This window comes from Coregonus lavaretus (assembly GCF_964263955.1).
Source record: "Coregonus lavaretus genome assembly, chromosome: 22".
Classification (NCBI taxonomy): Eukaryota; Metazoa; Chordata; class Actinopteri; order Salmoniformes; family Salmonidae; genus Coregonus; species Coregonus lavaretus.
Window position 1 is genome coordinate 40,140,675 of NC_140009.1, and position 144,179 is coordinate 40,284,853.

General features: G+C 43.3%; 1 protein-coding gene and 1 pseudogene across 2 annotated transcripts; one reads left to right on the forward strand and one right to left on the reverse strand.

Moving 5' to 3' along the window:
- Positions 1 to 19,262: 19,262 nt before the first annotated feature.
- On the reverse strand, positions 19,263 to 81,743 carry LOC311150329 (N-terminal EF-hand calcium-binding protein 1-like). Its single transcript, XM_084187734.1, has 13 exons — positions 81,472 to 81,743; positions 70,419 to 70,443; positions 63,665 to 63,773; positions 61,135 to 61,160; positions 60,849 to 60,946; positions 31,482 to 31,618; positions 31,051 to 31,169; positions 29,306 to 29,388; positions 27,678 to 27,731; positions 25,809 to 25,921; positions 22,837 to 22,914; positions 22,383 to 22,474; positions 19,263 to 20,678 (listed from the first exon to the last, which is right to left on the reverse strand). Exons 1-13 carry the CDS (start codon positions 81,589 to 81,591, stop codon positions 20,650 to 20,652), a joined length of 1,083 nt encoding a protein of 360 aa, XP_084043860.1. The 5' UTR covers positions 81,592 to 81,743; the 3' UTR covers positions 19,263 to 20,649.
- An 8,079-nt stretch (positions 81,744 to 89,822) lies between these two features.
- On the forward strand, positions 89,823 to 109,591 carry LOC311149956 (5-aminolevulinate synthase, erythroid-specific, mitochondrial-like; annotated as a pseudogene). The gene is made up of 9 exons: positions 89,823 to 90,006; positions 97,609 to 97,701; positions 98,491 to 98,674; positions 99,346 to 99,519; positions 101,239 to 101,418; positions 101,727 to 101,897; positions 105,883 to 106,092; positions 107,583 to 107,745; positions 109,428 to 109,591. The product of its transcript is annotated as a 5-aminolevulinate synthase, erythroid-specific, mitochondrial-like (transcript).
- Positions 109,592 to 144,179: the final 34,588 nt, after the last annotated feature.

Below are 144,179 nucleotides of genomic sequence, written 5' to 3' on the forward strand. Positions count from 1 at the left end.
ACATGTATGATAGTTTATTAACCACACCTGTATGTCAGAGGTTTTGTGCCCCACAGGTGAACTAAAGGAGAAGGTGACCCACTCTATCACACCAGGAGACTGAGTGTGGATCCAGTCCCTAAAAGAAGAAAAACTGGAAGCAGGCCTGTTGGGAAGGGCCCTATCAAGTCCTATTAGATCAATCTGGGTGCATGTCACACACTATAAAAAGGCAAACCCAGCTACACCTGACGAACAAACACAGAGTTAGGAGAAAGATCCGATAACCACAAGGGTCCGGGGGTTGGCTCCTTAACGAAGATTCCCTTACCCTGTCTGATCATCCCTGTGTGAGTTCGATAGAAGGTGAAGCAATGGGTTGGCCTCTGGCATCTGACATGTTCTCAGGGCAAGGGTGGGGATTCACAGGTCTCCCGACGGTAGGTAGCTGTCTGATTGTGGGGGCCATATTCCTAACACACACGGACCCTCCTGTTAAAGCCAGAAGTAGTAGTTAACCTAACACAAGTTGAAAAGGCATAGGAGACAGCTAGACGTAGGGAAAGGGGAAATTCTAGAGTAAACCTCTCTGAGGGAGGTAGTGAGAACGGGGCTGTGGTAAAGATAGTGCAAAACTATAGACCTGGAGGAAGTAGTACAGGTGGAAACGGGGTATAGAAATCTTAACCTGTGGTTGGAATGGATTCAGTATACGGCAAAAAAAAAATAAAAAATAAAATAAATAACTATGTCTAAAGAGGACTGTTTTGCCTGTGGGACAGCCAAACCAGGGTTGACAACTACTCCGTTCCCCTTGACAGGCTTTGACTCTCTGTCAGGTTTATCCTCCATGCAAGCCCGATAACAGGGTCGTCCCGACCTGGGTTGCCTACGTTTGAAGTCTCAGGGGATTCTAATTGTTTTTCTAGGACTAGTAAGATAGGATACAGAGTAGGGCATCTTAGCTCTGCTCCTACACAGAGAATATCACAACTGAAAGAGAACATGACTAATCTCTCCTATTTGTTGCAGACAGAGGATTGTAGGACCCAAAACCAGGCCTGTGCTGACATCTGATGGTTGTGTGGTGATAACTGATTGTGAACTCAACTACATATGTAAACAATCAAACGTGTCAGAGACTGGTGAGTTGTCAAATAGAAAGTAGGACCTCCTCCCGGGATCCTTTGATGAAAGGATCCTGTGATGGGATAGGAGTACCTCGAGAGGTTACAGAACAATTCAAAGCTAGGAATCAGATCGCAGCTGAGTTTGAATCAAGTATTTTCTGATGGTCAACAATAAATAAAAATATAGATTGGATAAATTATATTTAATATAACCAGCAAAATATTTATAAACCACACTCGTGATGCAATAAAGGGATTAGCTGAGCAGACAGCGGCAACTATCTTAATGACAAAGCAGAATAGAATAGCGTTAGATATGCTTTTGGCTGAGAGGGGCGGGGTTTGTGTTCTGTTTGGATATATGTGTTGTACTTTCATCTCCAACAATATAGCACCGGACGGGCCCGTGACCAAAGCGCTTGAGTGACCATCACCACGCTGGCGAACGAACTGGTTGAGAACTCTGGTATTGATAGCTCCATAAACGATTGGTTTGATAACATATTTGGTAAATGGAAAACTATTGTTGTGACTATTCTGGGTGAAGTTATAGCTTCTATGGGTATACTTGTTCTTTGTGGATGTTGCCTTATTTCCTGGCTGAGTGACTGGTTTGGTGAGTACTCTTCTATGGTGGTTACTGGATTTCTGACCCTAATAATTGTGTTTTTGCTGTTAATGTGTTGTGCTGCTTGCATCGTCCCCTGTCTCAGGAGGTCAGTGGTAGGAGTGGTGCAGGCGTCAGGTATGATGCTGTTGTTACCGGCCCAGGATGATGCGGGTGACTCTGTTACTGACTCTGAGACCAAGCTGGATGATCCATGGTTTGCCTAGTAAAATACATACACGCATTTATTTTCAGTTCTTGCTCATTTATTACCTTATGTTTTTACTAACCACTGTGATTGTTTATTCTTCCTGATGTGAAGGTAAAGGATTCCTGGGTGGCTGGTAGCCAACTCAGTACATGTTAGGTGTAGGGGAGGAATAGAGGGTTAAAATTATAATTTTTTATTTTTTATTACCATTAAATGTTGTGATTTAATTTCCATATCCTGTTATTCTTAAGGGTGATTATACTCTGTTTAGAGTGACACCATAAATGGTGTCAAAAGAGGGAATTCAAAATTTCCCTTTAAAAATCTTTAATCACACCCTAGAGTTTTAATAATCTTGTGTTTTGTGTTCTATTAATCCTGTGTTTTATGCTTTATTAATCAAGTTAGCCATGTGAATGTTTGTCTTTCCTTATGTGATGGTTTGAACTTCTTTGATGACTGGTAACAGTTTGCAAGTTGGGTGTCGATGGAAGGACTGAAGGACTTTTATTATCAAATTGTCTATTAATAAAAGTGTTTATTTTTGTTTGTATTGTATTTTAATGAGTGACACCCTAGAGGGCGTCAAAAGAGGGAATTGTTGGGTTTTATTTTTCTCATAATTGGATCTGTATGAGATGACTACCTTGGAAGGAATGCATTGATGTAGATTGTTTCACTTGGCAAGCTGTGATTAATGTGAGGAGCTGTTTTAGGGAGTAAGGGGAGATAAGAACTTGTGTCTCAAAGTACTAGACCTCACTGCCTCTTTGTATTCTGTGAAACTGTCCTTGAACATGGAGTACAGTGGGAGGATGTCTTTCTGGGTGCTGGCTCTGCAGGTTATCATAGCAACCATGTCTAGTAACAAATGGAGTGCCGAGGAGTTGGGCCCACCCCTGCGCCAACGGATTGGCTGAACCACACTCAGTCCTTTGCTCTGGTTGGCCAACAGAAGAAGGGACTGCTTTCTGTCAGAGTATTTGAGAAAGAATCTGAAAACAGATTCTTAGTTCTCTGTCGGCCCTGCGTGGTTTGTCAGTGAGCCCGTATACGAACCTTCATACTTATCATACAATACATTTTGCATATAATAAATTAAGCTTGGATTGAAGATCTCTTGATTCTTATTCCAATACCAGATTTGAATTACGCAATCTCGACAACACCAAAACATGTCGGAGAGTAAGCATGGAGAACCAATCCCCAAAAGAAAGTGAGACTCCTCGATGGACACAGACAATTTATGCTTTTCACCACCGGGAATGGTAAGTGTAGAAACAGACTTGCTAAAGTCGATAAATGATAACGTGGGCATTCTTGAACTAGTCAGGAAAGATATAAAGGAGTTGAAGGCGAGCCTCGAGATGCGTGAAAGAAACAAACAAGCTAAAGGGTACAGTCAATACTATTGAAACGGACGTTAAAGAACTTCAAAAGGAGAACATGTTTCTGAGAGAAGTCTTACTTGGAATACAAACTAGTTCTATCCGAGAATCTTGTACTTACTGGTATTAAAGAAAATGAGGGTGAAGATCCTGAAAGTGTGGTGAAAGAATTCCTTCTTAAAGCGCTACAGATTCCAGGCGATACTGTCGAACGTGTACACTGTTTTGGACAGAGAGGACAGCGATACGAGCGCACAATCGTTGCCAGATTTGCATTCTTTAAGGATAAAATAATGGTTAAAAGCCTGGGCATGAAAATAGGCATGAACGATAAGTTCCAAAAAGGAAATTGCAGAATGGTGCGAAGTTCTGTACACTCTCTTCAAGGTGAATAGACTTAAAGGGAAACATGTAGCTCTCTTAGTTAATAAACTGTACATTGATAACCAACTGTATCGAGACACCAAGACTACTCCATGGCTATTCTAAATAATACAAAGTTCCCATAGAAGAGTTGGATAATGTAACACCCAATACTATCCATGGTAGGGATTGTAATACAAAACAGGAAAACAATCAAATACAACAATTGATGAAGAAATAAACTACAAATACACTATACCATTCAAGATAGGGAATGTTGTACAATAATTAGTATTCGACTTTCTATTTATAAATAGATAAAAGACCTCATTAGAAGAAAGGATCATTATAGAAATAATACATCTTCAAATATAAGGAACTGGAACACAAAAGTACTCAAAAGCCCGAAATTAGGTAGGAATAAACATGGTGGGGGGGGGGGGGGGGGTCGCTCAGGTGGGTGTCTAGGGTATAGGATTGGGGACCGTTCCATCATGATAGGACAATAAATAAATGGCATTTATTTATTGTCCTATCATGATGGAACGGTCCCCAATCCTATACCCTAGACACCCACCTGAGACACCCACCTGAGCGACCCACACACTAAGGTAAAGTCCTTATCTGTTTTATAGGCCTACTGCAAGTAGCCTATACGTCCTTATCTGTTTTATAGGCCTACTGCAAGTAGCCTATACGCAGCCAAGACCGAAAGATAAATGTGGTCAGAGACCCACTAAAGCAGCACTGCCCCCTCAAGAGTCTGAGCCTGCCTGGCAGGGTTGGTCCAACAAAGCCAAAGTCCCCGGATGGGTGAGCATAATATACAAGGAAATTCTCAAAGCTGCTAATGAGAACCTTGACGACCTTGTACCTAGCTGGTGGGAATTCCGGTGGGGTGCTCCCACCCAGGGAAAGACAGTGCTGGCAACACTAGCTGCAGTAACCCATGGGGAGGGGTTCACACTCTGACAATCAGAGAGGGGGCAAATTATTGTGGCCCTGGTGTCACAAAATAATCAAAAGGTCTGACTGCACAGAGATGCTTGGGAAAATGGTCACAACGGGGGACCAGCGTGTGTGTGTTTCAGGGGAAAGGGGTGTATCTGTCACGATCGTCCAATGAGGGAGACCAAAGCGCAGCGCGTTGAGCGAACATGACTTTATTTAATTAAAGCCTAACACGAAAACCACAAAACAAATGACGATACGTGAAGTCCACAGTGACAATGACTGTACAGGAACAAAAACCCACAAACACAAGGTGAAAACACACAGTTTAAATATGGCTCCCAATCAGAGATAACGAGCCGACAGCTGACACTCGTTACCACTGATTGGGAGTCACACGACCAAACAAGGAAACAACCACATAGACAACCCAACCAAACAGAACACAACGAAACGAACACACCCTGGCTCAACATACAAAGTCCCGGAGCCAGAGCGTGACAGTACCCCCCCCTAAAGGCGCGGACTGCGACCGCGCCTCAAAGAACCCAAATAGGGGAGGGCTGGGTGGGTGTTGCTCCTCGGAGGCGGCTCCGGCTCTGGCTCCGGGCTTGACCACCATCCTACATCCATCCCCCCGTAATGGCCCCGGTCCGATCCAACCCAGCTGGCTGGATCCGGACTGATGACGCGCACCCCTAACTTGGCGCGTGAGGCAGGGACGGACCGGACCTGGCTGACGATACGCATCCTCGGCTTGGTGCGTGGAGCCGGAACGGACCTCCTCAGGCTGACGACTCGCCTCCCTGGCTTGGTGCGCGTAGCAGGCATAGGCTGAACCATGTTGACGACTCGCCCCCTTGGTTTGGTGCGAGTAGCCGGAACGAGCTGACCCAGGTTGACGACTCGCACCCTTAGCCTGGTGCGAGTGGCAGGAACAGTCCGGGTTGGGCCGGCGACGCACACCGTAGTTTTGATGCGTGGAGCAGGAACCGGCCGGGCTGGGCTGGCGACGCACCCCTTTGGCTTGGTGCGTAGAGCAGGGACAGGCCGGGCTGGGCTGGCGACGCACCCCTTTGGCTTGGTGCGTAGAGCAGGAACGGGCAGAGCCGGGCTGACGAGACGCACCACAGGCTTGATGCGGAGAGCAGGCACGGGCCGTGCCGGACTGACGACGCACACCACTGGCTTGGTGCGGGAAGCTTGGATGGACCGGACTGTACTAGGGACACACACCACTGGCCCTACACCGGGATCTGGAACGGGCCGGACCGGACTGGCAACACACGCCAGTACCTCTCGCCGTGCCTCTACTTCCTCCATCCCCTCTTCGACCAGTGGCCCCCGTAACCCGGCGGCCTTCTCCAGCAACCCACTGGGCCGCTCTATCGCGGCCTCCTGCTGGTCCGACGTCGTGAGCCCCCCCCTAAAAATTTTCGGGGCGTCTCTCCTACCCGTGGACCAGGTCTCCATATCCCTCGCCAGCCTCTCGCCCTTCTGCCATAGTGTCAAGCCCTTCTCCTCCTCACTCGGCTTGACCCAGTCCAGGAGGCGAAGGAGATCTGTGAGGGATCTCCCTTGCGACGGCTCCTGGACACGCTGCTTGGTCCCATCTTGGTGGGTTTTTCTGTCACGATCGTCCAATGAGGGAGACCAAAGCGCAGCGCGTTGAGCGAACATGACTTTATTTAATTAAAGCCTAACACGAAAACCACAAAACAAATGACGATACGTGAAGTCCACAGTGACAATGACTGTACAGGAACAAAAACCCACAAACACAAGGTGAAAACACACAGTTTAAATATGGCTCCCAATCAGAGATAACGAGCCGACAGCTGACACTCGTTACCACTGATTGGGAGTCACACGACCAAACAAGGAAACAACCACATAGACAACCCAACCAAACAGAACACAACGAAACGAACACACCCTGGCTCAACATACAAAGTCCCGGAGCCAGAGCGTGACAGTATCTGAGCTCCATCAGCTAGGACTTGACATAGGTTAATACATTCTCCCCATTCTTGCTCAATTTTGCGTGCCTTCTCAAACACCTACAACTGTATATGCATTTGCACATAAAGTCCTTTCTTGAGTTGGGCTCGGGGATGGAACAACTGAGCTTGTGGTTGTTTGTGGGTGTATCCCACATATGTTGCTATGGGGTAATGATGGTTAGGGACAATACAGGATAAATCACAATAATTGCTTGCCAAAATAATAATTGCTTGCCAAAAACATAATTTTTGTAATGCCAATCCTGGTTATAGGTAACAATGCTCCGTATTGAACTGCCTACATTATTACACATATTATTCATTAATTGTGGAAATGAATTAAGATATACAAGATATATATATATATTTTTTATATATATAACTGTATATACAATACAATCAAGGTGAGGGCGTTGGAAATGCTTTTGGCAGTTAATCTGCTTCTGTTCTGTGTGTGGCACTGTGTACTTTTTTTTAAAGGATGGGTCCCAATCTCTCAAAAGGCCCTAGGATCCAGGTGGACAGGGGTGGTCTGCCAGTCACTTGGACGACAACCCAACTTGGGATGGGGGGAGGTTTTAGCGGGTGGAATTGTGGAGAACAATTGGAGGTTTACTCAGTAGCAGTGTAAATACCATGGTACAGCTATATGGACACCCAATCATTATGGTACTTTTTAATGATAAGTTTGCAAACATATATTACGCTAAACAGAATTGAAACTTGTATCTCATTATGGGAAATGGTGAAATAAGTATAGCCGGTTATAATTGTAATGGCTTAGCAGATAAGAAAAGACGATCAGTATTTACCTGGCTAAAAGAGAAGGAATATAGTATTTATTGTTTCCAGGAAACATTCAACAATTTTAGTCCCATGGGCAAAGAAACTCAAAAGGGGTGATGATATTAATTAACAATAATTTTGATCCGAATGTGCAAATTGTTCAAACAGATCCGCAAGGTAAATTGATTATTTTAAATATGTTATTGGACCATAAACAGATTTGTCTCATTCATCTATACGGTCCAAATAACGATGATCTGCGCTTCTTTGAAAATATATATAATAATGTATCAATCCTACAAGCAATACAAGACTCTATTATTATGGTGGGAGATTATAATACGGTTTTAAATACCTCAACGGACCGTAAAGGAAATCACACTATCACCCTCATTAACTTAAGGAAATCACGAATATCATGGATATATTGGAACTAGTGGATATATGGAGGCTTAAATATCCTGATCTATTGAGGCTCAATCAAGCTAGTCATCTTGACTACTTTCTTATGTCATTCTCACTGGCACCAAAATAAAAAATAAAAAGTGTTGATAGGGGACAGAACCATCAAATAATTGGCATATACATTACTCTTACAGAATTTCCACGTGGGCGAGGCTTTTGGACATTTTAATCAAAGCCTATTGGATGACAATTTGTTTTTAACCAGGAAAGAAGAATTTATAACTGACTTTTTCCGACATAACATAGGTACAGCAGATCCCCTTTGTCACGATCGTCATAAGAGGCAGACCAAGGCGCAGCGTGATATGCGTACATCTTTTAATGAGTACTTAATACACGAACAACAAAACGATACGTGAAGTCTACAGGTTCACCAACACAAACCTATACAGAACAAGATCCCACAATTAACTGTGCCTAACAGGCTGCCTATGTATGGTTCCCAATCAGAGACAACGAGAATCAGCTGCCTCTGATTGGGAACCACCCTGGCCAACATAGAAAACAACGATCTAGAACAGAAACCTAGAAAACTAAACATAGAAACTAACACCCTGGCTCAACATAAAGAGTCCCCAGAGCCAGGGCGTGACAGTACCCCCCCCCCAAAGGCGCGGACTGCGACCGCGCCAACTAAACCCAACAGGGGAGGGGCCGGGTGGGCATTCCGCATCGGAGGCGGATCCGGCTCCGGGCGTGACCACCACTCTCTCTCTCGCCCTCGTGGTCTGGCCCTGCTGGCCGGAGCTGGACTGAACACCGGTGGAGCGGATTGCTCTGGCTCCAGCGTGGAGCAGCTGACCGGTGCCGGACCAGGCACCGGTGGAACAGGCACGGACCGTGCCGGACTGACGACGCGCACCCCTGGCTTGGTGCGGGGAGCAGGAACGGGCCGGACCGGGCTGGCGACGCGCACCACTGGCTTGGTGCGGGGAACAGGAACAGGCCGGACCGGGCTGGCGACGCGCACCACTGGCTTGGTACGGGGAGCAGGGACAGGCCGGACCGGGCTGGCGACGCGCACCACAGGCTTGGTGCGGGGAGCAGGAACAGGCCGGACCGGGCTGACGGCGCGCACCACTGGCTTGGTGCGGGGAGCAGGAACAGGACGGACCGGGCTGGCGACGCGCACCACTGTCTTGGTGCGGGGAGCAGGAACGGGCCGGACCGGGCTGGCGACACGCACCACAGGCTTGGTGCGGGGAGAAGGAACAGGCCGGACCGGGCTGGCGACGCGCACCACAGGCTTGGTGCGAGGGACAGGAACAGGCTGGACCGGGCTGGCGACGCGCACCACAGGCTTGGTGCGAGGGACAGGAACAGGCCGGACCGTACTGGGAACACACACCACTGGCCTTGTGCGGGGATCAGGAATGGGCCGGACCGGACTGGTAACACACCCCAGTACCTCTCGCCGTGCCTCTACACTCTCCTTCCCCCTCATGACCAATGGCCCCCGTAACCTGGTGGCCTCCTCTCCTAGTCCACAAACTCGCCCTGTAGCTGCCTCCAGCAGCCCCGTCGTCCATGCCGTGTGCCCCCCCCCAAAAATTATTGGGGTTGCCTCTCGCCTGTCCGACGACGGCACGGTTGGCGCCATACCTCCTCTCTCGCCAGGGCTTTAACTTTTGCCCATGGCCCTTTTCCCGCGAACATGTCCTCCCAAGACCACCATTCGCCCACCTGGGACATCGCCAACTTCTCCAGTTCCTTTCCCGGTGTTTGCTCCTGAACACGCTGCTTGGTCCTTCTTTGGTGGGATCTTCTGTCACGATCGTCATAAGAGGCAGACCAAGGCGCAGCATGATATGCGTACATCTTTTAATGAGTACTTAATACATGAACAACAAAACGATACAGGTTCACCAACACAAACCTATACAGAACAAGATCCCACAATTAACTGTGCCAAACAGGCTGCCTAAGTATGGTTCCCAATCAGAGACAACGAGAATCAGCTGCCTCTGATTGGGAACCACCCTGGCCAACATAGAAAACAACGATCTAGAACAGAAACATAGAAAACTAAACATAGAAACGAACACCCTGGCTCAACATAAAGAGTCCCCAGAGCCAGGGCGTGACACCCTTATTGTATGGGACACTTTTAAATGTGCCTTTAGAGGCCATGCAATTCAGTACTCATCTTTAAAACAAAAGCAATTTAGGTCAAAATAATTCATATTAACAAGGGAAATAGAGGGACTAACAGTACAGATAGCAATAAAAACTTTACCATAGAGGCACAGAATACGTTAGAGGAAAACAAAAAGAAATGGAGGAACTTATTCAAGAAAGATCAAGTGTAATATATTATCAAATAAAGTGAACTTGATGGAATATGGGGAAAAATGCACCAAATTATTTTTTCATCTTCAACATAGAAATGCTACCAAAAAGAATTTACTGAAACGTGTTACAAATGAGTCACCAATGATTCACCAAACAATATTTTGAAAGAGGAAGCAAAGTACTTTAAGCATATGTTTTCGTTTCAGTCTCCACTAACCAAAGTTCATTGCAAGGATTTTTTTCCTATTAATAATGTAAAATTAACAGCTGTACAGAAAGACTCAGTGAAGGCCAAATTACATAGGAGGAATATCTTGATCCAATTAAAGCCTTTAAGTCTTGGAAAACTTCAGGGCTGGATGGCATACCAGTTGAGGAATACCAAACCATTTTTGATGTACTCAGAGGACCGTTATTAGCATGTTTTAACCACTCCTATAACAATTGTAGATTATCAGGTACTCAACAAGAAGGTCTGATTTCATTATAGGACCCAAGTGGTAAATAAATATCCAGTCCGTTAAAAAAATTGGAGGCCCCTTACACTTCAGTGTCGTAATGCAAAAATTCTAGCAAAATACATAGCGCATATTATTAAAAATGTATTGTTGGATATTATTAATCTTAATCAGACAGGTTTTTTACATGAACGATACATTGGAGATAATAAAAGATAAGTACTGGAAACAATAGAACACCATGAAAAATCTGGGAAACCAGGCCAGGTATTCATAGCTGACTTTCAAAAGGCTTTAGATAAAGTATGACTAGAATTTATATATAGATGCCTAGAATATTTCAATTTTGGAGAATCTCTTATACTGTCACGCCCTGACTCAGGGGACGCTTATATGTTGAGTCAGGGTGTGTATATTCCTTGTTGTGTTTTTTCTATGTGTGGGATCTAGCATGTATAGATCTATGTTGGCCGGTGTGGTTCCCAATCAGAGGCAGCTGTCGCTCGTTGTCTCTGATTGGGGACCATACTTAGGCAGCCTATTGGCACTGTCAAGTTGTGGGATCTTGTTCCCGGTAAGGTTTGTTGTGTGTTAAACCTTAGGACTTCACGTTTCGTTTGTTTATTGTTTTGTCGTGTGTTTATTCAGTTTAAATAAACATGTATGCATATCACGCTGCGCCTTGGTCTGACCCGTCATTCAACGAACGTGACAGAAGATCCCACCAAACGAGGACCAAGCAGCGTGCCGAGAAGGAGCAAACGCCTGGGACTCAACAGGAGGTTACATTAGTAGATGTCCTCCTCGGTTGGGGGAGAATTACGGAGGAGGAGGCCGTCCGTTATCGGAAGGCGATGAAGGAGGATGCCCAGGTAGGAGAGGAGAAACGGCGCCAACAGTGCCGACGACGGAGACCCGAGAGGCAACCCCAAGAAAACAAATTTGGGGGGGCACACGGTGTGGACGACGAGGCAGCAGGAGGCCGTGAAAGGGCGGATCTGCAGGTTAGGAGAGGAGGCCACCATGTTACGGGGGCTGTTTTTTTCACTCATTTTGTCTGTCATAGTTGACGTGTACCTATGATGAAAAGTACAGGCTTCTCTCATCTTTTTAAGTGGGAGAACTTGCACAATTGGTGGCTGACTAAATATTTTTTTTCCCCACTGTATTACTCAATGTAAAACACTTCAATATGGCCTAAATATTTGTAATTTAACTTTGAAAATGTATTACCTCTTACGATATGTGTGGCATAAACACAACTAGTCACAATGTTTTAATCTGATTAGGCTACTGGGTCGTTCCATTTCAAAAAGCACAAGATAAAGGTTGACACCCACCATCTCAGATTGTTCTGAAATCATTTCTGTTAGAAACAGATAAGATTATCATTCCTGCAACATTATTTTGTTGAAATATAATTTGATCTCTGAGAAATTAACCTAATTGATTGCACCCAAATTGTCCATTTTAACTTATAGGATTCATATAATATTCAATAATTATACTACATAACATCCATATATTTTGTATAATATATTTTTTCTGAGAAATGTGTCATTGAAGTTGTTGGGTTTATGTCCCATCCTACATTGCCTTCAGAAAGTATTACATACAGTACATCTTCAATAGAGTCAATACATTAATGAATGTCATGGAGAAAACTGAATATGCTCCCGAGTGGCGCAGTGGTCTAAGGCACTGCATCGCAGTGCTAGCTGTGCCACTAGAGATCCTGGTTCGAATCCAGGCTCTGTCGTAGCCGGCCGCGACCGGGAGACCCATGGGGCGGCGCACAATTCGTCCAGGGTAGGGGAGGGAATGGCCGGCAGGGATGTAGCTCAGTTGGTAGAGCATGGTGTTTGCAACGCCAGGCTTGTGGGTTCGATTCCCACGGGGGGCCAGTATGAAAAATATAAAATAATGTATGCACTAACTGTAAGTTGCTCTGGATAAGAGTGTCTGCTAAAATGTAAATGTAATCACCTTTGAGAGCAATTACAGCTGTGAGTCTTTCTGGGTAAGTCTCCAAGAGCTTTGCACACCTGGATTGTATAATATTTGCACATTATTATTTTTAAAATTCTTCATGCTCTGTCAAATTGGTTGTTGATCATTGCTAGACAAGCATACCCATAACTTGATGAAGCCACCACCATGCTTGAAAATATGAAAAGTGGTACTCAGTGATTGAATTTGCCCCAAACATAACGCTTTGTGTTCAGGACTAAGTTAATTTCTTTGCCACCACAAAGACCAGGGAGGTTTTCCAATGCTTCGCAAAGATTGGTAGATGTGTAAAAAAACAAACAGACACTGAATATCCCTTTGAGCATGGTAAAGGTATTAAATTAGGCTTAAGATTGTGTATCAATACATCCAGTCACTACAAAGATACAGCCATCCTTCCTAACTAAGCTGTCCCAGAGGCCACTGGTGATTATAAAACAGTTAAAGGAAAAATCCACCCAAAACCATTCCTTTAATTTACAGTGTTAAATAACACTAATGTGTGAGAACAATATTATTTGTGAACAAATATTTAATTTTGGTGTTATAATAAGGTTGGTAGCAACCACTGTTGCCAACTAATTTTCAGGGGAAGTTTCTAGAGGCAGGTCGATTTGTTGCTAAAAGTTGCTAAATGATGTTGTGATGTCATCGCGTGATGATGTCATTACGTAATAACGTAAAACTGCATCACTATGTAGAATACACAATAACGCTACTCAAATTGACTGGCCATCTTGGCGACAAATATGATATGATATTTGTTAGTTTAGATTTGTTTGTTTATTTTCACATATTTTTATTTGTAAAAGTAATATAAACACAACATATTGTATATGATCAGATTTTTTTTGTAAACACATTTACATTTTAGTCATTTAGCAGACACTCTTAACCAGAGCGACTTACAGTTAGTGAGTGCATTCATTATTTTTTCATACTGCCCTGCAACGCCAGGCTTGTGGGTTCGATTCCCACGGGTGGCCAGTATGAAAAATATAAAATAATGTATGCACCTCTTAAAGAAGAAGTTACAGGTCTGTGAGAGCCAGAAATCTTGCTTGTTTGTAGGTGACCAAATAATTATTTTCCACCATAATTTGCAAATAAATTCATAAAAAATCATACAATGTGATTTTCTGGATTTTTTTTTCTCATTTTGTCTGTCATAGTTGACGTGTACCTATGATGAAAATTACAGGCCTCTCTCATCTTTTTAAGTGGGAGAACTTGCACAATTGGTGGCTGACTAAATACTTTTTTTCCCCACTGTATGTACATAGTTCCTTACTTGTTCCTCACAATTCCTCCAAAAGCTACTAGAGAATGAAGGACCCATTTTGCCTGTCATATGTGGTGTTTTAATCTTCCATTTAAATTCCCTCCAAGTGTTTGAACAGGCAACTAGGTGGGTCTCAGAGCAGATTTCATCCCACGTCTCTACAGGTATTTCCTGCTTTATTTCAGCTTCCCACTTCCTCTTTATATAGAGGGAGCTATTCAGTTCCATGGATAGCAGTGTCTGATAAATGCAAGATATTACCTTCCCTCCTGTGTTGCAGGTTTACAAATAACTTCTCTAATGCAGTTGGATAATTAACCCTGTCTATTTCCTTATGTTTAAGGAAATTCCTAATCTGTAGGTACCTAAGATCTTCTAGGGAGGTTGAACTCCTCTCTAATTTGCTCAAATGACTTCAAGGTGCATCCCCTGAATAAGTGATGTACAGTGCATTCAGAAAGTATTCAGACCCCTTCCCTTTTTCCACATTGTTACGTTACAGCCATATTCTTAAAAGGATTAAACATGTTTTCCCCCTCATCAATCTACACACAATACCCCATAATGAAAGAGAGAACAGGTTTTAATAAATTTTTGCAAATGTATTACAAATAAAAAACAGAAATACCTTATTTACATGAGCTCAAAATTTAGCTCAGGTGCTTCCTGTTTCCATTGATCATCCTTGAGATGTTTCTACAACTTGACTGGAGTCCACCTTTGGTAAATTAAATTGATTGGACATGATTTGGAAAGGGACACACCTGTCTATATAAGGTCCCACAGTTGACAGTGCATGTCAATACAAAAACCAAGCCATGAGGTCGAAGGAATTGTCTGTAGAGCTCCGAGACAGGATCGTATCGAGGCACAGAACTGGGGAAGGGTACCAATAAATGTCTGCAGCATTGAAGGTCTCCAAGAACATAGTGGTCTCCATCATTCTTAAATGAAAGAAGTTTGGAACCGCCAAGACTCTTCCTAGAGCTGGCTGCCTGGCCAAACTGAGCAATCGGGGGAGAATGGCCTTGGTCAGGGAGGTGACCAAGAACCCAATGGTCAATCTGACAGAGTGCCAGAGTTCATCTGTGGAGATGGGAGAACGTTCCAGAAGGACAACCATCTCTGCAGCACTCCACCAATCAGGCCTTTATGTTAGAGTGGCCAGACGGAAGCCACTCCTCAGTAAAAGGCACATGACAGCCCACTTGGAGTTTGCCAAAAGGCACCTAAAGGACTCTCAGACCATGAGAAACAAGATTCTCTGGTCTCATGAAACCAAGATTGAACTCTTTGGCCTGAATGCCAAGCGTCACGTGTGGAGTAAACCTGGCACCATCCCTACGATGAAGCATCATGCTGTGGGAAAGTTTTTCAGCGGCAGGGACTGGCAGACTAGTCAGGATCAAGGAAAAGATGCAAAGTACCGAGAGATCCTTGATGAAAACCTGCTCCTGAGCGCTCAGGATCTCAGACTGGGGCGAAGGGTCACCTTCCAACAGGACAACGACCCTAAGCTCACAACCAAGACAAAGAAGGAGTCTGACTGTCTTTGAGTGGCCCAGCCAGAGCCCGGACTTGAACCCGATCGAACATCTCTGGAGAGACCTGAAAATAGCTGTGCAGCGACACTCCCCATCCAACCTGACAGAGCTTGAGAGGATCTGCAGAGAAGAATGGGAGAAACTCCCCAAATACAGGTGTGCCAAGCTTGTAGTGTCATACCCATGAAGACTCTAGGTTGTAATCGCTTCCAAAGGTGCTTCAACAAAGTACTGAGTAAAGGGTCTGAATACTTATGTAAAATGTGATATTTCCGTTTTTTAATATCTGTATAAATGTGCAATAAAAAAAAAAAACTGTTTTTGCTTTGTTATTATGCAGTCTTGTGTGTAGATTAAGGAGGGGGAAAAACAATTGAATCCATTTTAGAATAAGGCTGTAACGTAACAGAATGTGGAAAAAGTCAAGGGGTCTGAATACTTTCCGAATGCACTGTACATAGACAAGACCCCATTCTGACCATTTTCTGAAGACCACATCAAGAAGGGAAGATCTGAAATCCTTTAATTGACCCAATAGTAGACAGGATTGAGATTGACCTTGGCAGACCAAATTTTTTCTGTATCTCTTTCCAAACATTAATAGTAAGTGCAGTCCATTCATTCTATAGTTCTTTACAGACATATTCATAAAAGTCATACAATTATATGCTTAGCCAGCGTGTTTCCATGCTGTCACTAACCCAAGCAGTCATTGGTTTTAACTGCGCTGCCCAAAAATAAAACCTTAAATTTGGAAGTGCCAAGCCTCCCACTGATTTAGGAAGCTGTAGTGTTTTATATCATACTCTCGGGCGTCTACCTTTCCATATGATTCTGGAAATCAGGCGGTCAACCAAATGTAATGTAGATTTGGGGATTTGTACAGGAAGCATTTGAAACGGATAAAACAATCTGGGGAGGACATTCATGCGCACAGTCTCTATTCGCCCCACTAGGGACAAGGGCAGTGTCGACCAGCTGTCTAGGTCATTTTTAATGCAATGGATTATCTTATCTTATAGTTCGCCCCATATAAACTCTGTAGTGATGGCGGAAAAAAGATTACCAGGTACTTAATGCCCTCGCTGGGCAACTTAAAAGCAATTTCAAATCAAATCAAATTTGATTTGTCACATGCGCCGAATACAACAGGTGTACACCTTACAGTGAAATGCTTACTTACAAGCCCTTAACCAACAATGCAGTTTTAAGAAAGAATACCAAAAAAAATCACACAAAAATACAATATAAAACACGCGGTCAAACGCTTTTTCTGCATGTAAAGATAAGATCATTGCCTCCACTCCAGTAGCCCGGGCCAGGGTTATGACATTGAGGAGCCTAAGAATATTGTCACCCGAGTAGCGGCCTGTGATAAAGCCTGTCTGGTCCGGGTGTATGATAGAGGTAATTACTTTATTCACCCGTCTGGCTAGGATTGCTGTTAAGACTTTGGAGGTCGTCGTTGAGAAGCGAAATAGGCCTATGCGAACTACGCTGGGTTGGGTCTTTCCCCTCTTTATAAATTACTGTAATGGTTGCATCCATCCAGGAGGGGGAAAGATTCCCAGTCTCTAGGGAGTGGTGATAGGCTTGGAAAAAAAGAGGAGGTGGCACATCTTTAAGTGTTTTTGAAAAATGTGTTATGGTAACCATCTAGTCCAGGGCTTTTGTTATTCTTAAGATTTTAAATTTCCTAATCAATTTCCCAACAGGTTCTTCTAATTCTTTAGCCATTGTTTCAGGTAGCTCTGTCATTCCCACCCCTTGCAAAAATTATTTTAACTGTTCCCCATCTGAGCAAGAGTATCTATAGAGAACCTTATAATAGTCAGCAAATGCCTCAGATATCTGTTCTGGTTTAGTTAAGAAGTGATTTGGCGTCTGTTACTTTATTTCTTTATCTACATTAGATGCTTGCGGCTTTCTTAGCTGGAATGCTAATAAGCGGCTTGCTCTGTTGCCATGCTCATAATATCTCTGCTTAGCAAACCTTAGCCTGCTCTCTGAAAATATAGAGGGCTGTTTATCTAAAGCTCTGAGCGTTTCCTTAAGGGATGTCATCAGAGCTGTGGGTGATTTCGCTTTGTGCTGTTCTAAATGGTTTACTTTGTTTTCAAATTCAACATGCTTGGGATTCATTCCTCTTTTATTTTGCGCTTGCAAATGATATAATGCGACCTCTTAGAAAGGCTTTTGCACAGTCTCAGAGTGTAAGTGGTGAGACCTCAGGGCTTATGTTAAGATCAAGATAGAACTGCACACTTTTCTAACAAAGTCCACAAATGTAGTGTCATTAAGGAGGGACATGTTTAGTCTCCATCTTCGTGAGACAGATTTCTGTCCTAAATCCCATGTCGTTATCAATGGTCAATGGTCTGACAAAGTTATTGGAAGTACACTATATATACAAAAGTATGTGGACACCCCTTCAAATTAGTGGATTAGGCTATTTCAGCCACACCTGTTGCTGACAGGTGTATACAAATCAAGCACACAGCCATGCAATCTCTATAGAGAAACATTGGCAGTAGAATGGTCTTACTGAAGAGCTCAGTGACTTTCAATGTGGCACCGTCATAGAATGCCACCTTCCCAACAAGTCAGTTCGTCAAATTTCTGGCGTGCTAGAGCAGCCCCGGTCAACTTTAAGTGCTGTTAATGTTAAGTGGAAACGTTCAGGAGCAACAACGGCTCAGCTGCAAAGTGGTAGGCCACACAAGCTTACAGAACGGGACCGGCGAGTGTATAAGAGCGTAGCGTGTAAAAAATGTCTGTCTTCGGTTGCAACACTCACTATCGAGTTCCAAACTGCCTCGGGAAGCAACATCAGCACAATAACTGTTTGTCAGGAGCTTAATGAAATGGGTTTCCATGGCCGAGCTGCCGCACACAAGCCTAAGATCACCATGTGCAATGCCAAGCGTCGGCTGGAGTGGTGTAAAGCTCGCCGCCATTGGACTCAGGAGCAGTGGAAACACGTTCTCTGGAGTGATGAATCACACTTCACCATTTGGCAGTCCGATGGACTAATCTGTTTTTGGCGGATGCCAGGAGAACGCTAACTTCCCCAATTCATAGTGCCAACTGTAAAGTTTGGTGGAGGAGGAATAATGGTCTGGGGCTGTTTTAAATGGTTCGGGCTACGCCCCTTAGTTCCACTGAAGTGAAATCTTCCCACATATGCATCAGATGACCTGGCCTCCACAATCCCCCGACCTCAACCCAATTGAGATGGTTTGGGATGAGTTAGACCACAGAGTGAAGGAAAAGCAGCCAACAAGTGCTAAGCATATGTGGGAACTCCTTCAAGACTGTTGGAAAAGCATTCCAGGTGAAGCTGGTTGAGAGAATGCCAAGAGTGTGCAATATATTTTGATTTGTTTAACACTTTTTTGGTTACTACATGATTCCAAATGTGTAATTTCATAGTTTTGACGTCTTCACTATTATTTTACAATGTAGAAAATAGTAAAAAATAAAGAAAAACCCTTGAATGAGTAGGTGTGTCCAAACTTTTGACTGGTACTGTACTTCAGTCCTCCAGACAGGGATATAATGTAAAACATCACTGTAAGCTAAACAGCTCAATGACGTCAAATACTGTATGTCACCTCATAGGACATAATTTGATATTATATAATGTAATATGACACATTATGTACTGTATATTTATAGTCATTTTGAAATTCTAGTTACAGCTGTCTGTGAATTGCACCATATACCTATAGCCTACAGTACATACACTTAGCTGTATTAGTGTGAATCAATAATGATGTATCAATAATGATGTAAAATGGTTAAGGCATACATTTTATTTCATGCCAAAAAGAAACATAGCATCCACATAAATATTGTAACAATGATTTTAAAAATAATTTGGATCACTGAAGAACAACTACAGTACAGAAGAGATTGGACATATTCATTCATCTCCATTTGACATGATCAACACTCTGCTATCAAATCTATCTACTAATGATCCTTTACCATTTGTGAATTACCTATAGTTTCACGAAGATTCTTATAGACATTTGCTATATTCTTAAAGGGATAGTTCACCCAAATTACAAAATGATTGCTGTTTGACGTTGTCCATAGACTGCTTACAGGGTAAGCAATGTTGCTATGTTGCTTTTGTTTTGTTCTCCATTCATAATATAATGTTGGTTGCATTTCCTTTCACCATGGAAAATATCTACCATAAACAAACACTGATGGCTTTAGATTAGCTTGTTTTAGCTGAGGGATAGCAGTACAGGTTCCATATCCGTATTGTTATTTTATGAATATTACTTTAGTTAGTGCTATCTCAGTAGATTGAGATTACACTTTGGAGTGACTGAAAACCTGCCATGTTGTCCCTTCACATACTTAACCATCAACATAGCATCAAAAAAATAAACATATAGATCCATTCATTAATTTCAACCACTGTTCACAACTAAAGTGCAGGAGTGACATACAGTAACTATAAATACGATATAATCTATCCAAGTCAGGGTTTGGAGTAAATTCTATAAGAACCATCTTATTGGAAATCACTGTTGTGGTATTTTCTATGAGCTAGGTTCAACATTGCACACTACAACAGGTAGAACAATTGGACACTGGTAAACTCTACCTCTAGTTAGTTATCTGCTGTTATTTTAGTTGCAGTATGAGTATTGAATGACCATAGACCATAATCGATATGTATATGCATTATAGGTAACTAACGTAGTACATAATGGGATGTTAAAGCAACTCACGTGACATGTTTGTTTAGAAAGTAGTAACAAAGTAGCATTGGGAAATCATTCAAATTCATGCAAACATTTTTGATCTTGTACGTCTATTTCTACATCTAAAATCATACATGACATGTCAATGTATCGAAAGATGCACTGGAAAAAATACTTATTATAATGATATGGATTTCAATAACACAATAGTTATTGCAATATTTCAAAACTTTCTCTCTTTCTAACGCATTAGGTTTTTTGACTGATTTAACTAAATAGTCAAGTCGTGCATAAGTTTACCTCAAAATATTACAATACAGTAAATACAGCATATTGTCTAGGAAACAGTCCTTAGTATGCTGAAGTAAACAAATTAAGTAAAACATACCAGTACAAAACAGTCAAATTAAGTAACACTTTCTCCTCTTATTGTTATTGATAGGAACTTTACTTCTGTCAGTTGTTATTCATAATCCACCACGATGCTGAAAAAACAAATGAACAAAATAAATAGACTGATCATTTAGATATTTGGCCTTGACAACAATAAATTATCATAAAAAGTGGCATGCATTATCACATCCTCTCCAGTAGATTTGAGGCTCTGTACCTCAGAGTTGTTTTCTTCATTTATATATTGTTATAAAAATATTTCTCTGAGGTCACATACAGTGAGGGAAAAAAGTATTTGATCCCCTGCTGATTTTGTACGTTTGCCCACTGACAAAGAAATGATCAGTCTATAATTTTAATGGTAGGTTTATTTGAACAGTGAGAGACAGAATAACAACAAAAAAATCCAGAAAAACGCATGTCAAAAATGTTATAAATTGATTTGCATTTTAATGAGGGAAATAAGTATTTGACCCCCTCTAAATCAGAAAGATTTCTGGCTCCCAGGTGTCTTTTATACAGGTAACGAGCTGAGATTAGGAGCACACTCTTAAAGGGAGTGCTCCTAATCTCAGCTTGTTACCTGTATAAAAGACACCTGTCCATAGAAGCAATCAATCAATCAGATTCCAAACTCTCCACCATGGCCAAGACCAAAGAGCTCTCCAAGGATATCAGGGACAAGGCTGGAATGGGCTTCAAGACCATTGCCAAGCAGCTTGGTGAGAAGGTGACAACAGTTGGTGCGATTATTCGCAAAAATGGAAGAAACACAAAAGACCTGTCAATCTCCCTCGGCCTGGGGCTCCATGCAAGATCTCACCTCGTGGAGTTGCAATGATCATGAGAATGGTGAGGAATCAGCCAGGAACTACACGGGAGGATCTTGTCAATGATCTCAAGGCAGCTGGGACCATAGTCACCAAGATAACAATTGGTAACACACTACGCCGTGAAGGACTGAAATCCTGCAGCGCCCGCAAGGTCCCCCTGCTCAAGAAAGCACATATACAGGCCCGTTTGAAGTTTGCCAATGAACATCTGAATGATTCAGAGGAGAACTGGGGGTGTTTTTCTGCTAAGGGGACAGGACAACTTCACCGCATCAAAGGGACGATGGACGGGGCCATGTACCGTCAAATCTTGGGTGAGAACCTCCTTCCCACAGCCAGGGCATTGAAAATGGGTCGTGGATGGGTATTCCAGCATGACAATGACCCAAAACACACGGCCAAGGCAACAAAGGAGTGGCTCAAGAAGTAGCACATTAAGGTCCTGGAGTGGCCTAGCCAGTCTCCAGACCTTAATCCCATAGAAAATCTGTGGAGGGCGCTGAAGGTTCAAGTTGCCAAACATCAGCCTCGAAACCTTAATGACTTGGAGAAGATCTGCAAAGTGGGACAAAATCCCTCCTGAGATGTGTGCAAACCTGGTGGCCAACTACAAGAAACGTCTGACCTCTGTGATTGCCAACAAGGGTTTTGCCACCAAGTACTAAGTCATGTTTTGCAGAGGGGTCAAATACTTACTTCCCTCATTAAAATGGAAATCAATTTATAACATTTTTGACATGCGTGTTTCTGGATTTTGTTGTTGTTATTCTGTCTCTCACTGTTCAAATAAACTTACCATTAAAATTATAGACTGATCATGTCTTTGTCAGTGGGCAAACGTACAAAATCAGCAGGGGATCAAATACTTTTTTCCCTCACTGTATAGCCATTCATCATGTCTTCTCCCGCCCATCCCCACTCCATCCACTCCCCAAAAAGCCCATCCGCCCATGCAACACTTACCCGGTAGGAGCATGGTGGAGACCATTTCCGGGTCCTCCAGTACGTCAATGATGCAGCGGTGGAATGTCTTGCTGATGGGGGACTGCAAGTAACTGTAGGAGGAAGGGATGGGAAAAGGGGAGGGAGGGGTCAATTGGGTGGCCTTGCACTGTCAGTGCTCTGTCAGACCGTCAATAAGGCTTCGTAGAAGGTATTTTAATCATGGCCAAGCCCAACAGCATAGTAATATCCCATCTATATCAAGGCTTTTGGCAGGAAAACTGATTTTGGAAGAATTCTGAACAGCTATACTAAATCATAGTCTCTTACAAGGTTTAGGTGCAATTCCATTTTCATTCAGTCAATTCAGAAAGCAGTTGACTCAACATTCACATGGATGACCATTACAGTTCATTCACCAATTTGACTTAATTCATTTGAGACACTGTTGGGACTACAGACTAAAATTATGTACCTCATCCAGGAGAAACGGTCTTGCCAGAACTCATACATGATGAAGCAGGATCTCTCTGGAAGTGTCTGAATGGACACACTGTGGGATAATGAAGTCACAACTCTTATGTCACGTAATGAAATTAGCATGTTGCATTTGTAGTTTCCTGTAGTAGGGGCTGTACTCTGTATCACAAAAATTTCTGAACTATTGTAATTTTCTTGTACATTCTTTCCTTCATGGTACAGAAGGTACAAGCACCTATCTGAAAGTATCCCAAAACAATAGCTATGAAGGAAAGGAAGCCCCTTTCCAGTATTGAAACACACCCACATTGTGTTGCCGAATCCAGAGTAGCTATTCAGGATTAGGGAGATTTCAATTTATCCAGGAAAAGAGATTCACAATAGGCTGCCATGTGGAATTCTTGGAACTGCCGATCTGCGGTCAAGAATGCAGAGTTCATCTCAACCTATGTTGCCTTTCAGTTCCTAGACATTTTGGCCCTGACGGAGAAATGGATCACCCCAGAGAACACTGCTACTCCAGCTGCTCTCTCTTCATCTGACTACGCGTTCTCTCATAGTCCGAGAGCATTTGGTCATCGCAGTGGTGGCACAGGGCTACTCATTTTCTATTTTCTCCCTCACTCACCTGTCTATCTCATTTGAATTCCATGCTGTCACTGTCACTTGTCTACTCAAGCTTAACATTGTTGTCATCTATCGCCCACCAGGTGGCCTTAGAATTTGTGAATGAGCTCGACACCTTGATAAGCTAATTTCTTGATGATGGCTCACCGCTCATCATACTGGGCGACTTCAACCGCCCATCGTCTGCTTTCAATTAATTTCTTTCCACCTCTTTCTTTCCCCTCCTTGCCTGTTTTGACCTCACCCTTTCCCAGTCCTCTCCCACTCACAAGGCAGGCAATACGCTTTACTAGAGGATGTTCGCCTACTAATCTCACTTTCCGCATCCTATGACTTGCACTGTCCCCTATGACTCAGGCCTCCCCTCTTCCTCTGTGGCTGAGTGACTCATTGCAAGATTAAAGAACAGTGCTGCTTGCAGTTGAGCGGAAATGGAGGAAAACTAAACTTCCGGAGGACCAATCATCCTTTCACTCCCTCCTCTACCTTCTTTTCCTCTGTATCTGCTGCTAAATCCACTTTATATCACTCTAAATGTTAAGCTTCTGCCTCTAACCCTTAATCCTCCACCCCCTCCCTCTCTGTGGACGACTTTGTCAACCCCTTTGAAAATAAGGTTGACAACATCTGCTCCTCATTCACTCAGACCATTGAGTCCACTGGTCCTGACCTCTTTCTCCCCTCTCTCTCCAGACAAAATCCTGCAACTACTGAGGTCCAGCCGCCCGACAACCTGCCCTCTCGACCTCACCTCTCCTCCCTTCTCCAGACCAACTCTGGAGACTTTCTTCCATTCCTCATTTCCCTCATAAACTCATACCTGACCACTGGCTGAGTCCCTTCTGACTTCAAAATGGCCAGAGTCGCTCCCCTCCTCAAGAAGCCAGCACTCGACCCCTCTGATGTAAAAAACTACAGACCGGTATCCCTTTTGTATTTTCTTTCCAAAACACTTGAGTGTTTCTGACCAACTCTCTCATTATCTCTCTCAGAACAATCTTCTTGACCCTAACCAGCCAGGCTCAAGACGGGCCACTCAACCAAAACTGCTTTCCTCTGTGTCACGGAGGCTCTCCACACTGCCAAACCTGACTCTCTCTCTCTCCCCTGGATCTATCCGCTGCCTTTGACACCGTGAACCATCAGATCCTCCTCTCCACTCTCTCAGGGCTGGGCGTCTCTGCACACTCTTGGATTGCATCCTACCTGGCAGGCTGCTCCTTCCAGGTGACGTAGAGAGGATCTATGTCTGCACCACGTACTCTCACTATTGGTGTCCCCTCTGGCTTGGTTCTAGGCCCTCTCTTCTAATATCCTCTCATGGTCTCTCCTATCATTGCAATGCGGATGACACTCAACTAATTTTTTCCTTTCCCCCTTCTGACTCCCAGGTGGAGACACGCATCTCAGCTTGGATGTCGGCCTACCACCTCAAGCTCAACTTCGACAAGACGGAGCTGCTCTTCCTCCCGACGAAGGCCTGCCTGCTCCAAGACCTCTCCATCACAGTTGACAACTCCACGGTGTCCCCCACCCAGAGTGCAAAGAACCTTGGCGTGACCCTGGACAACACCCTGTCGTTCTCTGCAAACATCAAAGAAGTGACTCCATCCTGCAGGTTCATGCTCTACAACATCCGTGGAGTACGACCCTACCTCACACAGGAAGCGGCGCAGGTCCTAATCCAGGCACTTTTCATCTCCCGTCTGGACTACTGCAACTCGCTGTTGGCTGGGCTCCCATATCACCCCGCTCCTCGGCACACTCCACTGGCTTCCAGTCAAAGCTCGCATCCACTACAATACCATGGTTGTTGCCTACGGAGTAGCAAGAGTAACTGCCCCTCCCTACCTTCAGGCTATGCTCAAACCCTACACCCCAACCCGAGTACTCCGTCCTGCAAGCTCTGGTCTCTTGGACCTCCCACCCCTACAGGAGGGCAGCTCCCACTCAGCCCAGTCAAAGCTCTTCTCTGTCCTGGAACCCCAATGGTGGAACCAGCTTCCCCCTGAAGCTAGGACAGCAGAGTCCCTGCCCATCTTCTGAAAACATCTGAAACCCTACCTCTTCAAAGAGTATCTTAAATAATCCCTCAGCACCCCCTTGCCTTTTGTAAACTAACACTCGCACTTCACTCCCCCCCCCCTCCTACGAGCACTGACTTTGCTGATAGCTACTTTATTGAGGAAAAATGTACTTACACTGACTGAGATGTGGTTGTCCCACCTAGCTATCTTAAGATGAATGCACTAACTGTAAGTCGTGTCTGCTAAATGACTAAAATGTTAAATTGTAAATAAAAACAATTGGCAATTTATTCAATCTAGAAGAGAGACCCACTGCAAATTTTTGGTCTGGCAGACTGTGGCGTCTGTGTAGATCTTCAGAGCCTGCTGGAACTCCTCTGTGTCTTTGTCCTTCACAGACATCTGTCTCTGCACCAGCAGGATGTTCTGTTGAGGGGGAAACTACTGGTTTGGACATTGTAATGTTAAAACCCTCAATCTCGAGACGTGCTGCCTGTGTTGATAATGGGGTCAAAACAAGACAAAATAACTCCCTAAAGAAGTATAAGTTTCCTTATGGACCTAAGACAAATGAATGATGCTATAGCAGAGAAACATTATTTTGAGAGATACATGGATCTCACTATGTCAAGTAATTGAAATCTAGGGTAACACCTTTCAAGATATACACTACCAGTCAAAAGTTTGGACACACCAATTCATTCAAGGGTTTTTCTTTATTTGTACTATTTTTTACATTGTAGAATAATAGTGAAGACTTCTAAACTATGAAATAACACATTTGGAATCATGTAGTAACCAAAAAAGGGTTAAACAAATGAAAATATATTTTATATTTGAGATTCTTCAAATAGCCACCCTTTGCCTTGATGACAGCTTTGCACACTATTGGCATTCTCTCAACCAGCTTCATGAAGTAGTCACCTGGAATGCATTTCAATTAACAGGTGTGCCTTCTTAAAAGTTAATTTGTGGAATTTCTTTCCTTCTTAATGCGTTTGAGCCAATCAGTTGTGTTGGGACAAGGTGGAGGTCAGTCAATACGGGAAAAATCCGGAAAATGTCAAGAACTTTGAAAGTTTCTTCAAGTGCAGTCGCAAAAACCATCAAGCGCTATGATGAAACAGACTCTCATGAGGACCGCCACAGGAATGGAAGACCCAGAGTTACCTCTGATGCAGAGGATAAGTTCATTAGAGTTACCAGCCTCAGAAACTGCAGCCCAAATAAATGCTTCACAGAGTTCAAGTAACAGACACATCTCAACATCAACTGTTCAGAGGAGACTGTGTAAATCAGGCCTTCATGATCGAATTGCTGCAAAGAAACCACTACTAAAGGACACCAATAAGAAGAAGAGACTTGCTTGGGCCAAGAAACCTTTGTCCTTTGGTCTGGAGTCCAAATTTGAGATTTTTGGTTCCAACCGCCGTGTCTTTGTGAGACGCGGTGTGGGTGAACGGATGATCTCTGCATGTGTAGTTCCCACTGTAAAGCATGGAGGAGGAGGTGTTATGGTGTGGGGGTGCTTTGCTGGTGACACTGTCTGTGACTTATTTACACTTAACCAACATGGCTACCACAGCATTCTGCAGCGATACGCCATCCCATCTGGTTTGGGCTTAGTGGGACTATCATTTGTTGTTCAACAGGACAATGACCCAACACACCTCCAGGCTGTGTAAGGGCTATTTTACCAAGAAGGAGAGTGATGGAGTGCTGCATCAGATGACCTGGCCTCCACAATCACCCGACCTCAACCCAATTGAGATGGTTTGGGATGAGTCGCACCGCAGAGTGAAGGAAAAGCAGCCAACAAGTGCTCAGCATATGTGGGAACTCCTTCAAGACTGTTGGAAAAGCATTCCAGGTGAAGCTGGTTGAGAGAATGCCAAGAGTGTGCAAAGCTGTCATCAAGGCAAAGGGTGGCTATTTGGAGAATCTCAAATACAAAATACATTTGTATTTGTTTAACACTTTTTTGGTTACTACATGATTCCATATGTGTTATTTCAAAGTTTTGATGTCTTCACTATTATTCTACAATGTAGAAGATAGTAAAACAATTAAGAAAAACCCTTGAATGAGTAGGTGTGTCCAAACTTTTAACTGGTAGTGTACATAGAAAACTTTTCCAAATCTAAAAGGAAGTGGCCATAGTGGCTGTCCGAGTTGGACTCACCGAGTTATATGTGCCGGCTAACGTGTCTTCATTGAGTGGTTCCAGATGTGGACTCTGCAAATGGAAGTATAAATATCAGTCATGAGAAGAACAAACTTTAAGAACATAACGAGCCTGATCAAATTTGGCTGAAATATGGTAGCCTAACTGTATGTCACAGAGCATTGCCTTTGATATGAAATGGATTGATATATGTATATATACATTCACCGGACAGTTTTTTTGTTACACCACCCAGTTCACGAAAATGGATCGATCCTATAGACAGTGAGTCATGTGGCTTGCTATATAAAGCAGGCAAACAGGCATCGAGGCGTTCAGTTACTGTTGGATTGAATGTTAGAATGGGCAAAACGAGTGACCTAAGCGACGTTGAGCATGGTATGATCGTCGGTGTCAGGCGCACCGGATCCAGTATCTCAGAAACGGCCGCCCTCCTGGGCTTTTCACGCATGAAAGTGTCTAGAGTTTACCAAGAATGGTGCGACAAACAACAAACATCCAGTCAGCGGCAGTCCTGTGGGCGAAAACAGCTTGTTGATGAGAGAGGTCGAAGGAGAATGGCAAGAATCGTGCAAGCTGACAGGTGGGCCACAAACAGACAAATAACGGTGCAGGACAACAGTGGTGTGCAGAGCGGCATCTCAGAACAAATAACTAGTCGATCCTTGTCACGGATGCGCTATTGCAGCAGACAACCACACCGGGTTCCACTCCTATCAGCTAAAAACAAGAAGAAGCAGCTCCAGTGGGCATGCGATCACCAACTGGACAATTGAGGAGTGGAAAAGCATTGCCTGGTCCGACGAATCCCGGTTACTGTTGCGTCATGCTGATGGCAGAGTCAGGATTTGGCGTAAGCAGCATGAGCTTATGGACCCATCCTGCCTGGTGTCAACAGTACATGCTGGTGGCGGTGGTGTACTGGTGTGTGGAATGTTTTCCTTGCACACGTTAGGTCCCTTGATACCAATTGAGCAATGAATGTAACGCCGTCCAATCTGCAGCAACTGCGTGAAGCTATCACGTCAGCATGGACCAACATCCCTGTGGAATATTTCTAACACCTTGTAGAATCCAAGCCCCGATGAATTCAGGCTGTTCTGAAGGCAAAGGGGGGTCTGACCCAGTACTACATGGGTGTACCTAATAAACTGGCTGGTGAGTGTATATTTCCCTAAGCAGGTTGAATCTAGCCATGAGAGCATGAGCTTGGGTAATATAAGACGAGAATTTGACAGTTAGCACTTTAGGTGTTTGTCGTCGTCTATTAAATATTAGTGCATCCCAGCGGGAGGGGCAATGTTGTGACTTAAGCTTAGTGTCAACTAAGCATAAATGAATCAGTGGGCACTTATCAAAGACATACGTGTTTGAATAGAGACTCACAACACATCATTAAGACCAAATGGAATGATCTATGTACTAACCTTGTACCTCATACTCCAGCTAACAATCACTGAACCTCGTACCTCAACAACCACTGAACCTCAACCACCACTGAACCTCAACCACCACTGAACCTCATTCTTCAGCTAACAACTACTGCATATCGTACCTCATACTACAGCTAACAAATAGTGAACCTCGTTCCTTAGACTCTAGCTAACAACCACTGAACCTCGTACCTCATACTCCAGCTTGTCTATGAGCTGCTGCAGGCGGTTGGCCTGGGAGCTCCAGTGGTGGTTGTCTGGCTCCACACTGACACCTTAACCAAGGAAACAGAATGTCAGATCATCACAGGACTTTGTGACATATGAAGTAAAAACATTTAAAAAATCAAACAATTACAGTTTAAGAATTTACATTTCAAAACATTCAACTGCACTAAATTGATTTCCAATTGCCATAGGCTTATATGTGATATGTGTCATTGCCAAAAACACATATTGCAGTTGAATGTTTTGAGACCAAACACAGGTGTGTGTCAGTGTGTACCAGTGAGGGAGGACCATTTTTTTTTCATGAGCATGGTCTTATTTCTATTACAGCACATTGGATGACTGTCATTCATATTCCATTCACCCAGTTCAATGTAACATCGATAGTTTTAGGCTACTACATTATACTCAAATTGTTCCCTATACCCATCATGAGGTTGCTACAACCTAGCCTATGAATTAAAGTTTACAGCGTAGGTGCACACAGGTCGAGCATCTAGCTGATATAGGGTGTAATCATTAGGTCAACAGTTGCAAACTAGAGTTTCTATTGGACAAATTCAGGTATGTTTATCCCCGCTTCATTCCGTTTGCTTCCGTTTAAGAAACGTTTCTCAACAGAATCGGCAGAATGAATACACCCCTGATCACACGTAAACACAGTTCACTTTCATAGCAGCCACATTGTATTCCTTCTCGCATCTATGCGCTCTCCTCCTCTCACCTTCTCCCTTCGCTTGTGGACTTCAATGCACAACACATCAGGCTGTGACCAGGTAAAAAAAACGTTCCAAGCCAAACCATATCATAACCGCTACACACAGCCTACATAGTTGTCACCATATTAGCTAAAGTAACATCATAGTCAACATAGCTAATAGAACTAACTTGTTAGTAAACCTGCTACAATCATGCAGTAACGTTACAGTGTAGTTTACACCGGCGGGCACCGGTGGCAATAAATGAGTTAAACCAAAAGCTTACCTTGACTTGAAAGAGTTCCAGTGTTGTGTTGGATAGTCATAGCTGGCTAGCTAACATAGCATCCCCCTGTTTGAGCCAGGTGTTTGAGTAGGCTGAACTAGCTAGCTGCTTTTGCTAGCTAAGTAAGTGAAAGTAAAAATGGCTAAATATCTCTCTAGCTCTCTCTCTTGCCTCGCTTTCATTTTTGAAAAAATGTATTTGTTCAAAACTGTTCAACTATTGTCTTTCTCTCTCTTTGAGTCAACTACTCACCACATGTTATGCACTGCAGTGCTAGCTAGCTGTAGCTTATGCTCTCAGTACCAGATTCATTCTCTGATCCTTTGATTAGGTGGACAACATGTCAGTTCATGCTGCAAGAGCTCTGTTAGGTTGGAGGAGGTCCTCCGGAAGTTGCATAATTACTGTGTAAGTCTATGGAAAGGAGTGAGAACCATGAGCCTCCTAGGTTTTGTATTGAAGTCAATGTATCCAGAGGAGGATGGAAGGTAGCTGTCCTCCGGCTACACCCTGGTGCTACCCTATAGAGTGCTGTTGAGGGTACTGTAGACCTTCATTGCAAAACAGTGTGTTTTAATCAATTATTTGGTGACGTGAATATATTTAGCATAGTTTTATCTAAAAAGGATACATTTTTAAATGTTTTACTATTTTTATTTTTATGAAATTCACTGAGGAGGATGGTCCTCCCCTTCCTCCTCTGAGGAGCCTCCACTGCTGTGTACCTGTAGTGAGCATGCCAGAGTAAGGGTCTGTGGGAGAGAGACACAGGTCCTTTTGGATTCGACGGCTGGGGCGTTTGGCGATTCTCTGGAGAGAAAGATCCTCTGGCTTCCTTATCTTCCTGCAGTGGACACAATTATCATCATTATCGTCATCATCATCATCATCATCATCATCAACAGCAACAGTGTTGTTGTTGCTGTTGTCAAATACAGTGATTTTCATCATCATTGTCATCAACCGTACCAGCTGCATCCTTATAATTGTCACTACCATCAAATGCATCATCATCCTACATATCCTGATATAGGCATAATCCTGTACGGTAACTGATCACTCACTGGTAATGGTAATAGTACACCAAGATGTTCAACTACTTGATGTAGCAGTGCACAGCGGAAGATAATAGATAGTAACTGCGGTGCTACTCTACCTGCCAGTGCAGCTCTGCTCGTCCACAGCCTCCATAGTGCAGTCTAGTGATAACTGCAGGGACTGCAACTGGGTGTTGGTCTCTCGCAGAAGGAAACGTGTCACAAACTGGCCTAAGACAGACGAACCCTGGTACTCCTGTACGGGTATGGGGTTTGGGGAAGAGTGGGAAGGAAAACTTGAATGAAACTAATCCTATTCAATGGTAATTTCAATGAATAATATACTGAGTGTACAGAACATTAAGAACACCTTCCTAATATTGAGTTGCATCCCCCGTTTGCCCTCAGAACAGCCTAAATATGTTGGGGCATGGACTACGAGGTGTCGAAAGCATTCCATAGGGATGCTGGCTCATGTTGGCTCTTCCCACAGTTGTCAAGTTGGCTGGATGTCCTTTGGGTGGTGGACCACACGGAAAACCGTTGAGCGTGAAAAACCCAGCAGCGTTGCAGTTCTTGAAACAAACCAATGAGCCTGGCACCTACTACCATACCCCGTTCAAAGGCACTTAAATATTTTGTCTTGCCCATTCTTTTGTCACCCTCTGAATTGCACACATACATAATACATGTCTCAGTTGTCTCAAGGCTTAAAAATCCTTCTTTAACCTGTCTAACAAGTGACATCAATAAGGGATCATAGCTTTCACCTGGATTCACCTGGTCAGTCTGTCATGGAAAGAGCAGGTGTTCATAATGTTTTGTACACTCCGTTTATATATACAGTTGATAAATACATTTAAACTCAGTTTTTCACAATTCCTGACATTTAATCCTAGTAAAAATTCCCTGTCTTAGGTCAGTTAGGATCATCACTTTATTTTAAGAATGTGAAATGTCAGAATAATGGTAGAGAGAATGACTTATTTCAGCTTTTATTTCTTTCATCACTTTTCCAGTGGGTCAGAAGTTTACATACACTCAATTAGTATTTGGTAGCATTGCCTTTAAATTGTTTAACTTGGGTCAAACGTTTCGGGTAGCGTTCCACAAGCTTCCCACAATAAGTTGGGTGAATTTTGGCCCATTCCTCCTGACAGAGCTGGTGTAACTGAGTCAGGTTTGTAGGCCTCCTTGCTCGCACACACTTTTTCAGTTCTGCCCACAAATTGTCAATAGGATTGAGGTCAGGGCTTTGTGATGGCCACTCCAATACCTTGACTTTCTTGTCCTTAAGCCATTTTGGCACAACTTTGGAAGTATGCTTGGAGTCATTGTCCATTTGGAAGACCCATTTGCGACCAAGCTTTAACTTCCTGACTGATGTCTTGAGATGTTGCTTCAATATATCCACATCATTTTCCTTCCTCATAATGCCATCTATTTTGTGAAGTGCACCAGTCCCTCCTGCAGCAAAGCACCCCCACAGCATGATGCTGCCACCCCCGTGCTTCACGGTTGGAATGGTGTTCTTCAGCATGCAAATCCCCCTTTTTCCTCCAAACATAACGATGGTCATTATGGGCAAACAGTTCTATTTTGTTCTCCAAAAAGTACAATCTTTGTCCCCATGTGCAGTTGCAAACCGTAGTATGGCTTTTTTATGGCGGTTTTGGAGCAGTGGCTTCTTCCTTGCTGAGCGGCCTTTCAGGTTATGTCAATATAGGACTTGTTTTACTGTGGATATAGATACTTTTGTACCTGTTTTCTCCAGCATCTTCACAAGGTCCTTTGCTGTTGTTCTGGGATTGTCACGACTTCCGCCGAAGTTGGTGCCTCTCCTTGTTCGGGCGGCGTTTGGCGGTCGTCGTCACCGGCTTTCTAGCTGCCACCGATCTACGTTTCTTTTTCCATTTGTTTTGACTTGATTGTACACACCTGGTTCCCATTACATTATATTATTTCCCTATTTAACCCTCTGGTTCCCACATGGTTTTGTGCGTGTTTGTTCTTTGTTTTGTGTCTGAGACTTATGTGAGCTGGTGTGTTTTCCCTGCGTGGAAATTTGTGTATTTTTCAAGTAAAGTACGTTGTTTACTCAGTTCTGTGTCCTGCGCCTGACTCAGTCCTACCGCTGCACATTGACACTTGACAGAAACACGCACCACATATGGAGTCAGCAGGTGCATCCAGTCCTCCGGTACCAGTGGAGGAGCGCATCCTGCAGCACGCAACGATGCTCCAGAATCTTGACACAGCCATGGATCGCGTGTTGCAGACCATGGAGCGATGGGAGAGAGGGGGTTTTCCCACAACCCCATCAACTTCAGATCAACCCACACCGATGTCCACCCATCCGTCACCTGGACCCAGTGGGATTCTTCTCTCGCTCCCGAGGGCATTTGATGGGACGGCTGCCGGGTGCCAGGGGTTCCTGCTCCAGGTGGAGCTCTACCTGGCGACCATCCACTCGGCCCCCTCGGGATACGAGAGCGTGTCCGCCCTCATCTCCTGTCTGTCGGGGAGAGCGCTTGAGTGGGCCAACGCCGAATGGGGAGGAATAGATGCAGCGTTGGTTCGCTATGAGGATTTCACCCGCCGCTTCCGGGCGGTCTTCGATCATCCACCTGAGGGGAGAGTGGCGGGGGAATGCTTGTTCCACCTCAGACAGGGGAAGAGGAGCGCACTGGACTTCGCAATGGACTTCAGGACCTTGGCTGCCAGCGCGGGATGGAATGAGAGGGCCCTGATCGACCATTACCGGTGTAGTCTACGTGAGGACGTTCGTCGGGAGCTGGCATGCAGGGACACCACCCTTACCCTCGACCAGCTGGTGGATTTATCTATACGGCTGGATAACCTGTTGGCCATCCGCGGACGTCCGGGTCAGGGTCCGTCCATTCCATCCCCCAGCACCTCCGACCCTACCCCTATGGAGCTCGGAAGTGCTGCTCTAAGGATGACCGGAGGGGGGGCCGTTTCCTGCACCAACTGTGGCCGCAGAGGGCACACTGCTGGTCGGTGCTGGGGAGGTTCCCCAGGGAGTCGAGGCAGCAGGCAGGGCACTGGTGGATCATCCCAGGTGAGTAGGCACCCAACTCACCCAGAGCTCCCTGTTGCGCACATGTGTGTATGCATAGAATTTCCTGAGTTTTCCCCACATTCCCAACATAAGGCGCTAGTAGATTCAGGCGCAGCTGGGAACTTTATTGACCGTTCATTTGCACGTAGATTAGGGATCCCTATTGTTCCTGTTGATGTGCCCTTCCCTGTACATGCCTTAGATAGTCGTCCTTTAGGTTCGGCCCTGATTAGGGAGGTCACAGCTCCACTATGTATGAAAACGCAGGAGGGTCATGAGGAGAGAATTAGTCTCTTCCTGATCCTGTGGTGTTGGGGCTTCCCTGGTTGGCCTCTCATGACCCCACTATTTTGTGGCAACAGAGGGCTCTCAAGGGATGGTCACGTCAGTGCTCAGGGAGGTGTGTAGGTGTTTCCATAGGTGCAACTACGGTGGAGAGTCCAAACCAGGTCTCCACTATGCACATTCCCCCCGAATATGCCGATTTGGCTCTCGCCTTCTGTAAAAAGGCGGCGACTCAACTACCACCCCATCGACAGGGGGATTGTGCGATAAATCTCCAGGTAGGCGCAGCACTTCCCAGGAGTCACGTGTATCCTCTGTCTCAGGAGGAGACAGCGGCTATGGAAACATATGTCTCCGAATCTCTGGGACAGGGATACATTCGGCCTTCCACTTCACCTGCCTCCTTGAGTTTCTTTTTTGTGAAGAAGAAAGATGGAGGTTTACGCCCGTGCATTGACTATCAAGGTCTAAATCAGATCACTGTGAACTACAGTTACCCACTGCCTCTCATAGCCAGTGTGACAGAGTCATTGCACGGGGCGCGCTTCTTCACCAAATTGGATCTCAGGAGCGCTTACAACCTGGTGCGTATCCGGGAGGAGGATGAGTGGAAGACGGCATTTAGTACCACCTCTGGGCACTATGAGTACCTCGTCATGCCGTACGGGTTGATGAATGCTCCATCAGTCTTCCAATCCTTCGTAGATGCTATTTTCAGGGACCTGCACAGGCAGGGTGTAGTGGTGTATATAGATGACATTCTAATATACTCCGCTACATGCGCCGAGCATGTGTCCCTGGTGCACAAGGTGCTTGGTCGACTGTTGTAGCATGACCTGTACGTCAAGGCTGAGAAATGTCTGTTCATCCAACAGTCTGTCTCCTTCCTAGGGTACCGCCTGTCCGCGTCAGGGGTGGAGATGGAGAATGACCGCATTTCAGCCATGTGTAATTGGCCGACTCCAACCACGGTAATGGAGGTGCAGCGGTTCTTAGGGTTTGCCAACTACTACCGGAGGTTTATCCGGGGCTTTGGTCAGGCGGCTTCCATTACCTCCTTGCTGAAGGGGGGACCGGTGCGACTGCAGTGGTCAGCTGGGGCGGACAGGGCTTTTGGTCACCTGAAGGCTCTGTTTACCTCGGCTCCCGTGCTGGCTCATCCTGATCCCTCCTTGGCATTCATAGTAGAGGTGGACGCGTCCGAGGCTGGGATAGGAGCTGTGCTGTCTTAGCGCTCGGGTGCGCCACCAAAGCTCCTCCACTGTGCTTTCTTTTTGAAGAAGCTCAGCCCGGCGGAGCGAAACTTTGATGTGGGGGACCGGGAGCTGTTAGCTGTTGTCAGGGCTCTGAAGGCGTGGAGGCATTGGCTTGATGGGGCTAAACACCCTTTCCTCATTTGGACTGACCACCGCAATCTGGAGTACATCCGGGCGGTGAGGAGACTGAACCCTCGCCAGGCAAGGTGGGCCATGTTTTTCACCCATTTTGTTTTCACCCTATCCTACAGACCAGGTTCCCAGAACACTAAGGCAGACGCACTGTCCCGGATGTATGACACAGAGGAGCGGTCCACGGATCCCACTCCCATACTTCCGGCTTCTTGCCTGGTGGCACCGGTGGTATGGGAGGTTGACGCGGACATTGAGCGGGCGTTAAATACGGAGCCCACTCCCACCCAGTGTCCAGTTGGGCGTCTGTACGTTCCGTCTGATGTCCGCGATCGATTGATCTGTTGGGCCCACACGTCACACTCCTCTGGTCATCCTGGCATCGGTCGGACAGTGCGCTGTCTTAGTGGGAAGTACTGGTGGCCCACTTTAGCTAAGGACATGAGGGTTTATGTTTCCTCCTGCTCGGTGTGCGCCCAGTGCAAGGCACCTAGACACCTGCCCAGAGGGAAATTACAACCCCTACCCGTTCCACAACGGCCATGGTCACACCTATCAGTGGACTTCGTGACGGATCTCTCCGTCACAAGGTAACACTACGATCCTGGTCATTGTGGATCGGTTTTCTAAGTCCTGCCATCTCCTTCCTTTGCCCGGTCTCCCTACGGCCCTACAGACTGCGGAGGCCCTGTTTACCAACGTCTTCTGGCACTACGGTGTGCCTGAGGATATAGTGTCTGATCGGGGTCCCCAGTTCACATCGAGGGTCTGGAGGGTGTTCATGGAACGTCTGGGGGTCTCGGTCAGCCTGACCTCAGGTTTTCACCCCGAGAGTAATGGGCAGGTGGAGAGAGTTAACCAGGATGTGGGTAGGTTTCTGCAGTCCTATTGCCAGGACCGGCCGGGGGAGTGGGCGGCTTTCATCCCCTGGGCAGAGATGGCCCAAAACTCCCTCTGCCACTCCTCCACTAACATGTCTCCGTTTCAGTGTGTACTAGGTTATCAGCCAGTCCTGGCACTGTGGCATCAGAGCCAGATCGAGGCACCTGCGGTGGATTAATGGTTTCGGCGCTCGGAGGAGACATGGGACGCTGCCCATGTGCACCTGCAATGGGCCATCAGGCGACAGAAGGCGAGCGCCCGACCGCCACTGCAGTGAGTCCCCGGTGTATGCACCGGGGGACCAGGTCTGGCTCTCGACCCGAAACCTGCCCATTCGCCTGCCCTGCCGGAAGCTGGGTTCGCGGTTTGTGGGGCCATTTAAAGTCCTGAGGAGACTGAACGAGGTATGCTATAGGTTACAGCCGTATTAACCCGTATTAACCCCTCGTTCCATGTGTCTCTCCTCAGGCCGGTGGTGGCAGGTCCGCTCCAGCAGTCTGAGGTGCGGGAGGTTCCTGTGAGGGGAACCTCCCGCATCGAGGGGTTCCCTGCGTATACTGTACGAGCCATCATGGACTCAAGGCGTCGGGCGAGGGGCCTTCAGTACCTCGTGGAGTGGGAGGGGTACGGTCCGGAGGAGAGATGCTGGGTGCCGGTGGAGGACATCCTGGACCCTTCCTTACTGCAGGAATTTCACCATCTCCACCCGGATCGTCCTGCGCCTCGTCCTCCGGGTCGTCCACCGGCTTTCTAGCTGCCACCGATCTACGTTTCGTTTTCCATTTGTTTTGTCTTGATTGTACACACCTGGTTCCCATTACATTATATTATTTCCCTATTTAACCCTCTGGTACCCACATGGTTTTGTGCGTGTTTGTTCTTTGTTTTGTGTCTGAGACTTATTTGAGCTGGTGTGTTTTCCCTGCGTGGAAATTAGTGTTGTTTATTTTTCAAGTAAAGTACGTTGTTTACTCAGTTCTGTGTCCTGCGCCTGACTCCGTCCTACCGCTGCACATTGACACTTGACAGGGATTGATTTGCACTTTTCGCATCAAAGTACGTTCATCTCTAGGAGACAAAATGCATCTCCTTCCTGAGCGGTATGACAGCTGCGTGGTCCCATGGTGTTTATACCTGCATACTATTGTTTGTATAGATGAACGTGGTACCGTCAGGCGTTTTGGAAATTGCTCCCAAGGATGAACCAGACTTGTGGAGATCTACAAAAAAAAATCTGAGGTCTTGGCTGATTTCTTTTGATTTTCCTATGATGTCAAGCAAAGAGGCACTGAGTTTGAAGGTAGGCCTTGAAATACATCCACAGGTACACCTCCAATTGACTCAAATTATGTCAATTAGCCTATCAGAAGCTTCTAAAGCCATGACATCATTTTCTGGAATTTTCCAAGCTGTTTAAAGGCACGTAAACTTTGTGTATGTAAACTTCTGACCCACTGGAATTGTGATACAGTGAATTATAAGTGAAATAATCTGTCTGTAAACAATTGTTGGAAAAATTACTTGTGTCATGCACAAAGTAGATGTCCTAACCGACTTGCCAAAACTATAGTTTGTTAACAAGACATTTGTGGAGTGGTTGTAAAACGAGTTTTAATGACTCCAAACTAAGTGTGTGTAAACTTCCGACTTCAACTGTGTATATATATATATATATATATATATATATATATATATATATATATACTGTATATACACTGAGTGTAAAAAACATTAGGAACACCTTCCTAATATTGAGTTGCACCCCCTTTTGCCCTCAGAACAGCCTCAATTCGTTAGAGCATGGACTCTACAGTTGTGTCAAGTTGGCTGGTAGTGGATCTCTACTCCGAATAGCTTGTTCCATACCACAGATGCTCAATTGGATTGTGATCTGGTGACTGTGCAGGCCACTACAGTAAACTGAATTCACTGTCATGTTCGTGGAACCAGTCCTGGACAATCCTAGCCTTATGGCATGGGGCATTATCCTGCTGAAAGATTCAATTCGCAGATGGATACACTGCTGCCATGAAGGGGTGCACCTGATTGGCAATGATGTTCAGATATCCTGTGGCATTCAAACGTTGCTCCGCTTTTATCAAAGGGCCCATTGCGTGCCATGAAAACACACCCCACTCCATCACACCACCACCACCAGCCTGCAATGTTGACACGCGGCATGATGGATGCATGTACTCATGTGGTTTTCTCCATACCCTAGTCCTCCCATCAGTGTGAAACAGCAGGAACTGGGATTCATCAGAACAGGCAATGTTTTTCCAATTCTCCAGTGTCCAGTGTTTTCGTTCCTTAGCCCACTGCAATCGCAGTTTCTTGTGTTTTGCTGAAAGAAGTGGAACTCTGTAAGGTCGTTGGCTTCCATATCCCATTCGTGTCAAGGTACGACGACTTATGCATTATTTTATGGGTCTTTGGGCACCAATTTTGTACTGGACTGTCAGTTGACTAAGGGACGGATCGAAATGTACCGAATGGTTACCTGGAGGAAAATGGGGGAGGGTCATGTTTCTTTCAATTTCAGTCAAGGGGAGGGTTTAGTACTGTTTTACTCTAGTCCATGGGAGGGTCATGTAATTTGTAATTGATAAAATTTCAGTATTTCTCAGTGTTTTAGAATTAGTTACTTATTAGGCTATATATCGCTGTGTGCCTGATGCTGCCTCTCATCTCTGATTCTCCACTGGTCGCGTAATATCAATTGCGCCTATAGGCTATTTAGTTTGGTCTCAATCAAATGATCCATAGCCTATAGGCTATATCCTACGAAGTGCATGCTCGGAGAAGCACAGAGCAAAGTTATATTTCTAAGATAGCTGAGATGGTGTAAATAAAACTAGGCTGCATTACACATTGCAATGGATATTCTAACTTTTTGGTGTGCTGCTTAACCAATGGCTGTGCTGTGTAGATTTGTTATTGTTGATTAGGCCTAGTCCGAAAAATTCACTATCTTGCGCACGGACTAGCCTATAGCCTATGTTCTGTTCAGTGTGAGAAGGAGAGTGTAAAGATGAGAAGGACTACTACCACCACCACTACTACTACTATCATTGATTTTATTAAAAACAATATGTTTCTTGCTCATGATGTATTTATCAGAGTTATTGACCTCACAATAAGCCAGATTTAAGTAATTTACATTGTGGTGCTGAAACTTGAAGCAGCAGCCACAGCAAAATCAATCGGAAATGGACAGCTCCCCGACTCCGTTGGGGAGTTGCAGTGATGAGACAAGATCGTAACTAACAATTGGATATCCCCAAATTAGGGAGAAAAAGGGGGTAAAATATAATTTGTTCAAAAAAGAATACAAAATAGAAAAAGGAAATGGACAGCTCATGGTGCTGAAAGTAGGCAAATTCGAGTAGGCATGATTCATTTAAACCGTCTTCATTTTAATTGGACATTTTACTAACAACGAGGGATTTGTGTTAGAGCCTATTTCTCCTATTTAAGAAATAAGAGGTAGGCCTACCTGTTTCACAGATTAAATTAGGCTATAGGCTGCTATATCCAAAGATTTGTCGGTCAATTCCTCCACCCATCATGCACTCTTTAAATAGCCTACCTCTGTGTCAGTGAAGGGCTGTTAAGTTAAAATCTAGACTCGAATTGAGGGGGTATGAAAGGGTATGCCATAGGCTTACCTTTTATCAAAGAAAATGGCAAAATGCACAGGCCTACTCCTTGTTAGCTTAAGATTTAGAAAAAAAAATACGGATCTGATTATATAAAGTGATATATAACAGCGCTTTTGTCCGCAATGCTTTATGTTAGAAACAAGCCGTAAAATACCCGGGATTTCAATGTTTTGTTTCTACGACATTCAGAGGCTGACTTTGCTTGGGACGTAATCTAATTCTGTCACTATCAATTGATTAAGCTACTCACTTTCTGTACAATAGAAGATGTTTAAACCCAGACAGCTTTTAGGGAAACACTTGTGACCTTCTCTCGTTGGGTTAAGCCACGGAAGAAGAGTAGCTGGCAGTTAAAGCTTAAATTGTTTTGTGTCGGTAGGCCTACCCTGTCTGGGGTGGAAAGTTAGGCCTAACTTTTGAAAGTACCATGCTCAGATTCCTAATGACGTCTCAGATGTAATTATTTGCAAACAAGACACACTGATTTGGCATTGGAGAAATATGATAAGATGAACACATAGGCTTATCTTAGCCTATCATTTCGGTAATTTGTGTGGTATTAAAAAAATATTCCGCTAATATGTAAAATTACGTAGAATTGCATGAAATGTTTATAAAAAGGCTTTTTTTTTCTCTGACCTACAAATACGATGATAGATTCATGCAATGCTTTTAGTATATACAGTTGAAGTCGGAAGTTTACATACACTAAGAGGAGTCATTAAAACTCGTTTTTCAACCACTCCACAAATTTATTGTTAACAAACTATAATTTTGGAAAGTCGGTTAGTGTCACGCCCTGGCTCTGGGGACTCTTGTATGTTGAGCCAGGGTGTTCGTTTCTTTGTGTAGTGTCTATGTTTCGTTTTCTATGTTCTGTTCTAGGTTATGTGTTTCTATGTTGGCCGGGGTGGTTCTCAATCAGAGGCAACGTGAATCAGCTGTTGCTTGTTGTCTCTGATTGGGACCCATACTTAGGCAGCCTGTTGTGCACTTGTGTTTTGTGGGATCTTGTTCCGTGTTGGTTTGTGTTGTTAACCGAGGACTTCACGTTTCGTTTGGTTGTTTTGTATTTTGTATCGTGTTGCCAGTACACTATTAAAAAGATGTACGCATATCATTATGACGATCGTGACAGAAGATCCCACCAATACAGGACCAAGCAGTGTGTCCAGGAGCGTGTCCAGGAGCAAACGCCGGAGGTAACGTTAGTGGATGTCCTCCTCGGTTGGGGGCAGATCACGGAGGAGGAGGCCGTCCGTTACCGGAGGGCGATGAAGGGGGAGACCCAGGCAGGAGAGGAGAAGCGGCGCCGGTTGGCCATCGTCGGACAGGCGAGAGGCAGCCCCAATAAAAAAATTTTGGGGGGGCACACGGCATGGACGACGGGGCTGCTGGAGACAGATAAAGGGTGAGTTTGTGGACAAGGAGAGAAGGGCACCAGGTTACGGGGGCCATTGGTCAGTAGAGGGAAGGAGAGTGTAGAGGCACGGCGAGAGGTACTGAGGTGTGTTACCAGTCCGGTCCGGCCCGTTCCTGATCCCCACACAAGGCCAGTGGTGTGTGTTCCCAGTACGGTCCGGCCTGTTCCTGTCCCTCGCACCAAGCCTGTGATGCGCGTCGCCAGCCCGGCCCGGACTGTTCCTGCCCCTCGCACCAAGCCTGTGGTGCGCGTCGCTAGCCCGGCCCGGCCTGTTCCTGCCCCTCGCACCAAGCCTATGGTGCGCGTCGCCAGCCCGGCCCGGCCTGTTCCTGCCCCTCGCACCAAGCCAATGGTGCGCGTCGCCAGCCCGCCCGGCCTGTTCCTGCTCCTCGCACCAAGCCAATGGTGCGCGTCGCCAGCCCGGCCCGGCCCGTTCCTGCTTCCCGCACCAAGCCAATGGTGCGCGTCGCCAGCCCGGCCCGGCCTGATCCTGCCCCTCGCACCAAGCCAATGGTGCGCGTCGCCAGCCCGGTCCGGCCTGATCCTGCCCCTCGCACCAAGCCAATGGTGCGCGTCGCCAGCCCGGTCCGGCCTGATCCTGCCCCTCGCACCAAGCCAATGGTGCGCGTCGTCAGCCCGGCCCGGCCCGTTCCTGCTCCCCGCACCAAGCCAATGGTGCGCGTCGCCAGCCCGGCCCGGCCCGGCCCGTCCCTGCTCCCCGCACCAAGCCAATGGTGCGCGTCGCCAGCCCGGCCCGGCCTGTTCCTGCTCCCCGCACCAAGCCTGTGGTGCGCGTCGCCAGCCCGGCCCGGCCTGTTCCTGCTCCCCGCACCAAGCCTGTGGTGCGCGTCGTCAGCCCGGTCCGGCCCGTTCCTGCTCCCCGCACCAAGCCAGTGGTGCGCGACGTCAGCCCGGTCCGGCCCGTTCCTGCTCCCCGCACCAAGCCTGTGGTGCGCGTCGTCAGCACGGCCTGGCCCGTTCCTGCTCCCCGCACCAAGCCAGTGGTGCGCGACGTCAGCCCGGTCCGGCCCGTTCCTGCTCCCCGCACCAAGCCAGTGGTGCGCGATGTCAGCCCGGTCCGGCCCGTTCCTGCTCCCCGCACCAAGCCTGTGGTGCGCGTCGCCAGCCCGGTCCGGCCCGTCCCTGCTCCCCGCACCAAGCCTGTGGTGCGCGTCGTCAGTCCGGCACAGCCCGTGCCTGTTTCACCGGTGCCTGGTCAGGTACCGGTCAGCTGCTCCACACCGGAGCCTAAGCAATCCGCTCCACCGATGTCCAGTCCAGCTCCAGCCAGCGGGACCAGACCAGGGGCGCTACGGGGGGGTTGTTAGAGGGTGGTGGTCACGCCCGGAGCCGGATCCGCCTCCGAGGCGGAATGCACACCTGGCCCCTCCCCTGTTGGGTTTATGTTGGCGCGGTCGCAGTCCGCGCCTTTGGGGGGGGGGGGGGGGGGGTACTGTCACGCCCTGGCTCTGGGGACTCTTGTATGTTGAGCCAGGGTGTTAGTTTCTTTGTGTAGTGTCTATTTTTTGTTTTCTATGTTCTGTTCTAGGTTATGTGTTTCTATGTTGGCCGGGGTGGTTCTCAATCAGAGGCAACGTGAATCAGCTGTTGCTTGTTGTCTCTGATTGAGAACCATACTTAGGCAGCCTGTTGTGCACTTGTGTTTTGTGGGATCTTGTTCCGTGTTGGTTTGTGTTGTTAACCGAGGACTTCACGTTTCGTTTGGTTGTTTTGTATTTTGTATCGTGTTGCCAGTACACTATTAAAAAGATGTACGCATATCACGCTGCGCCTTGGTCCAATCATTATGACGATCGTGACAGTTAGGACACTTTGTGCATGACACAAGTAATTTTTCCAACAATTGTTTACAGACAGATTATTTCACTTATAATTCACTGTATCACAATTCCAGTGGGTCAGAAGTTTACATACACTAAGTTGACTGTGCCTTTAAACAGCTTGGAATATTCCAGAAAATGGCTTTAGAAGCTTCTGATAGGCTAATTGACATCATTTGAGTCAATTGGAGGTGTACCTGTGGATGTATTTCAAGGCCTACCTTCAAACTCAGTGCATCTTTGCTTGACATCATGGGAAAATTTAAAGAAATCAGCCAAGACTTCAGAAAAACAATTGTAGAACTCCACAAGTCTGGTTCATCCTTGGGAGCAATTTCCAAACGCCTGAAGGTACCACGTTCATCTGTACGAACAATAGTACGCAAGTATAAACACCATGGGACCACGCAGCCGTCATACCGCTCAGGAAGGAGACGCGTTCTGTCTCCTAAAGATGAACGTACTTTGGTGCGAAAAGTGCAAATCAATCCCAGAACAACAGCAAAGGACCTTGTGAAGATGCTGGAGGAAACAGGTACAAAAGTATCTATATCCACAGTAAAACGAGTCCTATATCGACATAACCTGAAAGGCCGCTCAGCAAGGAAGAAGCCACTGCTCCAAAACTGACATATAAAAGCCAGACTACGGTTTGCAACTGCACATGGGGACAAAGATCTTACTTTTTTGAGAAATGTCCTCTGGTCTGATTAAACAAAAATAGAACTGTTTGGCCATAATAACCATCGTTATGTTTGGAGGAAAAAGGTGATGGCTTGCATGCCGAAGAACAGCATCCCAACCGTGAGGCACGGGGGTGGCAGCATCATGCTGTGGGGGTGCTTTGCTGCAGGAGGGACTGGTGCACTTCACAAAATAGATAGCATCATGAGGAAGGAAAATTATGTGGATATATTGAAGCAACATCTCAAGACATCAGTCAGGAAGTTAAAGCTTGGTCGCAAATGGGTCTTCCAAATGGACAATGACTCCAAGCATATTTCCAAAGTTGTGCCAAAATGGCTTAAGGACAACAAAGTCAAGGTATTGGAGTGGCCATCACAAAACCCTGACCTCAATCCTATAGAACATTTGTGGGCAGAACTGAAAAAGCGTGTGCGAGCAAGGAGGCCTACAAACCTGACTCAGTTACACCAGCTCTGTCAGGAGGAATGGGCCAAAACTCACCCAACTTATTGTGGGAAGCTTGTGGAAGGCTACCCAAAACGTTTGACCCAAGTTAAACAATTTAAAGGCAATGCTACCAAATACTAATTGAGTGTATGTAAACTTTTGACAAACTAGGAATGTGATGAAAGAAATAAAAGCTGAAATAAATCATTCTCTCTAGTATTATTCTGACATTTCACATTCTTAAAATAAAGTGGTGATCCTAACTGACCTAAGACAGGGAATTTTTACTAGGATTAAATGTCAGGAATTGTGAAAAACTGAGTTTAAATGTATTTGGCTAAGGTGTATGTAAACTTCAACTGTAGATCTTTCCACCCCTACTCTTGTCCACGGTGGTCTGCGAACCCACAGCCTTCTGGCCCGCAGCCCTGTGCGCTATCAAAATTCCCGCGTTGCCATGTAACGCTTACAGGACGAAGAACAGTTTCTAAAACTGCATATCTAAAGCTCTGGTCTGTCCAAGAAGTCAGGATAAACGGTAGACATGTTCTCTGCGATCCACTTGGTTTTAAATTATTATTTTTGGTATAGTGGAGGGTCACTTGTTTTTTTTCAAGCGTTCAGGGAGGGTTTAGGTAAAATATATTTTGTTGAATGGAGGGTCAACCATTTTCTTTTCAGAGAGGTCCAATTTCCTCCATGTAAACCATGTAACCTCTATGTAACCCTCCTCCCCTTCTACACTGATTGAAGTGGATTTAACAAGTGACATCAATAAGGGATCATAGCCTTCACCTGGATTCACCTGGTCAGTCTATGTCAGATGTTCCTAATGTTTTGTCCACTCAGTGTATACCCTCCACCCAGGACATGCTGCTGTGCAAATCAATTGCATTCACTTCTGACAGCACTATCCGGAAATCTTCTATCGGCACTAGACCGAATCCCAGCCTGTGTGACTTTGAGGAATTTCACACACCAATAATTTGCTAAATTGATCTTAAATGTGCTAAAGGTTAACATGTTACAGTGGCAGGTGCCATGTGTAATGGTGTGTGACAAGTAACATGATGGTAAAAATATTGTTAATGATCCTTTTGTTTTGTTTTACTGCACTCATCATTTCATTGGAGGACCCTGATTTATAGTAGCTGAGAAAGCCTGCTGTGTTCGCACTGATCTCTTTATGATTCAGTTTCATTTTTTTCAGTTACATTTTTGTTAGTACTGAAAAAGCCCCAATGGCCCTATGAAATTAAGTTATCGAAATTGAGTGTGCAAAGCCTTGAAAGTGTGCTGTATTTTGAAAAATTGCAACCTATGGAAACAGTTTATTGTATTCCTTCATTCCCTCCTCTCCAATGTTTTCCTGCTCCCTCCCAGTGTGCTGAACACTTCATGAATAATGAACACTATTCTATTTTCGTTTTACTTCCTTTCTCTTCTCGACAGAAAGCCAGAGTTGAGAATTTCTGTTGAAAATAGTTTTTTATTTATTTTTTATATTTTTATCTCAGCACTCCACTGGAAGAGAGAACATAATTATAGACATGGATAAAAATGCATGCTCCAATTTCTATAAGATCAGAGTAGGAGTGCTGATATAGGACCAGTTTTACCTTTTAGATCATACTGAATATGATTGTATGGACAGGGGGGGACGTAATCCTAAATCGGCATTCTTACTCTGACACTTTTTGAATAATGTGCCCAGGACTGTTGAAATGTTTGAATTGGATTGAATGTTATCAGAACCATGGCTGTAGAGCGACACAGATATTCACCCCCACTTTAGTGTCCCGAGAGGGGACTTATTGACATCACTTCTGAGATATAAAGAGGAATGTTGATAGGAGTTGTACTCAAGCTCTTATGCTCCAAGGCCAGTTTGTTTTTGAATAAGCAATAGTCAAGGCTAGGACTAGGGAAGGCAAATCTGATCTCAGTACAGCCCTTCAGGCAATAACCTCTCCTTGAGTGAATCAAAACTGATGTTGGGCAGATTAATGACAGAATGGAAAAGGCGAAGAGGGACTGTGTGAAAGAGGTAGAAAGAAATAGATATGGAGAGAGAAGGGGAGATGGGGAGAACAGCTGAGTAGCTCTGGTGCATTTCTAATAGTTATGTGGTTGCCATGGCGCCGTGTAGCTCTGGTGCAGTTCTACTAGTTCTGTGGTTGCCATGGCATTGCGGTTTTCACACCAAATTTTAATTTGGGACAGTTAATCTGCAATTTGGGACGTTTTAAATTGCACTTCGAGACGATTCTGGTACGGTGATGAAAAAAGTCTCGAGCCCCGTAGCTAGCTAACATTGGCCAGAAAGTTGAAGTCAGAGGAGAGAGAGAGTGGTGCAGTGGTGCAGTGGTGAGGACAGAGAGGAACCAATTAATTCCATTACTTACTTTCAAATTATAGTAGTGATTGATTAATAGTAGAATAAAACTCTCTTGATGTACTGGACTCATGATGGATCTCCTCTCTCTCTCTTTCCTTTCCTTCTTGCTCCAGAGGGATTGATGACTGGGACAAAAAGAAGCCAAAAAGCAAACTGTTGGGGCTTATCGATTTTTATACTCCAGTTGAAAATATTATTATTTTGGAGTAATGTGACTTGTATTATCCTTATTTAACAATGTTTAACATTGTATGAACACCATTTCACAATAATGTTTTCTGGAGAAAAAAAAACATACGTCTTAAAGTGATTTTACCAGTTGTAAATGTGGCAACACATCTCTTGCTGCGACCCCAAAAAATGGGGCTACTTTTCAAGCCTTGTGGGTAGGTTTTGAGTGGTCATTGGGCTAGAAATGTTAGCAAGACCTGGCAACCCTGGCAGAAAGATCTGTAAATATTATACATATTTTGTTTTTCAAGCTGCAATATGTAACTTTTTGGGCACCCGACCAAATTCACATAGAAATGTGTGTTATAGATCTGTCATTCTCATTGTGTCACGCCCTGACTCAGGGGACTCTTATATGTTGAGTCAGGGTGTGTATATTCTAGGTTGTGTAGTTCTATGTATAGGATCTAGTATGTATGGATCTATGTTGGCCGGTGTGGTTCCCAATCAGAGGCAGCTGTCACTCGTTGTCTCTGATTGGGGACCATACTTAGGCAGCCTATTGGCACTGTTTAGTTGTGGGATCTTGTTCCTTGTAAGGTATGTTGTGTGTTCTACCTTGGACTTCATGTTTCGTTTCCTTTGTTGTTTTGTCATGGTGTTTATTCAGTGTAAATAAACATGTACAGTGGGGAGAACAAGTATTTGATACACTGCCGATTTTGCAGGTTTCCCTACTTACAAAGCATGTAGAGGTCTGTAATTTTTATCATAGGTACACTTCAACTGTGAGAGACGGAATCTAAAACAAAAATCCAGAAAATCACATTGTATGATTTTTAAGTAATTAATTTGCATTTTATTGCATGACATAAGTATTTGATCACCTACCAACCAGTAAGAATTCCGGGTCTCACAGACCTGTTAGTTTTTCTTTAAGAAGCCCTCCTGTTCTCCACTCATTACTTGTATTAACTGCACCTGTTTGAACTCGTTACCTGTATAAAAGACACCTGTCCACATACTCAATCAAACAGACTCCAACCTCTCCACAATGGCCAAGACCAGAGAGCTGTGCAAGGACATCAGGGATACAATTGTAGACCTGCACAAGGCTGGGATGGGCTACAGGACAATAGGCAAGCAGCTTGGTGAGAAGGCAACAACTGTTGGCACAATAATTAGAAAATGGAAGAAGTTCAAGATGACGGTCAATCACCCTCGGTCTGGGGCTCCATGCAAGATCTCACCTCGTGGGGCATCAATGATCATGAGGAAGGTGAGGGATCAGCCCAGAACTACACGGCAGGACCTGATCAATGACCAGAAGAGAGCTGGGGCCACAGTCTCAAAGAAAACCATTAGTAACACCCTACGCCGTCATGGATTAAAATCCTGCAGCGCACGCAAGGTCCCTCTGCTCAAGCCAGCGCATGTCCAGGCCCGTCTGAAGTTTGCCAATGACCATCTGGATGATCCAGAGGAGGAATGGGAGAAGGTCATGTGGTCTGATGAGACAAAAATAAAGCTTTTTGGTCTAAACTCCACTCGCCGTGTTTGGAGGAAGAAGAAGGATGAGTACAACCCCAAGAACACCATCCCAACCGTGAAGCATGGAGGTGGAAACATCATTCTTTGGGGATGCTTTTCTGCAAAGGGGACAGGACGACTGCACCGTATTGAGGAGAGGATGGATGGGGCCATGTATCGCGAGATCTTGGCCAACAACCTCCTTCCCTCAGTAAGAGCATTGAAGATGGGTCGTGGCTGGGTCTTCCAGCATGACATCGACCCGAAACACACAGCCAGGGCAACTAAGGAGTGGCTCCGTAAGAAGCATCTCAAGGTCCTGGAGTGGCCTAGCCAGTCTCCAGACCTGAACCCAATACAAAATCTTTGGAGGGAGCTGAAAGTCCGTATTGCCCAGCGACAGCCCCGAAACCTGAAGGATCTGGAGAAGGTCTGTATGGAGGAGTGGGCCAAAATCCCTGCTGCAGTCTGTGCAAACCTGGTCAAGACCTACAGGAAACGTATGATCTCTGTAATTGCAAACAAAGGTTTCTGTACCAAATATTAAGTTCTGCTTTTCTGATGTATCAAATACTTATGTCATGCAATAAAATGCAAATGAATTACTTAAAAATCATACAATGTGATTTTCTGGATTTTTGTTTTAGATTCAGTCTCTCACAGTTGTGCCGGACTGGACAAACGCACCACTGGTCTGGTGCGAGTAAATAAACATGTACGTATATCACGCTGCGCCTTGGTCTGACCCGTCCTTCAACGAACGTGACACATTGAAAGCAAGTCTAAGAAGCGGTAGATATGTTCTATGTGCGCTATTTCTATGCTTCCCGTCTTTGACTTTCGGTTTTGTATACCAGCTTCAAACAGCTGAAAATGCAATATTTTTGTTTATGGAAAATATATTTTACATTTACATTTACATTTTAGTCATTTAGCAGACGCTCTCATCCAGAGCGACTTACAGTTAGTGAGTGCATACATTTTCATACTGGCCCCCCGTGGGAAACGAACCCACAACCCTGGCGTTGTAAGAGCCATGCTCTACCAACTGAGCTACAGAGGACATTTCACAGCGGTTTAGATGGTACAATGATTCACTACACGATACTTGAAATTAGGCGAACGATTCGAATTTTAGCAACCAGGAAATGGCGGAGCAATTTCTGCATTGTGCCTCTTAAAGCGTTTTTTTTACTTTTTTGGTTTTTGATAACTTCTTGAGAGATTAACTGAAACATTGGGTGGTGATTCACGGAATTGCAAGACTGATTATGGCAAGTCTGTTTAGCTTATATTCACTGAACAAAAATATAAACGCAACATGCAACAATTTAAAAGATTTTACTGAGTTACAGTTCATATAAGGAAATCTGTCAATTGAAATAAACTCATTAGGGCCTAATCTATGGATTTCACATAACTGGGAATACAGATACGCATCTGTTGGTCACAGATACTTTAAACAGAAAGGTAGGGGCGTGGATCACCACGCCCCTAGAAAACCAGTCAGTATCTGACGTTACCACCATTCGCTACATCTTATCCAGAGCGACTTACAGTTAGTGAATACATTTATTTATTTTATTTTTATTTTTTTATACTGGCCCCCCGTGGGAATCGAACCCACAACCCTGGCGTTGCAAACGCCATGCTCTATCAACTGAGCTACATCCCTGCCGGCCATTCCCTCCCCTACCCTGGGCCAATTGTGCGCCGCCCATGAGTCTCCCGGTCGCGGCCGGCTGCGACAGAGCCTGGATTCGAACCAGGATCTCTAGTGGCACAGTTAGCACTGCGATGCGGCGCCTTAGACCACTGCGCCACTCACTCACTTTAAGTTACATTAGTTTGTAAGATAGCTTTAACTTTAGGCTATTTCATTTATTACAAAAGCGATATTGAATTGTGTTTGATTTTCAACGCAACAAAATATCAACATTTGAAGGAGATGTATCTTTTGTGCCCCTGACTTAGTCTGGCTTTAATTCCAGTTTGTCTACAAATTAATAATTGATACGTTGGATTCACGTCTCCATCTCAACCAAAAATATAAGTTAAAGGTGCTACAGAGGATTTTGTTGTTGTTGAAATGTTGCATTGTAATTTCAGAAAATGTCCATAATATACAGTATCTTCAGTAATACTGGAATGATAGTGTTTCACAGTATTACTTACCCGCCAGTGTTGTGATTGGCTGTTATATTCGCCTATTCTCCCGCCGGAGCGGCATCTGTTGTCAAAATGTGAAAGCTCTTCTGACTGTGGCCGTGTTATCTAGTGGAAATCACTTCCTGGTTGCAAGAATTCTACACTGTTCGCTCAATTTAGGTTTATGTGAGAAAATAAGCACTGACTAGTGTAGGTAATCATTGTACCATCTAAATTGCTGTGAAATATATTTTTTATAGCAAAAAATATTGTTTTTTCAACTGTTGGAGCTGATGGACCAAAACCGCTGGTTGAAGCTGGTGGGCCAAAACTGAAAGTAACTTGTAACTTTCAGTTTTGGTCCACCAACTTCAAACAGCTGTAAAAACACAATGTTTTGTTATGGATAATATGTTTCACAGCGATTTAGATGGTACAATGATTCCATTGTTTTGTCACATCAACTGAAATTGAGCGAACAGTGTAGAATTTTTGCAACCAGGAATGACAGAGCGATTTCCACTAGATAACACATCCACTAAGTCAGAACATTTTGACAACAGATGCCGCTTCGGCGGGAGAAATCAATAGGCGAATATCACAGCCAATCACAACACTGGTGGGTAAGTAATACTGTGAAACACTATCCTTCCACTATTAGCGCCAGATACAGTATATATACAAAAGTATGTGGACACCCCTTCAAAATAGTGGATTCAGCTATTTCAGCCCCACCCGTTGTTGACTGGTGTATAAAATCGAGCACACAGCCATGAAATCTCCACAGACAAACATTGGCAGTAGAATGGCCTTATGAAGAGCTCAGTGACTTTCAATGTGGCACCATCATAGGATGCCACCTTTCCAACAAGTCAGTCCGTCAAATTTCTGCCCTGCTAAAGCTGCCCGGTCAACTGTAAATGCTGTTATTGTGAAGTGGCAACATCTAGGAGCAACAATGGCTCAGCCGCGAAGTGGTAGGCCACACAAGCTCACAGAACGGGACGCCGAATGCTGAAGCAAGTAGCGCGTAAAAATCGTCTGTCCTCAGTTGCAACACTCACTACCGAGTTCCAAACTGCCTCTGGAAGCAACGTCAGCACAAGAACTGTTCATCGGGAGCTTCATGAAATGGTTGTCCATGGCCGAGCAGCCGCACACAAGCCTAAAATCACCAAGTGTCGGCTGGAGTGGTGTAAAGCTCGCCGCCATTGGACTCTGGAGTGATGAATCATGCTTCACCCTCTGGCAGTCCGACGGATGAATCTGGGTTTGGCGGATGCCAGGAGAACGCTACCTGCCCCAATGCATAGTGCCAACTGTAAAGTTTGGTGGAGGAGGAATAATGGTCTGGGGCTGTTTTTCATGGTTCGGGCTAGACCCCTTAGTTCCATTGAAGGGAAATCTTAATGCTACAGAATACAATGACATTCTAGACGATTCTGTGCTTTCAACTTTGTGGCAACAGTTTGGGGAAGGCCCTTTCCTGTTCCAGCATGACAATGCCCCCGTGCACAAAGCGAGGTCCATACAGAAATGGTTTGTCGAGATTGGTGTGGAAGAACTTTACTGGCCTGCACAGAGCCCTGACCTCAACCCCATCGAACACCTTTGGGATGAATCGGAGCCAGGCCTAATGGCCCAATATCAGTGCCCGACCTCACTAATGCTCTTGTGGCTGAATGGAAGCAAGTCCCTGCAGCAATGTTCCAACATCTAGTGGAAAGCCTTCCCAGAAGAGTAGAGGCTGTTATAGCAGCAAAGTGGGGACAAACTCCATATTAATGCCCATGATTTTGGAATGAGATGTTTGATGAGCAGTTATCCACATACTTTTGGTCATGTAGTGTATATTATGGACATTTTCTGAAATTACAATGCGTAGCACCTTTAAAGAATAATTGATTTGATTTAGTCCTACTCTTTAACTTTGATTTTCAGTTGCGATGGAGAAGTGAATCCAACATATCAATTATTAATTTGTAGAAAACTGGAATTAAAGCCAGACTAAGTCAGTGGCACAGATGGAACTATTTTGCAGAAGATATATCTTCAAATATTGACATTTGTTGCGTTGACAACCAAACACAATTCAATATCCAGTTTGTCTACAGATTAATAATTTATATGTTGGATTCACATCTCCATCTCAATCAAAAATCAAAGTTAAAGAATAGGACTAAATCAAATCAAACTTTAAATGCACTTTAAATAAAGTTTTATTTGATTTAGTCCTATTCTTTAACTTTTTGGTTTAGATGGAGACGTGAATCTAACATATGAATTAACAACTTGAAGATAACATTTCAAATCAACCAAAGCTTGAAACCCTAGGCCTATATGTAATTTCTATTTTTAGTTGAACCCTGGGTTGAAATTAAACAATAGCTGTTGATGGCTTCACAAATGCCATACAGGCCTAAATATTAATGATACATGACTTATAATGTATGGTTACATTTAATTTGCTCTGTTAAATCTACCCTTTGGAATAACTTCGATAGCAACGGGGAATCTATTGAGTTATTAAGAGCTCTCTCAATAATCATCCCAAGATAGCACTTTGGTAGTAGTCAGTGACAGATATCAAAGCTAAGCAGGGCGCAACCTATTGTTTTTTCAGATAGTGGATATAACGTTGAAGATCTGACGTTGTTTCAAAGGTAAAACTTCAACATTTTATACAAGGTTTTCAATGTTGAAAATTGGTTGCCAAGATGACGTAATCCTGTGGTTGAAATTTCACCCTCAAAACAACAGTTGATTACTTTTTTCAAATCCAATGTATTTTCCACATAGATTCCACATCACAATACGTTGACAAATTTCATTGAAACAACGTTGATTCAACCAGTTTGTGCCCAGTGGGATGTTTCTACCTCCCTGCCTGGCTGTTCCATCTATGCTCCCTCCGCTCAAGATTATACCTTTCCGAAGTTTCTTAAATTTGTAATTTCCACTTTATTTTCATGCTGTGAAAAACGGATCAAATTAAAATCCTACATCTGTATAGCAATTTCGACACAAATAGTGGGGATTGGGATTCACAGCATAGCATAGACCAATCAATAATGTTCCATCTGCATCCATCCACACCACAGATTAGCCTGATCCCAACATCAAGGATTAGACTGATGAAGCTTAAGCATGTTATCGATTTCATTTTATGGCAGGTTCTTTGATCTGAACACCATGTTTATCAAAACAATAATCTCATTATCATCCAGTGCTCCAGTCTGCCTCTGTATGTGCTATGAGCAGGATATCTCTATAGATCACACCAAATTAACACCGTTCTGCTTTCATGTCTTAAAGGAGTGGTTTACTTTTTCTGAAGGGAATCTCTATTTTTATGTAAATGGCAGTTATAGAAGGGTGCAGACACTTTTTTTTGTGATTTCACTTGTTTTCGAGAAACTTACCCCAGCTGCAATAAACTTCCTCATTGCTCGTTGTGTACTGTGGGGGTGACCAAAATACATTAACAAAGGCTCCCAAAGAAACCAAATACGTCCTTTTAGAAACAGACATGCTCTCAGTATAGTGATGTAGGCCTTTAGATGTTGTAGATATGAAATTGTGTAATTCTAAACTTTATCCACAACGTTATATTCAATGGTGTCATGCCCATAGGGGACACAAGGGCACGTGCCCCATCAGATATTTTTTTTAATACAATATTCAGATGTTAAAATAATTACTACACTTGATTTTTAAGCTCATGTTTTATCATAATAATTTCAAGAAATATCTGTCAGTGGAACCACTTACTATTCTCCCTAGTAAGTGGTTCCTTCCAATGTGCACCACGGAGCAAATACACTTAATAAAAATATAAACGCAGCATGCAACAATTTCAAAGATTTTACGGAGTTACAGTTCATATAACAAAATCAGTCAATTGAAATGAATTCATTAGGCCCTAATCTATGGATTTCACATGACTGGGAATACAGATACGCATCTGTTGGTCACAGATACCTTTAAAAAAAAGTAGGGGCATGGATCAGAAAACCAGTCAGTATCTGGAGTGACCACCATTTGCCTCATGCAGCGCAACACATCTCCTTCACATAGAGTTGTTCAGGCTGTTGATTGTGGCCTGTGGAATGTTGTCCCACTCCTCTTCAATGGCTGTGCGAAGTTGCTGGATATTGGCGGGAACTGGAACACGCTGTCGTACACGTCGATCCAGAGCATCTCAAACATGCTCAATGGGTGACATGTATGGTGAGTATGCAGGCCATGGAAGAACTGGGACATTTTCAGCTTCCAGGAATTGTGTACAGATCCTTGCGACATGGGGCCGTGCATTATCATGCTGAAACATGAGGAAATGGCGGTGGATGAAATGGGCCTCAGGATCTCATCACGGTATCTCTGTGCATTCAAATTGCCATCGATTAAATGCAATTGTGTTTGTTGTCCATAGCTTATGCCTGCCCATACTAGAACCCCACCGCCACCATGGGGCACTCTGTTCACAACGTTGACATTGGCAAACCCAGACGACGCCAGACACGCTGTCTGCCATCTACCCGATACAGTTGAAACAATTGAAACTGCAGAAATCCTTCGATTGTGCAAACCCACTGTTTCATCAGCTGTCCGGGTGGGTGGTTTCAGATGATCCTGCAGGTGAAGAAGCCAGATGTTGAGGTCCTGGGATGGCGTGGTTACACGTGGTTTGCGGTTGTGAGGCCGGTTGGACATACTTCCAAATTCTCTAAAATGACATTGGAGGCGGCTTATGGTAGAGAAATGAACATCAAATTCTCTGGCAACAGCTCTGGTGGACATTCCTGCAGTCAGCACACCAAAAATTGAGACATCTGTGGCATTGTGTTGTGTGACAACACTGCACATTTTAGAGTGGCCTTTTGTTGTCCCCAGCACAAGGTGCACCTGTGTAATGATCATGCTGTTTAATTAGCTTCTTGATATGCTACACTTGTCAGGTGGATGGATTATCTTGGCAAAGGAGAAATGCTCACTAACAGGGATGTACACAAATGTGTGAACAACATTTGAGAGAAATAAGCTTTTTGTGCATATGGAACATTTCTGGGATCTTTTACTTTAGCTCATGAAACATCGGACCAAAACTTTACATGTTGCATTTATATTTTTGTTCAGTATATATACAGTGCATTCGGAAAGTATTCAGACCTCATGGCTTGGTTTTTGCTCTGACATGCACTGTCAACAATGGGACCTTACAGTGAGGGAAAAAAGTATTTGATCCCTTGCTGATTTTGTACTTTTGCCCACTGACAAAGACATGATCAGTCTATAATTTTAATGGTAGGTTTATTTGAAGTGAGAGACAGAATAACAACAAAAAAATCCAGAAAAACGCATGTCAAAAATGTTATAAATTGATTTGCATTTTAATGAGGGAAATAAGTATTTGACCCCTCTGCAAAACATTACTTAGTACTTGGTGGCAAAACCCTTGTTGGCAATCACAGAGGTCAGACATTTCTTGTAGTTGGCCACCAGGTTTGCACACATCTCAGGAGGGATTTTGTTCCACTCCTCTTTGCAGATCTTCTCCAAGTCATTAATGTTTTGAGGCTGACGTTTGGCAACTCGAACCTTCAGCTTCCTCCACAGATTTTCTTTGGGATTAAGGTCTGGAGACTGGCTAGGCCACTCCAGGACCTTAATGTCTTCTTCTTGAGCCACTCCTTTGTTGCCTTGGCCGTGTGTTTTGGGTCATTGTCATGCTGGAATACCCATCCACGACCCATTTTCAATGCCCTGGCTGAGGGAAGGAGGTTCTCACCCAAGATTTGACGGTACATGGCCCCATCCATCGTCCCTTTGATGCGGTGAAGTTGTCCTGTCCCCATAGCAGAGAAACACCCCCAAAGCATAATGTTTCCACCTCCATGTTTGACGGTGGGGATGGTGTTCTTGGGGTCATAGGCAGCATTCCTCCTCCTCCAAACACGGCGAGTTGAGTTAATGCCAAAGAGCTCGATATTGGTCTCATCTGACCACAACACTTTCACCCAGTTCTCCTCTGAATCATTCAGATGTTCATTGGCAAACTTCAGACGGCCCTGTATATGTGCTTTCTTGAGCAGGGGGACCTTGCGGGCGCTGCAGGATTTCAGTCCTTCACGGCGTAGTGTGTTACCAATTGTTTTCTTGGTGACTATGGTCCCAGCTGTCTTGAGATCATTGACAAGATCCTCCCGTGTAGTTCTGGGCTGATTCCTCACCGTTCTCATGATCATTGCAACTCCACAAGGTGAGATCTTGCATGGAGCCCCAGGCCGAGGGAGATTGACAGTTATTTTGTGTTTATTCCATGTGCGAATAATCGCACCAACTGTTGTCACCTTCTCACCAAGCTGCTTGGCGATGGTCTTGTAGCCCATTCCAGCCTTGTGTAGGTCTACAATCTTGTCCCTGAAATCCTTGGAGAGCTCTTTGGTCTTGGCCATGGTGGAGAGTTTGGAATCTGATTGATTGATTGCTTCTGTGGACAGGTGTCTTTTATACAGGTAACAAACTGAGATTAGGAGCACTCCCTTCAAGAGTGTGCTCCTAATCTCAGCTCGTTACCTGTATAAAAGACACCTGGGAGCCAGAAATATTTCTGATTGAGAGGGGGTCAAATACTTATTTCCCTCATTAAAATGCAATTCAATTTATAACATTTTTGACATGCTTGTTTCTCGATTTTTTTGTTGTTATTCTGTCTCTCACTGTTCAAATAAACCTACCATTAAAATTATAGACTGATCATTTCTTTGTCAGTGGGCAACCGTACAAAATCAGCAGGGGATCAAATACTTTTTTCCCTCACTGTATATAGACAGGTGTGTGCCTTTCCAAATCATGTCAATTTCTAAAAACCAGTTTTTGCTTTGTCATTATGGGGTATTGTGTGTAGATTGATGAGGAAATGTTTTTATTTAATCCATTTTAAAAAGTCAAGGGGTCTGAATACTTTCCGAATGCACTGGCAGGACGCTAGATACTCTAGTGTGTGCAGACAGTATCGTCAGTGGAGGAGGAGAGAGTGTAGAGTGACACACACAGCGTTTGATTTGATTTTAGACGTTGGTGATGGGCAGGACTCTCAAGAGTTATGTTTGTAAATTCATTTGATCAAGCCATTTACAGTGCATTCGGAAAGTATTCAGACCCCTTCACCTTTTCCACATTTTGTTACGTTACAGCCTTATTCTAAAATGGATTTAATAGTTTTTTGCCCCTCATCAATATACACACAATAACCTATAATGAATTAAGCAAAAACAGGTTTTTAGAAATTTTTGCACATTTATTTACAAAAAACACACCTGAAATATCACATTTACATAAGTAATCAGACCCTTTACTCAGTACTTTGTTGAAGCACCTTTGGCAGCGATTACAGCCTCGAGTCTTCTTGGGTATGCCGCTACAAGCTTGGCACACCTGTATTTGGGGAGTTCCTCCCATTCTTCTCTGCAGATCCTCTCAAGCTCTCTCAGGTTGGATGGGGAGCGTCGCTGCACAGCTATTTTTAGGTGTCTCCAGAGATTTTAAATCGGGTTCAAGTCCGGGCTCTGGTTGGGCCACTCAAGGACATTCAGAGACTTGTCTCGAAGCCACTACTGCATTGTCTTGGATGTGTACTTAGTGTCGTTGTCCTGTTGGCAGGTGAACCTTCGCCCCTCTCTGTACTTTGCTCTGTTCATCTTTCCCTCGATCCTGACTAGTCTCCCCATCCCTGCCACTGAAAAACATCCCCACAGCATCATGCTGCCACCACCATGCTTCACTTTAGGGATGGTGCCAGGTTTCCTCCAGACGTGACGCTTGGCATTTAGGCCAAAGAGTTCAATCTTGGTTTCATCAGACCATAGAATCTTGTTTCTCATGGTCTGAGACTCCTTTTGGTGCCTTTTGGCAAACTCCAAGCTGGCTGTCATGTGCCTTTTACTGAGGAATGGCTTCCGTCTGGCAACTCTACCATAAAGGCCTGATTGGTGGAGTGCTGCAGAGATGGTTGACCTTCTGGAAGGTTCTCCCATCTCCACAGAGGAACTCTGGAGCTCTGTCAGAGTGACCATTGGGTTCTTGGTCACCTCCATTTAAGATTGATGGAGGCCACTGTGTTCTTGGGGACCTTCATTGCTGCAGAATTTTTTTGTACCCTTCCCCAGATCTGTGCATCGACAAAATCCTGTCACGGAGCTCTACGGACAATTCCTTTGACCTCATGGCTTGGTGTTTGCTCTGACATGCACTGTCAACTGTGGGACCTTACATAGACTGATGTGTGCCTTTCCAAATAATGTCCAATCAATTGAATTTACCACAGGTGGACTCCAATCAAGTTGTAGAAATATCTCAAGGATGATCATTGGAAACAGGATGCACCTGAGCTCAATTTCGAGTCTCATAGCAAAAGGTCTGAATACTTATGTAAACAAGGTATTTCTGTTTTTTATTTTTTATAATTAGCAAACATTTCTAAAAACCTGTTTTCACTTTCTCATTATGGGGTATTGTAAGCCATTTTAGAATAAGGCTGTACTGTAACAAAATGTTGAAAAAGTGAAGGGGTCTGAACACTTTCTGAATGCACTGTACATCAAAAATAAATTTCAGAAATTGTAAACCACTTGCCAATGCTCTTTTTAGCTGGTTTCTTCATAACCAAGCATGAATCTTTGAAGTGATGTCTCGTATTGGCAAGCAATGCCCTGACAGAGAAGACAGCCATGGTTTTATATGCTTTACTTTATGCTTGGACCCTGAGAGTAGTTATAAATGCCAGAAATGACCAACCAGAAGTTGTTTGCTGGGTTTGGAGGGAATTTTGCTTAAAGGACTACCGTATTTACAGCACCTGTCCAACTAGAGATAGGTCGGTCCTCAGACCGACACCACATTTCATTCCAAAGTTTACAATGAAAATACCTGAACTGGAGTCATAGTTGAAATGTAAGTGAGGGGTCCCTGCAGGGGTATTTCAGCCTGTCGTTTTAAAATGCCACATCAGTGTGTTCAAACAGAAAGAGCAAGAGGACTAAGTAGTGCATATCCACTTTCCATACTGTCATATCACCATCACAGCTGAGAGATCTCATAGGCTTATGGCACTAACAAAAGCCTACCCTAAATCCTACAGGGGAAAAGTGGTTTAAATGTCATAAGCGAATAAAGGCAAAACTGGCTATTGTGTTGCTGTTTACTTCAAATTCTCAGTAGACATCAACACATGAAACGTGTGTGACGGCAAAAGCTAAAACAACAGCAAAATGTAATGGAAAGAGACGGCCAAGTGAGTTTCTCTTACCAAATGAGTTATGAGAGCTGCAGTTACCACTAAAAGTTGATTCTAATGTAAAAGCTTAAAGAGATAGTTCAGCAATATTAGCATTTGTTGGCCGTGGTCATTTTAACAAAAGCAAAGTATGGATAGCAGTCACACCTTGTCCATAGACTGCTTTCGAGGTAAGGAAACAAATATCTCAACATGTAATTTCACTGAACTATCCCTTTAAACATGCTGTACTGTATTGGCCACAAACCTCTTTAGTTGTGTCCATGGCCTTTAAGATGGCGACGTTCAGCTTTTCCAGAGCAGACAGGACGTTCAGATATTCCCCCAGGTGTGGAGAGAAGAATTCTGGGGAGTAGAGATACAGAGCTGTCGGGTACAATGTTGAATACTTGTATACTGAGTGGCATAAAACACGTAGGGCTTTATAACATTTAAAATCCTGTAAAAGACAGGGGATTAAAAAGTAAAGTTCTTGAGAGAGCATTTTGACAGCACACAGTCAATAACAAAAGTGAAGAGTCAGGGATAATTACCTGAGAGTGTGTCCATGTCTAGGTTGCTGAGAGGGAGGGAAATTGTCAGCAGAAGAAGATGACAAAAACATTAACAGAATCAGAGAGGATTAGTGTCCAGAAAATATAATCAAAATACTTTAAAGGTCAAATCATTTTTATGAGCAAAGCCACCATTTTATCCTGTGATACAGTGAGGGAAAAAAGTATTTGATCCCCTGCTGATTTTGTACTTTTGCCCACTGACAAAGACATGATCAGTCTATAATTTTAATGGTAGGTTTATTTGAACAGTGAGAGACAGAATAACAACAAAAAAATCCAGAAAAACGCATGTCAAAAATGTTATAAATTGATTTGCATTTTAATGATGGAAATAAGTATTTGACCCATCTGCAAAACATTACTTAGTACTTGGTGGCAAAACCCTTGTTGGCAATCACAGAGGTCAGACGTTTCTAGTAGTTGGCCACCAGGTTTGCACACATCTCAGGAGGGATTTTGTTCCACTCCTCTTTGCAGATCTTCTCCAAGTCATTAAGGTTTCGAGGCTGACGTTTGGCAACTCAAACCTTCAGCTCCCTCCACAGATTTTCTATGGGATTAAGGTCTGGAGACTGGCTAGGCCACTCCAGGACCTTAATGTGCTTCTTCTTGAACCACTCCTTTGTTGCCTTGGCTGTGTGTTTTTGGGCATTGTCATGCTGGAATACCCATCCACGACCCATTTTCAATGCCCTGGCTGAGGGAAGGAGGTTCTCACCCAAGATTTGACGGTACATGGCCCCGTCCATCGTCCCTTTGATGCGGTGAAGTTGTCCTGTCCCCTTAGCAGAAAAACACCCCCAAAACATAATGTTTCCACCTCCATGTTGGTGGGGATGGTGTTCTTGGGGTCATAGGCAGCATTCCTACTCCTCCAAACATGGAGAGTTGAGTTGATGCCAAAGAGCTCGATTTTGGTCTCATCTGACCACAACACTTTCACCCAGTTCTCCTCTGAATCATTCAGATGTTCATTGGCAAACTTCAGACAGCTCTGTATATGTGCTTTCTTGAGCAGGGGGACCTTGCGGGCGCTGCAGGATTTCAGTCCTTCATGGCGTAGTGTGTTACCAATTGTTTTCTTGGTGACTATGGTCCCAGCTGCCTTGAGATCATTGACAAGATCCTCCCGTGTAGTTCTGGGCTGATTCCTCACCGTTCTCATGATCATTGCAACTCCACGAGGTGAGATCTTGCATGGAGCCCCAGGCCGAGGGAGATTGACAGTTATTTTGTGTTTCTTCCATTTGCGAATAATCGCACCAACTGTTGTCACCTTCTCACCAAGCTGCTTGGCGATGGTCTTGTAGCCCATTCCAGCCTTGTGTAGGTCTACAATCTTGTCCCTAACATCCTTGGAGAGCTCTTTGGTCTTGGCCATGGTGGAGAGTTTGGAATCTGATTGATTGATTGCTTCTGTGGACAGGTGTCTTTTATACAGGTAACAAACTGCGATTAGATAGAGTGCTCCTAATCTCAGCTCATTACCTGTATAAAAGACACCTGGGAGCCAGAAATCTTTCTGATTGAGAGGGGGTCAAATACTTATTTCCCTCATTAACATGCAAATCAATTTATAACATTTTTGACATGCGTTTTTCTGAATTTTTTTGTTGTTATTCTTTCTCTCACTGTTCAAATAAACCTACCATTAAAATTATAGACTGATAATTTCTTTGTCAGTGGGCAAACGTTCAAAATCAGCAGGGGATCAAATACTTTTTTCCCTCACTGTAGGTTCCCTGGAGATACAAGGAGGTGTTGGTTAGGTATCAGGACACTGTGGAGAAACAGTAAGGGCCTTGGGCCATATGGGGCCATAAGGGGATGTGAGTGTAGAGTACCATTATCTAGTATGTGTATGTTATTGTATAATGCATGTGTTGTCTTCAGAGAAACCCTGGCTTACACCTCTATTTTTCTTTACCTAAGGTTCTAATTACGAGCACATCGATTGACCACATAGTCTTTCTTTCTTTCCTTTCTCTATATTCCATTCTTCTGTGTGTATAAAGTGGTTACGGGCATTAAGAGCGTTGGGCCAGTAACCGAAAGGTCGCTGGTTTGAATCCCCGAGCCGGCAAAGTGGAAAAATCTGCAGTTCTGCCCTTGAGGAAGGCAGTTAACCCCCAGCAACAATTGCTCCCCGGTTGCCGATATCGATTAAGGTAGCCCCCCGCACCTCTGATTTAAAGGGGTTGGGTTAAATGCGGAAGATACATTTCGGTTGAATGCATTCAATTGTGCAACTGACTAGGTATCCCCCTTTCCCTAAACATGCTGCTGTACGGTGTACATTTTAGGACACTCTCAGCCTCAAGCTTCACGCATCACCCCTACTGGAGCCCTCATTAGACTACTAAAACTAGGGCTCATGCGCTAGATTCTATGCCCCCTTGATGAAATATTGACACATCCTCTTTGAAGTGTAGACGTCCCGCCCTGCGTGGCAGAGTTACAGATGGTGACTAAGGTGGATTCCCAGAGGCAGATGAGATGCACTCACTCAGTCTGCTGCCTGTCGATGGAATAGAACAGCTCCTGCATCTGCTCCGTGGTGAGGATACCGTCGGCAAAGTACGACTGGAACTCCTCCAGGGACAGCTTGCCGTCGTCTGAGAGAGGGAAAAGAGGGACATATTAACTACCTGCTGAAACAGAGAAGAGAATAAAGGAATATTCATGACTGCATTTGTTTAAGTTAATGGAACTAAAATAACTCATTCAGACTCAGCATGTCGAGTGCACTCTATAAATGAGTTGGTCCTCTGTAGCTCAGCTGGTAGAGCACGGCGCTTGTAACGCCAAGGTAGTGGGTTCGATCCCCGGGACCACCCATACACAAAAATGTATGCACGCATGACTGTAAGTCGCTTTGGATAAAAGCGTCTGCTAAATGGCATATTATTATTTTATTATTATTATAGATTGGGAATATCTTTCTTCATGCCTGGCTTTATCTCAAATTCCAATTATTTCACATAACTATGTTCTCAGTTATTTATAAAGAAGACAAAACCACTGTTGTCAATGGCAACCATTTCTCTAGGCAATATTTACTTCAAAGAGTTTTTCCTCTTGAAACTGAGGTATGCAAAAAGCAGATTGCTCCTTTCTTTGTCTTCTTCTTTCTTACTTAACAGTACATCACAGTGTCTCTCATCCTCTCCAATGATATGGAAACAACAACTTTGATGAACACTTTAATTATGATTGACATTTGACAATCCCATTTGATTCTCTTCCTCTTCTAATATTTCAACCTTCTCTTAGTCTTAAAGGGGTCGTTCACTTTTATTGCTTGTCAAAATCAAATAAACGTTTTTTAAAAAGTGAGCTATCCCTTTAAGATAATAAATATGCAGCCATGTGACCCTGTCACAAACACTTGTCTGTAAAACAATGTTAAGTACAGTGTATTCCTATGGTAAGTCTCTGCAGAGAGCCTGTGGAGGCCCCGAGGGATGGTCAGGTGGACTGTGGGGTGGTTAGAGCAGTCTGGGCTCACTGACAGGCTGACTGTGGATTCATGAGATCTATTACAGCTCTGCTCCACATTGCCGACTCTCCTTAGAGACAGCTCTGAGAGACCGTGCTTCTACATCTGCATTGCTTGCTGTTTGGGGTTTTAGGTTGGGTTTCTGTACAGCACTTTGTGACATCTGCTGATGTAAAAAGGGCTTTATAAATAACATTTGATTGATTTAAATAAAATTTGAGATAGAGATCCGCCAGTCAAGAGACGTCAGACAGCTAGGCCTACTGTACATAATATAATCTGTTAGGAAATTTGCAATCATTCTGGCATCATGCCATGCCATCAATTTAATTTGAGGACAAGTCACTGTAAGAAACATTAATGTCAGGAAAGTGTGCTTCATTAATTAATTAATATTGTATATCTTAATTTATTATAAACAACTGCATTTGGAAATGCTGCTTTTAGAGCATCTGAGGAAGAGAGATTACGGTATGTTGCTGCCCTGGAAGAGGAAAACTGTTTGACCTATGTCGTACCAGAATGTAGGTCTGGTCAAATTGACCTCAAATGGAAATGATGACATTCTATAAAGGACCACAACCGTTTCTCTAAAGTATTCCAAATGCAAAGCCTGCTCTACTTTAATCATATAAGTACAGTAAGTGCTTAGTGCGAATACTGAATGTTGAGCTTTCAGCTCATTCCCATGCACAGGTTTCCAGGTTTCCATATGCTTCGATCTCTTTGTTCTAGTTTCACACCCAATTACTAGCCTGAATATGTAAGCAGACAACATAGTCCAGATTGCACATTATGCAACATGTTCCCAATCGAGATGGGCTATATTGCTATTATGATTAAGCAACGACTACTGCTATTTCTCCCCCAGAGCAAGTTGGCCAAGCTACACTGCATGTCTTTTACCTCTGTTTTAGATATACTGTCCCCATCACCTTAGTGTAGTGAAGAAGAAAACAATTATTCAGTGTTTGGAAGTGGATGTAAAGGGTGTCTGTACTAATTTACATACACTAAGTTGACTGTGCCTTTAAACAGCTTGGAAAATTCCAGAAAATGATGTCATGGCTTTAGAAGCTTCTGATAGGCTAATTGACATCATTTGAGTCAATTGGAGGTGTACCTGTGGATGTATTTCAAGGCCTACCTTCAAACTCAGTGCCTCTTTGCTTGACATCATGGGAAAATCAAAAGAAATCAGCCAAGACCTCAGAAAAACAATTGTAGACCTCACCAAGTCTGGTTCATCCTTGGGAGCAATTTCCAAATGCCTGAAGGTACCACGTTCATCTGTACAAACAATAGTACGCAAGTATAAACACCATGGGACCACGCAGCTGTCATACCGCTCAGGAAGGAGACGCGTTCTGTCTCCTAGAGATGAACGTACTTTGGTGCGAAAAGTGCAAATCAATCCCAGAACAACAGCAAAGGACCTTGTGAAGATGCTGGAGGAAACAGGTACAAAAGTATCTATATCCACAGTAAAACGAGTCCTATATCGACATAACCTGAAAGGCCACTCAGCAAGGAAGAAGCCACTGCTCCAAAACCGCCATAAAAAAGCCAGACTACGGTTTGCAACTGCACATGGGGACAAAGATCGTACTTTTTGGAGAAATGTCCTCGGGTCTGATGAAAAAAAATAGAACTGTTTGGCCATAATGACCATCGTCATGTTTGGAAGAAAAAGGGGGATCTTGCAAGCCGAAGAACACCATCCCAACCGTGAAGCACGGGGGTGGCAGCATCAAGCTGTGGGTGCGCTTTGCTACAGAAGGGACTGGTGCACTTCACAAAATAGATGGCATCATGAGGAAGAAAAATTATGTGGATACATCAGTCAGGAAGTTAAACCTTGGTCGCAAATGGGTCTTCCAAATGGACAATGACCCCAAGCATACTTCCAAAGTTGTGGCAAAATGGCTTAAGGACAACAAAGTCAAGGTATTGGAGTGGCCATCACAAAACCCTGACCTCAATCCTATAGAACATTTGTGGGCAGAACTGAAAAAGCGTGTGCGAGCAAGGAGGCTTACAAACCTGACTCAGTTACACCAGCTCTGTCAGGAGGAATGGGCCAAAATTCACCCAACTTATTGTGGGAAGCTTGTGGAAGGCTACCCGAAACGTTTGACCCAAGTTAAACAATTTAAAGGCAATGCTACCCATTACTAATTGAGTGTATGTAAACTTCTGACCCACTGGGAATGTGATGAAGGAAATACTTGTGTCAGGCACAAAGTAGATGTCCTAACCGACTTGCCAAAACTATAGTTTGTTAACAAAAAAATGTGTGGAGTGGTTGAAAACAAGTTTTAATGTGCTTCGAGATCAGCTACTGAAGAGCTGTTTGTCTCTGAGATGTTCCTGTCTTCCCCTTCTGTACGGGTGTGTGAGCTTTAATATTCTTCAACGAAAGTTGTAGAATATTGTAGTTGTCAATAGGATTCTTTTTTGTTCCAATGGCACAGTAAAACAATCAATCAAATGAACCAGGGTTGGGTTCAATTCCATTTAAACTCAATTTAGGAAATGAATAAATGTCAATGTCTTATTCAACACATATAATTAAATTATCAAATTCAATAAATATTGCATTCTTTGTCATTGGTTCTTACATAAGCGAGAAAATGAACAAACCTGAATGTTCTCTTCTCGTCTGGAAAGTGTAGAGGCAACGTTACGTTGATACATATCCAAAACTGTCTTAGGGATTTGAACACCAGCCATGTGCTTTAAGTGAACAAATCATGTTTGTATTTCAGGGCATGCAAGGGATTGTCATACTATATGTCATTAGGCATCTACACTGAGTGTACAAAACATTCCATGACATAGACTGACCAGGTGAATCCAGGTGAAAGCTATGATCCCTTATTGATGTCACTTGTTAACTCCACTTCAATCAGTGTAGATGAAGGGGAGGAGACAGGTTAAAGAAGGATTTCTAAGCCTTGAGACAATTGAGACATGGATTGTGTATGTGTGCCATTCAGAGGGTGAATGGGCAAGACAAAAGATTTAAGTGCCTTTTAATGGGGTATGGTAGTAGGTGCCAGGCGCACCGGTTTGAGTGTGTCAAGAACTGCAACGCTGCTGGGTTTTTCACTCTCAACAGTTTCCTGTGTGTATCAAGAATGGTTCACCACCCAAAGGACATCCAGACAACTTGACAACTGTGGGAAACATTGGAGACAACATGGGCCAGCATCCCTGTGGAACGCTTTCGACACATTGTAGTCCATGCCCTGATGAATTGAGGCTGTTCTGAGGGCAAAAGGGGGTGCAACTCACGATTAGGAAGGTGTTCCTAATGTTTTGTACACTTAGTGTACTTTTGTGTGCATGAGTTGATTTTTCATGCAAATATTCCATTTGTATATGAAGTTATACTTAGTTATGGACAAATCCTATCTCTTTGGCGTCACACTCAATAACATACCTCTCAAATGGTCGTCTATTCCCCACATGGTACACTATTTCTGACCAGGGCACATCAGAGTTATGGCCTCAATTGGCCCTCAGAAATCCATGTCCAAGGCACTTATGTGGCATTTAGTAAAAATCCTTCATTTGATGCACAGGTCACTTTCTCATGACCCAATTGAACTATCCTGCAAAAGTGGACCTCGTCGTCAAATCAAATCACATTTTATTTGCCACATGCGCCGAATACAACAGGTGTAGTAGACCTTACAGTGAAATGCTTACTTACAAGCCCTTAACCAACAATGCAGTTTTAAGAAAAATGCAAATATGCAAATAGTCCGGGTAGCCATGATTAGCTGTTCAGGAGTCTTATAGCTTGGGGGTGTTGAACACATTATGATATGCATTGGACCAAATGGAGAAAATGGCAGATCGTTGAGCTCCTTAAGAAAGTACATTATTTATTGCAATAGCATAGGTAGAAGGATTTGCTATGGCAAGTCTCCAGCTCTCATAATGTGGTAAATCCGCAGTGCTCACGGTGTATCATGGCAGCCCACTCAGTGTTGCTCAGAAGGAGAGATTGTCCTCCAGGGTGCACGACTCAACGAGTTAGATGAATACCATGGAGGGCTTTTTTGCTGCGAATTGAAGATAACCAACACAACACACATACACTTGAGTTCTGTTTTTACAGCAGAGTGGAAAAAGCAACACTTTGCTGTTTTTCAAGAGCATAACGTTTCAGGTTGTTAAGGAGCTACGAGAAAAAATAGATAGCAGCACGTTAATGTGAATTCCAAGCTTATTATTGCAACGATTTATTCCATATCAATGTCCAACATTAGGCCCTTTATGTAAGCCACAGGTTTAGTTTACTCCCCACTGTAGTGACTCGCTCCAAAGGGTCACTCTCTGGCAGAGGCGGGTCAAATCTATAATGAAAAAAGAGTCCATCTTTTCTCCTGGAAGTCAGTATTTGTATATCCTCTGCCTCTCCTATACACATAAGCCCATCTCCCCGACCGGCAAAAGAGCATCTTTTAGGGCTGCATGTTTTGGATGACATGATTGACCAAGGGTTTGTTTCAGTGATTCCTCGCATCCTATTTCCTCGCCTCCTTCTGTCCATATTGGAGTAGAAGAACCAAGGTCCCTGTCCTCAGGCTTTCTGATCTAATGTGTTTTGAGAAGGAGGCGAGGAGAGAGGATGCGAGGAATCGGGGAAAGACAAAATGAGAAAGAGCCCATATGAGAGTGCAGTGTTAAAACAGCGCTCTACAGAGGAAGCTGTCCAGCGTTTATTCAGGCATTAATCACCTTCCTTATTACATTTCTCATCCCATTACACTCTAATGCAAAGCATTAATAAAACATGAGGAAACACAAACTCCTTTTTGTCACTGTAATTACAAAACGCTTCAATGTGTTTTTCAAGTTAATGATAAACCAATCTAAAAAAAGAAACAATTTTGTTTAAAGGGGATGGATCATGGATGCTATCTAGTTTACTATTGTTTTGTGCTGCATTTAATTTCACTGTTTCAGGTCTATTTCCAGTGTTCTTCCACCATGTTGCTTTCTTCCATGTTTGCACAATATATGACAAACCAAGGGCAGATTATCTGTCTGGGGTGTGGAGGAGTAGCCAGTTTTCAGATGACGAAGGGTAAATGCAAATCTCAAACAATACAGTCCAAAGAACACACAAGCAGTGTTGTGGTTGTTTTCCACTGACAATTTGCACACCAGAACGCATGACTGACTTGAGCATTGCATGATGAATATTCTCAGTCAAGAGGATCTACTCAATCCCTCAATCTCTACATTGCATGCACTGTCAATCATCATGTTCCAGATAATAAGACAGACCACCCCTTTTCAATCGCTGCAAGGTTTTGCTCCCAAGTCTGAAAAATGTCCCAGCAAAACACATAAGGCTCAGCTGCTTTGTATCCGATGAACAAGGATGAACATTACCCAAAGAACATTACCCTAGGCCTTCGATTTGAATCTAGCAAGTCTCTCAGAATGAAGTCATCAGAGTCCCTCATTTTCTGTACATGCTATAAACTAGATGCAAACAACTAAGGATGTTTTTAAAGACAGATTTTTGTTCTAATTCAAGATATTTCCGACATCAGTTATTAACCATTGCATTTTGAACCCTTGCTAATTCTATTTTCTATGTTGCTGGTAATAAGACAATATTACCACCAACAAACAGCTAAATTAAGTATTGCAAGAGTAAACATACTGAGTTACACACAGTTCATATAAAGCAAATCATTAGCATGACCATCTTATTAATAGCAGAAATTGTACTCACCATTTTTGTCTGCACGGCGAAATATCTGGAAATAAAAATAAATAATTAAATAAACGAATCTACATAATTCATGTTTAAAGCTAGAATCCTTCGTTTCTACATCCATTTTTGGACTTATAAATTAATTATATATACCAATTAATTATTGAAGAATATGACTTATAAATGCCTCATGAGTTTGTTCAACTGTCATACTCCATCAGAACCCAAAATATTAGCTTGTTTTACTCCAATATTTGTACACAATGTAAATGTAAACAAACCCTGTATAGCCTCAAAACATGGTTAAAACTGTAATGTTGATATCATGGATGGTCAGTCCTTGCATCCATTGCTCTGTCTATGAAGTTGAGAGTGTTTACATTTATCCAGGCCCATCCCTCAGCTTTTTACCGAAACAGAGGTGACTCCTTTGTTATTGTTTCAATTAAGGATTCTAGCTTCAAAGCTTCAAATAACAACATTGTGAAACATGCAGTAAAAAAGGCACAAACGTTCAGGAAAACTGCATGTTGTGGAAAATTGGACACAAAATAAAAAAAACGGTGAGATTCTGCCTTGACAAATCAATCAGGATGGGAAAGAACTGTGAGGCATGTTAGGAAGACTATGTATTTATGAATCAGAGACCATGTATAATACCATAATAGATGTTTGGGCATACTGCACTGGTGCACAAGATAACATTAAAGATTAACTATAATATCTGCAAGCATGTTTTATATCTGAGAGAGATGTTATCTCTGGAAATTATAAACGGTGACATTTATGTTTACCAGGATGCAGCTCAGGAGGAAAGTTGGTCATTTGCCTGGCAAATGATTCTTTGTCATTTGAGGAACATTGGTTATTTGCCAGTCAAAACTGTAATCGAGCTGTTCTGGAAAGGTTGCCTAGGCACAAATATTTGCACAAATGAGAGGGGAATGTTGTCTTAACACACAGGTACCATCAGGCACTTTCACAGTCTTCAAGTGGTCCTTGAGTGACACCATGTCCAATTAATTCATCACCGTTCCATTTACATCCTTCTTGCATTCAATCAGTACAAAATCCTCTCAAAGACCTACACTCTTAGAAAAAAGGGTTCCAAAAGGGTTCTTTGTGGAGGGATAGGGTTCTCCCAAAAACCATTTTCATTTGAAAACCCCTTTTTGGAAGACAAGGGTTCTTTGTAAGGCAAAGGGTTATACCTAGAACCGTTTTCATCCTAAGAACCGTTTTTGGAAGAAAGGGTTCTTTGATGATTATTTGGGAGGCTAGAATCAAATCAAAAATTGGTCACATACACATATAGAAAGATTATTTGAAAGGCAAGAAGGTTTTATTGTAATTATTTTTTATTTCATGAAATAGCATTATTGTTTACCTCAGTGTTTAAACTTGACCATCAGGAGTTTGAGTAATCTGATAAATTTCAAAAGATAGGTGCGAGCATGTTTTAAACTGTACCTATATGGGAATATTTCTGCATGTGTCTGGTATTCCCTTAATCATTTTACATATACAGTACTGACATAGTTGATATTTTTGCCATGATTTCTGTCTTTCAAATGAGTATTTTCTGTGATTTTATTGAGCAGAGAGTATGAGAATAGAAGGGAGTATGAGTGAACCAGCAGTGTATTGTATGGTACACAGCAAATTGGCCACTTTTACCCAGTGGCGGCTCCTGAAAAAATTCTCAGGGGGGGCAATTTTTCTGATGATTTAGGTGACCTACACACATTTTAAAAAAGATATGTCCAGCAACAACATGAAGACAGGGGCAGCATATAAGTCAATACCAGAAGCATTTATTGACTGATCTCAAAAGTGTTGGCTTACCAGGGTTGGTGGAGCCCTCAGTTTCATCTTTGCCTCGCAAAGCTAACTCAAACACTCCGCAAAACTTCACACACTGGATTAGCCGGCTGAGGATGTGGCGGTTCTTGCTAATGTCGTAGTAAATATATTTGTTATAGTGAATATGGAATATGATATGTTGAGTAAAATGTTGTGCTAAGATCTATTTAGGTCAGGAGCTGGTTATAAGTTCTGTTCCTATCCAATAACAATGGACAAAAGGGTCCTATCTTGTCAGCCTTGTCAGTTTCAGTTCTCCAGTAAACTTGTGATTATCAACACTAACCTCATCGTTGTGGCGGCGGACAGCTAGCCTGTATCCCTCATCCAGTTGAGTGGGAATGTTCACTCTCCCCAAAGCAGAATATCTCAAACAGCTATCCATGTGGGTCTTTGACAGCTCATGTTTCTTAATCTTTCCTGAAAGATGGTGCATGTCCGTTACACACCAGTCGCTGTCCAAGCGGTGCTGTCTGCCGTGCCGCCTTCAGGGTGAAAGAGTAAGCAGGGGGTAGCAGAAGACTGCATTAGCTACATCGCAGCCTGCTAGCCAGGTATTTCGTTCGTACCAATTTTTGGAAAATCCTCGGGTGTAGGACTTCCCCCCTTTAGTAGAAACCTGTTGAATTATTAAATTTGGTCTGGGAGGTCCTAATTGTTTCGTTGCCAATTTATCTTCATTTGTTCGCCGACAAAAAGGAACTTCTTTCAAAGACACAATCGAGTTGCACTGAAGCCTAGCCATTTTGATAGTAGTAGTGAATTGATTGATGAGGCTACCCGCTCTTTTCTTAGTTACGTTCATGGTTACGTTACGTATGACGAAAGCGCGTAAGTGCAAGCCCTCAGAAACCCATAGAGATTGTATTGAAAGCTCTGATATTTGAAAAAAATAGATTTTACATGGGAGTCTATGACAGACTTCTGGGCGATTTTCAACCTGACTGAAATCGCCCCAAAAGGGGGGGGGGGCCATTTGAAGCACGACTTTAGCCTGATTGGACATTTAGTGGCACTGTGGCAGATCAGACGTCTAGATTACAACACTGATAACTACTGTTGCCGTGATATAATTGATTAGAAAAAAAATCCCTTCCTTTTCCCGTTTGGCAGTGCGTCGCCCATATCGCCGTATTGAACACACCGCCCCTGCTTTTACCTTGTGTTGATTTTTCAGTGTAACTTTTCTAGCATTGATTCAGAAGATACATTAACTTAACACTCAGTGATGTAATAGAATCCCAGTGTCCGGTCTGGAGCGTGAAGTCACAAGCTCTGCTGGTCGGCTATTGTGTAGCAACCTATTGGTGCCAAAAGCCCTAGTCTGTCCTAGAAAGATGTAAATTACGATCGCCAGAACGACCTCAAAAAAAATTATGTAGACGCCCGTTTTAGGCTCTAAAATCATTTTATTATGATCAAGTTCGAACTCCACAGTGAATTATTTTAAAGTTCGCTAAAATCGAGATATTTAATTAAACAGTGATCCGTTCTGACTACTAGATTAGTCGTCACACAGGACCACGTGCTGACACAGACCAATCACGGGCCAGCAGGCTACGAGGAGTTTTGACTTCGACGTCATCTAGCAGCATTGGGTTGACTCACTCAGGCAGGATGAAAACAACTACATCGACCATGATCCTTTGCTAGTTACGGCCACTTTCACCATGATCCTTAGCGATTTGTTGGTGCCATTCAGCCCCATTCAGCAATATGACACTTTTCAAATTGAAATACTTTCGGCTTCATGCACCATCGGGAGTTTTCCATAGGAATACGTGAATGATGTCAGCGCTATCACTATCTACTGGTTTTAATGTCTATGGTTAATAACCAGAGTTGAGTGTGATTGTGTCATTTTTACTCTTTGTAGAGTAAAACACTCAAAACCCAGCATATTTCCCAGCATGCTCTATTGCAGGTTGATTTTCAGAATTGTTTGTTTCAATATCTGTGTTTTTGCATGTACATTGATTGGTTGATTAATCTTATGCTACACAAAGATAAATAACATACATTTCTCTAAACTAATGCAATCTGTTAGTAGCTGGACATCCATTACTGAGATTGTTGTTCCAATTTAGATGATTAAAGTGGTCTCATTTTGCAATTTTCCCTACCCTGGCAGTCATTCTGAATGTAGGTTGCAGGTGATTAAAAGCTCCAATTGTTGGATATCCTCACTCTGGCAGGATTCCAATAGGAATTATACATCACTTTGCAAGCCAGCATAATGTGACTTGCAGGCTTGATGTGGCCTGTAAACCAGGAGTTTCTTAACACCACTGTGTTAGAGTATAGCTATAGGCCCTCAAAAAAAGGCCTTATGTCACATGTAATGTATTGTCATAAAGAGTTTAATTTGAAAGGCTAATAAGGCTGGTGGAACCATTCATAGAGGGTTCTAATAAGAACCTTTAGATGATAAAGGGGTTATTTGTAGAACCATTTATAGAGGGTACTAGGAAGAACACTTCATAGAGGGTTCTAGGCAAAACCCTCTGCAAAGGCTTCTACCTAGCACCAAAAAGGGTTTCCAGTCAGTCAACGTCGGTACAACATACTATGGGGAAATATAATCACGCCCCAAGCCAACCCCAACGGATACTAAATGAAAAAGGCCCATGGCAGACCACCCAGACCTGAAGTCTGAGTATTGCGCGCACGGCGCACTGCCAGGCCCATAAGAACCTGGGGCGGCAGGTAGCTTAGTGGTTAAGAGCGTTGTGCCAGTAACCGAAAGGTCGCTGGTTCTAATCCCCGAGCCGACTAGGTGAAATCTGTCGATGTGCCCTTGGGTAAGGCACTTAACCCTAATTGCTCCTGTAAGTCGCTCTGGATAAGAGCGTCTGCTAAATGACTAAAATGACTAAAATGTAAAATGTAGTGACTGTCCCAGCCGTAAGCTCACTGTGCTATACTGGGAGGAATGACATCCAAGCGATAAAACCTCACAAAAGTGTGTGGTGATGCCCAACTCGCCGCAGCACAAATATCTCCTATAGTCAACCATTTAAACAACTCCCAAGATGCTGCCAGACCCTTGGTGAAGTGGGCGCTAGGTAACCCTTGCCCCTTGCTGCTACATGCCAGGGAGACAATCCAGTGGGAGAGACGCAGCTTAGAGCGTGCCCTGCCGTGAGCTGGATTAGCAAAACAGACAAAAAGCTGGTCACATAACCGAATATCCTGGGTCGATTCAATGTACATGCGTAAAGCTTGCACCGGACACAGGGCATGTAACCTCTGTTGCTCTTCAGAAGCAAAATGAGGAGGCGAGAAGAGAAATAACTCAAAAGCTAAGGACCTGTTGGACATAGTCATGACTTTTGGGGCGAAGGCCGCATTGGGATGCAACGTCACCTTAGAGTCGCCTGGGGCGAGCTGAGTACAGGAAGGGTGTACGGATAACGCATGGAGGTCCCTAACACATTTAGCCGTGGCCAAAGCCATGAGCAGGGAGGTTTTGTAGGAGAGGATCTTCAGATCCAGTGACTCCAGAGGCCCAAAGGGCGCTGCACACAGTGTCTCCAAAACCAGTGTCTCCAAAACCACACCATGTGGGCGCAATAGGTTTAGAGACCGGTCAGAGATGACATACACTTTTCAGGAACCGCACCACCAAGGTGAGCCCCCGGTCATGTACACCATGTACACATTTAAAGTGGAGAATGCTTCAAAAGCTCCTGTAGGAACATAAGGATGTCCCTCACAGAGCCCTGAAAAGGAACAAGTCCTTTATCTTGGCACCAGAGCTCAAACGCTTGCCACTTATACACATACAGCCCTCTCATGGAGGGTGCCCTTGCAGATTGACTGGTAGCAATAACATTCGGAGGTAAACCTCTAGCCATCAGATCAGCCCTCTTAGCAGCCAGGCCCATAAGAACCAAATATCTGGCATCACTTGCAAAACCTGCCCAAACGCAAAAAGGAGGGTGAGGCCACTGGTGCGCCAGAGTGTCCATTCCCAACGGGGCACTCGGGTCACAATCGAGTAAAATAGACGCCACTGCGTGTTTTCTCGCAATGCGTAAAGATCTACACTACCAGTCAAAAGTTTGGACACACCTACTCATTCAAGGGTTTTTCTTTATTTTAACAATTTTTTACATTGTATAATAATAGAGAAGACATCAAAACTATGAAATAACACATATGGAATCATGTAGTAACCAAAAAAGTGTTAAACTAATCAAAATATATTTGAGATTTGAGATTCTTCAAATAGCCATCCTTTGCCTTGATGACAGCTTTGCACACTCTTGGCATTCTCGCAACCAGCTTCATGAGGTAGTCACCTGGAATGCATTTCAATTAACAGGTGAGCCTTCTTAAAAGTTAATTTGTGGAATTTATTTCCTTCTTAATGCGTTTGAGCCAATCAGTTGTGTTGTGACATGGTAGGGGGGGTATACAGAAGATAGCCCTATTTGGTAAAAGTCCATATTATGGCAAGAACAGCTCGAATAAGCAAAGAGAAACGACAGTCCATCATTACTTTAAGACATGAAGGTCAGTCAATATGGAACATTTCGAGAACTTTGAAAGTTTAATCAAGTGCAGTCGCAAAAACCATCAAGTGCTATGATGAAACTGGCTCTCATGAGGACCACCACAGGAAGTGGTTCATTAGTTACCAGCATCAGAAATTGCAGCCCAAATAAATGCTTCACAGAGTTCAAGTCACAGACACATCTCAACATCAACTGTTCAGTGGGGACTGTGTGAATCAGGCCTTCATGGTCGATTTGCTGCAAAGAAACCACTACTAAAGGACACCAATAATAATAAGATACCTACTTAGGCCAAGAAACACGAGCAATGGACATTAGACCGGTGGAAATGTGTCCTTTGGTCTGGAGTCCAAATTGGCGATTTTTGTTTCAAACCACTGTGTCTTTGTGAGATGCGGTGTGGGTGAACGGGAATCTCCGCATGTGTAGTTCCCACCATAAAGCATGGAGTAGGAGGTGTTATGGTGTGGGGGTGCTTTGCTGGTGACACTGTCTGTGATTTATTTAGAATTAAAAGGCACACTTAACCAGCATGGCTACCACAGCATTCTGCAGCGAAACGCCATCCCATCTGGTTTGGGCTTAGTGGGACTATCATTTGTTTTTCAACAGGACAATGACCCAACACACCTCCAGGCTGTGTAAGGGATATTTTACCAAGAAGGAGAGTGATGGAGTGCTGCATCAGATGACCTGGCCTCCACAATACCCCGACCTCAACCCAATTGAGATGGTTTGGGATGAGTCGGACCGGAGAGTGAAGGAAAAGCAGCCAACAAGTGCTCAGCATATGTGGGAACTCCTTCAAGACTGTTGGAAAAGCATTCCAGGTGAAGCTGGTTGATAGAATGCCAGCTGAGTGTGCAAAGCTGTCATCAAGGCAAAGGGTGGCTATATGAAGAATCTAAAATATAACATATATTTAGATTTGTTTAACACTTTTTTGGTTACTACATGATTCCATATGTGTTATTTCATAGTTTTGATGTCTTCACTATTATTCTACAATGTAGAAAATAGTAAAAATAAAGATAAACCCTTGAATGAGTAGGTGTGTCCAAACTTTTGACTGGTACTCTATCTATATATATATACACTACCGTTCAAAAGTTTGGGGTCACTTAGAAATGTCCTTGTTTTCAAAAGAAAAGCAAATTTTTTGTCCATTAAAATAACATCAAATTGATCAGAAATACAGTGTAGACATTGTGTTGTAAATGGCTATTGTAGCTGGAAACGGCTGATTTTTAATGGAATATCTACATAGGCGTACAGAGGCCCATTATCAGCAACCAATCAGTCCTGTGTTCCAATGACACGTTGTGTTTGCTAATCCAAGTTTATCATTTTAAAAGGCTAATTGATCATTAGAAAACCATTTTGCAATTATGTTAGCACAGCTTAAAACTGTTTTGCTGATTAAAGAAGCAATAAAACTGGCCTTCTTGAGACTAGTTGAGTATCTGGAGCATCAGCAATTGTGGGTTCGATTACAGGCTCAAAATGGCCAGAAACAAATAACTTTCTTCTGAAACTCGTCAGTCTATTCTTGTTCTGAGAAATGAAGGCTATTCTATGCGAGAAATTTCCAAGAAACTGAAGATCTCGTACAACGCTGTGTACTACTCCCTTCACAGAACAGCGCAAACTGGCTCTAATCAGAATAGAAAGAGGAGTGGGAGGCCCCGGTGCACAACTGAGCAAGAGGACAAATACATTAAAGTGGCATCTTCATTAAATAGTACCCGCAAAACACCAGTCTCAACGTCAACAGTGAAGAGGTGACTCCGGGATGCTGACCTTCTAGGCAGAGTTGCAAAGAAAAATCCATATCTGTCCATCTTAATCTTTTCTTTTTATTAGCCAGTCTGAGATATGGCTTTTTCTTTGCAACTCTGCCTAGAAGGTCAGCATCAGATAATAATAATAATAATAATAATAATAATAATAAGAGTAAAATAAAGAACAGAGTAGCAGCTAAACAAGAGAGCTAAACAAGAGAGCTACCCCAGCAACTCCACCGTGGGGAGGCAGGAATAGCTAACCTGGCTAGCACGTTATGCAGTGCTCATTTAGCTAGCCCGGTCTCGAAGATCTACCTTGGACCGGATCACCGAGGTGGGACCGGACCCTTCATCAACAAGTCTGGGAAGAGAGGCAACCGAGGCAGACACAGGCAGCGGGGAGTACCCACCGCGGTATGTGGGGTATGCTGTGTCTTTGAGTTGCCTCACGTAACTGGCGACAGAACGCACAGGAGCCGGGGTGGGCGCAGGCAGCCACTGCATACCCCACGCCCAGGCAGACAAGACATTTGCTCCGACCACCCAATCCATCTCCAATTGTTTGTTTAAGTAGTGTGAATCATTCCTGTTCACACTGAGGTAAAGAGCAGAATAATTTGAAGGAATTCATCCGAGCCTCAACGCTTATCACCTGTGGAAGGCGGTGCTTCCAGCGAGGCGCGCATTTCATTGGCCTTGTCAGGCATGATTACAGACCCTTCAACTGAAGTCGCGAGAGTGCGACTCCCCATAATATGTTGTACCGAAGTTGACTGACTGAAAGGGTACATACTGCTCTGGTTATTGGCCAATTACCTGCCTAAATTAAATGTGGAAAATGTTCCTTCTATGTAATTGGAGGGCTGTGAGGCAAGACAGTGACGCTGTTGGAGGGTCGTTGGTTACTGCAGTACCATCTTCTCTTTATTATGCTTTTATGATGTACTAGCCTACCTGTAGGCAATCATCATCAAAATGCACACACAAAAGCCCTCCTTAAATTACAGTATCATGCTCGCTTACTATTATGTAATAGCATACTTAAAGGAAAACATAATCAAAATGTATATGTAAAAGCCTTCCATCACCTTATTTATTGAAATCATAGTTCATAAAGAATGTGTCTGTAACTAGCCAGTGTAGGCTACATTTCCTTTTGCATTAACTCTATAAAGAGAGAGGGTTCATTAAACAGGTTTTACGGCGAATTATTCATGACAAATACTTCTTGCTATAGGCCTATCAGAACTAGGCTACTTCTTATTGGGACATGGAGTTTAGATAATTTGTAACATTAAATAATGAGTATTGTTCTGTTGCTGGAGCAAGTGTGACCAATCCAACCAAGGGACCATTGTCAATCTGGGATAAGATAATGGCAGAAAAATTGTAGGCATGCAAGGTTTCTTTATTCCTGCTCTTTCCTGTGAAACATATTACAGTGCATTCGGGAAAGTATTCAGACCCCTTCCCTTTTCCCAAATTTTGTTGCGTTACAGCCTTATTCTAAAATGAATTAAATAAATAAAAATCCTCATCAACCTAAACACAATACCCCATAATGACAAAGCGATAATGACAAGTTTTCAAAAAGTTTAGCCAGCTTCACCTGGAAAAGAATTCCAGGTGAAGCTGGTTGAGAGAATGCCAAGAGTGTGCAAAGCTGTCATCAAGGCAAAGGGTGGCTATTTAAAGAATCTCAAATATAAAATATATTTTTATTTGTTTAACACCTTTTTGGTTACTACATGATTCCATATGTGTTATTTCATAGTTTTGATGTCTTCACTATTATTCTACAATGTAAAAAAAAAATAAGAAAAACCCTTGAATGAGTAGGTGTGTCCAAACCTTTGACTGGTACTGTATGTAAATGTGATATTTCAGTTTTTTTTTATTTATATAAATTTGCCAAAATTTCAAAAAAACTGTTTTTGCTTAGTCATTATGGGGTATTGTGTGTAGATTGATGAGGGGGAAAAACGATTGAATCCATTTTAAAATAAGGCTGTAACGTAACAAAAAAAGGGGTCTGAATACTTTCCGAATGCACTGTACATGAAAGAATATAACAGAAATGACAAAAATAAAAACAATGAAAATAAAAAAAGCATTTTGTCAACGATGATCTTGAATTAGTGTATTGGCTAATTCATTCATTGTATTGGCTAATTTATTCAGTGTATTGGATAATTTATGCATTGTATTGGCTAATTTATTCAGTGTATTGGATAATTTATTCATTGTATTGGCTAATTTATTCAGTGTATTGAATAATTTATTCATTGTATTGGCTAATTTATTCAGTGTATTGGATAATTTATTCAGTGTATTGGCTAATTTATTCATTCGTCCATCCGTTCATTCATTCATTCTACAACCAATGTCATGACCCCTATGACCAATGTAATGTATAGGAGAAATGGTTGGCTATATATAGATAACAGAGCCTTAAGGCCTTTTTTATCGTTGTGGTTCTTAAAATAATACATCCAGCAGATGTGTTGACGAAATATGATGTGAGATTTCGTGGAATTGTCAACATCAGATTATTTTTCACACACTAATGATCTTTAAATCCCGCTCATCTTATTTTATGATAACATGCACGAGCGCAATTAACGCAAATTAAACATCATTATTGCATTACTCGATAGAATTTCTGAATGTTTTTTTGGTTGGCTCAACAGATTAAAGGAACATTCAAATAGACTACTTTTAAATGTCGAACTGCAGCATCTTTGAACGATTTGACAGCTGCCTGGCATATCATTTCAAAGTGCATAATGCCATTGACCACATGATTACAAATGATGGCAAATGACGACAACAAGGCGACATGCTCAGTGAAATGCTTCCATTCCTAAAAATTATTGACGATGGGATGCAGACTGGGCTACTTACATCTTGGAAAATAGAGATTCCTTGGTTTTGGTTCGTCTGCAGGAGCTGCTGCTGTTTCCTGTGGTTGTCATGCTTAGCAGACTGGAGACACATGGTGATAATTTCTGTGCATGACAGCATCTTGAAAATCTATTTGGATGCAATTTGTGAATTTTTGAATGAATGGCTGTCCTTGGTCCTGGTTATGATGTCCGTGGTCTTTGATATGTTCTCCTCCCGATGCTGCTCTTGATATAGGCTACTGCTTCGCTTCCTGGTCGGTTGTTTGAGGAGGCGGCTGGCCAGTTTGCGATAAAGCAATTTGATTTGACAACATAAGAAACTCCGCCTTTCCACTGTCACGAGCGAACTGTTATTGATGAAATACAGTATGTGTAGGAAGAGGCGAAGCTAGAGGTTTTACTCCGACCAAAATCTGTCCACGAAAATAAGCTCACAAAGTGAGGAATTTCTGTATAGAGGGCAATGAGTGTGGAATTTGGTCAACATAAAATGTACTTGCTAATTTGCTACATTAGATCAAATAAGATGGAATATAAGTTTAGTAATGGTTAGGTTGTTACGAATGCACTGATGAAGTGGACGCACGTGGCATTTCGGCAACTTTGAAAAATATATACTTTATATTGTCATAGAGATAGATAGAGGACTCATCACGGATATAAGCCGATTTATAGATAGATAAAACATATTTCCATTGTGTTGTGGTCCTCTTAACTAAATTGTTAAAAAATGTACAAACATAAACATAGTAGACCTAGCTTACTAGGCATACTTGGGTTACACATTCCCAGACAGCACACATACATCTCGCCGGTATATCTTTAGTAGATCGCGTTCCATTTAAATTGTCTCTGGCTGTGAGTGTGGGAGGTCGAAATGCATGCGCGCTGCACGGTCACATGGCCACTCAGCATCACAGAGTCTGCGGTAGATCGTGTAGACATCGAAATTGGGACCACATATGTCTGCCCAACGTAGTCACGATGTATACATGACACATCGGGAAGATGTAGTATGGAAAGCGTTAGCACATTGGCAAGACGTCTTGCAGATGTATTTAGAATGCCTACATTCTAAATTCTACAGTTCTACATCGTTTATATGTCGACCTGATGTCTCGGCGTCATCTTGCCAATGCGCAAACGCTTTCCAAACTACATATTCCCTAAGCGTTTTGATACGTCGGCCAAAGGTGTGAGTACTGACTGGGGACGAGTGTCACAATGCTGCCTTCTCTTGATGCATAATCATTCCTCACCCGTGGGAGGCACGTTTCACATCTTTTAGGCATAGCCTACCCATGGACAGTCAAACATTATCGAATCATGGTTGGCAATACTTTTATAAGAAAATATGTATAAAGCCCATTTTCTGATTACAGTACTTGTCCCATACGTTACAGTACTTGTCCCATGCATTCTTTTCACCAAGTGGCTCAAATGTTACCTTTTTTTGTAAATATATTCATCACATATTCACTGCTCTTAGCCTGTAATAAAACCTTAAATCCATCTTTATGGAACTAACTGCACACCCTCTGCATAAGCTACATTTTTGTTTAATGTGATGTTTCTGTTCCTTGTTTCTCTGTTCCTTGTTTCTCTCTTCTCTGTGCTGGAGTTATTTTAAGAATTTAATGGTATAGCAATCAGTGGAGGCTCGTCAGAGGAGAAATGGGAGGACCATCCTCCTCAGTTAATTTCATCCATTTTTAATTGTAAAATATATTTTTAAAGTTATCCTTTTTAAATAAAACTATACTTAATATATTCACGTCACAAAATAATGTATTAAAACACACTGTTTTGCAATGAAGGTCTACAGCAGCCTCAACAGCACACTGTGGGGTAGCACCATGGTGTAGCCAGAGGACAGCTAGCTTCCGTCCTCCTCTGGGTACATTGACTTCAATACAAAACCTAGGAGGCTCATGGTTCTCACCCCCTTCCATAGATTTGCACAGTAATTATGACTTCCGGAGGACGTCTTCCAACTAATCAGAGCTCTTGCAGCATGAACTGACATGTTGTCCACCCAATCAAAGGATCAGAGAATTAATCTAGTACTGAAAGCATAAGCTACAGCTAGCTAGCACTGTAGTGCATAAAATGTGGTGAGTAGTTTACTTAAAGAGAGAGAAAGACAATAGTTTAACAGTTTTAAACAAATTATTTTTTTCCAAAATGAAGGAGAATGAGAGAGAGATTTCGGCATTGTTTTTCACTTTCAGTTTCACTTACTTAGCTAGCAAATGCAGCTAGCTAGATTAGCCTACTAAAACACCCTGTTCAAACAGAGGGATGCTAGCTAGCTGGTTATGACTAACCAACACAAGACTGGAACTCTTCCAAGTCAAGGTAAGCTTTTGGTTTTACTAATTTATTGCCATCGGGGCCTGCTGGTGTAACTGCTAAACTGCTAGCTGACTATGCACTGTAAAGTTACTGCATGATTGTAGCAGATTTATTAACGCGTTACTAATAGTTCTATTAGCTTTGTTGACTATGATGTTACTTTAGCTAATTTGGTGACAACGATGTAGGCTGTGTGTAGCAGTTATGATATGGTTTGGCTTGGAAAGTTTTTTTTTGCCTGGTCACATACAGCTGATGTGTTGTGCATTGAAGTCCACAAACAAAGGGAAAAGGTGAGAGAAGGAGAGTGCTTAGATGCGAGAAGGAATACAATGTGGCTGCTATGAATGTGAACTGTGTTTACACGTGACCAGGGGTGTATTCATTCCGATGATTCTGTTGAAAAACCTTTCTTAAACGGAAGCAAACAAAACGAAACGGGGATAAACATACCTGAATTTGTCCAATAGAAACTCTCGTTCGCAACCGTTGGACTAATGATTACCCCCTAGATCCGCTAGATGCAGGCAAGAGTGTGCAAGGCGGTATTGAATGTGTCACTGTCTGTCACCTCAACATTTTCTCTTGACTTGTGTGCACCTACGTTGTAATCTTTCATTCATAGGCTAGGTTGTAGAAATCTAATGATGGGTATAGGGAACATTTGAGTGTAATGTAGTAGCCTAAACCTATCGATGTTACATTGAACTGGATGAATGGAATATGAATGACAGTCATCCAATATGCTGTAATAGAAATAAGGCCATGCTCATTAAAAAAATTCCTCCCTCATCTTAAACGGCACGGACCGCCACTGATAGCAATAGCCTAATAAACTTGACATTAACTTTCATCTACTCTCTTCCTTTTACCCACAAACACAATCACTTGAATGGCGCTTGAAATGCAGGGGTTGTGGGTTCGATTCCCACGGGGGACAAGTTTGATGAAAATGTAGGCACTCACTACTATAAGTCGCATCTGCTAAATTACTCAAATGTAAAGCTTATTGTTTTTTATTATTGCCAGTATAATTTAGCAGCTTTAACATGCATCGTCCAAACAGCAGCTGAAGGGCAAATGCGATCTAATGCCGACGTCTCGGCGACATCTTGCCAATGTGCAAACGCTCTCCATGTGTGCTGTCTGGGTATAACAGATAACAAAAAAAAGGGCACCATTGTCATAGCCTAGCCCAGTGGTCACCAACCGGTCGATCGCGATCGGCTGGTCGATCTCCAAGGCATTCCAAGTCGATCACCAAACATTTCTGTAAAAAACGAAAAGCCTTTGCGTTCCTATTTTTTTTATTCATGTCACGCTGTTGGTGGTAGGTGCACCCGATTAACCTGCGCACCGGATAGGTGATGTGTTCCCATTTTTAAACCATTTCATATGTCTGAAGGTACTACCAGAAATAATGCGGTGCGACTCGAGTTTCGCCATCAGCTGGAAGACGGTGTTCCTTTTTGATCACTGTCAGTGGAGGAAAGGGAGAGTGGAGGGACATTGAGAGGTGGACCCTCAGCCTGCTGCCCTCTCCCTCCACTGAGACTGACCATCAGATGCAGGCTCCATCAGCCCAGTAAAAAACAAAAAAGGGAATTATTTAAATGTATGCTCACTCAGCTGTGCCTCACAAGTAATACAACAACTGATCAATTACCGGAGTGGTCATATAGCCTACTTCAAATGTTGAAATATATATATTTTAAATTGTCTGAGAAGAACAACAATGCATTGGCAGGGCAAGTCAAGCAAAAAGCCAATATGTGGTGATAACCTTTTGAGCATTCTGCACAAACCTCATTACTACAGTGCTGTTTTGAATAGGTTCATGTTGCATAGCCTTACGTATATATATATTTTTAAATATCTCAGCTTGCATTTTGACACAGAAAATGATCTCGACTCAAAAAAGGCTGGTGACCACTGGCCTAGACCCTAGAGCAGGACTCCCTCAGTAGATCAGCGATCTCAGATCTTAACCTGAGTTAGATGATGGTTGATGATGGTGATGCCAGATGATGATGATGCAGTTGATGCTAGGTGATGGTGATGGAGTTGGCTTGCTGGCCCTGTCATTTTCAGCTCAGCCTCATTGTGGCCTGGACTTCGTACTCTTTCACAACTAACATGTAGCATCCACTTGGGCGATGCCTCTGCTGCTGCTGCTACAGCGCAAAAAAACCCCACGACACATCAGTCCAGAGCAGTAGTCATCCTCACGACGAGCACTCAGACCATTTCCATAATGCAGTCAGGTCTCATTGATCAAAAAGCAGACGGTGTTGAGATGCACCTTCTAAATGCAAACATTTACATTAGCCAGCTAGCTAGCTAACCAAACCAAACCAGACAAGTCAACCTGCCAACAGTCCTGCAACTCTGTGGGTAAAAACAACCAGATATATCCAATCACCAACTCAATGACTTATCATAAACAAAAAAGCTGATTAAAAAACAGACCAAGCTCTCTGTTCAGGCTGCCTCTTAGCATGGACATTGTCATTGAGGGCTTCCACCATTTTAAAGTAGTCAACTGGGTGGGGATTCCTGTCAGTTGTGAGCAATCAGCCAATGGAAAATAACATTTACTACTTTAAAAAGGAGATAGCCCCAATGGTGCTGCCCATGCTGTCACAGATATAGTGTCACAGATACAAAGATGAGTCTTCTATCTTTCTCTATGGCACGTTGTTCACACCCGTATCTGCCCTCTCATTGGCTAGAATGGTCCCACCTGATCTCTCCTCCTCCTGCCTGCCTTCCATCTTTGAGGACATGTATTTCCATTGTTAGAGCGGTCACTTGACTATCTTGTCAATATAATAGACATTATTTGGTGAAATGCACAATCTGCCTTAGAGCACTATGTGTAACTAAATTTTTTTAAAGGCTTTGACAACCCACCTGTCTAATTAATGAATGTGCCATTCAATAAACTACAATCGAAAAGGAGTAACATTTAAGAAGGTTTGATGATCATAGAAATGCAACAAGAGAAAACGTCTCGTTTTTCGTATCTGAATTTGGAAATCAGAAATTGACTTGTTTTCTTTCTTTATTGTGTCAAAATTGGACCTGGAATAACGAAAAACAAATAAAAAATGTATTCAATGTTGTAATTTTTGTTTTTTGTTTTGTTCATACCTGAAAGTACATGCCCCCTCATAGAATATTCACAGGGATTACGAGATGTGTTTAGAGCCTAGGTTGGCAGCACAAATAAAGGCTTATACTGTTTGTGTGACAGGAAGATACAAATATTAATGATAGCTAAGATGCAGAATTGATCATGATGTTCGCATGCCAATAGAACAAACTCAATAACAATTGAACAAAGTTGGCTTGCAGTAGCTGGCTAGCTAGCACTGGCTGGCTAGTGCTGTGTGTGAGTGTGGCTTAGGCGATCCCCCCAACAAACACACACGCACAACCAGACATTGATTGATTGATTGATTGATTGGAGACAGCTTGTGTCAATTAAATAACATTTCCTAGGATTTTCTACCTGCAGCAAACCTAGTGGATCATGCTGGAAATACCGGTAAAAGCAAAGTGCCCAAAAACAACCAAAAAGCATGGCCCTAATCCTGGGTCATGTCTCAAATATGTAGTGTATGTACATAATACCCCTGTGATGTACACTTTTTAATCCACTAGATGGCAGTAATGCGCTACCACTTCTACTGAAAGTTGACAGATGGCACTTGTATGGAGATATGTGGCTGTTTCAAAGGGTAGTTTGAGCATAAAGCCCCTTTTCCAGTTGGTTTTTGGCTCAAAGTAAAACACACCAATCCCAGTCCTAAATTCAATTTAGTACATTTTGCTCATCTGCCCCTGGTTGTGAAACTGAGCCATATTTTCTTTTACACCTATTTGCAACTTCAGTGCCAAAATGTTCTTGCTGCTCCCACAGGATATCCTAATGATAAAAGTGTGCACCGCTGAAAGTAGAGACTGGGTTTAAAAGCTCTCGTAGGGTGTTTGACATCATTTTGGTGGGTGCTATGCTGTCCCAAAGGTTCCATGGCCACAATAAAACTAAATGATGTATGGTAATTATAGTGCCTAGTTGGACAATAGTTTGTCTCACTGTGTCTCTGCCCCTACCTACACCTACTTAATGTAATATTTCTGTTGCTGCTAATGGATTTAGGGATGGTTTCCCGGACACAGATTGAGCATAGTCTTAGACTTAAAAGCAAGATCAATGGAGATTATTCATTGAACGTGCTTTTTAGTCTAGGACTAGGCTTAATCTGTGTCAGGGAACCTGCCCTCAGCATACCACGGGTACCATTTACTTTCATCTAGTTGTTTCTAGACATCTCCTGGTTCAATGTATATATCGTTGCATCTGTTTTTGACATTTTACAGCTGTATTGCTCACTTCTTGACAGTATATGTTCCTTGTACTAACACTACATTTAACACATGTGTTCTAGTAGAGATACATCTATAATAGGAGTTGTACTATGTACTTTTTAAAATCTCTGTCAGTATGATATCTAGTGGCCTTTTTGGGTACTTCAGTTATCCACTGGTGTCTGATTATCTCTTGCTCTCTGTGTGGCCTTGTCTGCCCACTATTGTATGTGGAGATGTACTTGAAAACAAAATGACATGATTTTATGCATTGAGTTGCACATTCAACAAGTTATCTTGGCTACTAGGAAGTATATCTATAATAGGAGCATAAGCCTTAAAACAGCAATAGAACTACCCCTGCAGTGCTATAATATAATGAAATGTGTGGTTTAAAGCTAATATATACATGTTCTAGTGTATTTCTTTAAAGTAATTCATACATTACATCAGTGCAGAAATGATGAGAACACACACGCACTGGGGTCTGGCTTTTCCAGCCTCACCATAAGCTCTCACCATTGACCACACACTCTTCTTTAATGATCTTCAAATAGTATTTTGGGGCAGATAGAGGATCAGTTTTGCTTTTACTATATGTGACCCATTTCAGGAAGCTAGGCGTATATCGCACATCACTACTTCACAGGATTGTGAATGCTCTCGCGGCTTTCCACCGGCCTGTACTGGAAACTACATCCCGTCCAAGGTGCTTCTCTCCTGGCTATCATACTGGTAACACGGCCTCTGTTGCATTGCTGTTTTGATGGGCCCCAGCATTTAATCGCATTGAGTAAGTCACCACTCTCTCCTTGCTGTTGTTATGCTGGCCAATTTTGTGCCTTGGTTGTGTTTATTGTGGGTCCTAGTGCTGGCTGGTTTCTAGTCTGTGGTTGGGTTCTGGCTTGCTGCCTATGACTGTGGTGATCCTACTAACTGTGTGATTCAATCTAACTGACTATCACACTGTGTGGATTGATTGACTTTTAGCTGATTCCTCGACAACCTATTTTATTTCAGTGGATTTTAATAGAATTGTTCCAAAATTGCGTCTACCACTTTCCGCCATATGGGGAAACTGACTTTTTCCAGATTGGCAGCAACCACCTTCAGAGACTACGATGAACTTTTCATCCCATTTAGGAGCTGCACCTACTTTTCACAGTTCCGGGATAATATTGGCCGGACAAATTTCCAATGTGGAAACTGTCAGCTTATTGAGGAATATATGTCTGAGCTGGACGTCCAGAGTAAGCAAATTGAGACATTGCAGCATATCCTGGATAGGTCCCACTCTAAGATCGTTTCCTTTTCAACTCCTCTGACTGGTCGTCGTGCCACTGCCTCGCCACGGTGTTACCACTCTCTGACTGACTGGCCAGGGTTGCCCAGCAGAGACCCTTCCCTAGTGAAGTCACCTCTCCCTTCCCATCTCACCTGCCCTCCCCATCCTACCCCAACCTCCCATCCCGGCCCCCCTTCCCCACCCCCCTCTGAGAATAAAGGAGCAAGGACGCTTTATGAGGAGCTGGCGGATGCCACGATCCTGCATCCCAGTGGAGGCACGTCACACACTGAAAGCCCAGCGCAAGGCAGCGGTCTTTGGTGAATGGGGCTGAAATGGCTTTGGGGGATCCCATCCTGCTGACCAACAGTTTCGCCTACCTGCTTCCAGAGATTCCTGCTCCTTCATCCTCTACCCTGTCTCCAGCCCAGGGGGTCTCTACCCCATATACTACAGCCGGCTCGGGCCATCTGGGCTCACCACCCTTCGGTCCTCGAGGGGTGTGTGAAACCACTCGAGGTGAAAGAACGGCTAGACCTCCTCAGCCATTACACCTGCTGTTGTCATCGGCAGCTCTGTTGTAGGAAACATCTTGGTTCCCAGGGCAGAAACCCTGTGCTACCCAGGAGCACGAGTACAGGATATTACAAGGCTGCTTCCGACCGTTCTATGACAGATGCCGGGAGCTGACACTGTCGTAGTCCATGTGGGGTCAAACGACATCAGGAGGGCTAGCTCGGAACTTCTGAAAATGGATTTTAAAGAACTGATTCTAGCACTGAAAGATTCCAAAAAGCGGCCAATCATTTCAGGTCCGGTACCATCGTTGGGCCACGGGTGTGAAAGATTCAGGAGGCTACTGGCATTACACACCTGGCTAAAAGATTACTGTAGCTCTGTTGGAATCACTTTTATAGATCATTTTACACCTTCTGGAAACAGAAGATACTCTACAGGAACGACGGAGTCCATCCAAATCATCTTGGCTCCTGGACTATGTCTACGCATTTCAAGGCTGCGTTGAGACAATGACTTATCAATGACCCAAGACGAGCTCAGTTAATCCCTACCATTGTGACGCTGAGTTGTGATAATGCTGCATCAAATGTACATTATCCCAGGGGCGTTGGCAGACACAATGTAAGTAACTTCATTTATGTCCCCCTAACTGCCCTGAATACCTCTGTTGATCCTACAGCTATTGTATGCAGTAATCACGTGCCTATGAACCAGAGTTACACTGTTGCCCTAGTAGGAAGTCCCCTATGTGCAGCTCAACGCGGACGATCAGCTCCAATATAAATAACATGAGCAAGTCTACTTCTGATAAGCTTCCCAGTAAAGCATTAAAAACAATCAATAGCACATATTAACATATGTAGCCTAAGAAACAAGGTTCATGAAGTCAATAACTTGATGACGTTCATATTCTGACAATCTCTGAAACTCACTTAGATAATACCTTTGATGATACATTGGAAGTAATACATGGTTATAATATCTACCAAAAAGACAGAAATGCCAATGGGGGCGGTGTTGCGGTCTATATTCAGAACCACATTCCTGTAAAGCTTAGAGAGGATCTCATGTTAAATACTGTTGAAGTAATCTGGCTACAGGTTCATCTGCCTCACCTAAAGCCCATTCTTGTGGGAAGCTGCTATAGACCACCAAGTGCTAACAGTCAGAATCTGGATAATGTGTGAAATACTTTATAATGTATGTGATACCAACAGAGAGGTATATTTTCTGGGTTATTTAAATATTGACTGGCTTTCATCAGGCTGCCCACTCAAGAAAAAACTTCAATCTGTAACCAGTGCCTGCAACCTGGTTCAGGTTATCAGTCAACCTACCAGGTTAGTTACAATGTATTGATCACATCTTTACTAATTGTCACGCCCTGACTCAGGGGACTCTTATATGTTGAGTCAGGGTGTGAATATTCTATGTTGTGTATATCTATGTGTAATATCTAGTATGTGTAGATCTATGTTGGCCGGTGTGGTTCCCAATCAGAGGCAGCTGTTGCTCGTTGTTTCTGATTGGGGATCATACTTAGGCAGCCTGTTGGCATGCATTAGTTGTGGGATCTTGTTCCGTGAGTAGGCTTGTTTTGTGTGTAGCCTTAGGACTTCACGTTTGGTTGGTTTGTTGTTTTGTCGTGTGTTTATCATTTAAATAAACATGTACGCATTTCACGCTGCGCCTTGGTCTGACCCGTCCTTAAACGAATGTGACAGAAGATCCCACCAAACACGGACCAAGCAGCGTGCCCAGGAGGACCGAACACCCTGGACACAGGTGGGGAAGATTTGGTCTTGGGAGGAGATATTTGCGGGAAAAGGACCCTGGGCGAAGAAGGAAGCCCAGGCAGGAGAGGAGCAACGGCAACACAGAAGCCGGCGGAGGAGGAAGCCCGAGAAGCAGCCCCAATACATTTTTTTTTGGGGGGGGGGGGCTAAAGGGGTGGTCGGGGAGCGAGAGAGAAGAGCCCCGACCACTGCACCCGGTGGGTTTCCAGATTGAGTCCCTACGACCATGGGAAGAAGAGTGGGAACAGTATTATATTGAGGAGTCGGAGGATGAAGACGACGATGAGTTTCTGTTCCCTAATTCGTGGGGGCTCCCGGAGGAGTCCTCACTGGAGGAGGAGTGCCGAGAGAGAGAGAGGGATCGGATCTGCAGGGTAAGAGAGGAGGCCACCATATTACGGGGCCTTATAGCTAGAATAGAGTGGGAGAGATCCATTCAAGAGGAGGCACTGCAGGAGGCTCGTAGGGAGAAGGAGGAAGTAGATGCACGGAGAGAGGAGTTGGTTAGGCAATATAAGGAGAGGGGGTTAATAGAGGGACCCAGGTATGCGGAGAAACGCACTGTATCGCCAGTGTGCATGCACAGCCCAGTGCGTTCTGTGCCAGCGCCCTGCACGTGTCGTGCGAAAGTGGGCAGCCAGCCAGGATGGGTTGTGCCAGCTCTCTGCTCCAGACCTCCAGTCCGCCTTCACAGTCCGGCCCGGCCCGTTCCTGTTCCTCGCACCAAGCCAGTGGTGCGTGTCGCCAGTCCGGCCCGGCCTGTTCCTGCTCCTCGCACCAAGCCAGTTGTGCGTGTCACCAGTCCGGTTCGGCCAGTTCCTGTTCCTCGCACCAAGCCAGTGGTGTGTGTCCCCAGTCCGGCCCGGCCCGTTCCTGCTCCTCGCCCCAGACCAGTGGTGCGTGTTCCCAGTCCGGCCCGGCCCGTTCCTGTTCCTCGGACCAAGCCCGTGGTGCGTGTTCCCAGTCCGGCACGGCCCGTTCCTGCTCCTCGCACCAAGCCAGTGGTGCGTGTTCCCAGTCTGGCCCGGCCCGTTCATGCTCCCCGCACCAAGCCAGTGGTGCGTGTTCCCAGTCCGGGCCGGCCCATACCTGCTCCCCGCACTAGGCCAGTGGTGCGTGTCGCCAGCCCGGTATGACCCGTTCCTGCTCCTCGCACCAGACCTGTGGTGCGTGTCTCCAGTCCGGCCCGGCCCGTTCCTGCTCCTCGCACCAAGCCAGTGGTGCGTGTTCCCAGTCCGGCCCGGCCTGTTCCTGCTCCTCGCACCAAGCCAGTGGTGCGTGTTCCTAGTCTGGTCCGGCCCGTGCCTGCACCTCGCACCAGACCAGTGGTGCGTGTGTCCAGTCCGGCACGGCCCGTGCCCGTTCCGCCGGTGCCTGGTCCGGCACCGGTCAGCTGCTCCACTCTGGAGCCAGAGCAGTCCGCTCCACCGGTGCCCGGTCCAGCTCCGGTCAGCTGCTCCACTCCGGAGCCAGAGCAGTCCGCTCCACCGGTGCCCAGTCCAGCTCCGGTCAGCGGCTCCACTCCGGATCCAGAGCAGTCCACTCCACCGGTGCCCAGTCCAGCTCCGGTCAGCGGCTCCAGTCCGGAGCCTGAGTAGTCCGCTCCACCGGTGCCCGGTCCAGCTCCGGTCAGCGGCTCCAGTACAGACCCAGACATCAGCCCCTCTCCAGGTTCGGGGTCTCCCACACCAGGGTCCAGACAGGGCTTGGAGTATCGTGGGAGGAAGGAGAGGGGAAGCAGCGCGCTGAGGTCCAGACCAGACCAGGGGTGCAATAGGGAGGCGGAGAGTATGTGGTCGTCACGCCCGGAGCCGGATCCGCCTCCGAGGCGGAATGCCCACCCGGCCCCTACCCTGTTATGTAAAGGTTGTGCGGTCGTAGTCCGCACCTTTGGGGGGGGGGGGGGTGCTGTCACGCCCTGACTCAGGGGACTCTTATATGTTGAGTCAGGGTATGAATATTCTATGTTGTGTATATCTATGTGTAATATCTGTTATGTGTAGATCTATGTTGGCCGGTGTGGTTCCCAATCAGAGGCAGCTGTCGCTCGTTGTCTCTGATTGGGGAGCATACTTAGGCAGCCTATTGGCAATCATTAGTTGTGGGATCTTGTTCCGTGTAGAGGCTTGTATTGTGTTTAGCCTGAGGACTTCACGTGTCGTTTGGTGTGTCGTTTTGTTCTTGTGTTTATCGGTGAAATAAACATGTATGCCTTTCACGCTGCGCCTTGGTCTGACCCGTCCTTAAACGAACGTGACAGTTGTTGACAAAATGTGTTCAAAAGAATTTAACCATTATGTCACCCCTACAGGCAGGATATTTCATTTAATATTATGGCAAGGTTAACTTATCCTTATAAATTGCGCAGAAGTGTTGGTTTTTGTAGTTCTATTTAACAAACAGCAGCAATTAGACAAAAAGCATTAGGACTGTATATCCTCAAAAACATCCTGTCCTTTTACAACTTGGTTACTCCTAGTCCCCAGCCTAGCCCCGTAGCCTATGTGAAAACCTATGGGTGTGAACTGGGAATCATTTTGGTAGAAGATTGCATAATGCTGACAATGTAACTGCCCTAACTTTGGACGACGGATGCAACTCTGTCTATTGCTGTTTTGAAGTTCGTCCTCAGTGCATGTCAAATTATTCTATTTGATAGGTCCTAAGTGATTTAGCATAATATTATTGCGTATATGACACTTCAAATTAGGCATAAAAGTGTTGTGTGTCTATGGTCTTTGACATCTAGTCTACATGTCTAGTTCTGGAATTCTGAGAGAAGAGTAATAGGTCTTTACTGTAAGCTAAAGAATAAATAACAGCCAAATACATTTTATTTAGTGTTTCTCTTTATTTAAAAAAACAAGGACATAAGGAAAGCAAAAATAGATGGACTACAGGAATCCACAGTGTGTTATTTGAATGTGAATAAATGTAGGCTATGTTTGGTTATTCCTGAAACATTAGGACAACCAAGAATCCCTGGCACGTTTGACCTAATAATGGCCTATACAGCTCAGCTGCTATGGGTCTAGATGCACTAACTTGGAGGTCAGATAACCTCAAACCACAAGAATAAACCACAGATCCTGAGAATTGTCTTCTTATCTCCTAAACCGCAGACCAGCTGAGTAGAGGTCCTATTCCCTAGGCTAGGCTACATGATATCCTCATAAAAGCTATGTAGTTATAGTTCCAAACAAAACAACCATTTATTTAACCAATACCTTTATTTTATAATAGTCCGACATGTCTGGCTTTTTATTAAGACATAAACTTGGTCACAGTGACAGAAATAGGCCTAGTCTATAGGCCTGTGCGATGTCTGTGTTTTGTAATCAACAACTAAAAGACATCCACGTCGTCTCCCAAGGTAGATTTTTTTGAATACACTGCTGCTAGCTAATAATCGCCCACAGTCCCTGTGCAATAACTTATTTTTGTTAAAATCTTGCTTCAGCGACTTGCAGAGCGTGGACAGTGCGTACCTGTATAGTCAAGACAAGCCTCGCCTGCAGGTGCACCTACAATTTCAACACCTTGTATTGCCGACAATTTGATTCAAAGTTAAATTGCAACGTTGTTCCCCTCTCTTTTGTAAGCTATGTATGTACAGTGGGGTCCGACATTAATGACACCCTTGATAAAGATTAGCAAAAGTGACTGTATAAAATAAATAATTAAAATACTGAGGTATATTGTATACAAGAAAAATGGGGACATTTTATTATTTTATACTAATACAATTGCTTAGAGAAATAGATTTTGTTTAACAAGTAATATTTTTTTCTCTCAAAAAGGTAGGTGTCAACATTAATGACACCCCTGTTTTGAATACCTTTCTTTTTTTTACAATACAAAACATACACATACAAACGACATCACACTAACATCAACTACATCACACCTGCCCAGACCCACATGCTCACACCCCGATCTCCAGCGCTCACATCACTCCGCCACATGGCCTCAAACTGCACCATTTTGTTTCTCTCAGTTGCCCAGGCACTCTCAACATTAGATAATAAAGCACTTGACCTTTCTATTGTGTTAAAGATAGAGGATTGGTTGATTTACAGTATTTGTTTCTTCAAGATGATTGATGAGAAAAGTAGTTGTCCTAACGATCAGGTATTTCATTGCACCCTCATATGCCATGTCTTGAAATATGCAGACAAATGGATTAAAAATACATTTACATTGTAATACTTCTGAAAGCCAACTTTCTAACTCCACCCAAAACTTTTGGAAGGCATAGATTATTGAGTCATTGTTAGTTTTACACTTAGACATGACTCTGCCGTTGTGCTGTAGAATTTGTGCATTTTGTCTTTTGTGTAATAAATTATATACATTAATTTACACTGGATTAAGCACACATTTTTGTTAACTGTAATTTTGTTAGTTATGTTCCAACATTCCCTCCATATTGTGCCAACATCAGTTATTTTTAAGTCTTGGTTCCAATAGTTTATATTTTTTTCTAAGAGATTGTCAGTTGGATAGGCTCTCTGCAATGTTGTGTATATCTTACCTATCATATGAATATCCTTTTCTGACTCAAATAGGATTCATTCAAGATTGCGCTGATGTCCAAAATATTTCAAATCGAAATTTCTAGACATGAAACTTTGAAGTTGCATGTGTTTGAAAATATCTACATTGGTCAGTCCAACATTGCTTTTAAATTCTGTCATGGAAATACATTTATTTCCTATTACCAAGTCATTTACAATTTCTATGCCTTTAGTTTACCATGTGGACCAGTTTATTGGTGAATTCTGAAAAGATATTCAAGGATTGTTCCATAGGGTTGTTTTTTTAGGGAGTGATATTGGTTCTTGTAGAATACGTTTCATTTTCTTCCATATTGTTATAGTGTTCTTAACTATGAATTTGTTAATGTTCTTAGCTTTATCCTTTGAATTCTGATTATTTCCAGGAATACACAACAACCTGAAATATATGTACAGTAGATATCTTTGTTAGAAAGAATACAACGTTTCCCTTGATGGAGTGATGCTGAATAAAAAAAAGAGCTAAACTTACCCCACTCTCCCCTACAGTCATTTTAGCTCATCTTTATCAGGTGTCAATAATTTTGGACCCCACTGTAGGCATATTTTCAAACAGCTAAATAATTTTTTATGTACCAACTGTATTTTTGACAAATTCTTGTCATTCGTGCCCACCACAGCACAGAGACAGCCTTAGTTAAAGTGGTTAGTGGTCTTAGAGCCAACACAGATGCCAAATTGCTCTTTGTCCTTGTACTCATGGATTTAAGTGCTGCGTTCGACACTGTTGACCATGATGTCCTTCTGGACAGACTGGAGAGGTGGGTTGGCCTATCCGGTCCAGTTCTAAATTGATTTAGAACCTATTTAACCGGTTGAGAGTTTTTTGTCACCCTTGGTGAACATAACTCAGAAAAAATAGATATCACATGTGACGTTCCACAAGGTTCGATTTTGGGTCCGGTATTGTTCAGTTTATATATGTTACCCCTTGGCAGCTTATCAGAAATCACAACATTGATTTTCACTGCTACGCAGACGATACACAACTTTACATTTCTGTGTCACCAGAGGATTTTAGCTCCACAGATAAAATATTAGACTGTATTAGTGAAACAAGGTACACTTACCCCAACATCCTAATAAAACATCACTCAAGACAAAGAAACAAACTGTTTTAAAAATGGACAAGCATAGCATAAATGACAAATACAGTACAGTGAGGTACAGTGCAGGACAGGACAGAACAGTTGAATTACAGACTGTTATAGCCCTGCTCTCTGTCACAGGTATGATAAGTTCTCTTTTGAAGGGACTCAAGGACTCCATCATGTCAAAGGTCCAAACCCCCAGTGTGTCCCACCTCCTCAAGGACAACATGGGTGAGGCCAGTGTGACTCATTTGTATTTAGTCAATCAGAGCAGACATTGCACTGTAGTTCTATAATAAATTATATTTACATAACACAGTACATCACCAGGAACTATTTTCAGCCACACTTTATATTAAGTGGTAATTTGATACCAATTTGATGATAATTACATTGGCAGGTATTGTGTAAATAGATTTACATAAATTGCATTACAATGGAAAGGATTAGCAAGTATAAGCCTACTAACAATGGAGTCATCTTATACAATATTTATGTACAGCGGAATGAGGTTTAAACACAAGCAATTTGAGTTACATTTACATTTTACATTTTAGCAGACGCTCTTATCCAGAGCGATTTACAGTTAGTGAGTGCATTCATTTCAGTTGGTAGAACATGGCGTTTGCAACGCCAGGGTTGTGGGTTCGATTCCCACGGGGGGCCAGTGTGAAAAATTAAAAATTTAAATAATGTATGCACTCACTAACTGTAAGTCGCTCTGGATAAGAGCGTCTGCTAAATGACTAAAATGTAAATGTAAATGTCAATGTGTAGTTGCATGAACCGCAATCAGGTTTCACAGCAGTATGAGGTTGCTACTAGTATGTAAAGTGGGACCCAATTTTCTTTTCATGCAATGGACACATGATGATTAATTCTTCATCATATTAACCAAGTCTTTACATCTAGAACCATATGTAATTTGAGAAACTATATGTATGTCTTTTGGGTCATTTGAAGTATTGAAGACTTTCAGAAGAGAATATCGCTGACACTATCACTCTATCACCCTTCCAGTTGGCCCCAGTTTTGACTACGATGACTTCTTCGACAGAAATATCTTTGAGAAGAAGAGCGACCACACCTACAGCATCTTTAAGAATGTGAACCGGCGTGTTGCCGAAGACTACTCTATCACTGGGCGGGAAGGCTCCCAGGTGTCTGTCTGGTGTAGTAATGACTACTCAAGGGGATTCAGGAAGTCAGACAGCATGGCTCTTTCTCGATTCATCTTTCCTTGATTCCTCACATCCTCTCCTCCTTAATATTTGTTTTTTTTAGTCATTTTAGCAGACGCTCTTATCCAGAGCAACTTATAGTTAGTGAGTGCATACATTTTCATACTGGCCCCCTGTGGGAAACAAACCCACAACCCTGGCGTTGCAAACACCATGCTCTACCAACTGAGCTACAGGGGACTCCTTCTCAAAACACACTCAAGAGAACGTCCAGTGGGAGAAGCCTTGGACCTTTTCCACAAATACCGTTGAGAAGGAGGTGAGGAGATAGGATGCGAGCAATCCCAGAAAGACAAATTGAGATTGAGCCCATGACGCAGCGTAAACAGACCAAAGGCTAAATTCAGCCGACTCAATTCCTTAGATATTCTATTAGATATTCTACTTACAGTACATGTATGGCTCATTATACTACTTTATATTCTTACGATACCGCCAGAAAGCTTAGTCTAGAAACCAATCAAAAATAAAACAATCGACTGATAGCTGTATTATCAATTTGTGTTCGAAAATTCAAAGTTTGAACTGTATTAGAAAGTTCAAATTTCAAGGAAGTTAAAGAAGTTCTTTGATGTTTTGGAGATTAGATTATAAGACTAGATGTTTGACTGTGACTCTTCTTGGATTCTCTCAGGGATGCCTTGAGCAGGGGCCGGCGGCACCAGGAACATCTCTGGTACCAGTAACTTACACGTGCTGCTGGAGCAAGAGCTAGCCCAGCTCCACCAGAAAGATGGAGCGCTGGTCTTCTCGTCCTGCTTCGTGGCCAATGACTCCACCCTCTTTACCCTGGCCAAAATGCTGCCGGGTAGGCCTAAACCCAGGGCCCTGACCTCCATGCTAACGGTCAGCTAGCCTAAACCCAGGGCCCTGACCTCCATGCTAACGGTCAGCTAGCCTAAACCCAGGGCCCTGACCTCCATGCTAACGGTCAGCTAGCCTAAACCCAGGGCCCTGACCTCCATGCTAACGGTCAGCTAGCCTAAACCCAGGGCCCTGACCTCCAAGCTAACGGTCAGCTAGCCTAAACCCAGGGCCCTGACCTCCATGCTAACGGTCAGCTAGCCTAAACCCAGGGCCCTGACCTCCAAGCTAACGGTCAGCTAGCCTAAACCCAGGGCCCTGACCTCCAAGCTAACGGTCAGCTAGCCTAAACCCAGGGCCCTGACCTCCATGCTAACGGTCAGCTAGCCTAAACCCAGGGCCCTGACCTCCATGCTAACGGTCAGCTAGCCTAAACCCAGGGCCCTGACCTCCAAGCTAACGGTCAGCTAGCCTAACCCCAGGGCCCTGACCTCCAAGCTAACGGTCAAATGTTGACGGCTAGCCTAACCCCAGATCTGTTTGTGCAGTTTTGCCAGCTCCATAGGATGAGACCAGGCTAGATGAGATATAGCGATAAGATGAATAGTGGATACTCGTTACATAACACTGTATATGCCATTTAGCAGACAATTGTATACAAAAAAAATGTAGTTACACGTGCATACATTTTTTATTAATGATTGGTCCTGGGAATCGAATCCACTAATCTGGTGTTGCAAGAGCAATGCTCTACAAACTTAGCTACAGAGGACCGCGTTTCATTCCAATCAAAACCACAGCATTGCTTTCGAGGGTAATGTGGTAACAATTGGCACCAATATATGTATACTGAATAAAAATATAAATGCAACATGCAACAATTTCAGTTACAGTTCATATAAGGAAATCAGTCAATTGAAATAAATGTATTAGGCCCTAATCTATGGATTTCACATGACTGGGCATGGGTGGGCCTGGGAGGGCATAGGCCCACTTACTGGGGAGCCAGGCACAGCCAATCAGAATGAGTTTTTCCCCACAAAAGGGCTTTATTACAGACAGAAATACTCCTCAGTTTCATCAGCTGTCCGGGTGGCTGATCTCAGACGATCCCACAGGTGAAGAAGCCGGATGTGGAGGTCCTGGGCTGGCGTGGTTACACGTGGTCTGCGGTTGTGAAGCCGGTTGGACACACTGCCTAATTCTCTAAAACAACGTTGGAGGCGGCTTATGGTAGAGAAATGAACATACAATTATTATCTGGCAACAGCTCTGGTGGACATTCCTGCAGTCTGCATGCCATTTGCATGTGGTATTGTGTTGTGTGACAAAACTGCACATTTTAGAGTGGCATTTTTTAAAATTGTCCCCAGCACAAGGTGCACCTGTGTAATGATCATGCTGTTTAATCAGCTTCTTGATATGCCACACCTGTCAGGTGGATGGATTATCTTGGCAAAGGAGAAATGCTCACTAACAGGGATGTAAACAAATTTCTGCACAAAATTGGAGAGAAATAAGCTTTTTGTGCATATGGAAAATTTCTGGGATCTTTTATTTCAGCTTATGAAACATGGGACCAACACTTTACATGTTACATATTTTTTTGTTCAGTAATATTTTCCCAAATATGCTCTTTGCACTATATGCACACACTATCATTTCTGGTAGACATAGAGTGAAAGTTCATTCTGCCTTGTGGGCTGTCTGCTTTGACATACAGGTTGTGAGATCTACTCTGACATGGGGTACCATGCTTCAATGATCCATGGCATAAGGAACAGCGGCGCCAAGCGCTTCATCTTCCGCCATAACGACAGCCGACACCCAGAGGAACTACTGAGTCACTACGACCCCAAGGCGCCCAAAACTGTGGCCTTTGAGACTGTACACTCAATGGACGGTAAGTGTCACATACAATAATGATTTATCATTGGATATCTTTTATTCTATAACTTTTGCTAGGGGTTTATGGGGGTTTAACATGAGATAAGCAAGCATGATTATTTCTTTGTTGCTAATATTTTACATGTTACATCCTCTCATATTCATATATTAATACGTTTGAAAAATATCATTTTCCAGTTAGTGTTGATATTGAGCGCTACACATTTAATAATTCTGTTTCTCAGTGCCTCAGTAATGATATTCACTGTCTCTCAGTTATCTACAGTAAAAGGTGTTACATTCTAATTCATCTGTCGCTCTTAGGTGCTAAATGTCCCCTGGAGGAATGATGTGACGTGGCCCATCACTACGGGGCCCTGACGTTTGTTGCTGAGGTCCATGCTGTGGGCCTTTATGGAGCCCAAGGTGCCAGTGTGGGGGATAGAGACAACATCATGCACAAGATTGACATTGTCTCTGGAACTTTAGTTAAGAAATGAATAGGTTTGATGAAAGCTATGTTTTATAGATTTGTTGTTGTGATGTTATAAGTGTATTTTATACCATGCTGTATTGTATTTATTATGTACTGCTGCAGCTGCTTTCTCTTGAGATTCATATAGGATAAATAAATAAAATAAATAGATGTGTTTGCCTAAACTAGGACTCTAGCATTCATTCTTAAAGGGATACTTTGGGATTTTGTCAATGAGGCCCTATATCTACTTTCCCAGTCAGATGAACTTGTGGATACCATTTTTATGCCTCTGTGTCCAGTATGAAGGAAGTTAAAAGGTAGTTTTGCGAGCCAATGCTAACCAGCGTTAGCGTATTGACTGGAAGTCTATGGGTATCTGCTAGCATGCTAGTAGATACTCATAGACTTCCAGTCATTGTGCTAACGCTAGTTAGCATTGGCCCTCGAAACCACCTTTAATTTCTGGACACAGAGACATAAAAATGGTATCCACAAGTTAATCTGACTGGGAAAGTAGATACAGTGTCTCACTGCCAAAATCCCAAAGTATCCCTTTAAAAATCTTAGCTTTTTTGTGATTACCGGTACTACCACAAAGTGAAATAATAATATATTTTTGTATATAATTCATAGAATACTGTAGCTAGCACACTTACTGTACAAATACAGTATAATGACACCTCAAGCAGGTTCCCTCATAGCTTTAAAGGGCCAATCCGCAGTTGAAACATAACGAAGTGGTCAGCCCGCCTTTGATTTGGTAATAAGCTGAGGGATGGGCCTGGAGTAATGTTACCACTCGGAAATTCATAGACAGAGCTAAAGATACAAGGACTGACCATCCATGATTTCAAAATGATAGTTTTAACCATGTTTTGAGTCTGTACAGTTTCTGTTAACATTTGCAATGTTTACAAACATTGGAGTAAAACAAGTTTATATTTTTGGTTCTGACGGGGTGTGACAGTTGAACTAAGCTCATGAAGCATTTAATGTTATGTTCTTCAAGAATCAATGGGTATATATCATTAATTTATAAGTCCAAAAATGGATGTAGAATCTGCAGATTTCCCCCTTAACCATTAGTCTCTATCTGTCTTAGCTTGGCTCCCTCACCGCAAACATAGATTTAATTGAGCCAAGGGACTATCCTTGGAAGAGGTCCCATTTAACCAATTAATACTGGTCATCATGTACTAACTGATACATTTATATCGCTGACATCACAGCAATAACTTGTATCATGCCCTGATGCTGGTTAACCGAAGGCACGATAGAAGCTAGGCCTGACCGGTCGCTCCTACCAAGTGGCGTGGCGAGAAGCTGTCTCCGCACCACGTGCTCTCACCACTGGTGTCCCCCAGGGCTCAGTTCTAGGCCCTCTCCTATTCTCCCTATACACCAAGTCACTTGGCTCTGTCATATCCTCACATGGCCTCTCCTATCATTGCTACGCTGACGATACACAACTAATCTTCTCCTTTCCCCCTTCTGATAACCAGGTGGCGAATCGCATCTCTGCATGTCTGGCAGACATATCAGTATGGATGACGGATCACCACCTCAAGCTGAACCTTGGCAAGACGGAGCTGCTCTTCCTCCCGGGGAAGGACTGCCCGTTCCATGATCTCGCCATCACGGTTGACAACTCCATTGTGTCCTCCTCCCAGAGTGCGAAGAGCCTTGGCGTGACCCTGGACAACACCCTGTCGTTCTCCGCTAACATCAAGGCGGTGACCCCATCCTGCAGGTTCATGCTCTACAACATTCGGAGAGTACGACCCTGCCTTACACAGGAAGCGGCTCAGGTCCTAATCCAGGCACTTGTCATCTCCCGTCTGGATTACTGCAACTCGCTGTTGGCTGGGCTCCCCGCCTGTGCCATTAAACCCCTACAACTCATCCAGAATGCCGCAGCCCGTCTGGTGTTCAACCTTCCCAAGTTCTCTCACGTCACCCCGCTCCTCCGCACACTCCACTGGCTTCCAGTTGAAGCTCGCATCTGTTACAAGACCATGGTGCTTGCCTATGGAGCTGTGAGGGGATCGGCACCTCTGTACCTTCAGGCTCTGATCAGTCCCTACATCCAAACGAGGGCATTGCGTTCATCCACCTCTGGCCTGCTGGCTCCCCTTCCTCTGCGGAAGCATAGTTCCCGCTCAGCCCAGTCAAAACTGTTCGCTGCTCTGGCACCCCAATGGTGGAACAAGCTCCCTCACGACGCCAGGACAGCGGAGTCACTCACCACCTTCCGGAGACATTTGAAACCCCACCTCTTTAAGGAATACCTGGGATAGGATAAAGTAATCCTTCTACCCCCCCCCCCCCCTAAAAAAAATATATATATATATATTGTAAAGTGGTTATCCCACTGGCTATAGGGTGAATGCACCTATTTGTAAGTCGCTCTGGATAAGAGCGTCTGCTAAATGACGTAAATGTAAATGTAAATGTTATCAGAGGAAGCAGGGGACATATGGTATCAGCTGTGGAGATGCTCCCACACACCCAGTCTGGCCATACTTATAAGAGTCCCTCTAGGAGCAGTTTCTGTGACTAGCTCAAAGAAGAAGTTGCCTTTACGCACAGATCTAGGACCAGCTTACCTTCTCTCAAACCTAACCTTCACCATTTGACGGTAGAACTCAATATTGCTTCAGATCAGTGCTTATATAGGCTAAGATGACAAGGGGGTATTAAGAAAGTCATATGCCTACTTATTTCAGAGTAAGTGGTTGTCAATATAGCTAGGTCACATTGGGTCACATTCAAACTTGATACACTATTTACAACTTAAGAATACTTCATTGCTTCCAAAATCCAGTAATATTGTACACTAACTCCCATAAGAATAATGTCTCATTGGGTTACAGCTGCAGGCCTTGGTAACAACACATCTGCCATGCTGATCCTCAACATGGGGGCCCCTGAGGGGTGTGTGCTCAGTCCCATCCTGTACTCCTTGTTCACCCATGACTGCATGGCCAGGCACAACTCCAACACCATCATTAAGTTTGCAGACAACACAACAGTGGTAGGCCTGATCACGACAACGATGAGACAGCCTATAGGGAGGAGGTCAGAGACCTGGCCGTGTGGTGCCAGGATAACAACCTCTCCCTCAATGTGATCAAGACAAAGGAGATGATTGTGGACTACAGGAAAAGAAAGAGGACTGAACACGCCCCCATTCTCATCGACGGGCTGTAGTGGAACAGGTTGAGAGCTTCAAGTTCCTTGGTGTCCACATCACCAACAAACTATCATGTTCCAAACACACCAAGACAGTCGTGAAGAGGGCACGACAAAGCCTATTCCCCCTCAGGAGACTGAAAAGATTTGTCATGGGTCATCAGATCCTCAAAAAGTTATACAGCTGCACCATTGAGAGCATCCTGACTGGTTGCATCACCGCGGTGTCAGAGGAAGGCCCTAAAAATTATCAAAGACTCCAGCCACCCTAGTCATAGACTGTTCTCTCTGCTACCGCATGGCAAGCGGTACCGGAGCGCCAAGTCTAGGTCCAAAAGGCTTCTTAACAGCTTCTACCCCAAGCCATAAGACTCCTGAACAGCTAATCATTACTACCCAGACTATTTGCATTGCCCCCCCACCCCAACCCCACCCCCTCTTTTACACTGCAGCTACTCTGTTTATTATCTATACATAGTCACTTTAACTCTACCCACATGTACATATTACCTCAATTACCTCGACTAACCGGTGCCCCCACACATTGACTCTGTACCGGTACCCCCTATATATAGCCTCCCTACTGTTCTTTTAGTTTACTGCTGCTCTTTAATTATTTGCTATTTTTTATTTATCTATTTTTTACTTAACTTTTTATTTATTTTATTTTAACTGCATTGTTGGTTAAGGGCTTGTAAGTAAGCATTTCACTCTAAGGTGAAATGCTTACTGTTGTATTCGGCGCATGTGGCAAATAAAATGTACACAAAGTATTCCATTTGGTAATTATTTATTCTTCTTTGGTAATAGCCTTTAGCTGCGTGGGGGGCTACATTGCCAGTAGCGCCACCCTGGTGGATACGGTGCGCTCCTTCGCTTCAGGCTTCATCTTCACCACCTCGCTCCGAGGGCCAGTTGCTACGCAGGGCCCACCAGAGGAACGCCAAACACATGAGGCAGCTGCTCCTGGAGAAAGGACTGCCTATGGTCAAATGGCCTAGCCACATCATCCCTATAAATATTAGAGATACATAATTGATATTGATGAGGAGACAGGACAGCATTGGATATGTTGTGCATAGCATTATGGGTACTGTAGTACATCATGCTCCAATAACTACTACCAAAGATGGTAGATAAATGAAGATGTCTTACTCAGGCTGTTTACCATTGGAGAAAATTGTCACAGTTCCGGTCTACTTAAGGGGTGGCTCTCCCATAGACACCAATGCAATAGCAGCTCGGTCTGGTCTACTTAGTTAATTGACTGTATATGAACCAGAATAAAATGAGCCAGTGAGATGTCTCGCTTTCTCTTCCATCTCTGCTACTACTACATCATCCCTGTAAGGGTAATACATGTTCTATTACAACTACAGCGTTAAGCAGTGGATATCCTATCTGTGTCACTGTCACCCCAGTCATGAGAGTTACTGTGTCATTACTAGGGCCCTGCCTTTTTCTCAACTTCTTGTTCAGTGGGTAGTTTGTCCTCCTGCACCAAGACATTGATCGTTCCTTCTCAAGCCACTTGTTAAATATCGTTTTTGAAATCATCACATCTTGATAGCTGAGTAAAAAAACTAATTATCTGTTTACCACAAATTAAGCTTCTAAGCATGTGGATTGTCTGTGCACCTCTCATTTAACTGGGTCATTTCTATGACTTCTGTTGGAAAGCTTTTGACAATTAGACCCTAAAGGGGATGTTCATTTTCTAAAGATGAATTATCTGAGTGAATTATCTGATGTGTTAATTATCTAATGATTAGGGGGGCTGTGGGAGTGCCTGAAAAAGCCTGCAGTGACACCTTGGTTGAAGATGTTGTAGTAGGCCAGGCAGTGTAGAAGCATGCAGGGCCCAAGTCATTACTACTGTGTGCAAGAGGTACTGTATCATGCCAGCTTTGTTATTCCACAGGTATAAGCAGTGTCGGGGGTAAGAGTACTCAAATGGCTTTTTTTGTGATAAGGAGTAACATAGCGTGTTTGTTTATCAATTTAAGTAATCAGTTACTTAGTTACATTTCTTTATTAACACTAGGAGAGCTGAGCGCGTCATGTTGACTCAAAACAAATTGACATTTTTAATTACTCTACCAGTAAAATAATCAAACTTAAAATATGCTATTCAGTTCTTTTGAAATACATGTTCATGTTTCTTAACGCCTGCATCAAGCATCTGTTTTTGGTAACGCAAAAGTAAACACAGTAAATAACGTTGTTACGTAACAAGTTACTTTTAAAACTAACGTTACCCAACACTGGGTATAAGACTTACTGGTATAACTATCCCAGAAACAACATGGCATTTATTATCAAAAGATTTGACCACTCAAGCTATCACGCCGGTTGACTGTATGCTCTCTTGCCAACCCCTTATGGAATTCCATAAGGAGATGGCGAGAGAGCAGAAACAGACGGCCACCCAGGCTGATCAGTCTCTACATGACAGTGATATGTAAGGATGTATGATAGACTCACTGTGTGTGTGTGTTGTCATTTCTCAGGTTGGTAACGCAGAGCTCAACTCTAAGGTGTGTGACATCTTGCTGGAGAGACACACCATCTACGTCCAGGCCATCAACTACCCGACCGTAGCCCAGGGTGAGGAGCTGCTGCGTCTGGCACCCTCCCCTCACCACAACCCCGAAATGATGGAGTACTTTGTGGGTGAGTGACCAAGCCACCTGCTGCTACTGCTCTGACAGGGTTTACAATAGAACTGGGCCTATGTCCAAAAAGCATCTCAGAGTAGGAGTGCTGATCTAGGATCAGCCCCCCCGTCAAAAACAAAAAGTATTCTATTTGGGACAAATCATTTACTAAACCCTAAACCTAAACTAAATCTTGTAATGAATAATGTGGAAATTGAGCAAGTTGAGGAGACTAAATTGCTTGGAGTAACCCTGGATTGTAACTGTCATGGTCAAAACATATTGATACAACAGTAGCTAGGATGGGGAGAAGTCTGTCTATAAAGCGCTGCTCTGCATTCTTAACATTACTATCAACAAGGCAGGTCCTACAGGCCCTAGTTTTGTCACACCTGGACTACTGTTCAGTCGTGTGGTCAGGTTCCACAAAGAGGGACTTGGGAAAATTGCAATTGGCTCAGAACAGGGCAGCACGGCTGGCCCTTGGATGTACACAGAGAGCTAACATTAATAATATGCATGTAAATCTCTCCTGGCTCAAAGTAAAGGAGAGATTGACTTCATCACTACTTGTATTTATGAGAGGTATTGACATGTTGAATGAACCGAGCTGTCTGTTTGAACTACTGGCACACAGCTCTGACACCCATGCATACCCCACAAGACATGCAACCAGAGGTCTCTTCACAGTCCCCAAGTCAAGAACAGACTATGGGAGGCGCACAGTACTACATAGAGCCATTACCACATGGAACTCTATTCCACATCAAGTAACTCATGCCAGCAGTCAAATTAGATGAAAAAAAACAGATACAAATACACCTTATGGAACAGCGGGGACTGTGAAGCAACACAAACATAGACACATGCATACAAACACACAATAACATACGCACTATACACACACGTACACATGGATTTTGTGTTATAGATATGTGGTAGTAGAGTAGAGGCCTGAGGACACACACTTAATATGTTGTGAAATCTGTTATGAATGTATTGTAATGTTTTTAAAATGTATAACTGCCTTAATTTTGCTGGACCCCAGGAAGAGTGCAGCTAATGGGGATCTATAATAAATACAAATACAAATACAAATAATCTTATTAATTATGATCTAAAAGGTGGAATTGATCATAAATCAGCACACATACTCTGAATAGTGAATACGGGCCCTGGTGGTGTTCATTCCATTAATGGTCATATTGACGAATTGGGGGTCCAGAGAAGGAAACACTTAATCAACCACCAATAGTATCTATCCTTAGTGTATTCATAAACATTTGATCCCTGAATAACCTCAAAATAGACTTAAAATCAATGTTATGAGAATTATTTAACAAACTATTTCAGTGTCTCTGTGCGTCTCCCAAAATCAAGAAACGGTCTGCATAGTCAGAGATGTTTATTCATTGAGAATTCTGCCATCACAATTTCAAAATCCCTCTCTAACTTACTCACATTGCTAAATAGTAGCTCAATGTCATAGTCTTTACTGGTCCTACACTCACACATTCTAACACATTTCACACAGTTTCAGGGTGTAATAATTAGTCATTAATAATTATTCTATCAGTTAAATAGTGCAGTTAGGCCAATTTGGTTTATTGGAGCCAAGATATTGCAGCTAATACTACTAGCTGTGTTAGCCGTGACTCACGTTTCTTTGTGTTTGACACGTTTCACTTTGAGTGACAGAGAGGCTTGTGGAGGTATGGCAAGAGGCAGGACTCCTTCTTAACAGGCCGACGACTGTCTCCTGCACCTTCTGTGAACACCCACTGCACTTTGACCTGATGAGTAAGTGGGAGAAATCTTACTTTGGCAACATGGAGCCTCAATACATCACTGTCTCTGCATAGTAAAAACCAGAGAAAGATTTACATTAAGATATACATCCCCATATGTATCTTCATTCATTACATTTGCATCATTATCGTTACATTATCCCTCTTATTTCATACCAGGTTTCTATTGTACAACGTACATATTATGCAGACTACACATTCTAATGTTATCTCATTCAGTATTTATTTTCTGTACTTAAGTGTTTCTAAAGTAACTTGTTTTCCCCAAAATGAATATGAACGCATATATAATTCCAGGAACTAAAATATGTGCCCCTTCCCCCTTTCACATAGGGGCCAATTCAGACTTAGGAAATGTACACCTTTCCTACGCAAGCCTTTCCTACACACTTCTCAGTAGTTGGTATTCAGACTGACCTTATGCAGAAGCATAATGCACTCTACAGGTGTGGCTACCTTGCGTGCACTGAATAAATGTAATTCAACCGCTGAAAACCCTTCCACTTGCTGACCAACAGACTTTCTCGTGGAGTTTTCATTCAATACGGTTTTCAGTACATTTATCTTAAGCCATCCCTTTAAATACAGTGTACCTTTAATTAGAATTTTGTTGACAGACTCACTAGAATACATGATGATAACGGGTTCAGAATGTAGAGATCAATGAAAGAAAGCCATCGAAATATATGCATATTCGTCTCCGTTTCAGCACCAACTGGTAGATTAAAAAATACTCTGATCTTGTAGATTATTTAGACACATTTTAGGGATAGGAAAGTATGTAAGAATCATAAAAAACAGGTTTGGAAAGCCTTTACACACAAAACAGTGGTTTGATTAATCCTTAAAGTTGCCACATTCAAGTTCAATCCATGAAATATTGGAAGGTGGAAAAGAAGTGTACAATAGGGGTTGAACAATTGTACTTTAAATCTACCCTAATCCTCACTAATCATGGAACTGTATGACAACAGTCCAGTCATTGTGAACCGTGCACCAGGCTCCAGGTTTAACCTGCTACGTGTGGTCTGAGTTCCACAGTGATTCAAATAGGCTACATGTCCCAAATTATTGCACTTTAGCCTAATATGATCCACTATTGCTAGCGACCCTCAGGAACAACTACACGGACATGACAGAGGAAAGAAAGGTGAACGGAATGGAATGGAATGATGCAAAATGTAGGCTACAAATTGAAGGAAACTAACAATAAAGTGAAAGTTATAAATGAATGTGGGTATTACTGATGGTGGCTCCCGATAGTGGCTAATATTTAATATGATACAAATTGTAAAATAAAAAGCCCAGGCATATAATTAAAACAATCTAAAGCACATAAATCAACTCGGCAGGTTAGACGCTACAGAAGCCTATAGCTTGGGTCTACAGATTTATTTCCCACAAATGAGGGCATACGATACAAATTCGGAATAACGACACATCTGTTTATAGCCTACTTCACTGTGGAAAAGGGGCCGCAATACTGTACATGTCATATTGATATGATTTTCAGTTTGCTTCCATATGACTGGTTTTACATTAGTCTCCAGGGATCATAAGAACAAATTCATTCTATCTGAAAAAATTAAGTAGGCTAAATGCTTTTTCCACTTGGAACCGGCAGGTTCGCTCGACCTTAATGATGGTTTCCTCGCCCGTAAAGGTGGTGGAAATATTAGGGAATTAAGTCAAGGTCAGAATATGGCGTATCTGTAGACACACCGCCATTTCTTTGATCTCCACCCCAAACACGTACCTTGCTGACACTGGCGTTTGCCCATGCTTAAGTTCAATGTCAGAGTACTCGTAGAGAGAAAAGTGCACGTGCATAACTCGGGTCTGAATTTTCCCCGTAGAAAGTAAAACCTGCACATGGGCACTTTATAAAATAACTATTTAACCTCAGGGTGATATTTTGGTTGTATAGATTTCAGGTGCTATGGTCTGGTATTCCGCAATTGTAAATGACAAGAAAATATGATTTGTCTCAATGACATCGAAGCTGAATGAACTAAACACAATCAGTCTTTAACTTGAATGTATCAAATTGAAAGTTTAAAAAAAAGTAATTGCTGTCGAAGTGATTTGGTTTATTACACATGAATTCAAAAATACACCAAAATAAATGGAAATAAAACAAAAGTTGTTGTGTGTAGTTGCATCTTTAAGTTTCTTACCTTTACAGTCTTACTAGTTATGTAGTAAAATAGTCAAATGTAATTACACAGCAATAACCTGTGTTACTTGTTTGTTCCTTTGGGATTCTTTCAAACAGGCACCATATGGGCCAGGTATCAAGTATATTTCATTGAAGTAAGCACCAGGGAATATCCATTGTTTCCATGCCATTTCCTATTAAATGTCAGGAACGTGATTGCATAATAGTCACATATTACAAATACATTCAATGACTTTTCCATGTTTACAAAAACACTACCCAACGGAAATGCTCATTATTCTATTAGCCCTCATTCTGAATAAGATATAAATGCAGCTTCCCCTTTGACATTCTAAATATTTTGCCGGTAGCAATTAACTGAGGTTTAGTGTACATAAAAACAAATAGTCATAGGGTTACTCTAAGTGAGCTTTAATTTGGAAGGGTTTCTTCCAAAATACAGTACAATGGTATCTCAAGGGACAAAGGCACTACAATGGTACACTAGTCTAGTGTACAATACAGGGGCTGCATTGCTCCCGCTTGACCCTGGTCCTGAGCCTGCGCAGCTCCATGTGCTCACTGTCCACCAACAGGCCGCTCTCGGTCAACCTCCAGGCCTTACTGAGCTGATGCTCTCTGTAGTGCTGCAGGGCCATACGCAGGAAGCACTCGGCCAGACGGGACCTTCCCAGCCCGGCCTCCACACACTGCAGAGCCTGGCCCCGGTGAAGCTCCAGGGCCCGGCTGAAGTCGTCCAGGGCGGGCCCCTCGCTGGAGCACAGCACCAGGCTGCGGCCTCGCCGACACAGGTCCTCGGCCCAGACGTGAGGCTCCTCTGGGGCTCCGGAGACTGTGGTGTCGGAGGGGCCACCGTGGCTCTGGATGACCCGGTCCAGGTCGGCCACGGCCCGTTCGTGCAGATCGAGCTGGGCAAGGCAAGCGGCCCGTTGGCGCAGGAACTGCGGTCGGAGCTCTGCCGCGGCTCGCACAGCCACGGTCAGGAGGGCCAGGGCATGCTCCCAATGGCCACTTGCTGAGACACTGCCTGCTTCCTGGGCTGCCGCCTGTGGTAACACAGACAGAATTGTGTGAGTACATATTATCATGAGAGTTCACCGTTACGACTCATATTAAGAGTTGAAAGCTTTTTCTTCTAATAAGAGTTGATTGTTTTGTCTTGTAATGAGAGTTGCTTTGTCTTGCGTAAAAAAAAGAAAAAGGTGATTATAAAACGGTTAGCAATCTGATTGGTCAATAGGTGCTAGCCGTCTTTGTTTTTACTTGTGCCATGCGTTTCCTGTGAATCGGGGGAATGAGGCTCAGCAGGAAGTCCAGAGTAGAGGGTTCCTTTTCGGTCAGCTTGCTCAGCCTGCCGCCCCCTCCTCGGTACTTCTGCTGCAAGGCCTCCACCACGCCCACCCTGGCCTGAGCTGCAGCCTCCCGGGGCTCCTGGCCAAACACCTGGGCCAGGTGAGCTCTTGCTGATTTCACCTCACCTGGATCACAGCGGCAGATATTTCAAAACAGCTACATGTACTAACTGTGCACAGCTTAGCACTTACACAGTTTACTTTCAGAAGCTACCATTCTTCTGCTGTACTTTTAAGTCTCTTCAATCTAAAATGCACCTGATCTGGTATCATATCACAGGACAAAGGCTAAATCCCAAATCGACCCATAAAACCTACACCCTATGCACTTGTGAAGATCTGAGATGACTTGTTAGGTGTAAGGTGTAATCATAGGGCACATGGTCTAGGCTGGGATAGGCAAAAGTCATCCAAAAAGAGCATAAGTGAGCATCTGTCAGCCAAGTGCCAATCTCACCTTTGGCTAGTAGTATATCCACGTAGAGGAGATGCCATCTGGTGTCTCGGCAGTCAGTCCTCATCAGGACTCCTACAATTAGAAAGGCCTCTCGGAGCTCCTCTTCCTGGCAGGGGACGGCTTTAGCCGCCAGGATCTCCGACAGATTGGTCCGGCAGTACTGCTGCAGCCAATCACAGACCAGTTTCCTTGCCTTATCTTTGAGCGTCAGGATGTCTTTGGTGACGGCGTCCGTGCTTATTTGAAGTGCTGCCAGTATATCCTGAGTACATTCCTGGAAAACAAAGACATGTTTACAATCGTCTTGAGATTATCTGTCAATCAGAAGCTGTCAATGTGGATGTAGAGGCCTTTGCTGATGCAAAAAGTAATATTAGCACTGCATGTACAGTAGGATAAGTATTGCCCATTTTTGGGTCCTAGTACCTTCTGCTGGTTTAGCATGAGATAGGTGAAGCCTCTTCCACAGAGGGCCTGTACATGGTCAGGGTGCTCCTTCAAGATGGAGCTGAAATCAAAGATGGCCGTCTTGCGTTGGCCCAACAAGACATAGCACCTGGCCCTTTCCATCAAAGAGTTTGCTGCCTCACATCCTGCAAGGAGTAGTAGACCTTACATTAGCTGTATTGCCTATAATGTCATGAATGTTAGTATATATAAAATATACACTGAGTGTACAAAGCATTAGGTACACCTGCTCTTCACATGACAGAGACTGACCAGGTGAAAGTTATGATCCCTTATTGATGTCACCTGTTAAATCCACTCAATCAGTTTAGATGAAGGGGAGGAGACATGTTAAAGAAGGATTTAAAGACATGGATTGTGTATGTGTGCCATTCAGAGGGTGAATGGGCAAGACAAAATATTTAAGTGCCTTTAAACGGGGTATAGTAGTAGGTGCCAGGCGCACCGGTTTGAGTGTGTCAAGAACTGCAACGCTGCTGGATTTTTCTCGCTCAACAGTTTCCCGTGTGTATCAAGAATGGTCCACCACCACCCAAAGGACATTTAGCCAACTTGACACAACTGTGGGAAGCATTGGAGTCAAAATGGGCCAGCATCCCCGTGGAACGCTTTCGACACCTTGTAGAGTCCATGCCCTGACGAATTGAGGCTGTTCTGAGGGCAAAAGGTGGTGCAACTCAATGTTAGGAAGGTGTTCCTAATGTTTTGTAACTCAGTGTACATTGTACTATTATGACCTGTTCAAAACATAACGACGAATCTACACTGCAAAAGACACCCTTTTTCAAGTGTTTAGGCTTTAGAGATGCATCTACCGCAAAAAAAATACAGTATAAACCTAATTTTAATCTGGCAGCATTATTTAATTTGAAACTTTTCTTCAACAATGTGCGAAAATTAGGAAAATCTGAATTTTGTCAAGGAGATAGGTCAGTTTCTATTACATGGGAATCGAGGATAAATGTCACAAAAGCAGGAATTCCTGATTAACAAGGAAAAATCACATTCCTAACTATCATTGAGGAGCTTCCTACACAACAAAACATATATCCAAAACGATGACCTATGCTTGATCAAATGACAAGAGCCAATCACCAGAGGCCATGATTGCGATGGACAGATAGGCCACGGCCTCCCTCAGGGAGCACTCGCCTCGCGGGCCCTCCAGGATGCGTTTGGAGGCAGAGTGGCAGTAGCCCTGCAGCAGCAGCCGGTCCTTTGTAGATGCCACGGCCAGCAGAGGGCGCAAGCAGCTCGTATCGCCACACTGGATCAGCTTCTTCAGCAGCTGAAAGAAGAACAGACAGCACATGAGCACAGAGTTGATAGCAATCATTAGCTTTTTAGTTTATCATGGCAGATTTGGGGGAAGTAGTCCACAATTTCAAAATGTGCATACAATTCTGGATAGCTATAACAGCAGTGTGAATTTATACACATTTTAAAAGTATAATTTGAACACAATGTTACTAAGGGCCAAGTCAAGTGTATTGCTTATGCATAATAACAAGTGACTTTCAGTATCAAAGGTATTTTTGTAGTCATATTGTGGTCATATCTTCTCCTGACAAGTGTTCTAAAGACATATTATACTGTAGGTAGTATTTTTTTCTTTTAATTATGACGAATAGAATGACTGTTTATGTTGGAAACACCAAACAACATCATATTAGTTTGCCCTTTCACATAAAGCAATGTTTACATAATGATGGACCTGGTTGGCATCATAGAGGAAGCCCCTTTGCAGTTGTAGCAGGGCGAGACGGGCCAGGATGGGTGCACGTGGGCTGGTGGGCCCGATGGCCAGCAGCAGGCGATAAGCCTCCTCCACCCGGCCCAGCCGGTATAGGGCATCAGCCACCAGGATCTGAGGAGCGTCGGCACTGGGCTGCAACTCCATCAGCAAAACAGCCAGAGAGTGGACTCCAACTGGGGTCCTGCCAAAGAGAGACATTCAATCACGTTTCAATCAGGATATCAGCTGATACTGAAATGACATTCATGAATTTAAAAACCCTCACTGAAATTCATAGGTATATGAAGATCAAATTGAAGTCTAATTAAATAAAAATTATGTAAAAAATTATACAAACTCTCTGACAGACAGGGTTTAAGAATGAAAAACGAATAAAAGATAATTCAGGCACTGTCTAAAGAATAGCCAACTTGTGGGTTATAGCCTAATTCACGATGCAGCCTATTTTATGAGATCTTTCACATTAAAGTACTCCACGTGTGACATGCAGAAACACCAGTGTTAAGGAGTAGTGAACTACATGTAGTTTAACTACTAATTAAACTACATTTTGCAGTAGCTTTGTGGTAGTTGAACTAAATTCAAATTATGGTAGTGTTTTCAGTAGTTAATTACTTTTTTTGCCATGTAACGGTGTAGATAACTACTGGAACTACACACTACTTTTTTTGCAAAAAGAAGAAAATATGTGGGAAATAGGCAATAATCGTTTTTGTGTTTAATAGGCTAAAATACACATTATGTTAATACCTGACCCCAGAGTGAACTGTTCTTGCAATTTCTAGTCTATGACTTCATTTTTCCCCAAGTAGCTTTAGTTAAGAAAACTACATGTTTCTTAAGGGTAGCTTTAGTGTATCTTAACTTCTTCTAGTGTGAAGTAATTGGTAGTTTGGTAGAGTAGCTTCTCCAACACTGAGAAACACATGCGCTAGCTACCCCTCTTTGTAGCCATCTTTTCTCTGCTTGGGCTGAAGCTGCTCGCTCTGCTGGTGCTCTTGGTGTTCCAAGGGGCTGAGGCTGGAGTTGTGATCTCCGGTCCACTCCTCCAGCATGACCCTGGCCTGCTCCAACAGCACGGTGAGCAGCAGCCCGCGGCAGTTCCAGGGAACCAGGCAGCGTACGGTCAGCGCAGTGTCCTGGGGCTGCAGCCGGCTCGCCGTCACATAGTCCAGGGCCGTGAGGTAGTGCAGGCCCCCCATCATGCGCAGGACGCCTCTGCCGCACAGCGCCCGCACACAGCTGGAAGGGTGGGGGGCTTTGTGCTCGATCACCGCCTGAAAGTCCTCCAGGGCCCCCTTGTGGTCGTCTGAGAGAAGACGGGAGTAGCCGCGCAGCACCTGCACTGTGTTCTGGTAGCTCTGCTGGGTGTGGGCGTTGGAGTTGGACGCCAGCTGGCTGCAGATGGAGAGGGCCTCTCGGAACTCGCCCCGCAGGAGGAGGCAATCGGCCAGCCGCACCCGCAACTCTCTGCTGCCCCCGTCGGGCTCCAGGTGGCACAGCGCCCAGAGCTGTGCGATCACGGGGTCCAGCAGCTCCACGCCCTCAGAGGAGCGCAGGTCAGGGCGGGCCAGCACTGTCTCCCTGTACCCCGACAGGCCTCTCTCTGCCTGCTGACGCAGCTGCATGCGGGCTGCCGCTCCCGTCCTCTGGTCCACGAAGAGCCTCTGGAAGTGCAGTCGGGCTGTGGCCGGGTGGACTCCAAAAGCCTCACCAAGGTCCCGGCTTGCCTCCGTGGCTCGTCCCCCTGCGGAGAAATGGGCAGCCGCTCTACTGGTTAAGAGAGTGGCTCTTCTTTCCGCTGGCATCCCCTTAACCACCTTGCCTGTACCTGACTTTCGCTGTGACTGTGAATGATCCTGCAAGGCAACAGAATAAACATCTGCGCTCTCTTCGAACTTGCCTAGTGAAAATAAGAGGGCCGCTTGCAGCTCTTGCACGTCTGTGTCCCCTGGCGAAACAGCCATTAAGAACTCAAGGAATTCAGAGGCGGCCCCTGCTACAATATCGACGACCTCACTCGCTCCCTCGCCAGACTTCATTTCAGCAGTGTGTAAGGAATGTTTTTGCAACATCTGCTCAGAGAAGGCCTTCACTATCTTGGGCAGGTGCTGAGCTTGTCTGCCCTTGACTAGTCTTACAGTCTCCGATTTATTGTCTTGGAAAGCCTTGAGATAAAGCATAGGGCCTTTGGGACTGTGGGGGTCTGAGAGCAAGCAGGCGAGGGCTCTAGTTAACTCCAAAACCACACGAGTGGAACCCTCTGGACGTGCGTTTTGCATTCCTTCGAGCAAAGCTGAGCAGCGAATCTCGTCACATCCGTGACCGGCACTCTGAAGTATGGACTCCATTTTGAAAAGAGAGGAAGACACATTGTTGGGGCTCAGTGTTGATAGGAACACAGCTGCCAGGCCTTTGTTGAGACCCTCCATGGAAGCCTGGATCTCCCCATGACCATCGAGCCAGGTCTCCAGAGTGGAGATCACCCTAGCCAACCTGGAACCCCCCAGGCCTCTCATGTGACCCACGGTGGATCCAGCATGGCTCTTGAAGGCAGACATGTACAGAGCAGTGGCCCTCCCCAACTCTCCAGTCTCTAGGAGCTTGTCTCCTTCTTGGCACAGGTCTGCCACTCCTATCCCAGCAGGTCCCAGGGCTGTCATGATCGCGCCCCTCTGCTCTCTAGTGGATTCACACTAGTGTTCATATGACTGTCAAAAATTGGGGGGAAAACAATATCTTATATAGAATCATAGTTTAAAATGAGATATTTTTTATTTATTCAATACCACAAAAAATTCACCTGAATAACCAATGTTAACTTGAAATATGAGAAGTCAAACGTGTAGCATAAGTAGCCTAGCTTTCAGGGCAATAACACAAACAGCTGTACTGCAACTATAGACTATAGTGACTATAGTCCCACTAACAGTAACACAATTAAACCTGACAAATGATCTCTAAAATATTTCAAAGCTGTATGTTTAAGTTAGAATGAATGATAAAGCACACTCAAAGTGGCAATCAGCAGTTACATTTTTTAAAACCTCTTGATTAATTATATGTACCCATTCATTATTGAAGAATATAACTTATAAAAATGACTCATGAGCTTATTAGCTTGTTCAACTGTCATACCCCATCAGAACCCAGAATATAAACTTGCTTTATTTCAATGTTTGTAAACAAAGTAAATGTAAACAAACACTATATAGCTTCAAAACATGGTTAAAACGATAGTTTCGATATCATGCATGGATGGTCAGTCCTGCATCCATAGCTCTGTCTATTACGTTTCTCCAGCCCCATCCCTCATCTTTTTACCGATAAAGGGTCCGGGATCTTGCTGTTATTGTTACGCCTGCTGATTGCCTCTTTAACGTTAGATGACTGAAAATTATACATTTGGCTTACCTTTACCTTTAGTCCTTTTGTGAGCTCAACTTGCTGTTTAAGAATAAGGTACATTTTCCCCAGAGAAAAATGTGTGCGTAGGCTAGCTTGCTCTGTCCCCTATTTTTATCTCAACCCCCACTGCCCTCCTAGGTTTTCAGTTCACTTTGTTTACTTGTTGCTAAAGAACCTATAGCTGCTATCTGTGCAAGCTACTAAAGTTATATACCAAAGAAAATTAACTATAGCATACGCTAGCTATTCTTCATAGTAACTGAGATATGGTTTGACCTACATTTGACAGATCCAACTACTTCCCAGTGTGTTAGCTAACCAATCTGTTGGCTATTAAAATTCGATAGGCAAGAGACTCTCAATAACACAATACACATTGCACTGGCCCCATTTTTGTAATTCAATACAGCGCAGCCAACTACTGCTATCAAGTAAACTACTGTGTAAATCTAATTGACCCTTTACCGTCACTAGATTTTTAAAAGTCTAACAAATTCACTATTAAGCAAATTGCATGTTCCATACAGGCTAATATTGGGCTAGTTTCTATATTATTTTGTCCGTAATAAACGCGCGAGCCTGCACTACCTCTTGTTCTTGGCAGTTTGTTTCCGGGGTTACTATGGAAACCAACCGCCCTGACTGCAGCGTTTTTCGCCTCCGTCGTCCATTCAATGGTGGAAGGTTTCTCATTTTCGATTGCACAGTTTTTGGTGTAGGTCAGCCGTCTTTTGCCATTGATATCTGGAAAGTCTTTGCGTGGGCTGCCTGCTTCTCTCTCGCTGCTAGCATCTGAGATGATTAACATCTATCTGCTCAGCCATGCTTTGTCTATTTCTGTTCTTTCTCTTTCTGCCCATAAAGTCGTGCGACGCCTTCGGTTATAACCAACAGACACAGCCAGGGTTGCCAGGTCTAGTAAAAATGTCTAAGTCAATGAACACTCAAAACCTGCCCACAAGGCCTGAAAACCCAATCTTTTTTCGCAGCTAGAGAGGAGTTGATCAAATAGGTGTCTCCAAAATGACAATCTACACTGAGTGCAAAAAACATTAAGAACACGTTCTTAATATTGAGTTGCACCCCCCACTTTTGCCCTCTGAACAGCCTCAATTCATCTGGACATGGATTCTACAAGGTGTCGAAAGTGTTCCAAAGGGATGCTGGCCCAACTTGACTTCCTACAGTTGTGTCAAGTTGGCTGGATGTCCTTTGGGTGGTGGACCACTCTTGATACACACAGGAAACTGTTGAGCGTGAAAACCCCAGCAGCGTTGCAGTTCTTGACACAAACTAGTGTGCCAGGCACATACTACCATACCCCGTTCAAAGGCACTTAAATATTTTGTCTTTCCCATTCACCCTCTGAATGGCACATACACAATCCATGTCTCAGTTGTCTCAAGGCTTAAAAATCCTTATTTAACCTGTCTCCCACCCTTCATCTACACTGATTTAAGTGGATTTAACAAGTGACATAAATAAGGGATCATAGCTTTCACCTGGACACCCCTTCCAATTAGTGGATTCAGCTATTTCAGCTACACCCGTTGCTGACAGGTGCATAAAATCGAGCACACAGCCATGCACTCTCCATAGACAAACATTGGCAGTAGAATGGCCTTACTGAAGAGCTCAGTGACTTTCAACGTGGCACCATCATAGGATGCCAGCTTTCCAACAAGTCAGTTCGTCAAATTTCTGCCCTTCTAGAGCTGTCCGGGTCAACTGTAAGTGCTGTTATTGTGAAGTGGAAACGTCTAGGAGCAACAACACCTCAGCCACGAAGTGGTAGGCCACACAAGCTCACAGAAGCCTGTAGCGCGTAACAATCGTCTGTCCTCGGTTGCAACACTCACTACCGAGTTCCAAACTGCCTCTGGAAACAATGTCAGCACAAGAACTGTCGGGAACTTCATGAAATTGGTTTCCAAGGCTGAGCAGCCACACACAAGACTAAGATCACCATGCGCAATGCCAAGCGTCGGCTGGAGTGGTGTAAAGCTCGCCGCCATTGGACTCTGGAGTGATGAATCACGCTTCACCATCTGGCATTCCGACAGACGAATCTGGGTTTGGCGGATGCCAGGAGAACACTACCTGACCCAATACATAGTGCCAACTGTAAAGTTTGGTGGAGGAGGAATAATGGTCTGGAGCTGTTTTCCATGGTTTGGGCTAGGCCTCTTAGTTCCAGTGAAGGGAAATCTTAACGCTACAGCATACAATTACATTCTAGACCAGGGGTGTCAAACGTCCGGCCCGCGGGCCGGATCAGGCCCGCAAACGGGTTTAATCCGGACCGCGAGATGATAAAAAAAAAAATATATATATATATATATATATATATATATATATATATATATATAATAATTTTGTAAAGTATAAAAATGCGCTGCAATTTTTCAATGAAATAAACTGCTGTTCCAATTGCGTCCACTGGATGGCGCAATAGCAATTGTGTTAAGCAAGCAAACTGTTTATACCGGGGCAGAGCAAGTAGGTCAAGCACGTGCAGCCAATGAGCTACTTTGTTTTGCCCGCGATATTTATTACGGCTTCTACTTTTAACATTATGTGCTTTGGCAACCTCATTGCCCCAATATGTCTCTGTCAAAAAAGAGAAAAGTGGACGCAGAGTGCAGAGTGTTCCAAGAAAAATGGTCATCCTATTTCTTCACGGAATTGAATGGGAAAGCTGTATGTTTGGTGTGTTCAGAGCATGTTGCAGTGCTGAAAGAATATAACCTTCGTCGCCACTATGTGAGTCTTCATGCCGACAAATATGACAACTTTCAAGGACAGCGGAGATGAGAGAAGGTGAATGAACTGTTGGCGGGTCTGAAGAAACAGCAGTCTGTGTTTACTCACAGCCGAGACATCAGTGACGCTGCAGTGAAAGCTAGCTACCTCATTGCTAATGAAATCGCAGTGGCTTCAAAACCATTTAGTGAGGGTGAATTTGTAAAAACATGCATGATGAAGGCAGCGGAGATTGTGTGCCCTGAAAAGCGGCAGGCTTTTGCAAATATCAGCCTGACAAGAAACACAGTTGCAGACAGGATTTCCGATCTTTCAGTGGATTTGGACAGCCAGTTGAAGCAAAAAGTAAAGTCATTTATTGCGTTTTCGGTTGCAATTGATGAAAGCACGGACATTACAGATGTTGCACAACTGGCCATTTTCATCCGCGGAGTTGATGACACATTGACCGTCACCGAGGAGTTTGTGGAGTTGGTGCCGATGACAGATACAACGACAGCAGCTGATATTTTTACCGCACTCGTCGGCGCGCTGGACAGGGTTGGAGTGGACCGGTCCCGCGCTGTCAGCCTGGCTACAGATGGTGCGCCCTCAATGATCGGGAAAAAAGCAGGCGTTGTGACAAAGTTCAGAGAGAAAGTGCAATCTGCAAATGGAGGACGTGATTTTTTGACTTTTCACTGTATTTTGCACCAGGAGGCTTTGTGTTGCAAGTCATTAAAGATGGATAACGTCATGAAGGTGGTCATCCAAACTGTTAATTTCATCCGATCCAGAAGCCTGAATCACCGTCAGTTTGACAGCCTTCTCAGAGAGAAAGACCACATCTATGGCCTGCCATACCACACTGAAGTAAGATGGTTAAGCCGAGGTGCTGTGCTGAGGCGTTTCTTTGATTTACGAGAAGAAATTGAACAGTTCATGGAAGAAAAGGGCAAACCAGTGTTAGAATTTCATTCCGCAGAATGGATGCAGGACCTTGCATTTATGGTGGATGTTACAGAGCACCTGAATAACTTGAACAAACAGCTGCAAGGGCGCAACAAAGTTGTCACGCAGTATTATGACAGCATACGTTCTTTCAAGTTGAAGCTGTCATTGTGGGAGACGCAACTTGCCGGTGGTGATGCAGCTCACTTCCCCTGTCTGAAAAATGTGTGCGCGACCCAACATGTGGCAGACATGAAGCGGTTCAAAGATAAAATAACGGGACTGTTACGGGAGTTTGAGCAACGCTTTCAGATTTATGTTTATATGTTTTTATGTTGATGTGCTATTGTTTTTAATTGATTTTATTTTATTTGTATATTTAACCTATTCTTGACTCTGTGGTTCTTGCACTTGTTTGGGGAACAGGATTTCATTATTTTTATCTACATTTCTGCCTGAGAAATGACACCCTGATATAGTTCTGTGATCTGTGATATACTTCTGTGAATCACTGAGGCATTGTGTGTTCGTGTGTTCTTTGTCCTCAGAACTTTCAAATAACTTGAGGTGTTTTATGATTAATAGTGATGTTGTGCTTTTGGACACTGTCCTCAGGCTCCAGCTTTATGTTTATATGTTTTTATGTTGATGTGCTATTGTTTTTAATTGTTTTTATTTTATTTGTATATTTAACCTATTCTTGACTCTGTGGTTCTTGCACTTGTTTGGGGAACAGGATTTCATTATTTTTATCTACATTTCTGCCTGAGAAATGACACCCTGATATAGTTCTGTGATCTGTGATATACTTATGTGAATCACTGAGGCATTGTGTGTTTGTGTGTTCTTTGTCCTCAGAACTTTCAAATAACTTGAGGTGTTTTATGATTAATAGTGATGTTGTGCTTGTACTATTTTGGACACACTGTCCTCAGGCTCCAGCTTTATGTTGTATGTTGATCGTATTAAAACAAAGAAAACAATCTGAAGTTGTTGTTTTTAAGTTGTATATACCATGATTTTTCCGGTCCGGCCCACTTGGGAATAGATTTTCCTCCATGTGGCCCCTGAGCTAAAATGAGTTTGACACCCCTGGCTTAAAGGGTTAAAGATAGGGGAAGGGTTAGCTAACATACTAAGTAGTTGCACAGTAGCTAAAAAGTAGTAAATAGCTAATTAGCTGAAATGCTAAAGTTGTCTGTGATGAGATTCGTACTCGCAACCTTTGGGTTGCTAGACGTTTGCGTTATACAGTGGGGAAAAAAGTATTTAGTCAGCCACCAATTGTGCAAGTTCTCCCACTTAAAAAGATGAGAGAGGCCTGTAATTATCATCATAGGTACACGTCAACTATGACAGACAAATTGAGAGAAAAAAAATCCTGAAAATCACTTTGTAGGATTTTTAATGAATTTATTTGCAAATTATGGTGGAAAATTTGTATTTGGTCACATACAAACAAGCAAGATTTCTGGCTCTCACAGACCTGTAACTTCTTATTTAAGAGGCTCCTCTGTCCTCCACTCGTTACCTGTATTAATGGCACCTGTTTGAACTTGTTATCAGTATAAAAGACACCTGTCCACAACCTCAAACAGTCACACTCCAAACTCCACTATGGCCAAGACCAAAGAGCTGTCAAAGGACACCAGAAACAAAATTGTAGACCTGCACAAGGCTGGGAAGACTGAATCTGCAATAGGTAAGCAGCTTGGTTTGAAGAAATCAACTGTGGGAGCAATTATTAGGAAATGGAAGACATACAAGACCACTGATAATCTCCCTTGATCTGGGGCTCCATGCAAGATCTCACCCCGTGGGGTCAAAATGATCACAAGAACGGTGAGCAAAAATCCCAGAACCACACGGGGGGACCTAGTGAATGACCTGCAGAGAGCTGGGACCAAAGTAACAAAGCCTACCATCAGTAACACACTACGCCGCCAGGGACTCAAATCTTGCAGTGCAAGACGTGTCCCCCTGCTTAAGCCAGTACATGTCCAGGCCCGTCTGAAGTTTGCTAGAGTGCATTTGGATGATCCAGAAGAGGATTGGGAGAATGTCATATGGTCAGATGAAACCAAAATAGAACTTTTTGGTAAAAACTCAACTCGTCATGTTTGGAGGACAAAGAATGCTGAGTTGCATCCAAAGAACACCATACCTACTGTGAAGCATGGGGGTGGAAACATCAGGCTTTGGGGCTGTTTTTCTGCAAAGGGACCAGGACGACTGATCCGTGTAAAGGAAAGAATGAATGGGGCCATGTATCGTGAGATTTTGAGTGAAAACCTCCTTCCATCAGCAAGGGCATTGAAGATGAAACGTGGCTGGGTCTTTCAGCATGACAATGATCCCAAACACACCGCCCGGGCAACGAAGGAGTGGCTTCGTAAGAAGCATTTCAAGGTCCTGGAGTGGCCTAGCCAGTCTCCAGATCTCAACCCCATAGAAAATCTTTGGAGGGAGTTGAAAGTCTGTGTTGCCCAGCGACAGCCCCAAAACATCACTGCTCTAGAGGAGATCTGCATGGAGGAATGGGCCAAAATACCAGCAACATTGTGTGAAAACCTTGTGAAGACTTACAGAAAACGTTTGACCTGTGTCATTGCCAACAAAGGGTATATAACAAAGTATTTAGAAACTTTTGTTATTGACCAAATACCTATATTCCACCATAATTTGCAAATAAATTCATTAAAAATCCTACAATGTGATTTTCTGGGAAAAAAAATCTAATTTTGTCTGTCATAGTTTACGTGTACCTATGATGAAAATTACAGGCCTCTCTCATCTTTTTAAGTGGGAGAACTTGCACAATTGGTGGCTGACTAAATACTTTTTTTCCCCAATGTACATCTACCCATCCACCCTGACCAACCACCCTACTTTCATTTTTGCCTTAAGTAACAATCTGTTTTATATAACCTTACGCAGTGGCGATTTTAGCATGTAAATCTTGGTGGGCAAACAAATTTTTTTGTTTTTGTTGATACATGCCAGCAAAGCCACTACACTACACAAGACAACACTAAACAATACATTAATTGCACTATAACGGTGACAAACGGTGCCCACAAACTGTTAGGGCCTACATTAAGCTGTCCCAACAGCAGAGTTTTCTTTTCAGCACCATGGAGTGAATCCTTACCACTGCTACACCTGGCTGTCAGAATTCAGAACATGGGCCGTTCTTACAGTATTCTCCCTGTACACCAAGTCAGAACTATAGGATAAATAAAGAGGACATATAAGAAGACAATGAAAGCTCTTACAATATTCGAAGATGATATTTCTCTAAAACAGGCTATAGACTACATGTGCACCACCAAGTCAGAACAGTAGGATAGGTTATGAGGGGGAAAGGGACCAAATTATTAGGGTGAGGCACATGGGCTACTAACAGCTTACTATAAAACATACACTTAGTATTTCTTTCTTAGATACAGTATACATATAGTGCATTCGGAATGTATTCAGACCCCTTGATTATCTCCACATTTTGTTATGTTACAGCCTTATTCTAAAATGGATTAAACATTTTTTCCCCCTCATCAATCTACACACAATATGCCATAATGACAAAGCAAAATCAGGTTTTTAGAAATGTTAACAATTTTATTAAAAATACAAAACAGAAATACCTTATTTACATAAGTATTCAGACCCAGAATCGAAATTGAGCTCAGTTGCATCCTGTTTCCATTGATCATCCTTGAAATGTTTCTACAAGTTGAATGGAGTCCACCTGTGGTCAATTCAATTGATTGGACATGATTTGGAAAGGCACACACCTGTCTATATAAGGTCCCACAGTTGACAGTGCATGTTAGAGCAAATACCAAGCAATGAGGTCGAAGGAATTGTCCGTAGACCTCCGAGACAGGATTGTTTTGAGGCAGAGATCAGGGGAAGGGTGCCAAAACAGTTCTTCAGCATTGAAGGTCCCCAGGAATACAGTGGCCTCCATCATTCTTAAATGAAAGAAGTTTGGAACCACCAAGACTCTTCCTAGAGCTGGCCGCCTGGCCAAAGTGAGCAATCGGGGGAGAAGGGCCTTGGTAAGGGAGGTGACCAAGAACCCGATGGTCACTCTGACAGAGCTCCAGAGTTCCTCTGTGGAGATGGGTTAACCTTCCAGAAGGACAAGCATCTGCAGCACTCCACCAATCAGGCCTTTATGGTAGAGTGGCCAGACGGAAGCCACTCCTCAGTGAAAGGCATATGACAGCCCGCTTGGAGTTTGCCAAAAGTCATCTAAAGACTCTCAGACCATGAGAAACATATCTGATGAAACCAAGATTGAACTCTTTGGCCTGAATGCCAAGCATCACATCTGGAGGAAACCTGGCACCATCCCTACGGTGAAGCATGGTGGTGACAGCATCATGCTGTGGGATTGTTTTTCAGCGACAGAGACTGGGAGACTAGTCAGGCTCAAGGGATAGATTAACGGAGCAAAGTACAGAGAGATCCTTGATTAAACCTGCTCCAGAGCTCTCAGGACCTCAGACTGGGGTGAAGGTTCACCTTCCAACAGGACAACGATCCTAAGCACTCAGCCAAGACAACGCAGGAGTGGTTTCGGGACAAGTCTCCGAATGTCCATGAGTGGCCCAGCCAGAGCCCGTACTTGAACCCGATCGAACATCTCTGGAGATACCTGAAAATAGCTGTGCAGTGACGCTCCCCATCCAACCTGACAGAGGAGGCTCTGCAGAGATGAATGGGAAAAACTCTTAAAATACAGGTGTGCCAAGCTTGTAGCATCATACCCAAGAAGACTAAATGACTAAAATGTAAAACTCGAGGCTGTAATCGCTGCCAAAGGTGCTTCAAAAAAGTAATGAGTAAAAGGTCTGAATACTTATGTAAATGTGATATTACATTTATTTAATTTTTGTGCAAAATTTCTAAAAACCTGTTTTTGCTTTGTCATTATGGTGAGGGGGAAAAACTATTTAATCCATTTTAGAATAAGGCTTTAACGTAACAAAGTGTGGAAAAAGTCAAGTGGTCTAAACACTTTCCGAAGGCACTGTAATTACACCCAAAATAATGTTAAAAAACAGAACGCTTCCCACCACTAGATCACATAACTAGACGTGAGCTGGATGTGATCCCAACGCAGCCTCCAATATAGCAGAAGAAAGCTGCAACAGGGACTCTAACCAGGGCTCATACGTGGCAAAGTGAGCTCTAGTAGGCCTCTGGGCAGAGGCAGTAGGCCTACAATGCTGGCATATGCCTTGCTACAATAGCCTCAGTATATAACATGATTGACACGACCGTAATAATCATCATGAAATGGCCTTGGAAGTGTAAGCCAACATCATTATTTTAAATGAACCTGTTTAACTGAATTGATATGGCTTAATTGATCATAGTCCAGACTCATTATAGTTGAAAATACCATTCAGTTGCACCAGGGGAATTTAAATCAAACATATTTGTTTTGCACGTCTTCTGTTTTCCCACATTTATTGATGAATTAATTTCCCATCATGAAAATGCATCCCCATTCCCCAATCAAATCCCTTAATCGATACCACAAAAAAACAAAACAACTACAGTTTTTTACTCCAATCTGGCAACCCTCATAAAATCCGACATAGCACCAGTATCCCAAAGTATTAAGCGAAAACAAGCATAGAAAACAGCAATTGGCATTAATAAAAAAACAAAGAAAAAAACAAGTGTGTTTGGGCAATGGAGACAACCTGGTTGATTAACAATATTGGGTTAACACGTTTAAAAATATATATAAATAAATGTAGTTCACAAAGAAAGGCAGTGTAGAAAACCATTGCCCAAAATGCATTGCGCCAATAACTTTCAAAAGATTGTTCTGAAGTTTGCACCCCAAAAATTTTCTCAAGAATTAAGCCACACAAAAACGCACAAAATCTGCTGAAATACCTTTTGTACGTTTTTGCACGAATTGAGTATGAGATCGTGTTGGATATATGATCACACTAGTAATAGATCCATTGTTGTATTACTTGTGAGGCACAGCTGAGTGAGCATACATTTAAATAATGTGCTTTTTATTTTTATTTTACTGGGCTGATGATGTCTGCATCTGAAACCTACATCTGTGCACACTCAAGCGCACACACAACCATGACAAGACTGAGACACCAGACATGTACTCCAAATGAAAGACAATGACGAAATTGACATAAAACTGGTAAATATACTGAATAAAAATATAAACGCAACAGATGTTGGTCCCGTGTTTCATGAGCTGAAATAAAAGATCGCAGAAATGTTCCATATGCACAAAAAGCTTATTTCTCTCAAATTGTGTGCACAAATTTGTTTGCAACCCTGTTAATGAGCCTTTATCCTTTGCCAAGATAATCCTTCCACCTGACAGGTGTGGCACAAGAAGCTGATTAAACAGCATGATCCTTACACGAGTGCACCTTGTGTTGGGGACAATAAAATGCCACTCTAAAATGTGCAGTTTTGTCACACAACACAATGCCACAGAAGTCTCAAGTTTTGAGGGAGCATGCAATTGGCATGCTGACTGCAGGAATGTCCACCAGAGCTGTTGCCAGATAATTTAAAATGTACATTTCTCTACCATAAGCCCCCTCCAACGTTGTTTTAGAGAATTTGGAAGCACCTCCAACCGGCCTCACAACCGCAGACCACATGTAACCATGCCAGCCCAGGACCTCCAAATCCGGCTTCTTCACCTGTGGGATTGTCTGAGACCAGCCACCCGGACAGCTGATGAAACTGTGGGTTTGCACAACCGAAGAATTTCTGCATAAATGGTCAGAAACCATCTCAGGGAAGCTCATCTGTGTGCTCGTCGTCCTCACGAGGGTCGTAACCAACTTTAGTGGGCAAATGCTCACTTCTGATTGCCACTGGCATACTGGAGAAGTGTGCTCTTCACAGATGAATCCCGGTTTTCAACTGTACCGGGCAGATGGCAGACAGTGTGCATGGCGTCGTGTGGGCGAGCGGTTTAGTGATGTCAACATTGTGAACAGAGTCCCTCAAGGTGGCGGTGGGGTAATGGTACGGGCAGGCATAAGCTACCGACAATGAACACAATTGCATTTTATCAAAGGCAATTTGAATGCACAGAGATACCGTGACGAGATCCTGAGGCCCATTGTCGTGCCATTCATCCACCGCCATCACCTCATGTTTCAGCATGGCCCCATGTCGCAATAATCTGTACACAATTCCTGGAAGCTGAACATTTCTCAGTTCTTCCATGACCTGCATACTCACCAGACATGTCACCCATTGATCATGTTTGGGATGCTCTCGATTGACATGTATGACAGTGTGTTCCAGTTCCTGCCAAAATACAGCAACTTCACACAGCCATTGAAGAGGAGTGGGAAAACATTCCACAGGCCACAATCAACAGCCTGATCAACTCTATGCGAAGGAGAGCAGCACAATGCCCCTTCCTTTTTTTAAAGGTATCTGTGACCAACAGATGCGTATCTGTATTCCCAGTTATGTGAAATCTTTAGATTAGGGCCTAATGAATTTATTTCAATTGACTGATTTCCTTATATGAACTGTAACTCAGTAAATCTTTGAAATTGTTGCATGTTGCGTATATATTTGTATTCAGTGTATAATTATATAAACCACAACTTCATTATCACAGCGCGGTTTGTGAGCTCTCCAAACAACATGCACAGAATGAGAACGGTATGCAGTATTAATATATTGAATAAACAGAAATGACCATAACCAAACATTCTAGATTAATGGGGAAATGGTAATGAATAACGGTAGCCTACATTTACTACTGGTGATACTTTTGATACATTGCAGGGAATTCATAAACATTGACAAACAGAGAGAGCGAGCATGGAGAGAGAAGTGTCTAGCGCTTTGTCGCAACACAGTATTTGAAAACAATGTGATCTCTGGTTAAGATCGATTTTTGACGTCTGTTCGAGTACTCGAGTACTCATACCCATCCGTACTCCCTACTATAAAACTGTGGTGATGTCATTGGTTGTGGCTCTCCACTGCAGCTGCTCCAGACTATCCTGCAGCTGGTAGACACAGCCAGCCAGGTCCATGTAGAGCAGGGCAGAGTACACGTCCTCCAGACTTGCAGTCGGGCCCTGGCTCCACAGCCGCAGCATCTGGTACTGCTTCTCAATAGAGCCCAGGCCTGGCTCCAGCTCCACACGCTCCAGCTGCCGGTCAGGCAGGGAGAGCACGCGTAGGAACTCCTTCCAGCGCCGCAGAGGCACCTCCTTGATGATGGCATACAACACCGTAGCGGGCCAGTGCTCCTCCTGGGTGTCCTGGCGAGGGACTGAGGAAGAGAGGGAAATGGGAGGGAGGGGATGAGGGCCCTTTTCCACAAAGTGTCTCAGAGTCAGAGTGCTGATGTAGGATAAGGGTTCCCGTGTCCATGAAATCATATTTATTATTATCTAAAAGGCTAAACTGATCCTAGATCTGCGTTCCTACTCTGAGAAGCTTTATGAATACGGGCCCAGGATGGTAACAGGTGGAGAGATTCTTGCAAAGTGCTTAAAGGAAAACTCCACCTAAAAACTCAAGTTTTCAAGATATGTAACGTTCAAAATACAGAAATAATCCCTATATGATGCAAAACATTTTGGGACTACAGTGCTATGAAAACCTAACACTGCATTCCACAGTAAGAACATCATACCAAATGTCAAGCATAGTGGTGGTGGTGTGATGGTTTGGAGATGCTTTGCTGCCTCAGGACCTGGACAACTTGCCTTAATAGAAGGAACCATGACTTCTGCTCTGTATCAGAGAATTCTACAGGAGAATGTCAGACCATCAGTCTGTGAGCTGAAGCTGAAGCGCAGCTGGGTCATGCAGCAAGAAAATGATCCAAAACACACAATCAAGTCTACATGAAAATTGCTAAAAAGCAACACATTTGAAGTTTTGGAATGGCCTAGTCAAAGTCCAGACCTAATCCCAATTGAGATATGGTGGCAGGACTTGAAACGAGCAGTTCATGCTTGAAAACCCACACGTCACTGAGTTAAAGCAGTTCTGCATGGAAGAGTGGGCCAAAATTCCTCCACAGCGATGTGAGAGACTGATCAACAACTACAGGAAGCATTTGGTTGGAGTCATTGCAGCTAAAGGTGGCACAACCAGTTATTGCGTGTAAGGGGGCAATTACTTTTTCACACAGGGGAATTGGGTGTTGCATAATTTTGTTGATGAAATAAATGAAATAAATATGTAATTGTTGTGTTATTTGTTCACTTATGTTCCCTTTATGTAATATTAGGTTTTGGTTGAAGATCTGATAACATTCAGTATCACAAATATGCAAAAGTAGAGAAAATTAGAAAGGGGGAAAATACTTTTTCATAGCACTGTATGTCAACAATGGACTAATGAAAGAAATACCAAAAGATAGTTTCTGGGTGGAGTTTTCATTTAAGTGAGCAAAGAAGCAATAGTGGGTTTGGGCAAGATTCAATCAATAATGTAATCAGGTCATTTGTGGGGTATGAGGAAACCTCTGTGCTGTGATAATGCGTTTTATGAGTGAGAAAAGTGTTTTAACTTGTTTTTCAACAGAAACGGCTAAACTTGTCTCGCTTGTGTAAATTATGAGACCTGATAAGTGTGATGCTCATAGTTTATTTCTAACAAGCATTTTTGTATTTTGATTTTAAAGGTATTTGCACACTATGCACAATCCCAGTCCAGTATATTTGTTTTTGTGGGGGAAGCCCTAGTCTGGACCCCAGTCAACTGTTGTAAAGGAAATGACATGCAAGCTGAACTATACCACAAAGGAGCCCCTCAAATGCACCATAACCTTACAACATCACCGCAGGAGAATTCTGAAGTTGACAACCATGAGCAATTTTCACGTAAGCTAGACGTGGTCATACTATTTCACCTCAAAGAGACAGAAACATGGGTTTTTGACTGAAATCTCAAAAAACGTAGCCTTACATTTGAGATTAGAAGATCAAAAACAGGATGGAAAGACTCGGGACAAACCTTTACACGTATCATAATTTGTCACTGAAACTACTGTAACCAACATCACGCTTTGATGCTTGGTGTAGATGCTTCTGTGCATATTTTCAGTGGAACGGATGTTGGAATCAGCGTGTAATTTGCAAGAAGGATAAGGCAACAGCCTTAAATGTTAAAGGCCGAGCAATTGAAGGCTGCTTCTCGCTATTTGATTTGCCAATTCCTCTGAACCTCAGCTTCTTTCTGACACCTACAGATGCATGCACATTTCCACGTGGCTGACCAGAGATTCGTTTTATGCTGACACGCTGAGGTATTTAAGGAAATGCGGTTGTTTTGATTCTGAGTACACAACAGTACAGATTCTACCCACACCAAAGCGACAGGATAGGTATTGCTATGCTGTAGTACACACACTACTCAGAAATGTGCTAGATGGGATGTCTGTCCCATCATATCTCAAGAGTACAGGGACTTTTACTTCTGATATGCGAAACATCTACATTATATAATATACATTTATTATAAATCCAAGCTTATGCACCCAACCTTAAAGTCCTACTCCAGTGCCTTTTCACTTTATTTATCACCTGATTTACTTAACCCTTTACACTCGTACCCGTATACGGGTTGAAAATGGCAGATTTGGCCACTAATAAGCGTCTAAATTGGAACGTAGTGACTGTACAGTAACATGCTATACATGATGTCAGAGCACTGGCTCTGCGCTTCACAGCGCCAAATTGGTTTTCACTGACAGCTGTTCTGATCTTGAGCACCGCACGTGACAAGAAGTTGCCCCCATCCCTGAATTGCCTTGTGAAAGCCTAACACTGTAAGATCATATTTTACGCAAGTCATGTTGGCAATAGAACAAGATTTCAAATCATGCCTACCTGACCCAGATTCCGATTTATAATGGACCGTTTTTCGTCATTGTGTGATGGCGGGGATGCAGGGTTGCGTTCCAAACTAAACAACTACAAGTGTGCTTGCTCTAGTTCGTCAACGACACCTCTAGGAGAGCTAAAGAAAAAAGTACCTTATAGTTCAAGATTCTTCTTTGAGTCATAAAAGTGCATTGAAATTGCTTAGGAACTGTGCACACTTTGGAGAGGTGTGTGGCCACTTGGAGACACCAGTTACTCCTCTCATTCAAACCCTTGTAAGTTTTTGGTCTTATGTTGCACCTACCCCACATTTTCCAGGAATAGTCTTATTTTGTTACTGAATGTATCCAGAGTATTTTTGAATTTCCACTATCGACAAATGCCACGGAAAGTACACTAAATATAAAATGCACATAAAATCAACAGCGTGATGTTTGGATTCAGTCTTGTGTCAGGTTGAACTGTTGTGTACTCACCTTTGGTCTAATAATTTTCACATTATTTCCAAACTGTTCCCTTTCAATTGCTACCATGGTTATGCATATGCTTTTCATATTTCTTCTGTAAGAAACATTTCAATGTAGCCCTATACATATAGGAAAATTCCCACGAGTATAAAGGGTTAACAAAAGGCACTCAATAGGTGGTCCAGGTAGCTTGCTAGAGCAGCTTACATGCAATGTTGCCAAACTAAGGCTGATGGCAAAGCCACACTTGGAGACAGACAAACTACAGGTAACTGCCAAAATAAAGGAAACACGTGAGTAAAAGAGGGACACAAAGTATATTGAAAGCATGTGCTTCCACACAGGTGTGGTTCCTGAGTTAATTAAGCAATTAACATTCCATCATGCTTAGGGTCATGTATGAACATGCCCAGTTGCCCACTATTTTGGCTACCCTGGCTAGAAGAAGAGATCTCAGTGACTTTGAAAGAGGGGTCTCAAAGGAGCATAGGGGGTTTTAAGTGTGTGTGTGTGCGTGAGAGTGTATGTGTGTGTGTGAGAGTGTGTGTGTGTGTCTCAGTCACCAGATCTCAACCCAACTGAACACTTATGGGAGATACTGGAGCAGGGCCTTAAACAGCATTTTCCACCACCATCAACAAAGCACCAAATAATGGCATTTCACATGGAAGAATGGTGTCACATCCCTCCACAAGAGTTCCAGACAATAGTAGAATCTAGGTGTTTGTTGGTGTTTCCTTTATTTTGTCAGTTACCTGTACATTGAAGACAGACAAACTACATCAAAGACTTACCTCTGGGCTCTCTGTCTGGCAGCAGGGGTGTGACAAGGGGGTCATACTCAGTCTTGGCAGCACTGTGAGCGAGGGTCATCATAGGAATCCCATCAGTAATGTTCAGCGTCTTGGTAGGGACAGCAGACAGACAAAAATCGTTAGCATCTGTCTGGCTAAGCAGAGCAGCAAAGTGTCCATGCACACATACGGTATAGGTATGGTAACATATCAAAAGAGATGCTGAACTAGATGCTTTCTTACTGGTTTAAAAGCAGACAAAGACTATATATTGAAAAATGGTATGCTGGACATTCCAACTCTAAATGTAATGTAGGTTTCACACCTGCTAGTCAGGACCGGCCTACAGGTGAATAAAATATGTTTTCTCATGTTCTTTATCATTTGTATCATCTGCTTCCTTTTTAACACTTTCGCTGATCATTATCCAAATGTAATGTAAGAAACTGATACTTACCAGTGAAGTTTGGCAGTTTGGCTGATGACGAAGCTGATCTGTTTGAGTTAAAGACATATATCAGAGTTTCCTGCAGCAACTGTTGCAATGAATAACTTGTGTATTCACACAAGAGCTCTTTAAGATTAAACATGACTAATAATAACAACTGCCAATCAGGGGTGTAGTGGTGCCTGGAGAAGTGGGTATACTCTAATTTTGCCAATTTTTTCCTAACGGCCCACCCGGGGAAGGAAAGGCAGCCTGTGTGAAAACTTCTATGAGAAACAGTGACATACACTCTGAATGACCTGAAATGATAAATCCCACATTGCTCTTTCACAGTCAGACCAACCCAAGCGGTACTGTGCAAGTAGGCTAATAGTAGGTCTACTATTGAAACAGATGAATGAGGCTGTCAACAGAGTCAGAAATTCACAGGTTTGAGATATTTCCCTTTTTTGGGTATACGCCTTACTAATTGATACGGCGTATACCTCCACTACCCTACTTTGATACGTATCGTGGGGATTAAGACGTGAGTATACACAATGCCTACTGAAAAATAAGTGGGTATACGGCGTATACCTGCGTATAAGCCTCCACTACACCACTGCTGCTAATAACATGATTAAAGTTGGAGTGCTAAGAATTACACACATTTTCATGTAAACCAAGTATAACATTCAACACTTCTTTAGTAAAAAAAATAACTAAAAAAATATTTTTGCTTCTATGTATATATCATTTATATCAATATACCACTCTAAGGGATCACGTCTCATTAGGCCATTGGCTACAGAGTTTAATTGACAAGCAAGTCAACTGGGTTACTGACTGCCTGGATATTTTATCATTACCATTGGCTGAGGTGTCCCTTGTAGGCAACTGGAATTCCTTTTCAGGGTTTGCACAATAGCTATGTCCCCTCCATCCACCCTTAGTCAGGACCAGGAGACAGGCCATTAACAGAGTGGTGACCAGGAGAACCAGAAGGACATACATAATGTTGTAGAGGAGGTGAGCTGTCGAGGATACAGACAAGTATAACCATCAATGGCGTTTATTTCATACCACAAAAATAACTGTACTATCTGACTACATTTAAGAGGGATCAGAAGAATGTAGATTAGAGCGCAAAAAATATTCAACTAGAGCAAATTGTTGGCATGGAGTAGAAATTCTACTTACTGGAGAGTATTTTACATCATAGTAAATCGGCAATATGATGCACTAATGCTGTATTATGATTAATGCTATCAATTAACACCTGTAATAGTTACCATTTGAGTTGACTTACACTTATGGTAACTGACATGACAATGTGTTATAATTGTAAAAAGTTTAATGTTTTATACTACTTGGTGCTGCTTGTTGTGTCTCAAGGCTGTCTGACTGTCAACAATACGTGCTATGAAAGGATTATGAAAGCTTATGAAGGCTTCATGAGGTCACTGAAAGAACTAAAAGATCTGTGGAAGCAAAGGTATTGGTGGAACTCACAAGTGTCTATATTTTTGGTGATGGTAGGGTTGGGTGTTGAGTTTGGGAGTTTGGGGGTTGAAGTAGTGGTGCACTCTTTCCTGATATATGAAGACAGAAAAACACATTAAAACCAGAAGGGATTTCCCAGACAACTATATCATATTGACATTCATAACTATTTGTTTCATATGACACCAATATCATTTTTACGTGAACATTTAAAAAATGGACAAAGAGAAAGACAGATGGATCAACTATTTACAAACTGTTAATGAAAGCAAGGTTTGCATACAGATGTTTTTTGTATGTTGTGATTTTTTACTGAAATCCGAAGGGTTGAAAATGTATCTTGTATCTGTGATATGTGTGTGTGCCTTTAGAACATTAATGACCAGAAACCCGAGAGTACCTTAGAAACATAGATAGTATGTTCAGGAACTTCAGATCTTATAAATCTTATAAAGCTTCGCTTTGAGAGGAAGTTCTCAACCCACTGGCCTCAATGCATGCCATTACAGGATCTGATTGATCTTTTAGCAGCATCCAACAAATAACTGTGCTTCCTTGGTGTACTTCAACAACAGAACACTTTAATTCTCTAGTAGACTGGATTAAAACTCATGGCTGAGTCATTTCAGGGATATCAAGTCTACATCAAAAGAACTGTGAGTTTTGAGGGGTTTTGCTGAATAGTATGGATGCATCCCAAATTGCAACCTGTTCCCTACATATTGCACTACTTTTGACCAGGGCCTATATCAAATGTTGTGCACTATATAGGGAATATGGTGCTATTTGTGACACAATCAAGGTCTCAATGTGAAACCATGTGAACGTGTCTGAGGTGAATATAAATAAATTCTAGGATGTTCTATGGTCATTGCCAGTGTCAAAATGTTATGGTTTGGTGAGACTGTAAAGTATGTGAGCATTACTCCTTGTTACTACAGAATATTGTATTGTCAGAGCTAAACAAAAAGGGTGGTGCATATGCTCGGTTACTAAATGTATAAATATTGTAGAAGCTGGAATCTGGTGGTCGTACATTTGGCATGGTTGGCATCGCTTCAACTCGTCTTTGTTAAAGCCTGATTTACACACGGAACCTGAGGGGAAAATACAGGGACAATTCTGAGAATAGAGAGTATCATGGACACATTTATCGTGAACACATATATTTGTTCATTCAAAAACATTGTTTATCTTATTCCTTCTGGTTTCGACACTGCTTACATTTTAACATGTTATTTTAAAACATTAATGAATGTCATGGAGAAAACTGAATATGCTCCCGAGTGGCGCAGTGGTCTAAGGCACTGCATCGCAGTGCTAGCTGTGCCACTAGAGATCCTGGTTCGAATCCAGGCTTTGTCGTAGCCGGCTGTGACCGGGAGACCCATGGGGCGGTGCACAATTGGCCCAGGGTAGGGGAGGGAATGGCCGGCAGGGATGTAGCTCAGTTGGTAGAGCATGGCGTTTGCAACGCCAGGGTTGTGGGTTTGATTCCCACGGGGGGCCAGTATGAAAATAAAATAAAAAATAAAAATAAAAACTGTAAGTCACTCTGGATAAGAGCGTCTGCTAAATGACTAAAATGTTAAATGTAAATGTCTTTGGTCAAGGACATGAAAGCAGTGTACATAGAGTAAAACCTGGCCATTTCACGTATGTGTCACTCTTTGAGAGGGGATAAAAATAAAAACACATTCTACACACTGAGTATACAAAACACTAAGAACACTTGCTCTTTCCATGACCAGGTGAATCCAGGTGAAAGCTATGATCCCTTATTGATGTCACTTGTTAAATCCACTTCAATCAATTTAGATGAAGGGGAGGAGATAGGTTAAAGAAGGATTTTTAAGCCTTGAGACAATTGAGACATGGATTATGTATGTGTGTCTTTCAGAGGGTGACTGGGCAAGACAAAATATTTAAGTGCCTTTGAACGGGGTATGGTAGTAGGTGCCAGGTGCACCGGTTTGTGTTAAGAACTGCAACGCTGCTGGGTTTTTCATGCTCAACAGTTTCCCATGTGTATCAAGAATGGTCCACCACCCAAAGGACCTCCTGCCAACTTGACACAACTGTGGGAAGCATTGGAGTCAACATGGGCCAGCATCCCTGTGGAACGCTTTCAACACCTTGTAGAGTCCATGCCCCGTTGACTTGAGGCTGAGGGGGAGATGCAACTCAATATTAGGAAGGTGTTCCTAATGTTTGGTATACTCAGTGTATATACAGTTGAAGTTGGAAGTTTACATACACTTAGGTTGGAGTCATTAAAACTCGTTTTTCAACCACTCCACAAATGTCTTGTTAACAAACTATAGTTTTGGCAAGTCGGTTAGGACATCTACTTTGTGCATGACACAAGCAAATTTTCCAACAATTGTTTACAGACAGATTATTTCACTTATAATTCACTGTATCACAATTCCAGTGGGTCAGAAGTTTACATACACTAAGTTGACTGTGCCTTTAACAGATTGAAACATTCCAGAAAATGATGTCATGGCTTTAGAAGCTTCTGATAGGCTAATTGACATAATTTGAGTCAATTGGAGGTGTATTTCAAGGCCTACCTTCAAACTCAGTGCCTCTTTGCTTGACATCATGGGAAAATAAAAAGAAATCAGCCAAGACCTCTGAAAAACAATTGTAGACCTCCACAAGTCTGGTTCATCCTTGGGAGCAATTTCCAAATGCCTGAAGGTACTACATTCATCTGTACAAACAATAGTATGCAAGTATAAACACCATGGGACCACGCATCCGTCATACCGCTCAGGAAGGAGACGCGTTCTGTCTCCTAGAGATGAATGTATTTTGGTGCGAAAAGTGCAAATCAATCCCAGAACAACAGCAAAGGACCTTGTGAAGATGCTGGAGGAAACAGGTACAAAAGTATCTATATCCACAGTAAAACGAGTCCTATATCGACATAACCTGAAAGGCCGCTCAGCAAGGAAGAAGCCACTGCTCCAAAACCACCATAAAAAAGCCAGACTACGGTTTGCAACTGCACATGGGGACAAAGATCGTACTTTTTGGAGAAATGTCCTCTGGTCTGATGAAAAAACAAATAGAACTGTTTGGCCATAATGACCATCGTTATGTTTGGAGGAAAAAGGGGATGGCTTGCAAGCCGAAGAACACCATCCCAACCGTGAAGCACGGGGGTGGCAGCATCATGCTGTGGGGGTGCTTTGCTGCAGGAGGGACTGGTGCACTTCACAAAATAGATGGCATCATGAGGAAGGAAAATTATGTGAAAATATTGAAGCAACATCTCAAGACATCAGTCAGGAAGTTAAAGCTTGGTCGCAAATGGGTCTTCCAAATGGACAATGACCCCAAGCATACTTCCAACGTTGTGGCAAAATGGCTTAAGGACAACAAAGTCAAGGTATTGGAGTGGCCATCACAAAGCCCTGACCTCAATCCTATAGAAAATCTGTGGGCAGAACTGAAAAAGCGTGTGCGAGCAAGGAGGCGTACAAACCTGACTCAGTTACACCAGCTCTGTCAGGAGGAATGGGCCAAAATTCACCCAACTTATTATGGGAAGCTTGTGGAAGGCTACCCGAAATGTTTGACCCAAGTTAAACAATTTAAAGGCAATGCTACCAAATACTAATTGAGTGTGTGTAAACTTCTGACCCACTGGGAATGTGATGTAAGAAATAAAAGCTGAAATAAATCACTCTCTACTATTATTCTGACATTTCACATTCTTAAAATAAAGTGGTGATCCTAACTGACCTAAGACAGGGAATTTTTACTATGATTAATTGTCAGGAATTGTGAAAAACTGAGTTTAAATGTATTTGGCTAAGGTGTATGTAAACCTCCGACTTCAACTGTATATACACTGAGTATACAAAACATTCGGAAAACCCCACCCTCAATTCGTCTGGCATGGACTCTACAAGTTGTCGAAGGCATTCCACAGGGATGCTGGCTCATGTTGACTCCAACCTGTCTCCTCCCCCTCATCTACACCGATTGAAGTGGATTTAACAAGTGACATCAATAAGGGATCATAGCTTTCACCTGGTCAATGTATGTATGTTTTGTTGTCACATACACCAGATAGGTGCAGTGAAATGTGTTGCTTTACAGGGTCAGCCACAGTAGTACAGCATGCCTGGAGCAAACTAGGGTTAAGTGCCTTGCTCAAGGGCACATCAACAGATTGTTTTACCTTGTCGACGTGGGTATTCGAACCAGCAACCTTTCGGTTACTGGCCCAACGCTCTAACCGCAAGGTTACCTGCCACCCTTTTATTGAGGGATTATTGAGGCTGCAGGGAATGCAGCAGGACTGTATCCAGTTTGCACAACATTTTGAATATTATCAGGCCATTAAAGAGTTATACTTACAGAGACTGCAGTTTTTGCATTTGGAGCATGATTCACAGAGCAAGAACTTTTTGAATTTATTTTGATAGAATCCCTCCTTGCAGCCACATTCAGTGTCACTATTGGGCTCACAACCTTTCTTCTCCTCTTGAGATGCTAGGATGCAAAGACACAGCGAAGACACTGTCTCAGTCTCACTCCCATCACATAAACACAAACTGGGGGAAAAATATACACTACACGCATGCACGCACGCACGCACACACACACACACACAGACAAACACACGTGTATGAACAATCATTGCAGCACTCATTATTACACTGCAGTCCAGAAATGGTCACGTGAATAGGAGTGAAGAATGCATACCTCCTATATCACATCTTTTACAGGGAATACATTCTGACAGTTCATTTGGTATCGCTGTGAATGACTGGCCGATACATTTTCTGCATTTGGAGGTATTCGTATCTTTGTGAAAGCCTGAAAGACATGTTGAAATACAGTACAATGTATATGTATCTTCACCAGAGTTGCACAAACATTGTTTTATAGGCACTGTAATTTAATGCCTAAAACTATCCACTGTTTAACATCAAGATTGTAAACATAGTTACAGCAAAATACAATATGCTGTAGTTTGGAACTACCGAGCCCCACTTCTGTTCATGCTCAAATTCTAATTGTGTTACTCAGTGTTGCTTACCTGCTGGACATTTGTTGCAGCTACTTTCAGGGTCCTTTTTTAGCTCCTCTTTGCAACTCTGTGTAGGGTCAAAACAGGCTAGCGTAAACACCTGGCAGACAAAGGCGAGACAGAGGTTTGTTATTGATGGTGGCACATGTTAGTGGCGCTTACCGTTATACTCATATTCCTTTACATAAATGTGTATATTTTGAAATTACCTCACTAATACTCTCATTTCATCATCAGATATTTTTTTCAAGATCTGATGTCAAACCTCCAAACATGTAGTATACTTTGATCATTGGGAACACTTCATAAGTGGCCAGTCAGAATGATTACATTGTAATTGTAACAGTGTAAAAACACTGTCAAGGAAATATTGCCTTCCACGTCACTGCCTTGCTAACACTAACGACAACTATTATCACTAAACATGAAATGGTAAACATTTTAAGCATCATCATTTATGAAAGAATTGTCTGTCATTACATAAATAATCTGCTAGGATCTCACCTTACATATCGGTTATGATGGCGTTATATAAGCATTATGACAGGCCAATAACAATTATTCAATTCATCCAAAATAATGTACAGCAAAATTACTTTTTTCCAAATTAATGTATAGGAATTTTTAAGAACAAAACTACAATATATAAAAAACAAGATTTTGATCATTCCAATAATACTTACTAACACACAGAACCACATTTTGAAAATAATTGAAATGATAAAGTGTAGGCAGTCGTTTTCTTCTCTCATTTGAAATAAATGAATGTTCTTATCTCAATCATAAAACATAACTTAAATATTAAAAATACTGTGACGTCCAAAAAATACAAAGGGAATCAACACAAAATGTTTGCGGCATTGTAGCTCGCCATTTGCCAATTTCCTAGAAAAAATTCAAGCTAAAACGTTAAGCTGGCTCTTGATACTCTGTGATGAGTTAGAAGTAGGTCAAAGGAAGTCTATAGTGTCAGCTCTTTCAAGACTTCGGAGAACTGGTGGCAGGAAACCCTGTCAGATAAAATGCATGTTTCCATTGGTGGTACAACCATACGTAAGCAAGCAGTTCTACGTAATTTTGTAAAGCTGCCGCTTACTGTATATTCGGAAAATACTTGGAAAAAATTCATACTTATCCACAATAGTCTGCTATGTGATGACACATTGTAACATAATTTGTATGAATGTAATGACCCTTGCCTAGGTAGACTTGTTGCCTAGTTAGGCTAAGTGGGAAACCCAGGTCTGAGACCTGAAAGGGGGAGTTTCAAATGTGAGGCCATTGGAGAGGCTTGTACACATGAGAGACTTGGGATAGTCTCTCATGAGTACAATCTCTCCCACGTGGGTTAACCCTATTTGAGCAATGGTTAGCGAGTGTGCCTACGGGTTAGGAGATCCAGGTTCAAGACCCGCAAGTGAAGTTCCCCGTCACAGTTTCCTATGCCATCCCACTTCTGACACCAGCGTAGCAAACAGCGATAGTGCAACTCCCATTGCGGATGTCCCAGCCTGTGAGTCAAGCCAGCCAAGATTCATGGGTCAATTCTCCACTGATAAACTTGCATATTACAGGGATAATGTGTGGAATACTAGACTAAAGTGCTTCATTATTCTAGTATCCCCAGGAAGGCCGTCTTCACCGCCCTTGGACTGTATGCTATCCAACATTTTAATGATGAAACAATTATATAATAAACAATAGTCCCTAGGCTATAGTTACTAGCGGAATAGATAGTATAGAAAAAGTGCCTGGAGTGGGGACAGGTCACCAGGTCAGTGGGGGCCTGTTTGGTGCTCCAGAGAGGACCAATAAGGGTGCGGCAGGAGTGAGGCCCAAACAGGGTGGCCTCTAGTGGGGAAGAGGTCACCAGGTCAGTAGGGGCCTGTTTGGAGCTGTTTGAACCAATAAGGGTGGCAGGAGTTAATTGGTGATAATAGTTGTCGTTAGTGTTAGCAAGGCAGTGACGTAGAAGGCAATATTTCCATGACAGTGTTTTTACACTGTTACAATTAAAATGTAGGCATTCTGACTGGCCACTTATGGAGTGTTCCCAATGATCAAAGTATCCTACATGTTTGGAGGTTTGACATCTGATCTTTAAAAAAATATTTGATGATGAAATCAGAGTATTAGTGAGGTAATTTCAAAATATACACATTTATGTAAAGGGTTATGAGTATAACGGTAAGCGCCACTAACATG

What these genes read in the sequence shown, in the direction of transcription:
- LOC311150329 (XM_084187734.1), bottom strand. Translation starts at nt 81,591, where the DNA reads ATGCTGTCATGCACAGAAATTATCACCATGTGTCTCCAGTCTGCTAAG. An exon ending in TAGCCGGCACATATAACTCG is followed by an intron (nt 25,922 to 27,677) that starts GTGAGTCCAACT and finishes CCCCCTCAACAG; the next exon opens with AACATCCTGCTGGTGCAGAG. An exon ending in TGCCAGACCAAAAATTTGCA is followed by an intron (nt 22,915 to 25,808) that starts GTGGGTCTCTCT and finishes ATTATCCCACAG; the next exon opens with TGTGTCCATTCAGACACTTC.